At 41.5% G+C, this 144,179-nt stretch overlaps 9 protein-coding genes across 10 annotated transcripts in view; 3 read left to right on the top strand and 6 right to left on the bottom strand.

Moving 5' to 3' along the window:
* Positions 1-1,982, bottom strand: part of LOC128742804 (glycosylated lysosomal membrane protein-like) — a 2,385-nt gene extending 403 nt beyond the window's left edge. Inside the window, exons 1-5 of the mRNA XM_053839264.1 lie at positions 1,503-1,982; positions 1,091-1,366; positions 868-1,029; positions 535-808; positions 1-414 (exon numbers count right to left, since the gene is read on the bottom strand). The exon at positions 1-414 is cut by the window's left edge and continues 403 nt beyond it. Coding sequence (XP_053695239.1) covers positions 14-414; positions 535-808; positions 868-1,029; positions 1,091-1,366; positions 1,503-1,595 — 1,206 coding nt within the window. The 5' untranslated portion in view covers positions 1,596-1,982 and the 3' untranslated portion in view covers positions 1-13. The remainder of the gene's footprint in view (positions 415-534; positions 809-867; positions 1,030-1,090; positions 1,367-1,502) is intronic.
* Positions 1,983-52,366: 50,384 nt separating this feature from the next.
* Positions 52,367-54,039, bottom strand: LOC128743477 (zinc finger protein 271-like). Its single transcript, XM_053840069.1, has 3 exons — positions 53,856-54,039; positions 53,020-53,687; positions 52,367-52,966 (listed from the first exon to the last, which is right to left on the bottom strand). Exons 1-3 carry the CDS (start codon positions 54,003-54,005, stop codon positions 52,681-52,683), a joined length of 1,104 nt encoding a protein of 367 aa, XP_053696044.1. The 5' UTR covers positions 54,006-54,039; the 3' UTR covers positions 52,367-52,680.
* A 574-nt stretch (positions 54,040-54,613) lies between these two features.
* Positions 54,614-68,775, top strand: LOC128744632 (histone H4 transcription factor). 2 transcript variants are annotated; one of them, XM_053841787.1, is made up of 6 exons: positions 54,614-55,076; positions 55,133-55,304; positions 64,369-64,851; positions 64,909-65,107; positions 67,291-67,408; positions 67,968-68,775. In XM_053841787.1, exons 1-6 carry the CDS (start codon positions 54,642-54,644, stop codon positions 68,661-68,663), a joined length of 2,103 nt encoding a protein of 700 aa, XP_053697762.1. In that variant the 5' UTR covers positions 54,614-54,641; the 3' UTR covers positions 68,664-68,775. The 2 variants fall into 2 exon arrangements, with proteins under 2 accessions (XP_053697762.1, XP_053697761.1); XM_053841786.1 differs by lacking the exons at positions 67,291-67,408; positions 67,968-68,775 and adding exons at positions 65,287-65,404; positions 65,467-67,102.
* Positions 68,776-69,064: 289 nt separating this feature from the next.
* On the bottom strand, positions 69,065-69,895 carry LOC128744633 (60S ribosomal protein L36). Its single transcript, XM_053841788.1, has 2 exons — positions 69,767-69,895; positions 69,065-69,393 (listed from the first exon to the last, which is right to left on the bottom strand). The coding sequence occupies exons 1-2, from the start codon at positions 69,887-69,889 to the stop codon at positions 69,175-69,177; spliced, it is 342 nt and encodes a 113-aa protein (XP_053697763.1). The 5' UTR covers positions 69,890-69,895; the 3' UTR covers positions 69,065-69,174.
* A 6,609-nt stretch (positions 69,896-76,504) lies between these two features.
* LOC128740073 (40S ribosomal protein S6) lies at positions 76,505-78,276 on the top strand. Its single transcript, XM_053835586.1, has 3 exons — positions 76,505-76,590; positions 76,976-77,180; positions 77,245-78,276. Exons 1-3 carry the CDS (start codon positions 76,585-76,587, stop codon positions 78,195-78,197), a joined length of 1,164 nt encoding a protein of 387 aa, XP_053691561.1. The 5' UTR covers positions 76,505-76,584; the 3' UTR covers positions 78,198-78,276.
* Positions 78,277-81,920: 3,644 nt separating this feature from the next.
* LOC128741128 (secretory carrier-associated membrane protein 1) lies at positions 81,921-95,025 on the top strand. The gene is made up of 5 exons (XM_053836718.1): positions 81,921-82,342; positions 83,714-83,974; positions 84,708-85,045; positions 85,105-85,360; positions 89,249-95,025. The coding sequence occupies exons 1-5, from the start codon at positions 82,286-82,288 to the stop codon at positions 89,411-89,413; spliced, it is 1,077 nt and encodes a 358-aa protein (XP_053692693.1). The 5' UTR covers positions 81,921-82,285; the 3' UTR covers positions 89,414-95,025.
* A 40-nt stretch (positions 95,026-95,065) lies between these two features.
* LOC128741127 (bystin) lies at positions 95,066-97,948 on the bottom strand. Its single transcript, XM_053836717.1, has 3 exons — positions 97,437-97,948; positions 96,578-97,378; positions 95,066-96,511 (listed from the first exon to the last, which is right to left on the bottom strand). The coding sequence occupies exons 1-3, from the start codon at positions 97,832-97,834 to the stop codon at positions 96,235-96,237; spliced, it is 1,476 nt and encodes a 491-aa protein (XP_053692692.1). The 5' UTR covers positions 97,835-97,948; the 3' UTR covers positions 95,066-96,234.
* Positions 97,949-113,892: 15,944 nt separating this feature from the next.
* On the bottom strand, positions 113,893-117,204 carry LOC128743124 (phosphoenolpyruvate carboxykinase [GTP]-like). The gene is made up of 3 exons (XM_053839647.1): positions 117,023-117,204; positions 115,441-116,044; positions 113,893-115,370 (listed from the first exon to the last, which is right to left on the bottom strand). Exons 1-3 carry the CDS (start codon positions 117,049-117,051, stop codon positions 114,048-114,050), a joined length of 1,956 nt encoding a protein of 651 aa, XP_053695622.1. The 5' UTR covers positions 117,052-117,204; the 3' UTR covers positions 113,893-114,047.
* Positions 117,205-135,430: 18,226 nt separating this feature from the next.
* Positions 135,431-137,792, bottom strand: LOC128743235 (phosphoenolpyruvate carboxykinase [GTP]-like). The gene is made up of 3 exons (XM_053839777.1): positions 137,588-137,792; positions 136,925-137,519; positions 135,431-136,853 (listed from the first exon to the last, which is right to left on the bottom strand). Exons 1-3 carry the CDS (start codon positions 137,614-137,616, stop codon positions 135,534-135,536), a joined length of 1,944 nt encoding a protein of 647 aa, XP_053695752.1. The 5' UTR covers positions 137,617-137,792; the 3' UTR covers positions 135,431-135,533.
* Between the last annotated feature and the right edge of the window lie 6,387 nt (positions 137,793-144,179).

Below are 144,179 nucleotides of genomic sequence, written 5' to 3'. Positions count from 1 at the left end.
GACACCACACCGGTCAAACGTTAGTTGCAGGCTGTGTTCTCATTTTTTTCAAACACAAGTACAGACCGCCAAATATCAATAGAACCAGCGGTACACCAATTCCAATTCCGGCCACAATGAGCACAAATGCCGATAGTTGCTCCACCGGAGGTGTACCATAACCCATCTGAAATGTCATCGTAGTGTAGTTGGTTTTGCTATAGAACCCATCACCACTGAGACCAAACGAGATATTCATTCCCTGCACAAGTCGAGAATCCAGAGCTGTTCCATACATAGCGTATGCAAGGGTATTGTTCAGTTCCTCCGATGCTGATTCGATGGTTTTTGGTTCGCTCTGATGTGTTTCAGTTGACGTGGAAACATCGCGCTCCGGATGGGTGTAGGATACCGGACGATACTCTATATAGCCACCTAAAATTATATATTCCAATTTTGTAGTATTTTGAATAACCAAAAATTTTATCTCTCCATCAATACAATAACGAAATCAAGAAACAATCGATTTTGAGTCACGACACAATCGACACTTACCGGTAGAAAATTTAAATGCACCCGGCGACAGTACATCGATGATTTCGAAAATCCCTGGTGTGTGCTCATCATCCAGACCCTTCCGCTGAGTCACTTCAAAATTCGATCCAGCAACGGCTTGTTCCGAAACCACGAACAGCAGCTCAATAGCAAACCGTGGTTGAGCAAACTTGGCGCTTACATTGTTAAAAACGATATCAATCTGTGTCGAATTGGACGTATGCAGCAGATGCGGGTAGTCCATCCCGTGATCTCGTGAAGAATAGGCGTTTAACTAGTGGGATGGAAAACTTTAGGCAAAATATTCATTATAGCATTGAAGCACAAGCCAACCTTGAATAAGAACTCATTATTAGCGTTCAGCGCAACAATAACATCTTTTTCGTTGAACCAGTATAGCGTTCGATTCCAAAGAAACTGATGCGGGTCATACACATGTACGGGCAAATCACTCGTGAATATTCCTTTATCTTTCGGATCATCAAACTGAAATATCTACAAAAAGAACAAAAAAATAAAGCTGTTTGCAAGCACTTAACACTTGAAAAAAACTTACTCTATTGATGACGGTCATAAATACATATTTGGGATGTTTATTCCCAAATCCAATTGATTCTGGTTTGCCCTGCCAGAAATCTTCCCAGTTAATAATCAAAGAAGCATTCCGTTCCGTTAACGCGACAAGGATGGTCGGCTTTCCGGTAAAATCCCAAACATAGTGAATCGTGTCGGCCGCTCCCTCCGCGCGGATATAAATTAAAGTAACCTGGCCCTCAGTCAAATCATCGGAACAAATATCAGCAGGACAGCCTGGGTTCAAAGTTGCTGTGAGCTACAAAACAGAAAAGGGTTAGATTCACAGTCATTACTCCACTTCTTTGTTAGGCATGATTCAAATCACTGTCCTAGAACATATGTATTGATTACGAAACGCATTAGTCACACTCGGTTGTCCTACATTCACATACCTTTCGTTCCAAGGTAGCCGATTCCGGCAAAGAAAATCCAGCAGCGACCAGCGACCATATCACTAGTAAGAAGAACCACATTAACGTAAACATTGTGCGATTATTGCTTCACGTTTCCACCCACTAAACGGAACACGTTCATCGACTGACTTCGTATACGGTAGTAGATAAGACAAAAACACAGCTATAATACCCTTATCTCGTATCAGAGTTTCCTTACTACACACTCCGAAGCGAGCTTTACACTTTGGTTGTTTACTGACAAAAGAACGGACGTCATCGTCATACGCTTGAAACGACGTTTGCCTGTTCAGGTTCAGTGTTCCTGTTTGTTCTGGGAATTGAAATTCCCCATTTTTCTGGTAAAATTCGGGTATAGATTAAAAATGAAAATAACAAAGTTGGTGATGTTTTCAAGCCTGCAGAATCCATGGAAAAATGTTATTATTTTGTCTTATTCACTCTCTTTCCAATCCATTAAAGTTTTATGGTGAAACCAATATTATTTTTAAAAGGCACTTCACTTAACTCTAGAGTCAGACGTCTTCAAAATGAAGACAATCTTCACATCTGGCATCCCTGACATTAACGGCAAAACAAAACCTTATATAAACGGCAAAAATAGCTGCTTGCATCTCTGCCAATGTTTTCTCTTGAATGTCGTTTTATACGCCTAAACATTTTTACCGCAAAGTTAGTTGAAATTACTCAACCTAAACTCAAGGGCATGGTGAAATTTTTCAAAATAATTTTATTATCTATTCGCGTTGACGAACGTAAGCTGCTGCCACCTCCAAAAGTTTACTGTAGGGGTGAAGCGGAATACGGATTTCTTAAAGAGCGCAAGAGATCGAAACATTTTGGCAGATTTTCACCCACACGTACATACGGGCATTTCTATGAGTGTGCAAGAGATCGTTTAATGCCGTCAACGCGAATTATCATACAAAATGGCCGACAGGTGTTAGAACCAGGGCCGGCGCATCCCTTAAGCAGAACAAGCAGCTGCTTGGAGCGCCATTTCGCCTACATTAAAAAAAACTGTAGCATTAAATAAATAACTTTCTTTACTCTCCTTTAGCAGCATAAAGGCCCAAACCAAATGCTGCGTCAACGCGTCCGTCAGCGTTATTCTGACAGTTTTCCCATGGGTTTACTTTCAAATTGACGTTGACGGATGCGTTAACGCTGTATTCTGTTTGGGCCTTAAAGCCGGGATGGCAAGATGGTGTATCTAGCTAGAGTAACTATCCGCTGTATTGGGTCCTGGGTTATTTGCCACCAATTCGTTGAGCATATCGACACAAGCAAATCGGCTTCAACCCGGTCGAGCCATCTAGTAAGTTGGGTTTCCCTTTTTCTAAAGGCCCTCATACGCGTACGAACATGTTGGCCGAAAATGTTGGTAAATTCATGTTCGGTCAGGTATCAGCATCTTTGGCTCGAGCAGCACGTTCCTCACAATGTTCGGTCAACACTCACGCCTGTGTATGAGCGCCACGAACCAAGCAGGCAATTAAAGATGTTGGGTTTGTCGCTCTACCTGAATGACCAGCCACCATTTTATTTGTTTCCAGCCTAACATATGCGTACGTGTATGAGGCCCTTACGGCCGATGAAGGTCTAGAAGAGAACAGATTCACTGGACGGTCATCCGGTATTCTTGCGACGTGATCGACCCATTGTACTCTTCCAACTTTCGAAAGTGTACTTTGAGAATCATTCCAAGTAGTGCCTGCAGTGCATGGTTCATACGCCTATACGCCATTCTTCGTTTTCCGTTTGCGCTCCACCTCCTCCTGATGAAAATTTCTTCGCACAACACAACACAACAATCAAAACACTGAGATAAACGTGATGGGAAAGTGGCATTGATTTTTCGGGAGAGATTTTCGAATCTCTTTAGAATCCGCAATCAGCAGATTCATCTTCGATGAAGTAGCAAGGTATGAGGACGAAGTTTCGGAAGTAACAGGAAATATGAACCGATATGAAGCAACTGATACCGATCACTCGCGAGGACTCGCACTCCTACCCCTGTCTAGAATCGAGGCCGTAAGATGAAGAAGAAAACAAAAAGTAATGCAAAATCTGTATCCCAGTGTGCCGTTAGCTCTCACGGGCAGCTGGCTGCCCACGAGTTGTTTGCCACGTAAGTGGTTATGCAGAAAGACGCTACGAGACTGAGCGTTTGCGAGTGTGTAGGTAGTAGAATGTCGGCACACAACGCCGGTTGTTTTTCGTTTATTCTGGGGGCGGCATTTTGAGAATTTGCGTGAAGCGACAAATTGGCTAGCGCCGGCCCTGGTTAGAACAGTCATCTGAGAAGTCGTAAATCACTTTCGACCTGGTCGAACCATCTTGCACGTTTAGCCACCCTGCCTGTTGCTGGTGCCGGTGGGGTTATTGAAGAGAATATTGTTTTCGTCGCACTGTCGTCCGACATCCTTACGACGTGTCCAGCTTACCGTAGACTACCAACTTTTTCAAATGTACGATGAAAATCTCTTCAAACAATGCCTAACAAAGCCTTGAGCTTAAACGTCTTTCTAAGCCTGGAAATAAAAAGAAAACATCCAGTTTAATTTTACCATGTATATTTATTCTTGACAGATACGTATTTCGCCTACGACTTGCAGGCTTCCTCAGTGTCTGTTTTCGGTTTCGAAGTATACAAGTCGTAGGCGAAATACGTATCTGTCAAGAATAAATATATATATATATATCTATACCTATAAAGAAGGATTTCTGTCTGTCTGTCTGTCTGTCTGTCTGTCTGTCTGTCTGTCTGTCTGTCTGTCTGTCTGTATTTTGTTCCTTATAGAATCGAAAACTACTGAACCAATCGGCGTGAAAATTTGCATGTAGAGGTTTTTGGGGCCAGGGAAGGTTTTAGTGATGGTTAGAGACCCCTCCCCCCACTAAGAGGGGGGGCTCCCATACAATTGAAACACAAATTTCTGCATAACTCGAGAACTAATCAAGCAAATAGAACCAAATTTGGCATGTGGGTGTTTTCGGTGACAAGAATTTATTCTAGGGTAATTTGAGACCCCTCCCCTCTTTATAAGGGGAATTATAACTCCTCTCCCCTTTAAGAGGGGGGGCTTCCATACAAATTTCCTCATAACTCGAGAACTAATCAAGCAAATGGAACCAAATTTGGCATGTGTGTGTTTTTGGAGACCAAAATTTTTTCTATGATGAATTGGGACCCCTCCCCACTTTAGGAGGGGGGGCTCCTATACAAGCGAAATACAAATTTCCTCATAACTCGAGAACTAATCAAGCAAATGGAACCAAATTTGGCATGTGAAGGTTTTCGAAGGCAAGAATATTTTCTATGATGAATTGGGACCCCTCCCTACTTTAGGAGGGGGGGCTCATATACAAGCGAAATACAAATTTCCTCATAACTCGAGAACTAATCAAGCAAATGGAACCAAATTTGGCATGTGAAGGTTTTCGAAGGCAAGAATATTTTCTATGATGAATTAGGCCCCTCCCCACTTTAAGAGGGGGGGCTCCTGTACAAATGAAATACAAATTTCCTCATAACTCGAGAACTAATCAAGCAAATGGAACCAAATTTGGCATGTGTGTGTTTTTGGAGACCAAAATTTTTTCTATGACGAATTGGGACCCCTCCCCACTTTAGGAGGGGGGGCTCCTATACAAACGAAATACAAATTTCCTCATAACTCGAGAACTAATCAAGCAAAGAGAACCAAATTTGGCATGTGTGTGTTTTTGGAGACCAAAATTTTTTCTATGACGAATTGGGACCCCTCCCTACTTTAGGAGGGGGGGCTCCTATACAAGCGAAATACAAATTTCCTCATAACTCGAGAACTAATCAAGCAAATGGAACCAAATTTGGCATGTGAAGGTTTTCGAAGACAAGAATATTTTTTATGATGAATTGGGACACCTCCCCACTTTAGGAGGGGGAAGCTCCTATATAAGCTAAATATAAATTTCCTCATAACTCGAGAACTAATCAAGCAAATGGAACAAACTTTGGCATGTAGGTGTTTTTGGAGGCAAGATTTTTTTCTATGATGAATTAGGACCTCTCCTCACTTTAGTAGGGGGGGCTCCTACACAAATGAAATACAAATTTCCTCATAACTCGAGAACTAATCAAGCAAATAGAACCAAATTTGGCATGTGGAGGTTTTTGGAGGCAAAAACATTTTCTATGGTGAATTAGGACCCTTCCACACTTTAACAGAGGGGGCTTCTACACCAATGAAATACAAATCTATACCTATAAAGAAGGATTTCTGTCTGTCTGTCTGTCTGTCTGTCTGTCTGTCTGTCTGTCTGTCTGTCTGTCTGTCTGTCTGTCTGTCTGTCTGTCTGTCTGTCCTGTGTTCCTTATAGAATCAAAAACTACTGAACCAATCGGCGTGAAAATTTGCATGTAGAGGTTTTTGGGGCCAGGAAAGGTTTTAGTGATGGTTAGAGACCCCTCCCCCCACTAAGAGGGGGGGCTCCCATACAAATGAAACAAAAATTTCTGCATAACTCGAGAACTATTGCTTGATTAGAACCAAATTTGGCATGTGGGTGTTTTCGGTGACAAGAATTTATTCTAGGGTAATTTGAGACCCCTCCCCTCTTTATAAGGGGAATTATAACTCCTCTCCCCTTTAAGAGGGGGGGTTTCCATACAAATTTCCTCATAACTCGAGAACTAATCAAGCAAATGGAACCAAATTTGGCATGTGTGTGTTTTCGAGGGCAAGAAAATTTTCTATGTTGAATTAGGACCCCTCCTCACTTTAAGAGGGGGGGCTCCTGTACAAATGAAATACCAATTTCCTCATAACTCGAGAACTAATCAAGCAAATGGAACCAAATTTGGCATGTGTGTGTTTTTGGAGACAAAATTTTTTTCTATGATGAATTGGGACCCCTCCCCACTTTAAGTGGGGGGGGCTCCTATACAAACGAAATACAAATTTCCTTATAACTCGAGAGCTAATCCAGCAAATGGAACCAAATTTGGCATGTAGGTGTTTTTGGAGGCAAGAATTTTTTCTATGATGAATAAGAACCTCTCCCCACTTTAGGAGGGGGGGCTCCTATACAAATGAAATACAAATTTCCTCATAACTCGAGAACTAATCAAGCAAATAGAACCAAATTTGGCATGTGGGTGTTTTCGGTGACAAGAATTTATTCTATGGTAAATTGAGACCCCTCCCTCTTTATAAGGGGAATTGTAACTCCTCTCCCCTTTAAGAGGGGGGGGCTTCCATACAAATTTCCTCATAATTCGAGAACTAATCAAGCAAATGGAACCATATTTGGCATGTGGGTGTTTTTGGAGGCAACCATTTTTCCCATTATGAATTAGGACTTCTTACCTTTTTAGGAGGGGGGGGGGGCTCCCATTCAAACGAAATACAAATTTGCTCATAACTTTAGAACTAATCAAGCAAATGGAACCAAATTTGGCATGTGAGAGTTTTAGATGGCAGAATTTTTTTTCTGTGGTGTATTACGACCCCTTTCCCTTTTAAGAGGGTGGGCTTCCATACAAATGAAATACAAATTTCCTTATAATTTGAGTACTAATCAAGCAAATGGAACCAAATTTAGCATGTAGGAGATTTTTCAGTCTTGAATTTATTTTATGATAGTTAGAGACCGACCTCTCACCCCTGTGGTAGGGAGATATGGACTCTCATACAAATAAAACAGAAATTTTTGCGAAACTCAAAAACTAATCCAACTCGAGAAATTCGAGACTCTTCCATAAAACATTAATCAATAACAAGACCACAAAAACTATCTATAGTAACACTAGATCATTCAGGACGAGCCGGTCGCGAGTGTTGCCGGTGACCCGCCGTCGGAAGCGCCGCCCACTGGGGGGCTTGCAAAACTCGAGATAGTGACAAAGATCATCCGAGATTCATGATTTATGTACAACACAGGTTAATTTGTGGCAATACGAAGTTTGTCGGGTCAGCTAGTATATATATATATATATATATATATATATATATATATATATATATATATATATATATATATATATATATATATATATATATATATATATATATATATATATATTGAATATATATATATATATATCTATACCTATAAAGAAGGATTTCTGTCTGTCTGTCTGTCTGTCTGTCTGTCTGTCTGTCTGTCTGTCTGTCTGTCTGTCCCATGTTCCTTATAGAATCGAAAACTACTGAACCAATCGGCGTGAAAATTTGCATGTAGAGGTTTTTGGGGCCAGGAAAGGTTTTAGTGATGGTTAGAGACCCCTCCCCCCACTAAGAGGGGGGGCTCCCATACAAATGAAACACAAATTTCTGCAAAACTCGAGAACTAATCAAGTAAATAGAACCAAATTTGGCATGTGGGTGTTTTCGGTAACAAGAATTTATTCTAGGGTAATTTGAGACCCCTCCCCTCTTTACAAGGGGAATTATAACTCCTCTCCCCTTTAAGAGGGGGGGCTTCCATACAAATTTCCTCATAACTCGAGAACTAATCAAGCAAACGGAACCAAATTTGGCATGTGTGTGTTTTTGGAGACCAAAATTTTTTCTATGATGAATTGGGACCCCTCCCCACTTTAGGAGGGGGGCCTCCTATACAAGCGAAATACAAATTTCCTCATAACTCGAGAACTAATCAAGCAAATGGAACCAAATTTGGCATGTGAAGGTTTTCGAAGGCAAGAATATTTTCTATGATGAATTGGGACCCCTCCCTACTTTATGAGGGGGGGCTCATATACAAGCGAAATACAAATTTCCTCATAACTCGAGAGCTAATCAAGCAAATGGAACCAAATTTGGCATGTGAAGGTTTTTGAAGGCAAGAATATTTTCTATGATGAATTGGGACCCCTCCCCACTTTAGGAGGGGGGGCTCATATACAAGCGAAATACAAATTTCCTCATAACTCGAGAACTAATCAAGCAAATGGAACCAAATTTGGCATGTGAAGGTTTTCGAAGGCAAGAATATTTTCTATGATGAATTGGGACCCCTCCCCACTTTAAGAGGGGGGGCTCCTGTACAAATGAAATACAAATTTCCTCATAACTCGAGAAGTAATTAAGCAAATGGAACCAAATTTGGCATGTGTGTGTTTTTGGAGACCAAAATTTTTTCTTTGACGAATTGGGACCCCTCCCCACTTTAGGAGGGGGGGCTCCTATACAAACGAAATACAAATTTCCTCATAACTCGAGAACTAATCAAGCAAATAGAACCAAATTTGGCATGTGTGTGTTTTTGGAGACCAAAATTTTTTCTATGACGAATTGGGACCCCTCCCTACTTTAGGAGGGGGGGCTCCTATACAAGCGAAATACAAATTTCCTCATAACTCGAGAACTAATCAAGCAAATGGAACCAAATTTGACATGTAAGTGGTTTTGGACGCAAGATTTTTTTCTATGGTGAATTGAGACCCCTCTCTTCTTTAGAAAGTGAGTTATGGTCCATCTCCCCTTTAAGAGGGTGGGCTTCCATACAAATGAAATGCAAATTTCCTCTTATCTCGAGAACTAATCAATCAAATGGAACCAAATTTGGCATGAGGGGAGCTCCCATACAAATGAAATTCAAATTTCCTTATAACTTGAGAACTAATCAAGCAAATGGAACCAAATTTGGCATGTGGGAGATTTTGGAGTCTTGAATTCATTTAGATAGAGACCTCTCACCCCTGTGGTAGGGGGATATGGACTCTCATACAAATAAAACAGAAATTTTTGCGATACTCAAAAACTAATCGAACGAGAAATTCGAGACTCTTCCATAAAACAATAGGCAATACAAGACCACAAAAACTATCTATAGTAACACTAGATCATTCAGGACGAGACGGTCGCGAGTGTTGCCGGTGACCCGCCGTCGGAAGCGCCGCCCACTGGGAGGCTTTCAAAACTCGAGATTGTGACAAAGATCATCCGAGATTCATGATTTATGTACAACACAGGTTAATTTGTGGCAATACGAAGTTTGTCGGGTCAGCTAGTATATACATATATCTATACCTATAAAGAAGGATTTCTGTCTGTCTGTCTGTCTGTCTGTCTGTCTGTCTGTCTGTCTGTATTTTGTTCCTTATAGAATCGAAAACTACTGAACCAATCGGCGTGAAAATTTGCATGTAGAGGTTTTTGGGGCCAGGGAAGGTTTTAGTGATGGTTAGAGACCCCTCCCCCCACTAAGAGGGGGGGCTCCCATACAAATGAAACACAAATTTCTGCATAACTCGAAAACTAATCAAGCAAATAGAACCAAATTTGGCATGTGGGTGTTTTCGGTGACAAGAATTTATTCTAGGGTAATTTGAGACCCCTCCCCTCTTTATAAGGGGAATTATAACTCCTCTCCCCTTTAAGAGGGGGGGCTTCCATACAAATTTCCTCATAACTCGAGAACTAATCAAGCAAATGGAACCAAATTTGGCATGTGTGTGTTTTTGGAGACCAAAATTTTTTCTATGATGAATTGGGACCCCTCCCCACTTTAGGAGGGGGGGCTCCTATACAAGCGAAATACAAATTTCCTCATAACTCGAGAACTAATCAAGCAAATGGAACCAAATTTGGCATGTGAAGGTTTTCGAAGGCAAGAATATTTTCTATGATGAATTGGGACCCCTCCCTACTTTAGGAGGGGGGGCTCATATACAAGCGAAATACAAATTTCCTCATAACTCGAGAACTAATCAAGCAAATGGAACCAAATTTGGCATGTGAAGGTTTTCGAAGGCAAGAATATTTTCTATGATGAATTAGGCCCCTCCCCACTTTAAGAGGGGGGGCTCCTGTACAAATGAAATACAAATTTCCTCATAACTCGAGAACTAATCAAGCAAATGGAACCAAATTTGGCATGTGTGTGTTTTTGGAGACCAAAATTTTTTCTATGACGAATTGGGACCCCTCCCCACTTTAGGAGGGGGGGCTCCTATACAAACGAAATACAAATTTCCTCATAACTCGAGAACTAATCAAGCAAAGAGAACCAAATTTGGCATGTGTGTGTTTTTGGAGACCAAAATTTTTTCTATGACGAATTGGGCCCCTCCCTACTTTAGGAGGGGGGGCTCCTATACAAGCGAAATACAAATTTCCTCATAACTCGAGAACTAATCAAGCAAATGGAACCAAATTTGGCATGTGAAGGTTTTCGAAGACAAGAATATTTTTTATGATGAATTGGGACACCTCCCCACTTTAGGAGGGGGAAGCTCCTATATAAGCTAAATATAAATTTCCTCATAATTCGAGAACTAATCAAGCAAATGGAACAAACTTTGGCATGTAGGTGTTTTTGGAGGCAAGTTTTTTTTCTATGATGAATTAGGACCTCTCCTCACTTTAGTAGGGGGGGCTCCTATACAAATGAAATACAAATTTCCTCATAACTCGAGAACTAATCAAGCAAATAGAACCAAATTTGGCATGTGGAGGTTTTTGGAGGCAAAAACATTTTCTATGGTGAATTAGGACCCTTCCACACTTTAACAGAGGGGGCTTCTACACCAATGAAATACAAATCTATACCTATAAAGAAGGATTTCTGTCTGTCTGTCTGTCTGTCTGTCTGTCTGTCCTGTGTTCCTTATAGAATCAAAAACTACTGAACCAATCGGCGTGAAAATTTGCATGTAGAGGTTTTTGGGGCCAGGAAAGGTTTTAGTGATGGTTAGAGACCCCTCCCCCCACTAAGAGGGGGGGCTCCCATACAAATGAAACACAAATTTCTGCATAACTCGAGAACTAATCAAGCAAATAGAACCAAATTTGGCATGTGGGTGTTTTCGGTGACAAGAATTTATTCTAGGGTAATTTGAGACCCCTCCCCTCTTTATAAGGGGAATTATAACTCCTCTCCCCTTTAAGAGGGGGGGTTTCCATACAAATTTCCTCATAACTCGAGAACTAATCAAGCAAATGGAACCAAATTTGGCATGTAAAAGTTTTCGAGGGCAAGAAAATTTTCTATGTTGAATTAGGACCCCTCCTCACTTTAAGAGAGGGGGCTCCTGTACAAATGAAATACCAATTTCCTCATAACTCGAGAACTAATCAAGCAAATGGAACCAAATTTGGCATGTGTGTGTTTTTGGAGACAAAATTTTTTTCTATGATGAATTGGGACCCCTCCCCACTTTAAGTGGGGGGGCTCCTATACAAACGAAATTCAAATTTCCTTATAACTCGAGAGCTAATCCAGCAAATGGAACCAAATTTGGCATGTAGGTGTTTTTGGAGACAAGAATTTTTTCTATGATGAATTGGAACCTCTCCCCACTTTAGGAGGGGGGGCTCCTATACAAATGAAATACAAATTTCCTCATAACTCGAGAACTAATCAAGCAAATAGAACCAAATTTGGCATGTGGGTGTTTTCGGTGACAAGAATTTATTCTATGGTAAATTGAGACCCCTCCCTCTTTATAAGGGGAATTGTAACTCCTCTCCCCTTTAAGAGGGGGGGGCTTCCATACAAATTTCCTCATAATTCGAGAACTAATCAAGCAAATGGAATCATATTTGGCATGTGGGTGTTTTTGGAGGCAACCATTTTTCCCATTATGAATTAGGACTTCTTACCTTTTTAGGAGGGGGGGGGGCTCCCATTCAAACGAAATACAAATTTGCTCATAACTTTAGAACTAATCAAGCAAATGGAACCAAATTTGGCATGTGAGAGTTTTAGATGGCAGAATTTTTTTTCTGTGGTGTATTACGACCCCTTTCCCTTTTAAGAGGGTGGGCTCCCATACAAATGAAATACAAATTTCCTTATAATTTGAGTACTAATCAAGCAAATGGAACCAAATTTAGCATGTAGGAGATTTTTCAGTATTGAATTTATTTTATGATAGTTAGAGACCGACCTCTCACTCCTGTGGTAGGGAGATATGGACTCTCATACAAATAAAACAGAAATTTTTGCGAAACTCGAAAACTAATCCAACTCGAGAAATTCGAGACTCTTCCATAAAACATTAATCAATAACAAGACCACAAAAACTATCTATAGTAACACTAGATCATTCAGGACGAGCCGGTCGCGAGTGTTGCCGGTGACCCGCCGTCGGAAGCGCCGCCCACTGGGGGGCTTGCAAAACTCGAGATAGTGACAAAGATCATCCGAGACTCATGATTTATGTACAACACAGGTTAATTTGTGGCAATACGAAGTTTGTCGGGTCAGCTAGTATATATATATATATATATATATCTATACCTATAAAGAAGGATTTCTGTCTGTCTGTCTGTCTGTCTGTCTGTCTGTCTGTCTGTCTGTATTTTGTTCCTTATAGAATCGAAAACTACTGAACCAATCGGCGTGAAAATTTGCATGTAGAGGTTTTTGGGGCCAGGGAAGGTTTTAGTGATGGTTAGAGACCCCTCCCCCCACTAAGAGGGGGGGCTCCCATACAAATGAAACACAAATTTCTGCATAACTCGAGAACTAATCAAGCAAATAGAACCAAATTTGGCATGTGGGTGTTTTCGGTAACAAGAATTTATTCTAGGGTAATTTGAGACCCCTCCCCTCTTTATAAGGGGAATTTTGACTCCTCTCCCCTTTAAGAGGGGGGGCTTCCATACAAATTTCCTCATAACTCGAGAACTAATCAAGCAAATGGAACCAAATTTGGCATATGTGTGTTTTTGGAGACCAAAATTTTTTCTATGATGAATTGGGACCCCTCCCCACTTTAGGAGGGGGGGCTCCTATACTAGCAAAATACAAATTTCCTCATAACTCGAGAACTAATCAAGCAAATGGAACCAAATTTGGCATGTGAAGGTTTTCGAAGGCAAGAATATTTTCTATGATGAATTGGGACCCCTCCCTACTTTAGGAGGGGGGGCTCATATACAAGCGAAATACAAATTTCCTCATAACTCGAGAACTAATCAAGCAAATGGAACCAAATTTGGCATGTGAAGGTTTTCGAAGGCAAGAATATTTTCTATGATGAATTGGGACCCCTCCCTACTTTAGGAGGGGGGGCTCATATACAAGCGAAATACAAATTTCTGCATAACTCGAGAACTAATCAAGCAAATAGAACCAAATTTGGCATGTGGGTGTTTTCGGTAACAAGAATTTATTCTAGGGTAATTTGAGACCCCTCCCCTCTTTATAAGGGGAATTTTGACTCCTCTCCCCTTTAAGAGGGGGGGCTTCCATACAAATTTCCTCATAACTCGAGAACTAATCAAGCAAATGCAACCAAATTTGGCATGTGAAGGTTTTCGAGAGCAAGAAAATTTTCTATGGTGAATTAGGACCCCTCCCCACTTTAAGAGGAGGGGCTCCTGTACAAATGAAATACAAATTTCCTCATAACTCGAGAACTAATCAACCGAATTGAACCAAATTTGGCATGTGTGTGTTTTTGGAGACAATTTTTTTTTCAATGATGAATTGGGACCCCTCCCCACTTTAGGAGGGGGGGTCCTATACAAACGAAATACAAATTTCCTCATAACTCGAGAACTAATCCAGCAAATGGAACCAAATTTGGCGTGTAGGTGTTTTTGGAGGCAAGAATTTTTGCTGTGATGAATTAGGACCTCTTTCCACATTAGGAAGGGGGGCTCCCATACAAATGAAATACAAATTTCCCCATAACTCGAGAACTAATCAAGCAAATAGAACCAATTTCGGCATGTGGAGGTTTTTGGAGGCAAAAATATTTTCTACGATGAATTAGGATCCTTCCACACTTCAAGAGGGGGGGCTTCTACACAAATGAAATACAAATTTCCTCATAATTCGAGAACTAATCAAGCAAATGGAACCATATTTGGCATGTGGGTGTTTTTGGAGGCAACCATTTTTCCCATGATGAATTAGGACTTCTTACCTTTTTAGGAGGGGGGGGGCTCCCATTCAAACGAAATACAAATTTGCTCCTAACTTTAGAACTAATCAAGCAAATGGAACCAAATTTGGCATGTGAGAGTTTTAGATGGCAGAATTTTTTTTCTGTGGTGTATTACGACCCCTTTCCCTTTTAAGAGGGTGGGCTCCCATACAAATAAAATACAAATTTCCTTATAATTTGAGTACTAATCAAGCAAATGGAACCAAATTTAGTATGTAGGAGATTTTTGAGTCTTGAATTTATTTTATGATAGTTAGAGACCTCTCACCCCTGTGGTAGGGGGATATGGACTCTCATACAAATAAAACAGAAATTTTTGCGAAACTCAAAAACTAATCCAACTCGAAAAATTCGAGACTCTTCCATAAAACATTAATCAATAACAAGACCACAAAAACTATCTATAGTAACACTAGATCATTCAGGACGAGCCGGTCGCGAGTGTTGCCGGTGACCCGCCGTCGGAAGCGCCGCCCACTGGGGGGCTTGCAAAACTCGAGAAGTGACAAAGATCATCCGAGATTCATGATTTATGTACAACACAGGTTAATTTGTGGCAATACGAAGTTTGTCGGGTCAGCTAGTATATATATATATATATATATATATATATATATATATATATATATATATATATATATATATATATATATATATATATATATATATATCTATACCTATAAAGAAGGATTTCTGTCTGTCTGTCTGTCTGTCTGTCTGTCTGTCTGTCTGTCTGTCTGTCTGTCTGTTTTGTGTTCCTTATAGAATCAAAAACTACTGAACCAATCGGCGTGAAAATTTGCATGTAGTGGTTTTTAGGGCCAGGAAAGGTTTTAGTGATGGTTAGAGACCCCTCCCCCCACTAAGAGGGGGGGCTCCCATACAAATGAAACACAAATTTCTGCATAATTCGAGAACTAATTAAGCAAATAGAACCAAATTTGGCATGTGGGTGTTTTCGGTGACAAGAATTTATTCTAGGGTAATTTGAGACCCCTCCCCTCTTTATAAGGGGAATTATAACTCCTCTCTCCTTTAAGAGGGGGGGTTTCCATACAAATTTCCTCATAACTCGAGAACTAATCAAGCAAATGGAACCAAATTTGGCATGTGAAGGTTTTCGAGGGCAAGAAAATTTTCTATGTTGAATTAGGACCCCTCCTCACTTTAAGAGAGGGGCTCCTGTACAAATGAAATACCAATTTCCTCATAACTCGAGAACTAATCAAGCAAATGGAGCCAAATTTGGCATGTGCGTGTTTTTGAAGACAAAATTTTTTTCTATGATGAATTGGGACCCCTCCCCACTTTAAGAGGGGGGGGGGCTCCTATACAAACGAAATACAAATTTCCTTATAACTCGAGAGCTAATCCAGCAAATGGAACCAAATTTGGCATGTAGGTGTTTTTGGAGGCAAGAATGTTTTCTATGATGAATAAGAACCTCTCCCCACTTTAGGAGGGGGGGCTCCTATACAAATGAAATACAAATTTCCTCATAACTCGAGAACTAATCAAGCAAATAGAACCAAATTTGGCATGTGGGTGTTTTCGGTGACAAGAATTTATTCTATGGTAAATTGAGACCCCTCCCTCTTTATAAGGGGAATTGTGACTCCTCTCCCCTTTAAGAGGGGGGGCTTCCATACAAATTTCCTCATAACTCGAGAACTAATCAAGCAAATGCAACCAAATTTGGCATGTGAAGGTTTTCGAGAGCAAGAAAATTTTCTACGGTGAATTAGGACCCCTCCCCACTCTAAGAGGGGGGGCTCCTGTACAAATGAAATACAAATTTCCTCATAACTCGAGAACTAATCAAGCAAATAGAACAACATTTGGCATGTGGGTGTTTTTTTTGGTGACAAGAATTTATTCTATGGTGAATTGAGACCCCTCCCCTCTTTATAAGAGGAATTATAACTCCTCTCCCCTTTAAGAGGGGGGACTTCCATACAAATTTCCTCATAACTCGAGAACTAATCAAGCAAATGCAACCAAATTTGGCATGTGAAGGTTTTCGAGAGCAAGAAAATTTTCTATGGTGAATTAGGACCCCTCCCCACTTTAAGAGGAGGGGCTCCTGTACAAATGAAATACAAATTTCCTCATAACTCGAGAACTAATCAAGCGAATTGAACCAAATTTGGCATATGTGTGTTTTTGGAGACAATTTTTTTTTTCAATGATAAATTGGGACCCCTCCCCACTTTAGGAGGGGGGGTCCTATACAAACGAAATACAAATTTCCTCATAACTCGAGAACTAATCCAGCAAATGGAACCAAATTTGGCGTGTAGGTGTTTTTGGAGGCAAGAATTTTTTCTGTGATGAATTAGGACCTCTTCCCACATTAGGAGGGGGGGCTCCAATACAAATGAAATACAAATTTCCCCATAACTCGAGAACTAATCAAGCAAATAGAACCATATTTGGCATGTGGGTTTTTTTGGAGGCAACCATTTTTCCCATTATGAATTAGGACTTCTTACCTTTTTAGGAGGGGGGGGGCTCCCATTCAAATGAAATACAAATTTGCTCATAACTTTAGAAGTAATCAAGCAAATGGAACCAAATTTGGCATGTGAGAGTTTTAGATGGCAGAATTTTTTTTCTGTGGTGTATTACGACCCCTTTCCCTTTTAAGAGGGTGGGCTCCCATACAAATGAAATACAAATTTCCTTATAATTTGAGTACTAATCAAGCAAATGGAACCAAATTTAGCATGTAGGAGATTTTTGAGTCTTGAATTTATTTTATGATAGTTAGAGACCTCTCACCCCTGTGGTAGGGGGATATGGACTCTCATACAAATAAAACAGAAATTTTTGCGAAACTCAAAAACTAATCCAACTCGAGAAATTCGAGACTCTTCCATAAAACATTAATCAATAACAAGACCACAAAAACTATCTATAGTAACACTAGATCATTCAGGACGAGCCGGTCGCGAGTGTTGCCGGTGACCCGCCGTCGGAAGCGCCGCCCACTGGGGGGCTTGCAAAACTCGAGATAGTGACAAAGATCATCCGAGATTCATGATTTATGTACAACACAGGTTAATTTGTGGCAATACGAAGTTTGTCGGGTCAGCTAGTATATATATATATATATATATATATATATATATATATATATATATATATATATATATATATATATATATATATATCTATACCTATAAAGAAGGATTTCTGTCTGTCTGTCTGTCTGTCTGTCTGTCTGTCTGTCTGTCCTGTGTTCCTTATAGAATCAAAAACTACTGAACCAATCGGCGTGAAAATTTGCATGTAGAGGTTTTTGGGGCCAGGAAAGGTTTTAGTGATGGTTAGAGACCCCTCCCCTCACTAAGAGGGGGGGCTCCCATACAAATGAAACACAAATTTCTGCATAACTCGAGAACTAATCAAGCAAATAGAACCAAATTTGGCATGTGGGTGTTTTCGGTGACAAGAATTTATTCTAGGGTAATTTGAGACCCCTCGCCTCTTTATAAGGGGAATTATAACTCCTCTCCCCTTTAAGAGGGGGGGTTTCCATACAAATTTCCTCATAACTCGAGAACTAATCAAGCAAATGGAACCAAATTTGGCATGTGAAGGTTTTCGAGGGCAAGAAAATTTTCTATGTTGAATTAGGACCCCTCCTCACTTTAAGAGGGGGGGCTCCTGTACAAATGAAATACCAATTTCCTCATAACTCGAGAACTAATCAAGCAAATGGAACCAAATTTGGCATGTGTGTGTTTTTGAAGACAAAATTTTTTTCTATGATGAATTGGGACCCCTCCTCACTTTAGGAGGGGGGGGCTCCTATACAAACGAAATAAAAATTTCCTTATAACTCGAGAGCTAATCCAGCAAATGGAACCAAATTTGGCATGTAGGTGTTTTTGGAGGCAAGAATGTTTTCTATGATGAATAAGAACCTCTCCCCACTTTAGGAGTGGGGGCTCCTATACAAACGAAATACAAATTTCCTCATAACTCGAGAACTAATCAAGCAAATAGAACCAAATTTGGCATGTGGGTGTTTTCGGTGACAAGAATTTATTCTATGGTAAATTGAGACCCCTCCCTCTTTATAAGGGGAATTGTGACTCCTCTCCCCTTTAAGAGGGGGGGCTTCCATACAAATTTCCTCATAACTCGAGAACTAATCAAGCAAATGGAACCAACTTTGGCATGTGAAGGTTTTCGAGGGCAAGAAAATTTTCTACGGTGAATTAGGACCCCTCCCCACTCTAAGAGGGGGGGCTCCTGTACAAATGAAATACAAATTTCCTCCTAACTCGAGAACTAATCAAGCAAATAGAACAACATTTGGCATGTGGGTGTTTTTTTTGGTGACAAGAATTTATTCTATGGTGAATTGAGACCCCTCCCCTCTTTATAAGAGGAATTATAACTCCTCTCCCCTTTAAGAGGGGGGACTTGCATACAAATTTCCTCATAACTCGAGAACTAATCAAGCAAATGCAACCAAATTTGGCATGTGTGTGTTTTTGGAGACAATTTTTTTTCAATGATGAATTGGGACCCCTCCCCAACTTTAGGAGGGGGGGGTCCTATACAAACGAAATACAAATTTCCTCATGACTCGAGAACTAATCCAGCAAATGGAACCAAATTTGGCGTGTAGGTGTTTTTGGAGGCAAGAATTTTTTCTGTGATGAATTAGGACCTCTTCCCACATTAGGAGGGGGGGCTCCAATACAAATGAAATACAAATTTCCCCATAACTCGAGAACTAATCAAGCAAATAGAACCAAATTCGGCATGTGGAGGTTTTTGGAGGCAAAAATATTTTCTACGGTGAATTAGGATCCTTCCACACTTCAAGAGGGGGGGCTCCCATACAAATGAAATACAAATTTCCTTATAATTTGAGTACTAATCAAGCAAATGGAACCAAATTTAGCATGTAGGAGATTTTTGAGTCTTGAATTTATTTTATGAGAGTTAGAGACCTCTCACCCCTGTGGTAGGGGGATATGGACTCTCATACAAATAAAACAGAAATTTTTGCGAAACTCAAAAACTAATCCAACTCGAGAAATTCAAGACTCTTCCATATAACATTAATCAATAACAAGACCACAAAAACTATCTATAGTAACACTAGATCATTCAGGACGAGCCGGTCGCGAGTGTTGCCGGTGACCCGCCGTCGGAAGCGCCGCCCACTGAGGGGCTTGCAAAACTCGAGAAGTGACAAAGATCATCCGAGATTCATGATTTATGTACAACACAGGTTAATTTGTGGCAATACGAAGTTTGTCGGGTCAGCTAGTATATATATATATATATATATATATACTAGCTGACCCGACAAACTTCGTATTGCCACAAATTAACCTGTGTTATACATAAATCATGAATCTCGGATGATCTTTGTCACTATCTCGAGTTTTGCAAGCCCCCCAGTGGGCGGCGCTTCCGACGGCGGGTCACCGGCAACACTCGCGACCGGCTCGTCCTGAATGATCTAGTGTTACTATAGATAGTTTTTGTGGTCTTGTTATTGATTAATGTTTTATAGAAGAGTCTCGAATTTCTCGAGTTGGATTAGTTTTTGAGTTTCGCAAAAATTTCTGTTTTATTTGTATGAGAGTCCATATCCCCCTACCACAGGGGTGAGAGGTCTCTAACTATCATAAAATAAATTCAAGACTCAAAAATCTCCTACATGCTAAATTTGGTTCCATTTGCTTGATTAGTACTCAAATTATAAGGAAATTTGTATTTCATTTGTATGGGAGCCCACCCTCTTAAAAGGGAAAGGGGTCGTAATACACCACAGAAAAAAAATTCTGCCATATAAAACTCTCACATGCCAAATTTGGTTCCATTTGCTTGATTACTTCTAAAGTTATGAGCAAATTTGTATTTCGTTTGAATGGGAGCCCCCCCCCTCCTAAAAAGGTAAGAAGTCCTAATTCATAATGGGAAAAATGGTTGCCTCCAAAAACACCCACATGCCAAATATGGTTCCATTTGCTTGATTAGTTCTCGAATTATGAGGAAATTTGTATTTCATTTGTGTAGAAGTCCCCCCTCTTGAAGTGTGGAAGGATCCTAATTCACCGTAGAAAATATTTTTGCCTCCAAAAACCTCCACATGCCGAATTTGGTTCTATTTGCTTGATTAGTTCTCGAGTTATGGGGAAATTTGTATTTCATTTGTATTGGAGCCCCCCCTCCTAATGTGGGAAGAGGTCCTAATTCATCACAGAAAAAACTCTTGCCTCCAAAAACACCTACACGCCAAATTTGGTTCCATTTGCTGGATTAGTTCTCGAGTTATGAGGAAATTTGTATTTCGTTTGTATAGGACCCCCCTCCTAAAGTGGGGAGGGGTCCCAATTCATCATTGAAAAAAAAAATTGTCTCCAAAAACACACATATGCCAAATTTGGTTCAATTCGCTTGATTAGTTCTCGAGTTATGAGGAAATTGGTATTTCATTTGTACAGGAGCCCCTCCTCTTAAAGTGGGGAGGGGTCCTAATTCACCATAGAAAATTTTCTTGCTCTCGAAAACCTTCACATGCCAAATTTGGTTGCATTTGCTTGATTAGTTCTCGAGTTATGAGGAAATTTGTATGGAAGCCCCCCCTCTTAAAGGGGAGAGGAGTTATAATTCCTCTTATAAAGAGGGGAGGGGTCTCAATTCACCATAGAATAAATTCTTGTCACCAAAAAAAAACACCCACATGCCAAATGTTGTTCTATTTGCTTGATTAGTTCTCGAGTTAGGAGGAAATTTGTATTTCATTTGTACAGGAGCCCCCCCTCTTAGAGTGGGGAGGGTTCCTAATTCACCGTAGAAAATTTTCCTGCCCTCGAAAACCTTCACATGCCAAATTTGGTTCCATTTGCTTGATTAGTTCTAGAGTTATGAGGAAATTTGTATGGAAGCCCCCCCTCTTAAAGGGGAGAGGAGTTACAATTCCCCTTATAAAGAAGGAGGGGTCTCAATTTACCATAGAATAAATTCTTGTCACCGAAAACATCCACATGCCAAATTTGGTTCTATTTGCTTGATTAGTTCTCGAGTTATGAGGAAATTTGTATTTCATTTGTATAGGAGCCCCCCCTCCTAAAGTGGGGAGAGGTTCTTATTCATCATAGAAAAAATTCTTGCCTCCAAAAACACCTACATGCCAAATTTGGTTCCATTTGCTGGATTAGCTCTCGAGTTATAAGGAAATTTGTATTTCGTTTGTATAGGAGCCCCCCCCCCCTCTTAAAGTGGGGAGGGGTCCCAATTCATCATAGAAAAAAATTTTGACTCCAAAAACACACACATGCCAAATTTGGTTCCATTTGCTTGATTAGTTCTCGAGTTATGAGGAAATTTGTATGGAAACCCCCCCTCTTAAAGGGGAGAGGAGTTATAATTCCCCTTATAAAGAGGGGAGGGGTCTCAAATTACCCTAGAATAAATTCTTGTCACCGAAAACACCCACATGCCAAATTTGGTTCTATTTGCTTGATTAGTTCTCGAGTTATGCAGAAATTTGTGTTTCATTTGTATGGGAGCCCCCCCTCTTAGTGGGGGGAGGGGTCTCTAACCATCACTAAAACCTTTCCTGGCCCCAAAAACCTCTACATGCAAATTTTCACGCCGATTGGTTCAGTAGTTTTTGATTCTATAAGGAACACAGGACAGACAGACAGACAGACAGACAGACAGACAGACAGACAGACAGAAATCCTTCTTTATAGGTATAGATATATATATGTTGCGGCACAAAGCCGCAATATGACCGCGTTGACCTTCACATGTAGCAGAACAACAATAGCGCTTTGTCTCATTGTTGTTCTGGCTAGATATAGTAACAATAAGCTGTCGAAATATGTATAAAGAGGATAATAAAAGTGAGTCTTGAGTTCAGTCCGTTCGCAGCCACCGCCGCTGGCGGTGGTGTGCAAATCGCAACACGTGTTTATATATTGCATAATAATATCACAGTCCCGTTGGTAACCGGCCCCCCTTACGACGATCACGGAACATTGGTGCCGTGACCAGGATTTGTCCTGGCACTGACAACGTTTTACCAACGGGACTTCAGTTTTATCGATCGTGTTATCGGTCCACAGTAACACGTGATATTTTCGGTAGTGGGATAGTGACTTGAACAGTAACAGTTTACTAACGGGACATCAAATCCATCGACCGTGTTGCTGCATTGCTACAAGAGTGTATTACATTTGGCATCCACGTAGTGCGATGATGCTGATGAACCTTGCTGTGCTCGTCGTTCCAGAGGAAGTACGGCATATCGATAGTCGAAATAGGATTTCATTCACTACGCTTCAGCTAGGCCGGTGTGGGTGACTTCGCAGCCGCTTAGCAACAAATCCCCGAGCGGAGCTATGCCGGTGTGGGCGAATCACAGCCGCTTAGTAAAATGCATTCAGCTTCTGAATCCCCGGTTTTGGATTCAGCTAGTAGTAGGAGGGCTGTACAGCACCGAAGCTTGCAGCATCCGAGGGTGTATTCTTATCAGCAAGTGCTTGGTTGCGGTTAGAAGTTTCGTCTGGGTCGTTCGCCAGAAGGAAGCTAACTCGCTGACACTTGACGTTCATCCATTTCGCTTCATCGGTACATCGTAGAAAAATTCACGTGTGATAAAATCCGGCCACCAAGCGCCAATTTGTGAGGACGCCAGGTCCAGTTGTTATAATCCGGCCAATCAACGCCAATTTGTGAGGACGCCAGGTCCAGTTGTGATAATCCGACCATCCAGCGCCAATTCGTTTTCGATGATCCAGCCACTCGGCTCCATGTTGGGAGGACACCAGGTCCAGATACGTTATTCCGGCCACTCCGTGCCATTCTGTAGGGACGCCCGGTCCAGTTACGTTATTCCGGCCGCTCTGCGCCAGTTCAAGTGATAGTCAGTCTACGAGATTTCAACTACAACTCACCAGTTAAATTTTTTGCCTTACTGCTAAGACCTAGAACCATTCTCGTTTTGTATATCGCAGTGTAAAACCTTCGGTTTTGGTGCGGGAGTATGTTGCGGCACAAAGCCGCAATATGACCGCGTTGACCTTCACATGTAGCAGAACAACAATAGCGCTTTGTCTCATTGTTGTTCTGGCTAGATATAGTAACAATAAGCTGTCGAAATATGTATAAAGAGGATAATAAAAGTGAGTCTTGAGTTCAGTCCGTTCGCAGCCACCGCCGCTGGCGGTGGTGTGCAAATCGCAACACGTGTTTATATATTGCATAATAATATCACAGTCCCGTTGGTAACCGGCCCCCCTTACGACGATCACGGAACAATATATATATATATATATATATATATATATATATATATATATATATATATATATATATATATATATATACATATATATATATATATATATATATGTATATCTGTATATATATATATATATATATATATATATATATATATATATATATATATATATATATATAAGTTACAACTTTAGGGTTTCGGTTAGTCTTTTTAAAAAAACTACGACTACTCGCTTTGAACTCTAAACTAATAATGAATCGTTTATTCAGATTTTACTATAACATAATGTTTTCCTTATCTATTCTAGCCTTGCCCTAACTTCTCGTGTAGTTATCGTCCGTCCGTTATTCGTCCCTTCGTTGCATTGTGGTCCATTGTTATCTCCTGTACTTTCCGGATGTTTAGCATTATGCAAATGCAGGCTTGGCCTTTCCCAAGTATCTTTCCGGGGAAGTTGGTTCGTTGTTATCTCTTGTACTTTCCTGTTTTGTAGATGTTTAGCATTATGCAGATGCAGGCTTTGGCCTTTCCCAAATGTCTTTCTGAGGAAGTTGGTACCGCCTTATCAGCTAAGTCTGTTATGTAGATGCAGCTCTGAGGGCTGAATAGTTTCTTCTGTAACTGCTCCACCCTAAGTTCGAATCGTCCCGATTTGAATGTTTTGGTTTTGTCCGTTGTTGTTTTAATTTTCTTCTTTCTTTGTTTCCGGGTTGATATGCTTACGGTTTATTCGGCGAATTTGAGGTTGTCTCATTTTGACTATGATGCATGTCAGTAGTATGGATCCTAAAAAGATACTAAAAAATCCGGCCAGAGCATATGTCTGGTGGTGGTTATCGGTTTCTAGATATTGTAACTTTTGTCGGGTTTGTATGTTGAGCTTGTGTAGTTTCTCCATGGAAATAATTGGTTCAAAACTTATTTCCTTGATATTTAGTCCGTCCAGTGGTACAATCAGAGGAGAGGGGCGGCTTCGGTATTCGAAACTGCTGAAGTTCTGGTTGTTTAGTTTTACAGAACAGTTGCTGAAGTGTATTAAAAATGTTCCAGATAGCGTTCTTTTGGATAATTGACAGTCTGTTGTTAAATCTATTGAGTTCGCGTTTTTTACGACGACATGATTATCTGTCAATCTTTTGATTTCCATGCTACTACTTGTTTCTGTAAAGGCACATCTTGCGGAGATGCCATTCAACAGTTTGGAAAAACATTCGTCTTTTGACACGTTGATTAGGTCCTTCAAATTACATAGGGTGTTTTGTTCTACGACTTGGCAAGGCTGTTTGGCGAAGTAGGTGGATTCCTGGTTGGTTATGGCTATATTGCTAGGAAGTTTTATTTCTTTGTCTCCTACCGGAAGTGGTTCTAGTAAGAGGTTGCTGAAGGCCAGTGGTTCTATTTGTGGTACAAGTATTATAAAGTAGATTTTGGAACCTTTATAAAAGGCTTTGATGCTGAGAAATTCGTAGGCTTGGTCCGTGCTGAGCAATGTAATGTTTTGTTCTTCTAATCTATCAGTTACAAATTTCATTTCTTGAGTTTCTAGAAAATTTTTTGAAATAACGTTTAATCTAGCTAATTGTATTGTTTCGAAAATATTGTCGAAATGTGATTTCATAAGTTCTAGATGGTGTGATACCTTAAAAGTCTGTCTAAGCGCTGTTAAGTTTTGATTTACATTCCTACCATTTACAACATCTTGCCTAGCTGCTATAATTTGTTTAGTTATAATTTCCTGTTGTTGGTTTATGGCTCTTATAATGTTGTTGATTCTATTTTCGAGTTGTTTGTTGATTTCTATCTGAACATTGTTTTCTCTAATGAGCTTGTCTTTAGCTAATCTCAAATCATTAATGTCTTTGTTTATCTGTATTAGATCATTTTCATCTAGATTTCCTGTTATCAGTTTGATGCTAGACCCTAAGAAGTTAAACAAACCTCGTCTTTCTCTCCTTTTTGGATACAGGTTTTTGAATTGGTTAACAACGGTCAGGTATCTGTTATGTAATAAGTCTGTCATGTCTCTGAAGTTCGGGAATATCTTTAGGCCGGTTATAATGTTGTGGATTTTGTCTAGTAAGGGGCTGTATTTGTCTAGGTCGATCTCGTGGTAGATTTTGTGATGTCCTGTCTTTATCATGCAGTTTCCGTTCTGTATGGTCAGTAGTCCTGGGTTTCTTGAGAGGTCTTGTATTTGTAGATTGGCATGGGCGAATGAGATGATACATGCCGTAATTAGGATATGTGGTAACGTAATTGTCTGTAAGAGGAGTGATATTCTGTTATAGTCATTAGTTGTCTGAGTTTTGTGAGTCGAAGTGTGTTTTTAGTTTTCGTGAGTCGCAGGAATAAATGGGGGTTTACAGTTTTCGCTTTCTTTTGAGTTTGGATTTATGGATCTTAATATTTCTGTGGTCTAAAACTGTTTTACGCTTGTTGGATTTTATGGTTTGTTTGTTGAATTTCTTTTTCCTTTTATCTGGTATTCCGGAGGCTCTATTGTATATTACGTCATTGGGTTCGAAGTGTGGTTCGTCAGGTCGTGTCTGATTACGATAGTCGATTAGTTTCTTTTGATGAGATTCCAGTCGTTGGATTATTTCATCAAACATTTTATTTCTATTTTCAAGTATCGTTTGGAGGTTAAGTGGCCTTTCATCGCCTTCTTTAATACCAAAAAATACTTCAATAGGTTTTAATTTGGTAGCAGAATGTCTTGTGGAATTGTATAATGAGGTGGCAATTTTATAAATTTCTTTATTCATTAAGTCTGGGTATTTATTCTTTATACATCTAAAAATTTCGCTCAAAGTCGAATGAAATCGTTCTACAATTCCGTTCACTTCGCTGTGGTTGGAGGGGGTGTAATATGTGGTAACATCTAATCTTTGCAGTAGACTGCGTAATTCGATGGACTTAAATGCGACCTCATTATCACATACAATCATTTTTGGTGTGCCGAAAGTGGTTATTAGTTTGGTTACAGCACGTTTCACGTCGGGAATATTTCGTGATTTCAGGGGAATTAGAATTGCGTAGCGGGATAGTTTATCAACTGCGGATAGGAATAGGTTTGGCGAGGAGATGAATATATCCATATGGAGTATGTCCAAGGGTTTGTTGGGAGTGGGTGTGTATGCGTACTTGATTTTGTAGGGGTTTCGTTCGTACTTGTTTTCTAGACAAGTTGTACAAAGGTTTACGAACGTTTTTACCTTATTCCGCATTTTCGGGAAATAAAATTTTTGGGAAATTGCCTCGTGGTTTTCCTCGATTCCTCTATGGGCCCGGGTATGGATTTCTTCGATCACCATATTCTGTTCTTCCTCCGATTGTAAATCCTGCAATATAGACTGGGTTAATACAATTTTAAAGGCTTTTGCACGTGCGAAATGATTCCTGTATGTTACTTGCAGGATATTAAGCCATTCTTCGGGGCAAAGTATGCAATTAACACGAGATGGATGCATATAATCCCGAAATATTTTTACTGCTATTGGAACGCCGAAGGTTGTGCGTGTTATGGTCCTTCTCCTAATTCCTGGAAATAATTCTTCATATTTTTCTGCATTATTAGTTCCCTTCTCGATAAAAATTTGATTTTTGTAGAAATTTATTGGATTTTCGGTCATACTGATCAGGTCCCCGTTGTCAGAATCAGCTGAATGTACGGTTGCTGCGTCTGATGACGATTCGTTCTCCTCATTCTCGTGAGTGTTCACTTCCTGAGGTATCCGTGACAATCCGTCGGCAACGATGTTCTGTTTGCCTGGGCGGTATGTTATCTCGTAATCGTATTCTTCTAATCGTAATTTCATTCGTATGAGTCTATCATTTGGGGTTTTTAAATTTAATGCATAGGTAAGAGGTTTATGGTCTGTATATAAAGTAAATTTACGCCCAAACAGGTATGGTCTGAAATATTTGCACGCCCAGTCGATCGCCAAAAGTTCTTTCTCGATAGCTGAATAATTCTCTTCGGTCTTCGTTAGGGTACGTGATGCAAAAGATATAGGTTTGTCCTGGCCGATAGGGCCTTGTGATAAAACTGCGCCTAGGGCGTAATTCGATGCGTCTGTAGTAAGAACAAAGCGCTTCGTGAAATCAGGGTATTGTAGCACATGGCTACTAGTAAGAAGATTTTTACAACGATTGAAGGCAGAGATGAAATCGGGGGTATGTTCAATTTTCTCGCCTTTTCGCAACTGTTGCGTCATAGGCTTCGCAATTTTTGCGAAATCCTTAATGAATTTCCGATAATAACCGATCATTCCAAGAAAACCTTTAAGCTCTTTTTCGTTTTTCGGGAGTGGCCATTCCTTAATCGCCTTTATTTTATCAGGGTTCGGCTTGACGCCCTCGGGAGTAACGAGATGGCCCAGAAATGCTACCTCTTTCTGAAGGAAATCACATTTATCGACTTGCACTTTCATATTATATTTTCTTAGCGTTTCCAATATTAGTCTCAAGTTGACTAAATGCTCTTGTAGACTAGTTGAATAGATAATGATGTCGTCCATATAAACTAGACAGCGTGTTCCGATGTGCTCCCTGAGGATGTTATCCATTACTCTTTGGAACGTAGCTGGGGCGTTTTTTAGCCCGAAAGGCATTCTAATAAACTCATAGTGTCCGCCATCGGCACTAAAAGCTGTTTTTTGTATATCTTTCTTATGAATTTCTATCTGGTGAAATCCAGAAGCTAAGTCCAAGGTTGTAAAGTATTGACATCTACCGAGTTTGTCTAAAATATCGGTGATGTTAGGTATTGGGTATCGATCGTCTACCGTTTTTTCGTTTAACTTACGATAGTCGATAACCAGGCGCCATTTTCTTTGGCCAGAAGCATCCAGCTTCTTTGGTACTACCCATATTGGCGAGGAGTATGGACTATTTGAGGCTCGAATAATGCCTTGTTTAAGCATTTTGTCTATTTGACGCTGGACCTCTTCTCTATGGCAGAAGGGGTAGCGATATGATTTTGTGTAAACTGGAAGATCATCCTTAGTTGTTATTTTGTGACATATGGCGTTGGTAAAAGTAAGCTTTTTGTCGTCATGGTGAAAGACATCCCTAAATTTATAGAGGAGTTGTAATAATTTGGATTTTTCTTCTGGGTTCAGGTTGTCGAGTCGGAGTTGCTCAATAGGTAACTCCTCTTCGCTTATTTGATTAGATTCAATGGAACACGTATTGAAATTATTAATCTCTGTTGTTATTGTTTCGCATAAATTTAGTGTTCTGGGCATGGAATCCGAATTATAAATTGCTATTTCGGCACTGTTATTTTTGCAGCTGTATATCCCAGGTAGAATATAAATTTTTGGGAGGAATTCTATTTCACTTGGTATGAGAAAATCTCCTTCTGAATTCGAAGTCGGTAAAGTTACTGTTTTAGTTTCGGAGGAATTAATTTGAATTGGTTCCAGATGTTTCTTGCTGAGTGGTATAACTTTATCTCCGATTTTCAGGCAATTATTCGCCGTGTCGATGATTGCGCCTAACGATCGTAAGGTTTCATAGCCGATTAGTCCGTGAAAATAATTATGAAACTCAAATAGGAAAAATTTTTGGTTGGGGAGCATTTTATCCTCATATAAGAACGGATTGAAAAAGACAAATTTGTTAACTAGGTGTTCCCCGTTAATATTTTTTATTTTCCGGTCTGGGCCAGTTTTTGTATAGCTAGATGGTATTAATTTTGGAGAAATGTAGTTTTTATTGGCTCCAGTGTCGATGAGAAATTTAAGGGTTCCATATGAAGGTGATTCAAATTTTAAGTATGGGAGGAAATTGTTGGTCATTCCTCTATTTGGGAAGTTTGTGCTAAACGAAAATTTATGCTATCGTATGTTTCTTCCACTTCTGTTTGCTGTTGTTCCTGTTTATATAAGTTTTCGTTTTGCGGATCCTCGATCTGATTGAAACAATTTTCGTGTAAGTTTATATTGTTGTGTTTGTATGATGCTCTTGTCTGAAGTGATGGGGGTTCGTACTTTATTGCTGGTTGTTGAAAGTTTGGCTGGTGCCTAACTTGGGTGTTGTTTGGGTCGAAATTGCGGTTTCGGTCGAAATTTCGGTAGTTTTGTTGGTTGTTTGAACCGAAGTTTGGATTGTTGTATCGATAGTTTATTGGAGCTCTATTTGAAGAGTTGTTCGGACCAAAACTTTGATTATTGTATGGATAGTTCATTGGAAGTTTTTGTTGATTGGTTGGTGGGTTGAATTTGAATCGTGTTGCGGAAGAATTATTTTTACCCAATAACCTTTCCTGTTTCCTCTGATGCAGATCCATTGCACATTGGTAAGCCTCGAATAAATCGTTTGGCTTGCTTATTCTTGTGAGTGTCGATAAGTTTTCCGAAAGGCCGTCTATAAAGGCACTCTTCACCATGGCTTCGTAATTCGCCATTAGTATTTTTGCACAGGCTTTTGTTTCGTCCTGCGTTAGTAATTTGGCATTTATATCTGCCAGTAGCTTCTTACATTCGTTGTAAAACAGGGTAATGTCCATATTACCTTGTTTTAGCTGGGATATTTTCGAACTGAGCGTGGCTAAGTCACGCTTGTCGCCTAATTCCTCTTTCAAGGCAGTTTTTATTGCCTCCCAGTTCAAGCCTACTTGGTTCCTCAGGAGAACTTCGCTGGCTTCTTTGATAATTTTATCCCGGATAATTCCGAGCCACAGAGGCATTACTTCTGCGGTGGCAATAGGATTGCCAATTACACTTTCGCAAAATTGCAACTTTTGATCGACGGAGTCGATCCAAGAAGTTAATAGTTCCGGTTCTCCCGCGTAGCTAGGAATTAGCTTTATGGGGTCTGGAACGGAAAATTTGTCGACCCGTGTCGTGTTTGTGGTCTGATTTTGAGGACGTTGGAGAGCCGCAATTTGTACTTTTTGGCGTTCGAGCGCCGCCGTGAGCTCTTGGATTTGTTGTTGTAAGGATTCTGCCATTTTTCTTGTTAGCATAAAAGATAAATCCTGATTTCTGGTTAATTTGTTATAGCACTCTAGCTTTTATTTGCACTTATCACTTTTCGAGATTTACTTTTAAATAAATTTTGATATTACAATTGGCGTACCAATACCAGGTAGCCAGATATATTACGGTAAAATATATAATAATAAAAAATAACTCACCTTGGATCAGTTAGTGTGCCGCTACTGATTCCAATAATGGTGACGGGAACTCCAGATTTTGTTTAGGTGGTCGCAGAGATTGCCTGTTTCTCGGTAATCCGCCGAGAGAGAACCGTACCGGATGGAAAACTTCGTCACCAACACAAATCACTTAATATACTTTTAAGGATGGTAAAATTCACGTCAGGCTCACTTCACGACACTTAAAACCTTTTTAAAATCCTACCGACTGCGCCAGTTACAACTTTAGGGTTTCGGTTAGTCTTTTTAAAAAAACTACGACTACTCGCTTTGAACTCTAAACTAATAATGAATCGTTTATTCAGATTTTACTATAACATAATGTTTTCCTTATCTATTCTAGCCTTGCCCTAACTTCTCGTGTAGTTATCGTCCGTCCGTTATTCGTCCCTTCGTTGCATTGTGGTCCATTGTTATCTCCTGTACTTTCCGGATGTTTAGCATTATGCAAATGCAGGCTTGGCCTTTCCCAAGTATCTTTCCGGGGAAGTTGGTTCGTTGTTATCTCTTGTACTTTCCTGTTTTGTAGATGTTTAGCATTATGCAGATGCAGGCTTTGGCCTTTCCCAAATGTCTTTCTGAGGAAGTTGGTACCGCCTTATCAGCTAAGTCTGTTATGTAGATGCAGCTCTGAGGGCTGAATAGTTTCTTCTGTAACTTATATATATATATATATATACTAGCTGACCCGACAAACTTCGTATTGCCACAAATTAACCTGTGTTGTACATAAATCATGAATCTCGGATGATCTTTGTCACAATCTCGAGTTTTGCAAGCCCCCCAGTGGGCGGCGCTTCCGACGGCGGGTCACCGGCAACACTCGCGACCGTCTCGTCCTGAATGATCTAGTGTTACTATAGATAGTTTTTGTGGTCTTGTATTGACTAATTTCCTTGACTTGAGTAAAAGCGATGTAGCTGACAGGTTTTCGTTAAATTAGTGATAATAAATTACAAATTACTAATGTTTTATGGAAGTCTCGAATTTCTCGAGTTCGATTAGTTTTTGAGTTTCGCAAAAATTTCTGTTTTATTTGTATGAGAGTTCATATCCCCCTACCACAGGGGTGAAAGGTCTCTAACTATCGTAAAATAAATTCAAGACTCCAAAAACTCCCACATGCCAAATTTGGTTCCATTTGCTTGATTAGTTCTCAAGTTATAAGGAAATTTGAATTTCATTTGTGTGGGAGCTCCCCTCTTAAAAGGGTAAGGGGTCGTAATTCACCATAGAAAAAATTTCTGCCATCTAAAACTCCCACATGCCAAATTTTGTTCCATTTGATTGATTAGTTCTCGAGATAAGAGGAAATTTGCATTTCATTTGTATGGAAGCCCACCCTCTTAAAGGGGAGATGGGCCATAACTCGCTTTCTAAAGAAGAGAGGGGTCTCAATTCACCATAGAAAAAAATCTTGCGTCCAAAACCACTTACTTGATTTGCTTGATTAGTTCTAGAGTTACGAGGAAATTTGTATTTCGTTTGTATGAGAGCCCCCCCCTCTTAAAAAGGTAAGGGGTCCTAATTCATCATAGAAGAAATGGTTGCCTCCAAAAACACCCACATGCCAAATATGGTTCCATTTGCCTGATTAGTTCTCGAATTATGAGGTAATTTGTATTTCATTTGTGTAGAAGCACCCCCTCTTAAAATTGGGAAGGGTCCTAATTCACCATAGAAAATATTTTTGCCTCCAGAAACCTCCACATGCCAAATTTGGTTCTATTTGCTTGATTAGTTCTCGAGTTATGAGGAAATTTGAATTTCATTTGTATAGGAGCCCCCCTTCCTAAAGTGGGGAGGGGTCCCAATTCATCATAGAAAAAAATTTTGTCTCCAAAAACACCCACTTGCCAAATTTTGTTCAATTTGCTTGATTAGTTCTCGAGTTATGAGGAAATTTGTATTTCGTTTGTATAGGAGCCCCCCCTCTTAAAGTGGGGAGGGGTTCTTATTCGCCATAGAAAATATTCTTGCCCTCGAAAACTTTCACATGCCAAATTTTGTTCCATTTGCTTGATTAGTTCTTCAGTTATGAGGAAATTTGTATTTCATGTGTATAGGACCCCCCCCCTCCTAAAACGGGGAGGGGTCCCAATTCATCATAGAAAAAAATTTTGTCTCCAAAAACACCCACATGCCAAATTTGGTTCCATTTGCTTAATTACTTCTCGAGTTATGAGGAAAATTGTATGGAAGCCCCCCCTTTTAAAGAGGAGAGGAATTGTAATTCCCCTTATAAAGAGGGGAGGGGTCTCAATTTACCATAGAATAAATTCTTGTCACCGAAAACACCCACATGCCAAATTTTGTTCTATTTGCTTGATTAGTTGTCGAGTTATGCAGAAATTTGTGTTTTGTTTGTATGGGAGCCCCCCCTCTTAGTGAGGGGAGGGGTTTCTTACCATCACTAAAACCTTTCCTGGCCCCAAAAAACCTCTACATGCATACTTTCATCCCGATTGGTTCAGTAGTTTTCGATTCTATAAGGAACATACGGACAGACAGACAGACAGACAGACAGACAGACAGACAGACAGACAGACAGAAATCCTTCTTTATAGGTATAGATATATATATATATATATATATACTAGCTGACCCGACAAACTTCGTATTGCCACAAATTAACCTGTGTTGTACATAAATCATGAATCTCGGATGATCTTTGTCACTTCTCGAGTTTTGCAAGCCCCCCAGTGGGCGGCGCTTCCGACGGCGGGTCACCGGCAACACTCGCGACCGGCTCGTCCTGAATGATCTAGTGTTACTATAGATAGGGTAGATGTACCAAATATGGTGGAGATATGTCATCTATTACGACAAATTTGCGTATAAATATCCAATTATGACACAAAATGTATAATACCTATAAGTTTTATATTAATCTGAGCTCAGTAGAAAAGGAATCAGGCTTCAGTTTTAAAGATTTTTCACCTAAAAGTCTCTAAAATCTGATTTGAAAATATCATTGCAATGTACCAATCATAGTAGTAGTGTTTCTGGCATTTCGTTATATGTGTACCAATTATAGATGTATACTGGAACACCAAAGACTAATTTGTAAAAATCAAATCATAATTTAAAATATTTTCAAAATGAGCAACGAAAGATACATCACGATGTATATTTATTTGCATTTTATTGTTGAAAATAATTAGAAACGGTTAGTATATTGCATATTGCGTCTAAGAAGGAAGTAAAGGTACCTATTAACATTGCGGCATGAGAAAATCTCCCGGGGGTAGCATTTCCAAGGACAGGAAGAAGTCAGAGATATTAAAATTGTATTTTTTTATTTATTTAATTATGGTCAACAAATAAGACTTAATCCTAATGACAACTGAACTAAAACAAATATCTTTTAAAAGAACGCTTATTATTTTCACGAGACACATTAAAATCAAACACGTTATGGTAGCTATTAAAAACCAGGCACATATGGGATTCCAATATGGCCTCTGGTGTGATAGAAAATCCGGGATTGCGAAGCATAAAACCATGAAACGTCCTGAAAATGAATAACATACTTAATATGCCCGGAATTGTTTGGGATAAGAAGAATGATCATGAAAGAATATTGATTAATCAGAAGTACGACCGCAACTTTGCAACGTGTTCTTTCGTGATCCCTGCTAGTCCCAAATAAAATTTGTTACTTACAAGTGTATTTACCTGACTGACTATTCCAGAACGGAATCATTTGATGTCAGGTACTGACTAACTTTAAGTAGAAATGCATATCGGGAAACAGGAAAACCCAGATACTGCATACCTTTCAACCAGTCGACAATTTGCTGCTCCTCTTTTTAGATAGCCCGATTGTAGTCCGGATTACATTTTATCTCCAACTTTTCCTGTAGACAATAGTGAATATAGAAATCCGGAACTGTTTACAGCTTGCCCAAAACCGTTGCCCCGGTATTGATGGCCTCGGTACAACGTGAAATATCTCCTTTGTAGCAATATTTACGGGAAATTTGCTTTCGCTGTGTAGCCATTCTGTAGAACATAAATAAAATATTGTAATTATGTGTAAGTAATATGCGACTAATTTTTGTACATACCTGATAGTTTAGTAACAGCAAAAGCTAATAAAATTAAATTAATTTTCGATCATACCCGGAAAACAACGCGCTATGACCAAAACTGACAGCGATGAGAAATGGCACTTTCGTGTGCTACGATGATAGGGCATCGGCTACTACGATGTTTGGCGCACCGTTGTGAAATTTTACCAATTTTGATTATACAGAATAGCAATCATTCTTGATAAAAGTCGTGTTTTTTATTAATTTACAATGTTAAGAAGGTTGTGCCTAATTTCCCCATGTGGTTTTCTTTTCGGAAAATGTAGTTTATACATCAAAAATTTCTTAATTACGATGACGTATACCTTAGCAAATTGCTAAGAAACAAGTCTCACAGTGACACGAAATTTTCAAATTATATTTTTTCACAAAAAGAGCAAGTTAATTCTATAATTAATTCAACAAGTCGGCACAGGAGACTTAGTTCTTCTTTAAATATATACTTTTGAATTAGAAATAGCATGTCATACATGCTAAAAGATTAAAAAACCCTCTAGTATTACCATGATTGGTGCTATAACGATGTTTGGCACTTCTACCCTAGTTTTTGTGGTCTTGTTATTGATTAATGTTTTATGGAAGAGTCTCGAATTTCTCGAGTTGGATTAGTTTTTGAGTTTCGCAAAAAATTCTGTTTTATTTGTATGAGAGTCCATATCCCCCTACCACAGGAGTGAGAGGTCTCTAACTATCATAAAATAAATTCAAGACTCAAAAATCTCCTACATGCCAAATTTGGTTCCATTTGCTTGATTAGTACTCAAATTATAAGGAAATTTGTATTTCGTTTGTATAGGACCCCCCCTCCTAAAGTGGGGAGGGGTCCCAATTCATCATTGAAAAAAAAATTATCTCCAAAAACACACACATGCCAAATTTGGTTCAATTCGCTTGATTAGTTCTCGAGTTATGAGGAAATTTGTATTTCATTTGTATAGGAGCCCCCCCTCCTAAAGTGGGGAGAGGTTCTTATTCATCATAGAAAACATTCTTGCCTCCAAAAACACCTACATGCCAAATTTGGTTCCATTTGCTGGATTAGCTCTCGAGTTATAAGGAAATTTGTATTTCGTTTGTATAGGAGCCCCCCCCCCCTCTTAAAGTGGGGAGGGGTCCCAATTCATCATAGAAAAAAATTTTGTCTTCAAAAACACACACATGCCAAATTCGGTTCCATTTGCTTGATTAGTTCTCGAGTTATGAGGAAATTGGTATTTCATTTGTACAGGAGCCCCCCCTCTTAAAGTGAGGAGGGGTCCTAATTCAACATAGAAAATTTTCTTGCCCTCGAAAACCTTCACATGCCAAATTTGGTTCCATTTGCTTGATTAGTTCTCGAGTTATGAGGAAATTTGTATGGAAACCCCCCCTCTTAAAGGGGAGAGGAGTTATAATTCCCCTTATAAAGAGGGGAGGGGTCTCAAATTACCCTAGAATAAATTCTTGTCACCGAAAACACCCACATGCCAAATTTGGTTCTATTTGCTTGATTAGTTCTCGAGTTATGCAGAAATTTGTGTTTCATTTGTATGGGAGCCCCCCCTCTTAGTGGGGGGAGGGGTCTCTAACCATCACTAAAACCTTTCCTGGCCCCAAAAACCTCTACATGAAAATTTTCAAGCCGATTGGTTCAGTAGTTTTTGATTCTATAAAGAACACAGGACAGACAGACAGACAGACAGACAGACAGACAGACAGACAGACAGACAGACAGACAGACAGACAGACAGACAGACAGACAGACAGACAGACAGACAGACAGACAGACAGACAGACAGACAGACAGACAGACAGACAGACAGACAGACAGACAGACAGACAGACAGACAGACAGACAGACAGACAGACAGACAGACAGACAGACAGACAGACAGACAGACAGACAGACAGACAGACAGACAGACAGACAGACAGACAGACAGACAGACAGACAGACAGACAGACAGACAGACAGACAGACAGACAGACAGACAGACAGACAGACAGACAGACAGACAGACAGACAGACAGACAGACAGACAGACAGACAGACAGACAGACAGACAGACAGACAGACAGACAGACAGACAGACAGACAGACAGACAGACAGACAGACAGACAGACAGACAGACAGACAGACAGACAGACAGACAGACAGACAGACAGACAGACAGACAGACAGACAGACAGACAGACAGACAGACAGACAGACAGACAGACAGACAGACAGACAGACAGACAGACAGACAGACAGACAGACAGACAGACAGACAGACAGACAGACAGACAGACAGACAGACAGACAGACAGACAGACAGACAGACAGACAGACAGACAGACAGACAGACAGACAGACAGACAGACAGACAGACAGACAGACAGACAGACAGACAGACAGACAGACAGACAGACAGACAGACAGACAGACAGACAGACAGACAGACAGACAGACAGACAGACAGACAGACAGACAGACAGACAGACAGACAGACAGACAGACAGACAGACAGACAGACAGACAGACAGACAGACAGACAGACAGACAGACAGACAGACAGACAGACAGACAGACAGACAGACAGACAGACAGACAGACAGACAGACAGACAGACAGACAGACAGACAGACAGACAGACAGACAGACAGACAGACAGACAGACAGACAGACAGACAGACAGACAGACAGACAGACAGACAGACAGACAGACAGACAGACAGACAGACAGACAGACAGACAGACAGACAGACAGACAGACAGACAGACAGACAGACAGACAGACAGACAGACAGACAGACAGACAGACAGACAGACAGACAGACAGACAGACAGACAGACAGACAGACAGACAGACAGACAGACAGACAGACAGACAGACAGACAGACAGACAGACAGACAGACAGACAGACAGACAGACAGACAGACAGACAGACAGACAGACAGACAGACAGACAGACAGACAGACAGACAGACAGACAGACAGACAGACAGACAGACAGACAGACAGACAGACAGACAGACAGACAGACAGACAGACAGACAGACAGACAGACAGACAGACAGACAGACAGACAGACAGACAGACAGACAGACAGACAGACAGACAGACAGACAGACAGACAGACAGACAGACAGACAGACAGACAGACAGACAGACAGACAGACAGACAGACAGACAGACAGACAGACAGACAGACAGACAGACAGACAGACAGACAGACAGACAGACAGACAGACAGACAGACAGACAGACAGACAGACAGACAGACAGACAGACAGACAGACAGACAGACAGACAGACAGACAGACAGACAGACAGACAGACAGACAGACAGACAGACAGACAGACAGACAGACAGACAGACAGACAGACAGACAGACAGACAGACAGACAGACAGACAGACAGACAGACAGACAGACAGACAGACAGACAGACAGACAGACAGACAGACAGACAGACAGACAGACAGACAGACAGACAGACAGACAGACAGACAGACAGACAGACAGACAGACAGACAGACAGACAGACAGACAGACAGACAGACAGACAGACAGACAGACAGACAGACAGACAGACAGACAGACAGACAGACAGACAGACAGACAGACAGACAGACAGACAGACAGACAGACAGACAGACAGACAGACAGACAGACAGACAGACAGACAGACAGACAGACAGACAGACAGACAGACAGACAGACAGACAGACAGACAGACAGACAGACAGACAGACAGACAGACAGACAGACAGACAGACAGACAGACAGACAGACAGACAGACAGACAGACAGACAGACAGACAGACAGACAGACAGACAGACAGACAGACAGACAGACAGACAGACAGACAGACAGAAATCCTTCTTTATAGGTATAGATATATATATATATATATATATATATATATATATATATCTACCTATAAAGAAGGATTTCTGTCTGTCTGTCTGTCTGTCTGTCTGTCTGTCTGTCTGTCTGTCTGTCTGTCTGTCTGTCTGTCTGTCTGTCTGTCTGTCTGTCTGTCTGTCTGTCTGTCTGTCTGTCTGTCTGTCTGTCTGTCTGTCTGTCTGTCTGTCTGTCTGTCTGTCTGTCTGTCTGTCTGTCTGTCTGTCTGTCTGTCTGTCTGTCTGTCTGTCTGTCTGTCTGTCTGTCTGTCTGTCTGTCTGTCTGTCTGTCTGTCTGTCTGTCTGTCTGTCTGTCTGTCTGTCTGTCTGTCTGTCTGTCTGTCTGTCTGTCTGTCTGTCTGTCTGTCTGTCTGTCTGTCTGTCTGTCTGTCTGTCTGTCTGTCTGTCTGTCTGTCTGTCTGTCTGTCTGTCTGTCTGTCTGTCTGTCTGTCTGTCTGTCTGTCTGTCTGTCTGTCTGTCTGTCTGTCTGTCTGTCTGTCTGTCTGTCTGTCTGTCTGTCTGTCTGTCTGTCTGTCTGTCTGTCTGTCTGTCTGTCTGTCTGTCTGTCTGTCTGTCTGTCTGTCTGTCTGTCTGTCTGTCTGTCTGTCTGTCTGTCTGTCTGTCTGTCTGTCTGTCTGTCTGTCTGTCTGTCTGTCTGTCTGTCTGTCTGTCTGTCTGTCTGTCTGTCTGTCTGTCTGTCTGTCTGTCTGTCTGTCTGTCTGTCTGTCTGTCTGTCTGTCTGTCTGTCTGTCTGTCTGTCTGTCTGTCTGTCTGTCTGTCTGTCTGTCTGTCTGTCTGTCTGTCTGTCTGTCTGTCTGTCTGTCTGTCTGTCTGTCTGTCTGTCTGTCTGTCTGTCTGTCTGTCTGTCTGTCTGTCTGTCTGTCTGTCTGTCTGTCTGTCTGTCTGTCTGTCTGTCTGTCTGTCTGTCTGTCTGTCTGTCTGTCTGTCTGTCTGTCTGTCTGTCTGTCTGTCTGTCTGTCTGTCTGTCTGTCTGTCTGTCTGTCTGTCTGTCCGTATGTTCCTTATAGAATCGAAAACTACTGAACCAATCGGGATGAAAGTATGCATGTAGAGGTTTTTTGGGGCCAGGAAAGGTTTTAGTGATATATATATATATATATATATATATATATATATATATATATATATATATATATATATATATATATATATATATATATATATATATATATATATATATATATATATATATATAGTACAATTAAATTGGATAAGTTTTCTTTTTATTTCCAGGTTTCGTCTTCTACTAAGACGCTCCAAAAACTTCAGTCTTTCTTGGCCCTTCTTTATCAACAGACTTCACAGCCGGCTATTAGAGTACAGGATAGTTACGGGGCTAGTGCAACAATCCTACTGACTATCTAGCAGTACCGCCTAGTCGAAATTCGAACATATGACGACTGGCTTGTTAGACCACCATCGTACCTCGAAACCAACTGAGCGGTTACTGTCAAACAGTGCCTGTAGCTGGTGATTCATACGCCTCTACCACCCTCCGCTTTTAGTTTGCACTCCGCCAAATATCGTCCGTAGCACCTTCCGCTCGAACATGGCAAGGGCGTGGATGTCCTCCGTGAGCAGCGTCACAGTCACAGCTTAATGGGGGACCCTACTCTAGAAAGTCGGAACAATCGAATTTTATTTTTTGCATTTTCGAAACATTTTTACCTTCAGAAACGTCATGCCAAAAGGATTTTTCGTGCATTGCTGTACGAAACTTTGAACGCGTTTTTCTCGAAAACATGTTTTTTTCAGCTGGCGGTACGTGTATCTTAGAATCTGGTTGTCCGATTTGCCTGAAATTTTTTGCAGCATGTGAAAATTAATTATCTAAATTGTTATATAGTCGTATTTTGATATCTCAAATTTTCAATTTTTTATGAGCTCTGGCGATTTTTGATGAAAAAACACCTTTCTTTTAGAAAAATTGCCGCCATTTTGGTAATTTTTAGAATTTGCAAAAACTGCTACGTAACAATTTAGGTATTGACCTGAAGCTTCAAAATTATCCTTGAAATCCGTTCTCCGATACTCCGTTGGTCCCCGGTACGTACCACCAGCAAGAAACTGTTTTCTAGAAATCATCCACGCGCCCAGCTGCCACCAGCATAATAATCACTATTCTGGTATCCAAAATATACAAAATATATCTTCAAATATACCTTAACCAATAACCAAAATACCCCGACACTTAATCCAAGCATCCGAAAAAAATTTGCGAAAATCCATTATTTTTCGACCTTCTAGAGTAGGGTCAACCCTTAGGTCCATAAAGAAAATCCAATTTGCTGCCGTCGGAAAGTAGCGTCGATCTTCTCCTGAATCAGTTAAGGATCACTTTGAAGAGCACGTGTGCCACACCCGTTCAAGGTTCGCGTGGTTTGAATCAATATTTTCGTTGAAATCGTTGAAATAGATTTTAATGTCCCCCTTGGGGATCTTACTTACTTACTTACTTACTTACTTACTTACTTACTTACTTACTTACTTACTTACTTACTTACTTACTTACTTACTTACTTACTTACTTACTTACTTACTTACTTACTTACTTACTTACTTACTTACTTACTTACTTACTTACTTACTTACTTACTTGTCTGTCTGTCTGTCTGTCTGTCTGTCTGTCTGTCTGTCTGTCTGTCTGTCTGTCTGTCTGTCTGTCTGTCTGTCTGTCTGTCTGTCTGTCTGTCTGTCTGTCTGTCTGTCTGTCTGTCTGTCTGTCTGTCTGTCTGTCTGTCTGTCTGTCTGTCTGTCTGTCTGTCTGTCTGTCTGTCTGTCTGTCTGTCTGTCTGTCTGTCTGTCTGTCTGTCTGTCTGTCTGTCTGTCTGTCTGTCTGTCTGTCTGTCTGTCTGTCTGTCTGTCTGTCTGTCTGTCTGTCTGTCTGTCTGTCTGTCTGTCTGTCTGTCTGTCTGTCTGTCTGTCTGTCTGTCTGTCTGTCTGTCTGTCTGTCTGTCTGTCTGTCTGTCTGTCTGTCTGTCTGTCTGTCTGTCTGTCTGTCTGTCTGTCTGTCTGTCTGTCTGTCTGTCTGTCTGTCTGTCTGTCTGTCTGTCTGTCTGTCTGTCTGTCCGTATGTTCCTTATAGAATCGAAAACTACTGAACCAATCGGGATGAAAGTATGCATGTAGAGGTTTTTTGGGGCCAGGAAAGGTTTTAGTGATATATATATATATATATATATATATATATATATATATATATATATATATATATATATATATATATATATATATATATATATATATATATATATATATATATATATATATATATATATATATATATATATATATATATATATATATATATAGTACAATTAAATTGGATAAGTTTTCTTTTTATTTCCAGGTTTCGTCTTCTACTAAGACGCTCCAAAAACTTCAGTCTTTCTTGGCCCTTCTTTATCAACAGACTTCACAGCCGGCTATTAGAGTACAGGATAGTTACGGGGCTAGTGCAACAATCCTACTGACTATCTAGCAGTACCGCCTAGTCGAAATTCGAACATATGACGACTGGCTTGTTAGACCACCATCGTACCTCGAAACCAACTGAGCGGTTACTGTCAAACAGTGCCTGTAGCTGGTGATTCATACGCCTCTACCACCCTCCGCTTTTAGTTTGCACTCCGCCAAATATCGTCCGTAGCACCTTCCGCTCGAACATGGCAAGGGCGTGGATGCCGCCAAATATCGTCCGTAGCACCTTCCGCTCGAACATGGCAAGGGCGTGGATGTCCTCCGTGAGCAGCGTCACAGTCACAGCTTAATGGGGGACCCTACTCTAGAAAGTCGGAACAATCGAATTTTATTTTTTGCATTTTCGAAACATTTTTACCTTCAGAAACGTCATGCCAAAAGGATTTTTCGTGCATTGCTGTACGAAACTTTGAACGCGTTTTTCTCGAAAACATGTTTTTTTCAGCTGGCGGTACGTGTATCTTAGAATCTGGTTGTCCGATTTGCCTGAAATTTTTTGCAGCATGTGAAAATTAATTATCTAAATTGTTATATAGTCGTATTTTGATATCTCAAATTTTCAATTTTTTATGAGCTCTGGCGATTTTTGATGAAAAAACACCTTTCTTTTAGAAAAATTGCCGCCATTTTGGTAATTTTTAGAATTTGCAAAAACTGCTACGTAACAATTTAGGTATTGACCTGAAGCTTCAAAATTATCCTTGAAATCCGTTCTCCGATACTCCGTTGGTCCCCGGTACGTACCACCAGCAAGAAACTGTTTTCTAGAAATCATCCACGCGCCCAGCTGCCACCAGCATAATAATCACTATTCTGGTATCCAAAATATACAAAATATATCTTCAAATATACCTTAACCAATAACCAAAATACCCCGACACTTAATCCAAGCATCCGAAAAAAATTTGCGAAAATCCATTATTTTTCGACCTTCTAGAGTAGGGTCAACCCTTAGGTCCATAAAGAAAATCCAATTTGCTGCCGTCGGAAAGTAGCGTCGATCTTCTCCTGAATCAGTTAAGGATCACTTTGAAGAGCACGTGTGCCACACCCGTTCAAGGTTCGCGTGGTTTGAATCAATATTTTCGTTGAAATCGTTGAAATAGATTTTAATGTCCCCCTTGGGGATCTTACTTACTTACTTACTTACTTACTTACTTACTTACTTACTTACTTACTTACTTACTTACTTACTTACTTACTTACTTACTTACTTACTTACTTACTTACTTACTTACTTACTTACTTACTTACTTACTTACTTACTTACTTACTTACTTACTTGTCTGTCTGTCTGTCTGTCTGTCTGTCTGTCTGTCTGTCTGTCTGTCTGTCTGTCTGTCTGTCTGTCTGTCTGTCTGTCTGTCTGTCTGTCTGTCTGTCTGTCTGTCTGTCTGTCTGTCTGTCTGTCTGTCTGTCTGTCTGTCTGTCTGTCTGTCTGTCTGTCTGTCTGTCTGTCTGTCTGTCTGTCTGTCTGTCTGTCTGTCTGTCTGTCTGTCTGTCTGTCTGTCTGTCTGTCTGTCTGTCTGTCTGTCTGTCTGTCTGTCTGTCTGTCTGTCTGTCTGTCTGTCTGTCTGTCTGTCTGTCTGTCTGTCTGTCTGTCTGTCTGTCTGTCTGTCTGTCTGTCTGTCTGTCTGTCTGTCTGTCTGTCTGTCTGTCTGTCTGTCTGTCTGTCTGTCTGTCTGTCTGTCTGTCTGTCTGTCTGTCTGTCTGTCTGTCTGTCTGTCTGTCTGTCTGTCTGTCTGTCTGTCTGTCTGTCTGTCTGTCTGTCTGTCTGTCTGTCTGTCTGTCTGTCTGTCTGTCTGTCTGTCTGTCTGTCTGTCTGTCTGTCTGTCTGTCTGTCTGTCTGTCTGTCTGTCTGTCTGTCTGTCTGTCTGTCTGTCTGTCTGTCTGTCTGTCTGTCTGTCTGTCTGTCTGTCTGTCTGTCTGTCTGTCTGTCTGTCTGTCTGTCTGTCTGTCTGTCTGTCTGTCTGTCTGTCTGTCTGTCTGTCTGTCTGTCTGTCTGTCTGTCTGTCTGTCTGTCTGTCTGTCTGTCTGTCTGTCTGTCTGTCTGTCTGTCTGTCTGTCTGTCTGTCTGTCTGTCTGTCTGTCTGTCTGTCTGTCTGTCTGTCTGTCTGTCTGTCTGTCTGTCTGTCTGTCCGTATGTTCCTTATAGAATCGAAAACTACTGAACCAATCGGGATGAAAGTATGCATGTAGAGGTTTTTTGGGGCCAGGAAAGGTTTTAGTGATATATATATATATATATATATATATATATATATATATATATATATATATATATATATATATATATATATATATATATATATATATATATATATATATATATAGTACAATTAAATTGGATAAGTTTTCTTTTTATTTCCAGGTTTCGTCTTCTACTAAGACGCTCCAAAAACTTCAGTCTTTCTTGGCCCTTCTTTATCAACAGACTTCACAGCCGGCTATTAGAGTACAGGATAGTTACGGGGCTAGTGCAACAATCCTACTGACTATCTAGCAGTACCGCCTAGTCGAAATTCGAACATATGACGACTGGCTTGTTAGACCACCATCGTACCTCGAAACCAACTGAGCGGTTACTGTCAAACAGTGCCTGTAGCTGGTGATTCATACGCCTCTACCACCCTCCGCTTTTAGTTTGCACTCCGCCAAATATCGTCCGTAGCACCTTCCGCTCGAACATGGCAAGGGCGTGGATGTCCTCCGTGAGCAGCGTCACAGTCACAGCTTAATGGGGGACCCTACTCTAGAAAGTCGGAACAATCGAATTTTATTTTTTGCATTTTCGAAACATTTTTACCTTCAGAAACGTCATGCCAAAAGGATTTTTCGTGCATTGCTGTACGAAACTTTGAACGCGTTTTTCTCGAAAACATGTTTTTTTCAGCTGGCGGTACGTGTATCTTAGAATCTGGTTGTCCGATTTGCCTGAAATTTTTTGCAGCATGTGAAAATTAATTATCTAAATTGTTATATAGTCGTATTTTGATATCTCAAATTTTCAATTTTTTATGAGCTCTGGCGATTTTTGATGAAAAAACACCTTTCTTTTAGAAAAATTGCCGCCATTTTGGTAATTTTTAGAATTTGCAAAAACTGCTACGTAACAATTTAGGTATTGACCTGAAGCTTCAAAATTATCCTTGAAATCCGTTCTCCGATACTCCGTTGGTCCCCGGTACGTACCACCAGCAAGAAACTGTTTTCTAGAAATCATCCACGCGCCCAGCTGCCACCAGCATAATAATCACTATTCTGGTATCCAAAATATACAAAATATATCTTCAAATATACCTTAACCAATAACCAAAATACCCCGACACTTAATCCAAGCATCCGAAAAAAATTTGCGAAAATCCATTATTTTTCGACCTTCTAGAGTAGGGTCAACCCTTAGGTCCATAAAGAAAATCCAATTTGCTGCCGTCGGAAAGTAGCGTCGATCTTCTCCTGAATCAGTTAAGGATCACTTTGAAGAGCACGTGTGCCACACCCGTTCAAGGTTCGCGTGGTTTGAATCAATATTTTCGTTGAAATCGTTGAAATAGATTTTAATGTCCCCCTTGGGGATCTTACTTACTTACTTACTTACTTACTTACTTACTTACTTACTTACTTACTTACTTACTTACTTACTTACTTACTTACTTACTTACTTACTTACTTACTTACTTACTTACTTACTTACTTACTTACTTACTTACTTACTTACTTACTTACTTGTCTGTCTGTCTGTCTGTCTGTCTGTCTGTCTGTCTGTCTGTCTGTCTGTCTGTCTGTCTGTCTGTCTGTCTGTCTGTCTGTCTGTCTGTCTGTCTGTCTGTCTGTCTGTCTGTCTGTCTGTCTGTCTGTCTGTCTGTCTGTCTGTCTGTCTGTCTGTCTGTCTGTCTGTCTGTCTGTCTGTCTGTCTGTCTGTCTGTCTGTCTGTCTGTCTGTCTGTCTGTCTGTCTGTCTGTCTGTCTGTCTGTCTGTCTGTCTGTCTGTCTGTCTGTCTGTCTGTCTGTCTGTCTGTCTGTCTGTCTGTCTGTCTGTCTGTCTGTCTGTCTGTCTGTCTGTCTGTCTGTCTGTCTGTCTGTCTGTCTGTCTGTCTGTCTGTCTGTCTGTCTGTCTGTCTGTCTGTCTGTCTGTCTGTCTGTCTGTCTGTCTGTCTGTCTGTCTGTCTGTCTGTCTGTCTGTCTGTCTGTCTGTCTGTCTGTCTGTCTGTCTGTCTGTCTGTCTGTCTGTCTGTCTGTCTGTCTGTCTGTCTGTCTGTCTGTCTGTCTGTCTGTCTGTCTGTCTGTCTGTCTGTCTGTCTGTCTGTCTGTCTGTCTGTCTGTCTGTCTGTCTGTCTGTCTGTCTGTCTGTCTGTCTGTCTGTCTGTCTGTCTGTCTGTCTGTCTGTCTGTCTGTCTGTCTGTCTGTCTGTCTGTCTGTCTGTCTGTCTGTCTGTCTGTCTGTCTGTCTGTCTGTCCGTATGTTCCTTATAGAATCGAAAACTACTGAACCAATCGGGATGAAAGTATGCATGTAGAGGTTTTTTGGGGCCAGGAAAGGTTTTAGTGATATATATATATATATATATATATATATATATATATATATATATATATATATATATATATATATATATATATATATATATATATATATATATATATATATATAGTACAATTAAATTGGATAAGTTTTCTTTTTATTTCCAGGTTTCGTCTTCTACTAAGACGCTCCAAAAACTTCAGTCTTTCTTGGCCCTTCTTTATCAACAGACTTCACAGCCGGCTATTAGAGTACAGGATAGTTACGGGGCTAGTGCAACAATCCTACTGACTATCTAGCAGTACCGCCTAGTCGAAATTCGAACATATGACGACTGGCTTGTTAGACCACCATCGTACCTCGAAACCAACTGAGCGGTTACTGTCAAACAGTGCCTGTAGCTGGTGATTCATACGCCTCTACCACCCTCCGCTTTTAGTTTGCACTCCGCCAAATATCGTCCGTAGCACCTTCCGCTCGAACATGGCAAGGGCGTGGATGTCCTCCGTGAGCAGCGTCACAGTCACAGCTTAATGGGGGACCCTACTCTAGAAAGTCGGAACAATCGAATTTTATTTTTTGCATTTTCGAAACATTTTTACCTTCAGAAACGTCATGCCAAAAGGATTTTTCGTGCATTGCTGTACGAAACTTTGAACGCGTTTTTCTCGAAAACATGTTTTTTTCAGCTGGCGGTACGTGTATCTTAGAATCTGGTTGTCCGATTTGCCTGAAATTTTTTGCAGCATGTGAAAATTAATTATCTAAATTGTTATATAGTCGTATTTTGATATCTCAAATTTTCAATTTTTTATGAGCTCTGGCGATTTTTGATGAAAAAACACCTTTCTTTTAGAAAAATTGCCGCCATTTTGGTAATTTTTAGAATTTGCAAAAACTGCTACGTAACAATTTAGGTATTGACCTGAAGCTTCAAAATTATCCTTGAAATCCGTTCTCCGATACTCCGTTGGTCCCCGGTACGTACCACCAGCAAGAAACTGTTTTCTAGAAATCATCCACGCGCCCAGCTGCCACCAGCATAATAATCACTATTCTGGTATCCAAAATATACAAAATATATCTTCAAATATACCTTAACCAATAACCAAAATACCCCGACACTTAATCCAAGCATCCGAAAAAAATTTGCGAAAATCCATTATTTTTCGACCTTCTAGAGTAGGGTCAACCCTTAGGTCCATAAAGAAAATCCAATTTGCTGCCGTCGGAAAGTAGCGTCGATCTTCTCCTGAATCAGTTAAGGATCACTTTGAAGAGCACGTGTGCCACACCCGTTCAAGGTTCGCGTGGTTTGAATCAATATTTTCGTTGAAATCGTTGAAATAGATTTTAATGTCCCCCTTGGGGATCTTACTTACTTACTTACTTACTTACTTACTTACTTACTTACTTACTTACTTACTTACTTACTTACTTACTTACTTACTTACTTACTTACTTACTTACTTACTTACTTACTTACTTACTTACTTACTTACTTACTTACTTACTTACTTACTTACTTACTTACTTACTTACTTACTTACTTACTTACTTACTTACTTACTTACTTACTTACTTACTTACTTACTTACTTACTTACTTACTTACTTACTTACTTACTTACTTACTTACTTACTTACTTACTTACTTACTTACTTACTTACTTACTTACTTACTTACTTACTTACTTACTTACTTACTTACTTACTTACTTACTTACTTACTTACTTACTTACTTACTTACTTACTTACTTACTTACTTACTTACTTACTTACTTACTTACTTACTTACTTACTTACTTACTTACTTACTTACTTACTTACTTACTTACTTATTCAGCCGAGAGCCGGGGTGGCTCTTGCCGTATGAAGAATTCCTCTCCATTGTACTCGGTCCTGGGCTACTCGTCGCCAATTCCTGGTGCCGGTGGGGTTGTTGAAGAGAACGGATTTCACTACACAGTCGGCCGGCATCCTTGCGACGTGGCCGGCCCACCGTAGTCTCCCAACTTTCGCCAGGTGTACGATGGGAATCTCTCCAAGCAGCGCCTGTAGCTCGTGATTCATACGCCTCCGCCACTCTCCGCTTTCCGTTTGTTTCTTCCTTGGGGATCTTCCCAGACCAACGTGCCCATGCATCATATCTTTATTGACTTCAAAGCAGCATATGATACAGTCGATCGAGACCAGCTATGGCAAATAATGCCTGAACACGATTTTCCGGACAAACTGACGCGACTGATTAGAGCTATATTGGATCGAGTGATGGTATTCGTGCGCATTTCGAGAACACTATCGAGTCCCTTCGAGACGCGGCGGGGCTTAACATAAAGTGACGCCTGTTCAACATCAGTAGGTACCTGAACCAAAAGTAGCAAAACCAATGAGTAGGACATGACCAATGTATGTAGGGTGATTGATCGTGGTTCGGCCTATTCTCACTGTTTCACATAGCACACATGGACTAATGCACGTATATCTACAAAATCACAATGTTTTTCAAAAAAAATTGAGAATGTTTAGGAAGAATAACTAAAGACGATTCTATTTCTTAATTTAGAAGAAACTTTAGAGGGCCAGTTGAATTATAATTTGATTTTTAATGACAGTCAAATTATGATCCTGGTTCGGCCTATGTTGATCGTGGTTCGGCCAAGGGGTCGGTCACTCGGCACAGCCGTTTTTATGTTAGGCGACTTGAAACGAACCGAACTGTGCCGGTGCTGTACCGAAAGTGCCGAACTGGAAGATTTGTTAAATTCGTTAAAATCTGATAGATCTGGCAACCGTGCGAGATGATTTTGACAACTGGCAGTGCTCCCATTTCATAAGTAAAATTGAACCGGAGGTGTGTAAAGCCCTATAAATGTTATTTTTATAAGGCTTTAGAAGTGTGCCGTTTGCTATCTCTGCAGTGCCGGGGCACTATGTGCTGAGTGTCCGACCCCTTGGGTTCGGCCCATCGATGATCTTGGTTCGGCCTATTCCAATAAAAAGTTTCTGAAACGAATGTTTTTATATATTAACCAATTATAAATGGTATAAGCTTACTTTTGGTGCCTAATATAGTATCTCACTTCAATTTATCTACCTAGCAGTGTTAAATGAGCTTGTACATGGTCAATATTCTAACTATTTCGGGTTATATAAATTCAGATAATTTTTTACTTTCTTCGGAAGCATTACAAATAGTACAGATGTATTTTTGGGTAAATATAGTATCTTTTTTCACTTTATCTACCTAGCAGTGTTAAATAAGTTAACTTTCTCCTCCCAGTTGACCTCAAGGTACAACACTGATTCAACAAGCCAGGCGTCGCATGTTATAATTTCGACTGGAAGAGGCTGTAAGACTCAATAGGATCGAAGCACTAGTCTCGCAATTTTCCTCTATTTTAACAGGTGCCTTCGAAGAAAGACAGAATTTACATTTAATTTCAGTATGTTTTCAAATAGATCAGTGAAAATAGCTGCTCTTGAAATCACAACTGTGTTAACAAATAACCGGTCATACACCGACGTTAGTCGTTGGTTTTTGCCCTAATTCAGGGACAACAAATAATCCTAAATTCCTATCGTTAAAAGAATAGAAATTGGCGAACCGAAATACTTTTGAAAAATTTAAAAGGTAAAGCATACTTTTATTAAAAATTATTTACGAGCGTCTTAGTAGAACTCACGAAATATCGCGAACTAATTGGAAATGAATTCCTTTTAGTTCTACTATAATTTCTGCAGAAATTTGCCACGCTGATGAAGGTTGCAAGTCGTAACCGAAAAACGCGTATGAAAGTCAAATTATAGTAGAACTAAAAGGAATTCATTTCCAACTAGTTCGTAATACTATACTTTTATTGATTTTTCGGTAGAGTTCCCACAATCATGAATTTTTTTCCAGATAGTATTTTTCTGGATTGATGAGTAAATTTGCTTACATTAGCATAAAAAAATATTTATTTTTCAATACTTGGCTCAACAGCTATGAATTTTTAAAATAGGAGGTGTACATGAAAATCGAGAAATTTCCATTTGAGTTTTCTAGGAAAACACGATACCATGAATTTTTTAAATATTGTTTCATGCACAAGCCCTGAAGTCGTGTACAAGGTTGCATAAAATTCTGAAACATTACAATCCAGTTTGTACGCTTCTTTGGAAAAAAATACCCTCATATTTATTGTTAAGAAAAACTTAATTTTAGGATGCTAAAAATTTTGTTTCTGAAATGCATGAAATAATAAAATATGGCATAAAACACAACATTTAGATTTGACACAAGTGGTACGTACAGCCAGAAATTGGTTAAAACGTGGGCGAAGCGCGGCGCCACTAGCGGCGATTCAGTGAAGCTGATAGGCCGAACCACGATCATTTGTAGGCCGAACTAAGATCAAAAAATTAAAATCGTATTTTCTCAATAAGTCGTAATCTCGCTTTTTGTTTGGAATAAAACGATCCAATAATGGAAGAATATAGTTGAATCTATATTTTAAAATTGTTTTCAACCAATACTTCACAGACTAAAACACTTTCTAGGCGTTTAAAAAGAGAGCTTTGATGACGACATTAGAAGCCGCTTTTACATATGTTATAAATTTAATTATTTGAGATAGTTACATTAATTTTTATGGCAAATATATGAAGGCAATGCATAGGAAAATATTATAAGCTGCTTATAAAATTATTTTACCTTTAAATCTGTAAATATTTAATGAATTATCGATGATTATGCTAATAGGCCGAACCAGGATCAGTTTTTGCATAGGCCGAACCACGATCAATAACCCTAGTTTAATAGCCACACCACCCCTCTGCGATAAACTGAAAGTAGTTGATGATTTCGCATATTTGGGATCTCTGGTTATCACCGACAATAATATTTACGAGTAAGAAGATTCAACAACGCTTTCAACCTGGAAGCCGGATCTACTTTTTTCCTCTGCAAGATGCTTTGATCAAGGAGCATACGCCACCGCACAAAGCAGACGACGTACAAAAAGCTAATCGGACCAGTAGTCCTCTACGGACTTGAGACTGTAACTTTGCTTATGGAGGACATACGTGAACTTGCCGTATCTGAAGAAAAGTGATTGCGGACTTTATCTATCGGTCAATGAATTGGTGACGAGTAGCCCAAGACCGATTACAGTGGAGAGGAATTTCTGTTACGCAAAAGAGCTCTCCGGCTCAATGTTAGTAAAAGAAAAAGATACTGCTTGCAGATTTCCAACGCAGAATACCGGACGATTTCTTTTCAACGACCCCACCGGCACCAGTAACAGAGAGGCTCAACGGGGAAAGAAGACTCGATCAGGTCGAAAGTGATCTGCGACTTCTAAGACGCCAAGAAAATTGGTAATGACCCTAGATCGAAATGAATAGAAACGACTGCTTGAAACAGCACGAACTTTATCGGTCTCTTCACTATCGGTGCTTCACGGTGAGGGATTTAAATATTTTTTCTCATTTTCAAAATGAAATATATTCAATCAGTTTTTTGTTGTTGTTTTTGTTTCTAAGTAATCTTAGAAAGCAGTAAATATAACATTTTTTTAAATTTAACGTTGAACTGGAAGTAAGTAAGTTGAACTGGATGATTTTCTAAACGCGTAGTAGTATAGTATGTCACGGTGATGTAATTGCAACCAGTTTGTCAACGTCGCGAAGCAAGTTTACAGTGGAATATATCAAAAGTAAAGGTACTACTTAAAAAACCAAGCTATTACAATTCTTGAAATATGTTATGCTAACCTTAGAGCAATGAATATGTAACATCTTAACTATAAAACACGGTAGCATTAGATATTATATTTAGACTTAATAAATCATTTCGTTTTTTTCGATTCACTTCTGGTCTCAAGTGATAGACTTATACGAACACCCTCCTTTAAGGTACCTCTTTGCATCAATTCGTCGAAATTTTCCGAAGCATGATACGACTGTATGTGTTTTTTCAGATGTATTCTCTGCGTAAAATAGCGCTTATCGCATAAAACACATTGCAAAAAGCGCAAATCCGAGTGTGTCTTCTTGTGTTTAGTCAAATCGGAGCTGTTGGTAAATCCTTTTTGGCATATGTCGCAGATGTAATTCCGTGTATTAGTATGTGATCTAAAATTAAGTTTTTAGGAATGCAAAAATAACACCAATCAACACTGAATTACCTAATATGCGTTTTAAGGGCGCTTGATTGACTATAACATTTCCCACAATGTTCACACTCGTACGGTTTCTCCAGTGTATGCTTCCGAATATGACTTTTGAGATTGCCTGCTTGCACAAATGCTGCATCACAATAGTTGCACGAGAATAGCTTGACATTGGCATGCAGCCTTAGATGGTCGACCAGATTAGATTTTCGCTGGAACAGCTTACCGCACACTTCACAATTGTGCCTTCGTGATGCGGCGTCAGATTTTTGCTTTTTTGTACCGACTCGGGGTTTTTTAAGATTTTGCAGGATAAAATCAACTGCATTGGTTGCATCGCTCTCGATGCATTCATCGGAAAGTTCCGGGTTGTCGACGTTTGTCGACGAAACATCTAGCGTATCTTTTGTCAACAAGTATTCCTCTATCTCCGGAGCTGACATATGGGATTCAACGTAATTATCAATCAACACCACATTACTATCTACAATCTCGTCAACTTGGCCATCATCGCTTGCCGCGCACTCGATATCAAGTTTTATAAGTTGTTCGTTAGCTTGTGCTCTTAGCGTCTCCAAGACTGCGTTATTGCTACAACTTTCCAGAATGAAATTGTAGGCATCCTGCAGTCTCAATTGGCAGCTTTGACATATTTTAGGCGGTAGGTGATCATCTCTGGAACACTAAAATAGAGTGCACTAGTTGTAGTAGTTTACACTAAAAGTGATATTCACGAATCGAATGCGTTCGGTGTTGAAACTACTATTATATTAAACTAATACCTATGATTATACTTAGTCTTGCATTCTGATGTAGAGTATATTATTAAAATACTTCACTGGAATACTTACTGTAATCCCTGTAGTTTTCTGGAAAGCGGTATTCAGATTCACATCAATATCATGCAGGTAAGTATCGTAAATATTCAAAAACAAATTGCTCTTGTCAGTATCCAAACATACTCGACAGCATTTAATATAATTTTCTGATGTTATTTCCATGGCTGGGAGCAAATTGCTACTAAACAAAATCACATTTAACCAAAGATGCGTTTAGAACTTTAGAAACAAATGTGTATAAAACATTCGTTTCATCCTTACTGTCAAACTTTACCTAAATTTATTTCGATACGAAATATTAAGAGATGTGAGTCGTTTACTGATGCTTATTAGCAAGGGCCGCAATAAGGGCTTTGAGCAAGGGGCAAGCAAAGCCTACTATAGTTGAAGCAGGCAAATCAGTGAAAATATTAAGGGATTTAACCGATTTGACTATCCAAATTATTGCCAAAATTCTCAATAGAGATAAAGATTTAATCAGTTTTATAATGCTGTTGAATCAGCACTAAACTTGACTGTAAAATGAAACGTTTTTCACAAAAGTCGCTTATTTTGAACTATTTATTTACCTGAATGTGTATTATTCTTAGGTAAATACCACCCTGTTCACGAACACACCTTCGTGCTTCGTTAATCAGTTTTATTGTAACGATAACGCCGTGTTTACGAGTAGAATTTTGCAGCTCCCGTTAAATTGGCTTCTGTCTGTCATTCCTCATTCCATTTGCATATCCGCTGGGAGTAGGACGGCCAGGACACGCTTGATACAGTCGATTTCGTAGTTCATTATAGTTTGCAATGGGTCGCAAACGAAAGTCACGGGCTCCGGTGAAAATTACTCAGTCGCCGAAACAAATAAAAATCGATCCGTCACCATTGCAGAAAGAGGAAATCAGCGAAAATGAACCCGACCCTAGCGAAAACACTGAGCTGCTGTCGGACGATGTTAAGCTGTCAACGCTGGCCGTTTCGACGGCGTCTCCAAGACCGGGACCTTCTCAAAGCGAACCGGTTACTGACGGCATAGAGCAATCCGAAACGGAACCCACTGACGACGATCGGTCCAAGCGAGTACGTGAATGGATGATTGAACAACAGCAGCAAAAGGAAAGGCCCGATTCAATAGCCGGATCCGGCGAACCGGAAACTGTTGAAAGTCCGGTGGAAGATCCACTGGAGGAACAGGATTATCCGATGGAAGACGATAATTCGCAGCTGATGACCGGAACGGAGGTAGTTTTTCGAGATAATTGTGTCGTGTTTTTTTACAATTTGGTTACTCTTTCTAGGTCCCATTGCGACATCGCTTGAAGGCTTATACAGAAAAGGAAATTCTTAACTCAGTAATGTATGAGTGCGAGTGGTTTAAATGCGGCTTCGAAACCACCGAAGATATGGAGTATATGACACATGTTGATTCCCATTCGGTTGAATATCTACGTGGGAAACGTGACTTAAGGGGTAAGTTTAAAACAAGGACAAACAAAAGTTCAGCAGTTTATTGAACCTTTTTTCGCATTTATGATTTTAGTTGTTTGACTAATCCGCTCAATGTTGTAGCTTAAGCAAGACTTTGGTAATCCTGATTAGTTTTGTCCATTAGTATCATGTAAGAATAAGATGCTCTCCCAGAAATATTTGGCGAATTTACATACGTTTTTTCATACAAAAATGTAAAAAGTTTTGAAAAATAATGTGTTGACATTCAAATTTCCTAGGATTCAGTATAGGTAATCTCGTATTAATCAGTATTTTGGGTTGGCCTCACAGAATCCTAGACATAAACTAACTGATGGAAACTCTTCCAGACTAGGTAATCTATGAAGGTTTTTTATAAACAATTTTTTAACATAACTAAACAGTGTGCTGGGAAACATGGTCTTGATCAATCGTGTTTGCTAGCATAAAATAACTTTCACGTTTCCTCCCTTTGGAACTCAGGACTCTACTTCACGCAAGATTCATCTTATCTTATTCATACCTGCTTGACAAGATCTCTGACCATAGCTCGTTGCACCTCTGCATTTTCCCAGCTTCTTTTCCACATCTTTTGTCCTGTTGCGACCAAATTGTCAAGTTCCTGGAGTTTTGAGACTGTGCTATAGCGCACGAACTCGGACCACTTTGCTCGGCGATTCCTTATTAGACCTGTTGTTTATTTATAAAAATATACAACAAATCTTATGACCCTTACTGATACACATAACCTACAATGCACGAGCTAATAGGTATAAGGAATCTAGTTTTTAGCACCTCGCGGCTAACGTTAAAGTCGAAGCTGACCGGTGGTCGTACTAAGGTTGCTGTAGTTCGCCAATGCGCAGAAAAAGACTACTACGTAGAGTACGCCTTTGAGCGCGTATGTTGAGGCTAGCGAGAATAGATGAACAATCCACTCTTGAAGTCAGTATATCAGTGACAGCTCAGCGTTGATCCCATCGCGACGAGTATTCAGGGGTCAAGGTCGATAAGTCTGCAACTTTGTTCGCAGCAAGGCAGCTGGAAGGGTTCCAAGGAATCTCCAAAGAGCGGAACGAATGATTCTGCGCTACATTGACTCGATTCGGTCAACTCTATTTTGGTAATGGAGACTCCACACTGGAGCGCAGTACTCAAGATTGGAGCGGACAGTAGAGAATTTTGATACAATAGATGTAGAAGTTCTTAACGATGCGCATTATAAATCCAAGGTTCCTGCAGGCCTTGTTGAGACAATAAATGCGATGTGTTGTTTGAAATCGAGCTTAGAGTCGAACAGTATTCCCAAGTCCTTGACACAGTTTTTGTGGCGTATAGGCACGTCTGATAGTGTGTAACCGAAGATGAGAAGGATTGCTTTTTTGGGGAAATGTAATAACTTCGCATTTGTCAGAGTTCAGCATCATGTGGTTATCTATGCACCATTTCACGAAAATCGATAGCTGCTCCTGTAGAACCGTGAATCGGACGGATTCTCTACTCTGGCATACAGTTTAAGATCGTCAACAAACAAGAGGCGTGAACATTTAAACAGGAAATTAACATGGTTGAAGTACTTAAACATTATGATATTGAGTGTAGTGCAAAGATACACCAATAGTTATTCACATGTCTCCTATTCCCCTTTGTGTGGATAGGAAACATGTATGCCGATGTCCATACTGTTGGAAAGACACCTGTTCTGATTAATAGACTGAACAGATAGCTCATCGATGTAGCCAGGGCGTCCAAGGGAACGAAAGGATTTTAGCTTCGCAGAATCGCAGCGGCTGATATGACTATCACTTCGTCAATAAGGAGGTGAGTAAAACAGTTGCTTAGTGCAGGAACGCACTGGGCGGCTGTGGAGGCTTCTATTCTTGTCAACTTGTCGTCAATAAATACACGAGAATGTTCACGCGAATAGTTGGGAAAATCTGTTCAATGTTGCTCGTAGATTCACTACCGAGGCACATGACCTAAGAATTAGCTAATTGGCTAATCGAGGCGTGCAGCCAAGATGTCATGCCTAGGCCGAGAGTCCCCGCTTCCCGCAGCCAGACTGCAGGCTTACGACTGCCCCATTTCCTATATGGGTATGAACTACCTTGGCATAGCACATAGTCGGTTCATTAGTGCACGGGGGCATCCTGTTGAAATCCACAGTGCTCGAGGCATGAACTTCGTAGCTGATAATAAGATAAGAAGCGACGTTAGTCGACAGCTTGTTGAAACTACCAACGGAGAAATGAAATGGATATTGAACCCATCTGGGGGCGCCCCATATGGGCGGTGTTTGGGAGCGGTCAGTGCGATCGGTGAAAAGTGGGCTTGCAGCCATGGATACGTCCTGAACACCCAACGATGAGACTCTAATAACTCTGGTGAAAGAAGTGAAGAGTGTGATAAATTCACGACCGCTTATTTATATCCAGGTAGAAGCTGCAGAAAAGTCGGCTCTCACTCCAAATCATTTTCTCATGTTCAAGTTCAAGCGAAGTGGAGCAACCTCAAAAATCATTATTCAGTCCTCAAGGAGGCAACTCGGAACGACTGAAATAGGTGCCAGGTGATGATCAACCAATTCTAGCGCCGATGGATACGTACCTCCCTACTATAATACTAGCTACTATTATACTATACCAATCGAGGTCAGCGATTTGGTGATTATAGTGGAAGAAAAGGTGTGCAACGGATGGATTCGTGAGCGCGTAGTACGCGTTATCACCGGACGTGATGGACGTGATTCAAACGAAGAAGAATACATTTCTCGAAAGACCGGCATCACTTGAGGTTAAAGGTGGTAAAGCAGATCCGGAGACCTGATTAACTTTACGGGTAGGGGAATGTTGCAAACGAACGCGCGTTAGTCAAAAGAACTTTGACATGGTTGATTAACCTAGCTGTAAGCCGTCAGGGCACACGGTAAGAAGAAGAAGAAGAAGATAGGTAAACAAACACTGCAAATTGAAAGTGGAAAAAGAAAATAAATTGCTTGCATAATTGAGCGGAGAATTGAAGCGAAAGTGAATGTGGAGTTAGGAAAATACAGCGGATAATATAGACGGATTTAGAAGCAGTTTTTGTATTTGGATTTGATGGAGACGGAAAATCTCGGAAAGTCATTGGTGTGTGGAATAGTAAACAGTGAGAATATTTCGGAGGATTTAGGAAAACGGCAGCAAATAGAAAATAAATTGGGCGTAAATAATTTATGGAATATATCTGGAATTAAAGGCGGTTCAAAAGATCCTATCAGTTTTAACAGCAGTAGTTTTTCCGCTGTTCTTTGAGATTCTTTCAGATCGATTGAATTTGAATTTCCTTTCTGTCTTCAGAGTTCTATATTTCGAGAATTTCCCGAGAACGGGAAATCCTTATCCTGCCGGATTTCAGGCGACGTAACGTAGCGTTTACCTAGGGTACCTGCTTCTGAACGGGCTTGGTTCTTTTTTTAAACATGTCGAGTAATAATGTAGTTCGGAATATTATAGAATGATAGTGCGGCGAAATTTCCGTCGTCCCTGTCTAAAACAGCATCCCGCCTAAAACTAGTCAGCATCCTTTGGATTTCCCTGAAATCTGCGAAACATAGATACCCGTACAGCTTCTAAATTTCAACCTCATTGATATTCGCTCAAACTAGAGTGGGAATGGGAAATGGGTGGGACCCGGACAATACTGAGCTTTTTTGGAAAGAGCAGGGAAAACGACCAACTTAGCAAGTTAAGCCAAGCGAACGACTCGCACTACGTTAAGAAATTGGTTTTAAGTTTTTGAAGATAGGATCCTGGCGTCGATGCGATGTGTCCGTCCCACCGCAGTCTGCTACTGTTTGTTTTGTTTTGTTTGTTTGTTTATTGAAGACCAGGCACCGAAACGGTTACACTTGTTTTATACATTTACCAGCATGCAATACCATGTCACACTCTTAATCAATACCATCGCTCAGTACTGTTTCTATATCAACAGTGCCTATCTCTTGCAAGTGGCGAGACTAGCCCGAATACGTACATGATAATAAACAAACATGTACGTGAGCTGACCAGTCATCAAAATGTCCTGCAGAAATGTCGACCAACATTTGAAAGGGGCGGATAAACCAACTGTCAAACAGGACGAGTCACAGTTCATTTTCCTATGCTGCTCCAGCAAAAAATAGCTCTCACTCGTTCTGTTTGACAGTTGGCTTATCCGCCCCTTTCAAATGTTGGTCGACAAATGACATGCATTTGCCACTTTTTGCTTACAGTTATAGTTAAAAGTGTATGGGGAACCTCCTTATTCCAAACCGTGTTGTTTGGGGGAAAGCTGTATGTTTAGTTTCGTGCGCAACAGCAAAAGAGAATACAAAAAAGTGTCTCCAAGACTGGTGACATTTTCTCCTCCTTACCGAAAAGTGTACGTCACGTATAACAATAGATGTTTTCGTTGTTCTAGCATTTGTTTTCGCACCAGTGCACCAGTAACATGTCGCAAGACTAAAAGCAAAGCCTGGGTGCTAATTCCGTTATCGCAATTTGACCTTCTGTTTTTGTACGACAAACTTCGCAAGACTGTTAGCAATAAAAATAAAAAAATAGTAAATGTCTTCAAATTTTTGTTACCAACTAGTACATTTAAAGTCCCTGTTAAAGACACTTTATACTTTTCGGTGCATTCGTGTCGTGCCGTCTGCTACTGACTAACGAAGCCACAACACCCGTCTGCACCGTTTTGGAAGCAATTGAGCTCGCTCTCGACGCAGGAGCTTTGGACGTTACTGTGTACCTCCCAACGCCGATTATTTTTGAGGATGCCTTCGGGAATGAGGCTTTCGCCGAGCTGATTATGACGGAATCAGATCCGCTATCTCTTGCGTTGATTGGCAGACAATATGCCATATGAATAAAACAGTTTGCTTTGCTTTTCCCGTTTAAATCGCATGGGAGCATGTGCTCTAACTCTTTTATTCATACGGCCTAATAAACTCTGCTACATGTATTGACGACGCCGTCGATTATTCCCGGTGAACAATCTTAAACGTGACATCTGAATTTGTACCCGACACTTACCCGCCGTCAAAGCCTCCTTGGTCGAATAATCACCTATGCAGACTTAAACGGCTAAGGGTTAGAAGAGCTCTACGAAAATTCTGCCGGAATCGGAAGTACTTCAATCGTGCGATCTTTTCGCCTAACACTTTAGAAATTCGTGCAACGAACGCTCTGCCTCACCCGATCAAGTCGTCATTGCCATCAACGACTGTCCTACTAATCCTTTTGAGTTACATCCATTTCACATTAATGAACAAATCGTCGTCGTGCACTCCAAAAGTTAAAGTTATCATATGCTGCTGGTTCCGACCAGAGATGCCAGAAGTGAAGATATGTCTTCATTTTGAAAACATTTTCGAGGATTTATTTTGAAATGTATTCACTGGAAGATACTTGAAGACATTCTTCACCATGCAATTTAAATAGGCGGGAAATTCTGAAAACCCGGAAGAAGACAAATGAAGACTTTTCAAAAATTTACCTGGTAAACCTGGTTCCGACGGCATTCCAGTGTCCATTTTAAAGTTGTACTCGAAGGTGTTACTTGCTCCACTTACAAAACTACACTCAAAATATTATGCACATAACTAATGGTAAATTTCCATATGAAATTCCAGATGATTATCATGTGCCACATATAAACACAATCCGCCCAGAAATACACATAAAAATTATACGCATATGAATATTATGTGCAAAAGTTTCGCGTACCCATAAATTATAACTGTTTGGCATATAAAGTTCATTAAGTGGGCACATTGCAAAAATCTATGTGTGGGACACATAGAAACTATACGAAAAGTTTTCTCAGTGTATACACTGCACACAAAACAGGTCACTGCGAGAGAGCAAATTTCCTGAACTGTGGAAATCCACATTTATGTTCCCTGTTCACAAGAAAGTGATAAGAGAGACGTCCGGAGTTACAGAGGCATCACCTTCTTAAAAGTTTTTGAGATTATTATCAATGAGGCGCTTTTTTGCTCATCTAAGAATTACAATTCAATCGCTCAGGATAGGTCTGTTGCGACAAATTTGAACGAATTTGCATCACTATGCGTTCGCATAATGGACAACAGTGGACAGGTTGATGCTGTCTACACTCAAGACAACATTTGATCGAGTAGATCACGAAATTCTGTTAACCTTCCTAATGCATTAGAAAAAAGTTACATATTATGCATTGGGGTCGAAAACGACCCAAGTTTTGAAATTGCCCTCATTCATCCATTTTCAATCCGAATTTCGTTTTCTTTACCTCAATTGAAAGCTGTGGCCAAAAACTGGCACCCAAGGTATGTTAGGGGATATTTTTAGACTAATGGCCACTTCTGCGTCGGTTCCGGAACACCCACTACCAGGTCCTGGGGGACATGTTGATATTTTGAGATAATTCATTTTGCGGCACATCAAATCACATTGGCTTGATAAAATAAGATTAATGGAAGTACAATGGGGACATTTTGGACTCAAACGGCCATTTTCCCATTGGTTCCGGAACATCCGGTACCTGGTTTTTGAGGACAATTTTAAATTTTAGGATGATTTATCTTGCCACACGTCAAATTACGTCAGCTTGATATCATTAGACTATTGAAAGTATAATAGACATTTTGAAGGCAAATGGCCACATCAGCTTTGGTCCCGGAACATCCGGTACCCGGTTTTTGGGTCCATTTTTGTATTTTAGGATAACTCATCTTGCGACACATCAAATCACATCAGCTTGATTAAATAAGACTAATGGAAGTAAAATAAGGTCATTTAAAAGCCAAATAGCCACTTTACCACTGGAACATCCGGTACCTGGTTCCGCGGGACATTTTTGGATTTTGAAATAACTCATCGTGCGGCACATCAAATCACAACGCCTTGATCAAATAAGACAGTTACAAGAGGTTTGAGGGCAATTTGAAGACAAATGGCCATTTCATCATCGGTTCCGAAACTTCGGGTGCACGGTTTTTGAGAACATTTTTGGATAGGATAATACATCATGCGGCACATCAAATCACATTGGCTTGATAAAATAACACTAATGGAAGTACAACGGAAAAATTCCAAATTGTCCTCAAACCTCTTGTAACTGTCTTATTTGATCAAGGCGTTGTGATTCGATGTGCCGCACGATGAGTTATTTCAAAATCCAAAAATGTTCCGCGGAACCAGGTACCGGATGTTCCAGAACCGATGGTAAAGTTGCCATTTGGCTTCTAAATGACACTGTTTTTCTTCCATCAGTCTTATTTTATTAAGCCGATGTGATTTGATATGTCGCTTTATGAATTATCCTAAAATACAAAAATGGCCCCAAAAACCGGGTACCGGATGTTCCAGGACCAAAGCTGATGTGGCTATTTGCCTTCAAAATGTCTTTATTATACTTTCAATAGTCTAATGATATCAAGCTGACGTAATTTGACGTGTGGCAAGATAAATCATCCTAAAATTTAAAATTGTCCTCAAAAACCAGGTACCGGATGTTCCGGAACCAATGGGAAAATGGCCGTTTGAGTCCAAAATGTCCCCATTGTACTTCCATTAATCTTATTTTATCAAGCCAATGTGATTTGATGTGCCGCAAAATGAATTACCTCAAAGTATAAAAATTTCCCCGGGACCTGGTAGTGGGTGTTCCGGAACCGACGCAGAAGTGACCATTAGTCATGAAATATTTCCTAATACACCTTGGGTGCCAGGTTTTGGCCATACCTTTCACATGAGGTAAAGAAAACAAAATTCGGATTGAAAATGGATGAATGAGAGCAATTTCAAAACTTGTGTCGTTTTCGACCCTTAATGCATAATATGTAACTTTTTTTGCTGTGGCTCTTCTAGATGTCACTGAAAGCTGAAACTCCCCCACAATGCTAGTTTTCCAAAGTTAGGAAAAGTCAGAAAATTTCAAGTCTCTAGCTCGTTCCGTTACTGAGTATCAAGCTTTGTAAGTATGCCGATGGGTCGAAAACGACCCCAATGCACTAGGAAGGTTAAGTAAACTAGAGAAACTTAGAGTCTACAGATCCTTAATCGTGTGGTTCAGATCCTATTCGATAAACCGATCGCTTTGCGTTAAAATCAGAGCTTCGTGTTCCGAATTATTTACGAATGTTTCGGGCGTCCCCCAGGGTAGTAATATTGGGCCTCTTTTGTTCTCGCTATTTATCAACTAACTTTCTGTCATACTGCCATCTGTATGCCGCCTGTTTTACGCCGACGACATCAAAATATATAGCATCATCAACAGTACTAATGATTGCGACTACTTGCAACTATGTGTAGATCGTATGCAGAGTTGGTACTCCCGGCATTTTTTGATACTTAGTATCAACAAATGCAATGTAATAACCTTTCACCGCAGATAGAAACAGATCAAGTTTGCTTATTCAATTGCTGGACACAGGCTTGAACGGGTTTACCAAATTAGAGATTTAGCAGTTACACTTGACTGTGAGCTGACTTTCAAACCTCACTACAACGATAAGACTTTCGTGACCCGCTGTGCTTACGGGTGTTATATTGCTCGCTCGCTCAGTTCTTGAGTTTAGTAGTGTGGTATGGTATCCATACCAAGCGTGTTGAATTGCTAGATTCGAGAGAGTACAAAAAATGTTACGAACCTGCCTTCCTACAAAGGTCACTGCCGAATACTTGGAATAATTCCAATTATTGATACCCTAGAACGAAGAAGGTTCATTGCACAAGCTCTCTTTGCTGCTAAGATCAGCACTTCGGAAGTCGATTATCCTGAGCTACTCCGGCACTTCTATGCTCCAGAGAGCTCTCGTTACTGAAAAAGCTTTTATATCCGAGATCGTGCCTCTACCTATAGATTAACCACGTGCTATTATATTTCTTCATAACGACTTTTATTTTTTGATGGTTCTCGCGAATGACGGACAGTCACGGTCGTTCCGTACCAGTAATATTTTAAGATTCTATTACTTACAGTATAAAGATACCAGTACTAGTTTCGTGTGCCCATTTAAGAAACCAAGATTTTAATCCTGCAGCATATTTTTTTCCCGTAGACATACCCTGCCTCTGGGATCTCTGTGACTTTAAGGCGGCCAACGCAGACGATATGGAAAGTCATCTACATTTTCACGCGTACCACAATCGTATGAAAACTCATGGTGCCAGTTTGAGCAACATTATAGAAATTCCAAAGTGCAACAGTGACAGTCGCCGACGGAACTGCATCGACATGTATAACATCACATTCCGGTGTGAATGGGAAGACTGTGAAGAGTACTACAACAAAGCGCAGCTTTTCTTCAATCATGCTAACAACCACGTCCAAGATCAGTTCCCAGTGGACAAGCGCTCGCGTAAGGAGCCCGTGCAGTGCCAATGGGCATTCTGTAAGCAAACGTATAGACGGGCCAGCATAGGCTTAGAGCACATTCGACGGCACTCTACCGAACGAACCATCGGTTGCTACACGTGCGGAGCGATGTTCGTCTCTCGACTAAAGTATATCGATCACTGCAAACGGCAAGTGGAATACCATAGTAAGTACACCGTTTTAAAATTAACATGCCATATTTATTATCTACTTTTGCCCATAGATCGAGAATATCCTTGCACACAATGTAACAAGCTATTCGCAACGAAGCAATTGATGGTTGATCACAAAAATATTCACAACAAGAAGTATGCTTGTTCATTTTGTCCAATGATGTGGCCATCCAGGAAAGCACTGGCCTATCACATACGCTACAGACATGTCGACGAAAAACCTTTTAAATGTCACCTATGCAGCCATCGGTAAGTAAACAGCTGGTACCATTCATCAAGATTTTGCCACTACCTTCCATAGCACTGATAAAATTCGAGCTTTGATTCTAAATACTTGGGTTAAACTGTTTGAAAGAAAAAAAAAGAACAAAAGCATTAACGAATCCGAAAATTTTGCCCTAACCCATGCTTCTTCGGTTCACTTACAGGGCAGTAACCGCTCGTGACTTACGAATTCACACAAGCATTCACGAAAGCAGCCATTTAAAACGGTGCAAAGAACCCGGCTGCACGGCGGCATATAAATCCGAAATATCACTACGAAAAGTATGAAGCCATATCTTTGTGTTTTAATAACAACTGAAAACTATCGACAAATTCTTTTGCAGCACTTATCCATGCATCATATGGGCTTACCCCCGGATGTCTACGCGTGCCATTTGTGTCCTAAAGAGTATAAAAATGGAACCGGTTTATCACGTCACTTTATGGTGTGCCACAAATTGGACAGGGAACCGGGTTATGTTAGATTTCTGTACCGCCTCGATGTGCTGGATGATAAGTATCGCTTGGCAACTTATCTAGACGCCGAGCTAAGATCTGGCAGAGACACGGACGCCGATGTAACCGACCCGAATGTTTCCAACGCAGACCAGTCACTGCTCTCGACTACGGTCGGATCCGATAGTACATGGACGAGCTACTCAATCGAGTCATGGCGTCCACTTGGACAGGATAAGATAGCTATCCGAATGATGCCCGGCAAAGTATTTGAAAAAGAACCGAAAAAATCTCGCCGTAAGGCAAAACCCCGCCGCAATTCAAAGTCCCAAAAAACGGGAAAAACAAAAAGTAATAACACCGATTCAGCTGCGAAAAAAAGAGCCACTCACGTTCGAGCTAGAAAGGCCAAGAAGTCTTCTCGCAAACCGTCCACTGAGCAAGCTGAATTGGTTTCACCGAGTGTTGACCAAAGCACGTCGACTGTGCCATCTGTTCAAGAACAAGAGAAAGCTAAGCCAAACGACAAAGAAGACAATGTAATAACGACGGAGAATATACAACAATCTTCCCCTGGAGAACAACGCAATGAACCCGTTGCATCGGAGTTCAGCAATAAACCTTTGCCAAATCCGTCATCAAATGAGCCGAGCGCATCGAATGAAACGCTGCGCAAAAAAGCACCGCGAAGCAGCAACGGGGAAGCGTCACAAAGTGGCGATGATCTCATAACGGAAACCGTGGGCGAGTTTACTATTACCATGAGCAGAACTGATAAATCTAACACACGCGACGGTAGCCCGCAAGAGCCACCGCCCCAAAAACAGCAGCCGCTCGAAGAAGCGATCGACAGCAAAGAGCTGGTGAAGCAGGAAATTGTAAGATTTAACGATATCGAGCTGGTCAAGCAATACCTCCAGCCGGACTGTGCGGTCGTCATTTCAATCGACGAAACGGATACCGCCGGCAATGTGTTGCAGAACCAAACAATCAACGCAATTCAGTATAGTTGCAAACGAAATATGAGTTTGGATTGCAAACCACCTATTCATTAAGCAGAAATTTGCAGCACCTACAACTGCTGCTACGTTTTTATATTTTTTAAAGAATCAGTTTAGTTTTAAGCGAATACTTTCATGAATACTTTTTTTTATATTTTTTATAATTACCCAATAGCGAAATTTGTTATGTACTTTTTCCCACGAATAGTGACACTATTTTCAGTTGTTAAATGATCTATAATGTTAGATAGCGTGAACTCAAAGCTAAAACAACGCTATATATTATTTCCTTATTTTTATTTCTGATGGATTTTAAAGGAAACCATGAATACATGAAGGAAACCATAAATACATCCCCAAACAGCTTATCGTTTAATTTACCAGGGGTTAATGAGTTTTATTTGCTTTGTATCTATGCTATAAGAAAATAAAAATTGTTGCGAAAATTATTCTGGTGTCCTTTATAGTAGTAGTCATGGCTCATTTTATCAGTGTTGTAAACAAATGGAAGTAAAGTAATAAAATTGGCTTGAATCTAAGGGCGCCGAAATATTTGAAATGCATGTATTGAAATCCAGCGTCTAGGTAGTCCAGCGTCGTAGAGTTTGCCCCAAAATGGCAACCACTTACGTTTCGGCGTCCCTGATTGCAGCCAATCGAAGCACTGCTGTTACCGTCAATTGATTCGTCGATTCTGGGCAATCGTTTCAGGAGCGTAACCAAATCAGATCTCGATGAGCACGTGTTGACACACGACGAAAGACGAATGTTTCGCTGTGAGGAATTCGGCTGTGAAGCATCGTACAAATGCCAGAAATCTCTGAAAAAGGTAGGTTCCGTTAAGTCATTTTAACGCATGTCCGGTAGGTAATGTCAAGTCATAATACCTAATAATGTCTAGTTTTATCGAATAGTTATGTGTGAATACAATGGATAGTGCTTGTTCGAACATAAAAACTGGCTATTCAACCGGCATCCGAGCGGATGTTCAAACGAGCAAGTTTTAATTATGATATGTGCAACTCTTGAGTTCGCCTAATACCTTGAAATTGCTAAGCTAGAAAAGCCTTTGTTTCCTTTGAGTCCCTCTCCCAACGAATCCGACGCAAACACGGTGCTTCTGGACTGTACTTCAATAGTTATAAACAATGATTCAATCAACCTACCTTTATTGCCTTATTGCTGCTTGGTTTTATTACCAGAATGTAAGAGGATTGAGACCTATATGATCATTTCAAATTTGGCAGTATTTTATGCAGTTCGCTAGCAGAATTAGAAATCTGAATGTATAATAAATAGCACATAGATTATTGATTGAACCAGGTTTATCTGATGAATTATTTATAAAGAACCAATAAGATAAGATACTCTTTTTGCACAACCCACAGCATGTCGATTCAGTGCACTACGGCGTAGGAGCGGTTCTCTATGCATGTCACCGGTGTCCCAGCCAGTACAAATCCGGAGCGTATCTGTCCAAACATTTGATAAACACTCATCAGTATGAGAGGCCTCCAGGGTATAACCGGTTTACGTATCGGGTCGATCAGGACGGCATTTTTCGTCTGTCGACAGTGGTGAACGGAAAGCTGCGTGCCATCACGGACGGCAATAACGATGATGACGGAGGAGGAGAATCTCAGGAATATGACAGCTCCGCATTAAGGACCGGAACGGTCAAGATGGAACCGATCGAAGTTGAAAAGACTGAACCTATGACGCATATCGGGTTTGACATCGGGAAGGTTGAATCATTAGATCGGTCATCTATTTCGATTGAACTGAAAGTCCGTGAGGTTCTACCAAGGGAGCCAAGTCAATCACCGATGAAGACAAACGGCGACAACGAGCAGGCAGCCTTGCCGGTGCTGATGAAAACTGAACCCTGTTCGTCCTCGTCGACAGAAACCATACATGTATCGAAAAACGTGGACGATTTCACTGTGATGAAGCGCTACATAAAGGAAGAGAAAACAGTAGTGATTTCGTTCGAGGAAACCGACTCTGCTGGCAGCGTGATTCGGAGTGAAACAGTGCAGACTACAGAACTCACACCGGATGGACTCCTTTCTAATGAACTGTGAATGCTACTCTCAATGGCTGAAATGAAGCTCTTTTAACTGCAATTTTCAGTACATTCTTCTTGGCGTATTTTTAAAGTTATGCCTTGTGCGTAACAAAAAATTGTTTAATAAACTGAAGCTTTATTTTAAAAACAAGTTTGCTTTTTTATTGACCGATGTTAACTAATGAAAAAATCGACTTCGACAGTACCTATAAAAAAAATTTTTTACTGGAATAATAATCAGGAATATAACAGAAAAATTAAATAAAAAAGTGACGGTTTAGACTTGGACCTCTGTTATGGCCTAACTATAGGGTAACGTATATACCTATTTGAGAAATCGCCAATAATATCAGAGAATCACAATCAATCAAAATCAAAGAAGACATAGGACCAATTGAATCAGAAGACAACGAGAAATGTTTTTAAACGTACTTGATTTTTATTTACGACCTTTGTTTTCGTATCTTGTAAATCTTACACAAATAATGCGACCGAACTTAACCACAAACACCGTGCAACAACAGCGCTTACTTGTGGGCGGCCTTACGCATATGGGCGAGAATGTTGGACAGTTCCTCACGCTTCCTCTTGGCGCGGATGTGCGTACCGAGGCGACGCTTCAGGAATTTAAGCGCACGCTTATCCTTCGACACCTTCAGCAATTCCATACCGCGCTTCTCGTACGGTGCATGACCGACAACCTCACGGACCAGATCGCGGACGAATTTGGTGTGCTTGGTCTGGATCTGCAAAAAATTAACATAAAAGCGGCGTTAGTCGAAGTTCACGAAAAAAGCCTTCAATTGGTTTGTTCTGTCACAAAATCAGAACCAAGATTGAACCATGTTGCACGATTTTACAGGGCAAATCACTGAAGCAAGCCAACAGAATGTTGGCCACTCAGTGACCACCAAGAAAATGCGTACTGTCTGTGAATGGATTAAGGAAGTTTCATCATTTTGAAATATCTGCATCCTTATTCAATGCGTCGAATTGCAAATTCAATTGATTCGGTCGGCGAGTTCCAAACTGTCACGCTACTTCAACTAAAAGTACGATCCGACGCATTCAATTAGAGGAACATTTTAGCAAACGAAATACAACAATAAAAATACTCACTCCCTTAGTGCGAGACGGGCGGATTCCCTTGACCTTGCGATCTCCACGGTACTGCAGTTGCTTTATCTTGGTGGTTTTGTGGCCCTTATTGAGACCGACGCAGATTTCGTATCGCGGAGCCATGATCCCCTATGAAACAAAAGAAACAGAGCAAACCATGAGAGAAGTCGTACCATAACATTGATGGAATTGAAGCTGTTTTAAAGAACTTTTATTACCGAAATAATTTCGTTATTTCAGTTGTCAGGAAAAGTAATTCCAACATTTTATCGCAAAAATGTCCTGCGTCAAGAACTAATATAGAAAATAAAAATGAGACTGCACAGAATCACGTCTTACCTGATTGTAAATGACAGCCGGAAAGGAATGTTGAAAATATTGCCCAGCGGAGTACTAGATTAGCGTACCGGAAACAAAGATTGACATGTCATGTCAAGATTGACAAATTAATGTTCGAAAATTTTCGATGATTCTCAGCAAGATTCAATGTAATACATACAGGTGTGGCAATGTTGGTTAAGTGATATTAGTGCAATGAAGAAATTTCATCATGGTGTGGGTGGAATCGTAAATTGACCATTCACGATGAAGCGTAACGCCAAACTCTAAAAACAAACCCCATTGTCCGACGCGGTTTGTTTTTGTAGTTTGACGTCGTTTTCTGATTTTTCGCTACTAATACCATCAAATGCACCCCATCGACATCTCTATATCGAGCTGCAGTAAACGTCAGTGACAGCATGTCCGGGGCTCAAAATTTGACAGCGGGCCCAAATCAGATTGCTGGCAGTTGAGTAAAACGCAGTGCTGAATTGCTATCTCATTTTCGCACACACGAGATGTTGGTGGCGAGAACATGGTTGTCTGCCATGGGCTTGATCAAATGTGTTCATCTGCCACACCTTTTCAAGCTCATTGAGCAAGATTCACCAGCTTGATTCACACACTCAAAATAATCCGCACGTCCTTTCCATGTGAAAAATTACGTATAGATTTCTCTATCAACCTTTTCGCGTGCTTAATGGCGGCTGGTGGGCACAACTTTTGGAAAATAGCTAAATGCTTTTGGCAACTTTGCTAACGTACGCTTGACAGTTTTCCAAGGGGAAAAATGTCAACTTGACGTAAGCAGAGTTGCCAAAAGCATGCCATTTTTTCCGAAAGTTGTGCCCACTAGCCGTGAGGCCTAAATGTATATCTTTATAGGGCTTTAACTAGCCGCCATTAGGCACGCGAAAAGGTCGATAGGGATTTACGTGATTTTCAGCTGATTCTTATTGGAAAACATATTGTGCTTTGCAGATGTACCTGGATCAAGGGGTTTCCAACAGTAACGATTACTACGCACCTTCGAAAAAAGTTACTTTTGATTACTTTACTGATTACCTCTGATTACCAGTAATCTATCTCTTGTGATTACTATAAATTAATCATGATTACCAATGATTACTTAAGATTATCACTGATTACTCTACTGATTAGCATTGATTACCTAATTAATTCGTAAATGATTACAAAAGTAATCTCTGATTACTACGCATTTATACGCCTCACTGGAAACCCCTAGACCTAGATTAATCCAGATTATTTTCTCTAATGCCAATGTATTGTCAATTGCAAGGAAAATTGTACCATCCAAAGTGCGATATCGCTCATAAAAGTGCTATTTTGCATTAAATCGTTTCGGTATCTTCAGCGCACTTATTGGTTGGAAGATAACGAAAAAGTGCGCCGAAGATACCGAATCGATTTGATGCAAAATAGCACTTTTATGAGCGATATCGCACTTTGGATAGTACAATTTTCCTTGCAATTGGCAATATATGACAAAACAAAACAAAAATTTACTGTTTTTGTTCTACGCGTGGTGTCTGTATAGTTTGTGATAGGGTAAGGGATCTAGTTTTCGACCCTGTGCTAGTTTTCGCACCACTGCTGAAAGATTCATCAAATAGATTCCTAAGAAAAAGGTAAAGAAATGCTATTTAGGATATTGTCAAGGTTGTTATTTCGCTAGAAATTTTGCAATACCCCATCAAAATTTACGTCTGTACGCCCAAATAATCAAGTTTTTTAAACAGGGACTGGAGTTCAAGTGTTATTTTTCGTGTAGCGAAAACAGATACGGAATCGAAATTTCCATAAATTGTGTATATTAGGACACTGAGTTCATGCAATATGTTATTATACAAAGAAAAAGCAATATTTCTGTCCAATTTTCTTTTGTTGCAGTACATATTTGTTTTTTATGATGTAATTAAAGACGTTTAAAAAAGTACGAAAATTGAAACGCGAAACTGTTTGTGTTCTAGATAGCTTGCTGTATGCTTTCAAAGACGCTTGTTTCATTTTTCGACCTCGTTGAAAAGACATGGAAGTAACCAGACCCGAAAGTAATTGTATGATTTCAGGCGTTTTCCAGGATTGTGTTTCAAACATTTTCCATCTATTCATTCAAAGGAGAAGGGTAATTGAAATAGTCTACAGAAAAGGTTTACGGTTTAGTTTAAAAAAAAATAATTCCAATTTAATATTACAGAAATGTTGCAGTCAAGGGGTCGGTCACTCGGCACAGCCGTTTTTATGTTAGGTGACTTGAAACGAGCCGAACTGTGCCGATGCTGTACCGAAAGTGCCGAACTGCAAGATTTGTTAGATTCGATAAAATGTGATAGATCTGGCAACCGTGCGAGATGATTTTGACAACTGGCAGTGCTCCCATTTCATATGTAAAATATGAACCGGAGGTGTGTAAAGCCCTATAAATGTTATTTTTATAAGGCTTTAGAGGTGTGCCGTTTGATATCTCTGCAGTGCCGGGGCACTATGTGCTGAGTGTCCGACCCCTTGGTTGCAGTTATTTTTTTGCATTAAGTTCATCAATTTAACCGTTATGTGTTCGGCTGGGTACCCGGGTACCTTTTGAGACTTTATAGCCTCGAAAAACAAGGTTTACGACAACTCAGCCAGCTAAAACTCGTAGAATGCTCCTAAGTAGTGGGAATAAACCATTTGTCATCAACAGATGGCCTTTAGCAGCAGGGGGGGTTGAAGGGGGGGGCCTTCGAATTTTTTTACCCCATAAGTGTTCGGATGGGTACCCGGGTACCCACCGAAATGAAATACTTCTAACTTTATCAATTCTTGACCGATTTTGGATCTTGAACCGTCAAAAGATTGGAAAATTTGTCTATTTTTAGAGCATGAGACTTACCAAGCCTGGGACCACGTCTGGTTCCCGTAAATCCGGATCTCCCGGACCATGTTCCGGATCCAAAACAAATGTGTACAATTGTCAATAAAACCACACAATATTGGTATCAAAATTCATGAAATCACTCCAGGAGTTGATGTTTATTCATTTTGAGTCCATTCAACTTATAGTCTTTGGAATGGCCACTCCGGAGCAGATTCCTGTGGGGCCTTTCGGGACCGCTAACATATTTCGATAGAAAACCCTAGCAATATGTATATCAAAATTCGTGAAATCACTCCAGGAATTGAAATTTATCCTTTTTGAGTTCAGTTGATGACATGTCCTTGGAATGGCCATTCCGCGGCAGGTTCCTGTGGAGCCTTATGAAACCATTAACATGTTTGGATAGAAACCCCAGCAATATGTATGTCAAACTTCATGACATCACTCCAGAAGTTGATTTTTATCCACTTTGAGTCCATTTGATGAGTTGTCTCAAGAATGGCCATTCCGGAGCAGATTCCCGTGGGGTCCTATGAGGCCACTAGTATGTTTGGATAGAAACCCTAGCAATATGTATGTCAAAATTCATGAAATCACGCCAGGAGTTCATTTTTATCCATTTTGAGTCCACCTGACAAGTTGTCCCCGGAGTGGCCATTCCGAGGACAACTCGTCAAATCGACGTAAATGGACAAAAATCAATTCCTGGAGGGATTTCATGAATTTTGACATACATATTGCTAGGGTTTCTACCCAAACATGTTAGTGGCCTCAGGGCCCCATGGGAATGTGCTACGAAGTGGCCATTCCGGAAACCACTCATCAAATGGACTCAAAGTGAATAAAAATCAACTCCTGGAGTGATTTCATGAAGTTTGACATACATATTGCTGGGGGTTCTAACCAAACATGTAACTGGTCTCATAGGCTCCACAGGAACCTGTTGCGGAATGGCCATTCCAAGGACATGTCATCAACTGAACTCAAAAAGGATAAATTTCAATTCCTGGAATGATTCCACGAATTTTGATATACATATTGCTAGGGTTTCTATCCAAACATGTTACTGGTCTCATAGAGCCCCACAGCAAGCTCTGGAGTGGCCATTCCGGGGACAAATCATTAGATGGACTCAAAATGGATAAAACTCAACTCCTAGAGTGATTTCGTGAATTTTGATATACATATTGCTAGGGTTTCAGTCCAAACAGGTTAATGGTCTCATAAGGCCCCAAAGGAACCTGCTCCGGAATGGCCATTCCGAAGACAACTCGTTAAATGGACTCAAAATGGATAAACATCAACTCCTGGAATGATTTCATGAATTTTGATACCGATATTGTGTGGTTTTATTGACAATTGTACACATTTGTTTTGGATCCGGAATATGGTCCTGGAGATCCGGATTTACGGGAACCAGACGTGGTCCCAGGCTTGGTAAGTCTCATGCTCTAAAAATAGACAAATTTTCCAATCTTTTTACGGTTCAAGATCCAAAATCGGTCAAGAATTGATAAAGTTAGAAGCATTTCATTTCGGTGGGTACCCGGGTACCCATCCGAACACTTATGGGTGTTAAATTTCCCGTACACATAACGGTTAAACAACCCTCGACTTTGAAAATACATTAGTTTGTACTTGGGTCGAATATTAGAACACGCAAGGGTCGAAAACTAAAACAAGAGGTCGAAAATTAGCCCAAAGGGATATTGAATTGAAACGAGAAAATGAGTGAAAAATATACATCGTACATTTATTTCCTTTTAAATGTTAATTGAATATACATCTTTTTGTACTATTCTATCATATTTTCGAAAAAATAACGCTATTTGGACGATATATTGCATTTTGTTAGCCATGCGTTGGTTTCATAGGTCGAATTATAGTGCCCTTACCCTATTAGCCCGGAAAAAATAACCATAGCACGAAGATAAAAATTATTGTAACAGTAAGATACAAAATACAGTAAAAACAATTAAAATTATTTTCAGAAACGATAACCAAACCATCAAACTTATTGTAGTCCACCATAACTTTCTTGGTTTTGAGAGATTCTACATTAAAAATGACGGGTTGTTAAGTATCTTAACAATAAAAAAAACTATTTTTTCGCGAACACAAATTTTCATCTACAGTGAAAGTTAGCGTCCTTTTATGGTAATTTTTTAGGCGAAAAAATAAAATATAATTTAAAAAGCAGTAATTTTGTGATGAAATATGACCAATACTATAGCAAAAAATTAGAAACAATATGAAATAATTTGAATTTGAGATACTTTTACAATAGATTTACCATAAGCTTCAATGTCTACAATAAAAACTGTTGTAAACGCATTGTTTCTACTACAAAATTCAATGTAATTTTTTTACGGGATGCCTGGCCGATGCCGATGTACTTTGGCGTTGTTCACAAAGGACATCCGGAACCCAGATATTTTTTTGATTCTAACTCTTTTAGCTCTCAGTTCAATAGTAAGGTTTGTTATTTCGAATAGCCCGAAAAAAATTTACATTAAATTTTGTAGTAGAAACAATAGGCCGTATGAATAAAACAGTTTACTTTGCTTTTCCCGTTTAAATCGTATGGGAGCATTTGCTCTAAAGCCTAGTTGACTCAGGGATTTTGCCTCCTGTGTGTTTTAAATTGGCATCGGGAATTCAATTCCCGTGACGGAAAATGAAGTCTACATAAAGATGACAGTTTTCCAGAAGTGTAAACCAAACAGCGCAATTTGCGTCCATGACATCCTGGTGCTGTCACTTACTACAGCTCGATAGCTCGATGTATAGAGATGCCAATACAGTGGACCCCCGTTCGTTTGAACGGGGTTAGTTTTTAATTTGAACAACTAGTAACCCTAAATATGCCGAAGTATGTGTGAACTGGCTGCCCTGCTCTTTGTTATTGTTTTGATGGTTTGATTCAGTTGGCACTTGCAAGCAGGGAATATTTCATTTTCCGATCGGATTTCTACCATAACCGTTGGGAAAACGCAGGAACACGCAATGTGAAACAAATTAAACACGCTAGGTCAGCACAAACAGATCGTGTTTATGTGCATTGTCCGCATTAGCAAATGATGTCATATTAAGAATGACACTTGAACCATTTTTAGTTTGCACGTCGTGCAAACCAACAGGGTTCAAATTAAAAAGTGTTCACATTGAAAACGGTCAAACGAACGGGGGTCCACGGTACAATAAAACAAACGGTATTTTCCACCCCATCGACATTTCTATATCGAGCTGCAGTGAACGTCAGCGACAGCATGTCCTGGGCTCAAAATTTGACAGCCGGCCCAAATCAAGCTGCTAGCAGTCGAGTGAAACGAAGTGATGCTATCTCATTTTCGCACACACGAGATGTTGGCGGCGAAAACATGGTTGCCTGCCGATGGGATGGTATTTTCTTTATTTAAGAGTGTAGTGTACATTATTTTTTTCGGAATTAAGTAAAAATAACCGAGCGTGTATACAATTTTCGAAATACAGCGGCGCTTCAGATCATTTGACAGACGGAAAACGGAAGTTGACTTTCCAGCTAGTACTACATTCGGCACTGCGTTTGATTTTGACAGCCTTTTTACTCTCGGCGAGTGTATGGAAACAGACGTGTAGAATGAAGGTATAGTGATATTTTTACAAGAAAATACATCTTTTTCTAGTCCAAACCTTGTTAGTGTCGTAAAAATAGATAAACTAAACCCTGGAAAAGTTGTGATTCGCAAAACTCGCCACTGATCAGGGCGATTCGAGGTTTAAAATTCGTTTGTAAATGTTCAACGCGTGCTTTTCCGTCGACGGCACTAATGGGGTTCAGCTCTGACAGCTCTTGTATCGCACTGGGTGAAATGATTTGCAACAATGGACAAAGTGGGAATTATGTGTCCGGAGATGGAAGGATGTAAACAAATCGAGTTTCTAGCAGTGTCTAAATTTTAATTACTATAGTTGCTGAATGTTTTGTGAATGCATCGGGCTAATGCAATTTGTTTTTATACTTTTCGCAGTTGAACGTATCTTTTCCCGCTACCGGGGCCCAGAAGACCTTCGAGGTGGTTGATGACCATAAGCTTCGTCACTTCTATGACAAACGTATGGGAGCTGAAATCACCGCTGACCATCTAGGTGATGAATGGAAGGGCTACGTTTTCAAGATTGCCGGTGGCAACGACAAACAGGGTTTTCCGATGAAGCAAGGCGTTCTAACCAACAGTGAGTGTTTACTTTAGGAGACCCTTAAGTTACCCTGCTTAACATATTCTTTTTTAATTTAAAGCCCGTGTCCGCCTGTTGCTGAAGAAGGGACATTCCTGCTACAGACCCCGTCGTACCGGAGAGCGCAAGCGTAAATCGGTTCGCGGATGTATTGTTGATCAGAACCTGTCGGCGCTAGCGCTGATCATTTTGAAGAAGGGCGAGAAGGACATTCCCGGTTTGACCGACACTACTGTTCCACGTCGTCTTGGCCCGAAGCGAGCCAGCAATATCCGCAAGCTTTACAATCTGAGCAAGGATGACGATGTGCGTCAATTCGTGGTTAAACGTCCGCTTCCTGAGAAGGATGGCAAGAAGCCTCGCGTTAAGGCTCCGAAGATTCAGCGTCTAATCACTCCGGTGGTTCTGCAGCGTAAGAGACATCGTTTGGCAATCAAGAAACGTCGCGTTGAATCACGCAAGGAAGCCGAAGCCGAATACGTCAAAATTTTGGCTGTTCGTCGTCGTGCTGAGCGTATCCGTCGTCGTTCCCGGTTGTCGTCGATGCGTGATTCGCGCAGTTCGATCGGTTCGGAAAAGGAGAAGGAAAAGGCCGCTGCCAAGGCAGCCAAGAAGGTCGCCAAAAAGGAGGCCAAGAAAGAAGTGAAGAAAGTCACCGAGGCAGCGAAGAAGGCGACTGATGCCAAGGCTAAGGGTAAGACCGCTGAAGCCAAGAAACCGGAGAAGAAAACCGAAGCGAAGAAATCTGACGCCGCTAAGAAGGTTGATGCCAAGAAGTCTGACGCTAAGAAAACCGAAGTCAAAAAGGTTGAAGCTAAGAAAGTAGAAGCCAAGAAGACCGACGCCGCTAAGAAAACTACCGGAGAAAAGAAGGAAAAGAAGGTAGTGAAAAAGGAAGCGCCAGCCGCTCCTGCTGCTTCCGGTGCCAAGAAGGAGGCACCCAAGAGGAAACCCGAAGCAAGCAAGGGTGATGCAAGCGCAGCCAAAAAGGAAAAGAAGCAAAAGAAGAAGTAAACTGCTTACTTCCTTAGGATGCGTTTTGTAATTTAATCTTAATGGTATGATAAACAAAAGAATACAGTTAAGAAAATAACTGACTCTATTATTGGCTTGTCCTGTTTTGTTGATACTCCCTTGCCATCGATTACTATTTTGGGTTCCTAAAGTTAGCACAGGTTGCGATCATCTCAGTATAGTTTACAGGCCGCGTTTAACTTCTCTAGATACAAAAAGGTATTTATTACTGTGTTCTTTGCGTCTGTCAGAACACAACGATAAATTTTCGTAACAAACAGGTTTTGTTTTGAGCATAAAAACTGCTTGAAGTCCCAGAAATCAACACACTTAAAAAATTTAACCGAACTCTGAGCAACCCAACGTTTGGTCAAATTCGATGGTGCCAATCGACGTTTATGGATCACTAGCTGACCCGACAAACTTTGTATTGCCACAAATTAACCTGTGTTGTACATAAATCATGAATCTCGGATAATCTTTGTCACAATCTCGAGTTTTGCAAGTTTCTGAGGAGTTCAACCTTAGATGATTTATTTTGGCAGTTACGTAACTATGAAAGCATCCCAGGTAACCAATAAGCATCACCAGTGTTATTCAAATATAGGCCAATAAGCATTGAAGCAGCTATTTTGGCAAAATATACAGCTTCTTATAGTGCTGACAATTGCACTATAAGCACAATTTGCAGCTAATTACCGACACGAAGAATTTGAATACAATTTTGAATGCCAATTTACAACACCTATGCAGTCAAAAAGCTAACATACAACAACGTGCAGTATAAAATGCCAGATACGCTGATTTACTGCTTATGTTAATGCTTATTAGTTACCAGGAATAGGTAGTTTAATATACATCAATGCAATTTTTCCTCACAGTACAGTAGAAAACATCTCCCCTGTCCCCTCATTGAATAGCCAGAAAGCGGCTAGTAATATTCACCATGATTGTGCAACATTTCGCCGAATATCATTTTGCGAAAAACCTTAAGCGGAATGTACCATTTCACGGAAAACTTTTTTGTGGAAAGTACCATTTCGCGATTCTCTCCTTACTCGCCATCGCTCGTTCCAGGAAACCCAGGTAGACCTAGGGAAACAAATAAACCTAAACAGTAGTGATTTCTGCGGGGAGTTGCCTCCCCCCAGTGAGCGGCGCTTCCGACGGCGGGTCACCGGCAACACTCGCGGCCGTCTCGTCCTGAATGATCTAGTGTTACAATAGATAGTTTTTGTGGTCTTGTTATTGACTAATGTTTTATGGAAGAGTCTCGAATTTCTCGAGTTCGACCAGTTTTTGAGTTTCGCAAAAAATTCTGTTTTATTTGTATGAGAGTCCTACCACAGGGGTGAGAAGTCTCTAACTATCATAAAATAAATTCGACCAATTTGGTTCCATTTGCTTGATTAGTATTCAAGTTATAAGAAAATTTGTATTTCATTTATATGGAAGCCCCTCCTCTTAAAAGGGGGAGGGGACGTAATTCACCATAGAAAAAAATTCTGCCATCTGAAACTCCCACATGCCAAATTTGGTTCCATTTGCTTGATTAGTTCTCGAAATAAGAGGAAATTTGCATGTCATTTGTATGGAAGTCCACCCTCTTAAAGGGGAGATGAGTCATAACTCGCTTTCTAAAGAGGAGAGGGGTCTCAATTCACCATAGAAAAAAATCTTGCCTCCAAGACCACTTGCGTGTCAAATTTGGTTCCAATTAATTGATTGAAATTTGTATTATCATTTGTATAGGAGCCCCCCTCCTAAAGTGGATAGGGGTCCTAATTCACGATAGAAAATATTCTTGCCTACAAAAACACCCACATGCCAAATATGGTTCCATTTGCTTGATCAGTTCTCGAATTATGAGGAAATTTGTATTTCATTTGTGTAGAAGCCCCCCCCCGCTCTTAAAGTGGGGAGGGGTCCTAATTCACCATAGAAATTATTTTTGCCTCCAAAAACCTCCACATGCCAAATTTGGTTCCATTTGCTTGATTAGTTCTAGAGTAATGAAGAAATTTGTATGGAAGCCCTCCCCCCCCTCTTAAAGGGGAGGAGTTATAATTCCCCTTCTAAAGAGGGGAGGGGTCTCAATTTACCATAGAATAAATTCTTGTCACCAAAACCACCCACATGCCAAATTTTGTTCTATTTGCTTGATTAGTTCTCGAGTTATGCAGAAATTTGTGTTTCATTTGCATGGGAGCTCCCCCTCTTGGTGGGGGGAGGGGTCTCTAACAATCACTAAAACCTTTTCTGGCCCCAAAAACCCCTACATGCAAACTTTCAGGCCGATCGGTTCAGTAGTTTTCGATTCTATACGGAGCATACGGACAGACAGACAGAAATCCATTTTTATAGGTATAGATTAGTAATGTTCGGTTCGGTAAAATTTACGGTAATTTACTGAACTTTTTTTTAGGTGTGAATGACGCGTATTTGAACTTTCCCCAGTTAACCAATAAGCATTACCAATGCTATTCAAATGCAAGCCAATAAGCATTAAAGGTACCTTAAATGCTATTTAAGAAGTATTTCGGCAAAATATACGACTACTTTACTTTACGGCTAATCTTAAGGCCCCCATACACGTACGCCAGTGTGTGAGTGCCACGAACCAAACTGGCAGAAGAAAATGTACGGCTCGGCGCTCGACCGGCATGACCTGACCATCCAACATTTTGTTCATTACCAACCCAACATATGCCTACGCGTATGGGGGCCTTTATAGTGCTGACAATGCTTATTTGTAGCTGATTACCGACAAGACGAATTTAAATAGAAATTCTGATGCCAATTTAATGCAGAGAGACAGTCAAAAAGCTAATAAACAGCAACGTGTGGTATAAAATGCCAGATAATATGCTAGTGAGCGGTTGATTTTCTGCTTATCTTAATGCTTATTGATTACTTGGGTTGAGTAAGGCCCCGTACAGAGTAAAAGCGACAACGACGCGACACGACTTCGCTAACATTTGTTTAAATACGCAGCCCTGCTTCCGGCGAAAAAGTGCTGCGTATTTAAACGAAAGTTTCGCTTGGATGTCTGTTCTCTGTGCTAACACCACTTAACCAACATTGCCACACCCACCCCATCGACATCTCTATATCGAGCTGCAGTAAACGTCAGCGACAGCATGTCCGGGGCTCAAAATTTGACAGCGGGCCCAAATCAGACTGCTCGCAGTTGAATGAAACGCAGTGCTGCCATGCTATCTCATTTTCGCACTCACGAGATGTTGGCGGTTAAAACATGGTTGTCTGCCGATGGGGTGGCCACACATTATTCGCTATGTAAGCACAAATCGATCTCTTGTACTCTCATGGAACGGCCATGTGGAAAGTTTGTGAAGATTTGGTGCAAAGGTTTGTTTATCCTTTTCACTCTTTAACAAACCTGTGCACAGACTTCACAAATAGAACAAACTTGGGAAGATGGCAGCACCGCTTCGCGCACATAGCGAACCATCAAATGTCTTCATCTGCCACACCTCACTAAACCTCATTGGTCGCAAATCGCTATTTGCGCGAAACGGTGCTGCCACCTTCCCAAGTTTGTTCTATTTGTGAAGTCGGTGCACAGGTTTGTTAAAGAGTGAAAAGGATAGACAAAACTTTGCACCAAATCTTCACAAACTTTCCATATGGCAGTTCCATGAGAGTACAAGAGATCGATTTGTGCTTACATATAGCGAAATGTGAACTGGGTGTAGTTTAGTGTGTTGGTGTGCAAGCTCTAGAAAGAAGTGAAGACGTAAAAATTCTGTTCGAGAAATCTGGTAGTGTTTTTCGTGCGTAAATTTTCAAAACCTGAGGCTGAAAATACTGTTAACGCATAGCGTAAGTGTATCAGAAGTGTAAACGATAGATTGAAAGACCGACCAAAGTGAACTGTACGTGTAAAAGGCAGGTGAATTTCTTCGGTGGGCGAAAAAATTATTTCTCACAAACACTAACGAACCAGTGAAGTGACAGTCATCAGTTTTCTCCCGTCTCGCAGTTCGCGACAGTCACCAGCGGAACCGAGACTTCTGATTATCGGGTGAAGAAAAGTGCCACGAAACGAGACACTAGCAGATACTGCAATGTCCAGATTCGACGATAACCCGTTCGGGGAACCGATCGTGGATAATCCATTTGCGGTGAGTATTAATGGAAATGCTAAAAGGTGATACTTTCGTTGGAAAAATTGTGAATCATGTTTGTCGTTTGGTCGAGCCTCAAACGGAGAAAAGTGAGCAGTGTTGCCGTGACCGCTAAAGTCGGTGACGTCTAAATCGTCTAAATAGTTTTCATTCTGATTTTTATTTTTTGATTTATGCAAAACTATTGGAAAACTAGAGCTAAAAGCAATAAAACTATTACAGGATTACAAAGAGCCGCCAGTAATAATAATGCGGTTTCTACTTTCTACACATGTAGCTAGATCTTTCTGCATGTATTCGTTATCTGTATGTTACTTATCATCGAGTCATTCTTTGAGAACGTTTTGAAAACGGCGTATCTGTAAATTTGAAACAAACCGCAAGAATTTGACCTCAAGGTTATCTGATATGTTGATTAGGTATATACCCTAGGGGTACCAGTAGGAGATCCTGGACTACAATTGTAACGTTTATTAACTTGTACTTCATATTTCTGGGAATATAGGAAGCTTTAAATATAACAGACATTTTAACTGGCTTTTGGGCTTTTTGGCTTCAAAAATTCCATCTAACCTATTCTATAGTCGTAATGTATTAAAAACAATAGAGATTTAGAACACAAGTTGATATTTTTGTAAGAATCATCCAATTGTATAAGGTATAAAGGTATGAAAAGCGAAAGATCAATTCGACTTTTGAAGAGAGACCAGAATGCGTTCTAGGCACTTTATCGTTTATTCTTATTCAACTTATATTTTTAAATACTGTTCCATAATATGCATACTCAAACTCTGGTTAAGACAACTGTAATATTAGTTTATTATATGTCTCGTATATTATTAGATCCGAGCGTTTCATTTTTAATTATTGCTTTTATTTAACTTAGCTAAACCTGGTTCATAACTCATACAAGGCCACAAGACGGGCTATGTCAGAGCAAATCCTAAAGCGGAGCAAACGTCTGCCAAAAAATCCGCTTTTCTCTTAGTGCAAAAGTCGAATTTTTACATGATGTTCGCAAAATAGTATTGAGAGAAAGATATTACTCGAGTTGCAATTGAACAATGTTAAAAATTTTGTCAAGTAAATTTTAGAGCATTTGGAGAAGACAGATCTCAAGCAAAATCTTAAAATGTACATTAATCACTCGAATTCTTGATGCTTCGTCTAAAGTGTTGTAAAATTTCAGTTGAAAAAAAAAATGGTTTCTAAGGAAAAGTATTCTATTAAAGTTTTTCGTAAAATAGTACTTTAAGGATCTGAGCGGAAGTGAACAATAATTGGCAGCACTGCAAAAAACGCTATTCCAGAATAATAATACCAACAATAATTGGGTTTCTCTTTGTTTCTTTGCGAATGTTCGAACAGGATCCGTCCATCCGGGAAGCCACCAGAACTGTCGTCGATCCCCAGCAAACTCTGGACGAATATGACCCCTTTTCGAATGAAACTGTTCAGCCGCGAACGACAACATCTCAGAACACCTTCGGCCAGCCAGCGACGCTACTGCCCTCGACGCAGACAGTTCCGGCGTACAGTGCGAGCGCGGCACAGTACAATAGCAATGCAGCTGTACCCGGGGGGAGCAGTCCCGCCGCTATGACCCAGATATCCACCGCCGAACTGCAGGTAGGCAAAGGTCGAATGAGCTATAATGTAATACTCCTCTTTCACTGTTACTCTCACCTCTGTTCGCTGCCTTCGTCGTAACATTGCCATGGACCATGCGTCAACTGTTGTGTATGTGCATCGGAAATTCTCTTCTGACCACTCGTTGCGTCTTAACCACCCGCCACTATGTCAAACTGGATATTTATGTACAAAACAGGAACTAAGGGTAGGCGCTTCCACCTTCTGGTTTGCCTTGTTTGATGTACCTTCTTATCAGAAAGACACTAGTATATTGTATGCTATTTTCCAGCTGTTATTTCCCTTTAGTAAACTTTGTTAATTTTTGTTACCTGTTTTCGTTTGTATTTTCCTTTACTCAAGGTGCTATTGATTGATTACCGCCTTATCAGGTGGTAGCGCGATTATTACAGATGGAGTGATTGGTTTAATTATTTACGTCTTATAAGCTAGACACTCACATTTTGAAATTATTTGCGCGAAAAGGAAATTAATACTTTTTGATCAGAACGGTAATCGCAATACTATCTGATTGATATAAGTTTTATGTTGACAATGTGTGTGTGTTTTATCTGTCCAACTGAGTTTTGTCCTTTCAAATCTCTTGGAGGTCATATTCGTGTTCTTATTTCGCAATTGATATTTCTGATTGATATTATTTAATGTTTACGTACCCGCCGTGCCATGTGTTTGCCAATCATCTAATCCGATTTTTCTTTATCCCCGTATGCAGCGGCGCCAAGATGAGTTGGAAAAGAAGGCACAGGAGCTGGAGCGGCGCGAAGCAGAGCTGATGAACAGTTCCAGTACCAACCGGCCAAACAATTGGCCTCCGTTACCGACGTTTTGTCCGGTGCAGCCGTGCTTCTATCATGATATCAACATCGACATCCCGTCGGAGTTCCAAAGGATTGTCCAGAATTTGTACTACCTGTGGATGTTTTACGCGTTGATCATGGTGGTTAACATTCTGGGCGGCTTGGTGATACTGATCCATTCCGGAGACTTTCGTACCTTTGGGTTGGGCATCTTCTACGCGATTCTCTTCACACCGGCTTCATTTTTGTGCTGGTAAGAGCCACTGCGTAACAAAGTAAAAGGACAAAACTAATCTAATCTCTTTATTCTAGGTATCGTCCAGCGTATAAGGCTTTCAAGAACGATTCCAGTTTCAACTTTATGATGTTCTTTTTCATATTTTTCTTTCAAACATTGGTTACAATTGTTCAAACAATCGGATTTCCGGGATCAGGTACTTGCGGTGTCATTATGGCCATTATTCAGTTTGAAAGCGGTGGCGTTGGTATATTGGTGGGAATCTTCGTACTGGCCATCGCCATAGGCTACGGTGCCTGTGCTGCCGGAAATGTGTTTATGTTGAGCAAGGTAAGAATAGACTTTAGGGATGTAGTGGCTTACAAACAATTATTAGTGCTGTTACCATGTACTACATATTTTGATTACACTTGGCTAGTATAAGACTTTTATTACTTTAAGACTTGATTTTTTTTAATTGACGGATTTCACGCCAACTCGTCTATGGGGTTGGCAGCACCCTCTCAGATTTCAATGAAAATTTTGTGTATAAAGAGTTCTTGTAAATAAACAACTTTGCATATTTAGTTTTTCGAAAGCTGCTCTCGACTTTTAGTTGTTAAAATGCTTTTTCTCAGTGTAGATATCAATTTTCATTTTTTTAATATCTTTTTATGAAAATTCATAATTTTCTAAAGTCACCCATAGATCAATTTTTTGTAGGTCCTATAATTTTCGAGTTATATTTTTTATAATAAAAAAGAGAAAAAAAATTAAGCCCTTTCCAAAAGTTAGTCTAGACCAATTTTCGACAAACTAAGTAGGCCAAGTTCTTTATTTACATGAACTCTTTACACACACAAAGTTTCATTAAATTCTGAGAGGGTCATACCAACCTCTGGTCGAGTTGGCGTGAAATCCGTCAATTGCAATACGAGTACATTTACGTTAACGTTACGAAGAGAAGATCTCAGGCCGTGTGGCACCGAATCTACGTAACGAAGGGTTTGATGAGGAGTACCAGCAGATATTGGATGAGAAGAATGCAGAAGATCTCTTAGAAGTGCGAGGAAATCGAGTAGCTGTACCGCTTTCACGGCACACGAAAGTTCTATCAAAGACTCAACGAATCTTGCAAGGGCTTTGTGCAATAGCAAGGCCGAAACGTGCTAAGACAAGAATGGAGGTATTTGAACAGACGACGGTGCGGTTAATATCAACACCTGAATAGTGAAGACCGTGATAGTGAAGGAAGTGATGCAACAAGCAACGGAGATGTGTGCCACTGCCATTGATAAGTGAAGTTGAAGACAAGAGAAGGGTCATGAACAACTAAGTAATAGTAAAAGAAAGCATTGGAGCGAAACTTATCAAAATGAGCTCGGACAAGTTGGCAGCTGTTTGCATCAATTGACTGATACGATTCGGAATACGGAACGGCTACCGGAGGAGTGAAAAGACAGGATTATTTACTCTATTTACAAGAAAGGCGATAAGCTGGATTTTGTGAATTACCGAGCGATGTCGCCCACAAAATGCTGTACCAAGTTATCTTCCATCGACTGTCGTCAATAGCCAATAGATCTATGGGAAGTTATCAGATCGGTTTCATGGAGGGTCGACCTACAACGGGCCAAATCTTCACGGCCCTGCGCAAGATTCTCCATAAATGCCGCGGATTCAGAGTCCCTACGTATCTGTTCATTGACTTCAAAGCCGCATATGATAGTGTAAACTGACAAGAGCTATGGAAAATGCTAGACGAAAATGACTCCGGATTACCTTACTAGATTTATGGCTACGATGGATGGGATCCAGTGCTGAGGGAGAATTTCAGGTGGATTGTCGGATCCATTCGAATCCATGGCGCTTGAAGGTGTTAAATGGCGAGCGACTGTCAAAATGCGGGCACGATTTTTAATGAATCCAGCCAATTTATCTGTTTTGCCGACACCTGGATGCTGTAGGCAGTACATTTAAAGTGATGGAAGATTAGTACAACAGACTAAATCGCGAAGCAGCGAAGATTAAGCGAGATCTCCGTGCAAAGTACACATTGTACAAAACGCTAATTAGACCGGAGCGGCATGAAACGAGTTTTCGACCAATGTGTTTTTTCATCATCGACCATACCGGAACAACGCGTCTTGATCATCCACGTCACTTTCTAGCTTTGAGCTATGCACGTTGATAAAGCTAATGTTGAAGAAAAGGCCTCTAATTCCTCTCCTCTGTTAAATACCCTTACCACTGCGTCCATTACTTTTGAGCTATTGTGGTATGCCCCGTTTATTACTTTTACTGTACGCTTCAAGCTGACCTATCACAATAGATCAAATGGTCGCAGTGATAAAAATACCCAACATGAAAAAAAAGCTGACGTATTACTTATCGAGGAAGTGATAGGCTGGTAGCTGAAGCGAGGCAGGTGTCAATCAGAGGTGACTTGGTTTTGAACCTTGTTACCCTGATCGGCGACGCAGACTATTTCCCCTCTTTTGAGATATTGCAGTCTGCGTGCTGTATGTGCTCCGCAGTTGCAGAGTAAGTGTTCCGTGGTTAAATATTCTTGTACGAAACCAAGATTCCGAACTTAATATTTACTCGGACTATGTGCTGTCTCAAGACCGGTAAGCGTGCTGATATCTCTCTTATTGAGACTCAGCAACTTTTGAGTAGCTTAATACTCGACGTTATAGATGGTTAGAATGTTTGAGCGATTGTACGGCCATCCAATTGGCCATGGCTGTCCGACTCTCCCATAGTTTCAGCTCACCCTTTAGTGGAGCCATCTCGTCTCTCGACTCACTACGAGTCGGCGTATTGAGGATAGACGAGGAACGGGGCTAGATGTTCCTCGTCTATGCTCCTATTCTCCCCTCCACCTCTATCGTGTCTTTGTTTTTTCGGCAGAGCGAGCATGCACGGTAAGAACTCGTCCACTGCATCTATGACCGGCTTGATGCAGCAAGGGCAGATTACTGTGGAGGGAGCCCTGGTACTCCACAGGCTCCGTTGCGGCGAGAGAATTTATAAAACCCCCTCCAGCATTCATCCTTCGGCACGGGTCGCATCGCACCTTGGAATAGGGGTTTATCCATTCAAGTTTTTACATAGTAGCCATGGATAACAGCTATTAAAACCATCTCCTTTAGGGGCTTTCGACCCTCTGCTTTGGTTTCTAGTAGTGACCTTCTACAAGAAACGTCCTGCAGGCAGAGAGTTTACACTCAGCCTTCACATGAGTGCCCCTTTCTCTGTCCGCATACGACCCTAGTTTCCACCGATTGTCCGATTTCCACTAAGGAACGTATCCCGGATGGTACCACGAGGAGGTAGAGATAGGAGTTGCTGAATAAGAGGCTGTGAAACTTCGTGGTGGTTCTGGATCGCATTATTCAACCATTTCTCATCCAATCCAGCCTCTAATACTCAACTTGCACATACGGCTGTTGATTGGCCATCACGCAATCGCGTGCTTTTGCATGTCGCCCATGACGATAAAAGCTGTACCAGGCTCGGGTGCATAGTGCATTACCGCAGCTATAGTAAATGGTGTATCAATTCCTGTACGAATGTACCGAAGACCTCTTCCAGCATATCTCCTGTAGCGCTACAATGTGGAACTCGCGGGTACTAATGAAGTCGGAAAGATTTGGGTACTTTCCAGAAAACTGAGAGACTTGCAGTCCCATGTTCGAAGCTTCAAATCGTCAGTCCGTTTTCGTTGCCTTGGTTTATGCCGAATGTTCCAGTCCGTATTCACATTATTCGTTTCCTGTACTGGTATTTTTTACGGATTGTTTATAAGGCCTGCACCAACACCCTGTGTCGAGGACCACCGTTCCACTACAGTTTAACGTCCCATGCCGACCGAGAACGATGATTTCCTCTTCTGTATCAGCATACATCGTTAGTTTTTACCGGGGTTGGTTACCCGATCTAAGGTGGCTCGTAGACCATCTGGTACCACGAGGTAGGGATAGTAATTGCTGGATAAAAGGCTGCGAACCTTTATTTATTTTACGCATTATTCAGCCATTTATCAACCTATCGTCTCTACCGTCAGCGTGAATAATCGTTAGGCTTGCTGACGCTACTCCGACTTCCGGTTTTCTATGTATTACCAGAATGTTCGTTGGCTACCCATCATTTACGATTAACGATTAAACGATAGAATCATAGAATTAAAATTAACAATTCATCGACTATATATTCGTTACCATCTTCCTCTGACAGATCCATGCAATCTACCGCAGCGGTACCGAGACGAACCGCATTACGATGGACAAGGCACGCCAGGAGTTCCAGTCAGGCTTCTTCGGCAATCAGATCGTACGAGATGCAGCGGCCGGTGCGGCACGAGCTACCGTGCAGTCGCAGTTCAGCCAGAACAGGTACTGAAATTCAATCCCAAAAATATAACGAAACAGTGACGAGACACACTGGCACACTGTTTCTAGCGATACATCCTATCCTATTCTTGAATTTTACTGTTTATTTATACAATTATTACGACTACCTATCCATATTATCGCGTAGTGCAACCAAACGAGTTTTCCTTCTACTTCTAGTTGGTAGTTCTATTAAATCTGTTTTACTTTTTGTTTCGCAATTTTTCACCTTTATAAAAATCAGTGTCTACGGTCGACTACTTTTTTCGGAACATTTAAGGTGAAATTAGTCGTCATCGTTTCTGCAAATTTCAAAAGCAGTTTTTTTTGTTTGAAACAAAAATTTTGTTCATAAAAATATATTCGCTGTGTTCAGATTGGCAAGAAGAATGCAGTCAATACATTTCTGTAAACAGAACCCCGCTTTTGGGCCCAAAAACTGCTTCCGACATTGGGCTCTCCGACGAAAAGTTAATGACTGCTAGTTTCCCGTTAAATGCTTATTTTGAGATTCGATTATATTTTATGTTTACTACTTTTGAGTTCAACAATTTATTGACCAGTCCAGTCTAGACTAGTGATGATAAGTGAAACCAATATTATATTAATTACTGTTTGAGCATATGAGTTGTTAGTGTTAGTGAGAGAGAAAGAGATAAAGAAAACATTCAAACTAATTAATAAAAACAAATCCAAGCACTATAACAAATAAGCATATAAATAGTAACTAAAGTGATGAAACATAAAACTATGCGAAAATCATTTAAAATGATTGAATTTAACTCTAGCTTCCTTCAGTGGGGAAGAAGAGTGAAAACAACAAAACACTATAACATTAGCCTTTTCAAGGGAACTAAGCGCGTGAGGAAATCATACCGGAAACAATGATAGATGCACGTTCATGGCAAATGATTTTGTTATTGCTGATTAGAATATACTGCATTTGAAAGTGAATGATTTCGGTTGTCCTATTCTAGTTGTTAGTCAACACAATTTGAGGCCCTAATCAACACGACCCCGAAAAGGAAGGTGCAGTAGAATGCAAATTTATTTAATAAATAATTTATATCCAACGAATCAAAATTTACAAAATGTGACTTTCTACAATATTTGTCCACTAACGAACGTACTTTGCAAATAAACAGGATTACTTAAATTATAGCTTGCTTTACCTGATTTTTTTTAATTTTTTAAATCTTTTTAGTTATTCTATAGTTACCTGTTTTGCTTGCAGCTAAGAAATTGCTTTATCACAAAGTTTATGTAGCGTTGTTTTCCACCGACCTATTATATTTCCACTTCCACTTTTTCTTATTCCCAGTTAACGGTTTATCTTTGATATGCTATATTCCGGAAGCGAAAGTCGTTAATAATAGTTGTAACAGGTTACAATAAACAAAACGTATAACAAATATAATTATGTTACTTTGAGTTTTTTATATTTCGTTTATCACAATCATTTCGTTTTAGAGGGGACATGAACGTAAGACACACGCCCAAAGGTGCGCATTTATTGTTTTTTTTCTTTTTGTCTCTCGTGGTCACTAAGGTCAGCCGGTCTTTAGTATTTAAATTTAGGTTGTAATAATTAGCTTTATTCCTGTTTTCGTTCGAATTACATTGCTTCATTCGAATAAAAAACATTACTTCGTTAAAATCCTGGTATTCCTATGAATATGAATATGGAATACCGTCGTAAACAAGAATAAGGGATAATTTATATAGATTGAAACCGTTGGCGGAGTCCTTCGTCGGCGATTACCAAGCTGGTTTTGTGAGGGTCGCTTAGCGACGGATCAGATGTTTAGCCTGCGTCAGTTACTAAACAAGTTTCTAGAGTACAATTTGCAGACTCATCATCCGTTTGTGGACTTTAAGGCGGCATATGATTCAGTTAAAAGAGATGGCTAAGCGAATGATTTTTCGACGAAACTAGTCACGCTGATTCGTGCAACGATGGATGAGTCAAAATCATGCGTCGGAATGGCGGGTAAGACCTCGGGTGCTTTCGTAACGTTGGATAGACTAAAGCAAGGGGATGCACTCTCTAACCTGCTATTCAACATTGCCTTGGAAGGTGCAATACGAAGAGCAAACGTGGAAAGAAACGGAACTGTCATCACGAAATCTCACATGTTTCTTGGTTTTGCGGATGACATCGAAATCAACCGTAGAGAAGTGGAAGAGGCATTTAGGCCTTTTAAATTGAAAGCAGCGAGATTGGCGGTTTTTTTTTACGACCAACGGTATTACAGCCTCGTAGCACTATAACTAACTAACTCTACAACTGTCCCTTAGACAACTGTTAGAAATTCTGCTTGGCTGAGACGTTACAGTCAAAATAGCAAAATCGAATCAAACTGTGCGTCCAATAAAATGGTTCTGCGAATAGAAAGCATAGCACATTAGGCAAATGGATGCAATAATTTTAGTTCAAATCGGATTTAGACGGACGCCACTTAAGTGTTGGGGTGAAGTGTTATCCGTAGCCGATTTCTTCTTTCTCAGATTCTTCTCACGTCGGCGGTTGTTTTTGGTTGCTTGAGCCGGCTGCTTCTCGAGAGCTACTCAAGGAAGCTACTCGTCGCTAACAGCACGACAAGGCTCGTACCCTAACACTACGACAATGACTACAATTAAATTTTAGCTCCGGTCACTACGCAAGCAATGTTGACGTCATTCAGTTCTAAAGACCGCCACCTGTACGGTGTCCCATTGAAAGAATTGTGCATGAGTTAGCCTGGATGCGGATTCCTGCTTACTTACTACTCACTTTACCAGCTGAGCAGCCAGGGTTGCTCTTGCCGTATCAAGAATTCCTCTCCATTGTACTCGGTACTGCGCTACTCGTCACCAATTCGTTGCGCGTCTCAACACACGCAAGTTGGCTTCAACGTGGTCGAGTCATCTAGCACGTTGGGCCCCTCTATTCCTGGTGCCGATGAGGTTCTTGAAGAGAACGGATTTCACTGCACAGTCGTCCGGTATTCTTGCGACGTGGTCAGCCCACCGTAGTCTCCCAACTTTCGCCAGGTGTACGATGGGAATCTCTCCAAGTAGTGCCCACAGCTCGTGGTTCACACGCCTATGCCACTATCCGCTATCCGACTAATGAACGTATGTCTTTTGTAGGCAAAGTTGCTGTCAAAAGTTCGTTGAGGGAATAACGTTTGCCGAGCTGATTAGCGTTTTGTACATCGTCAGCTTTCTGCGGCAGCGAATGCTCCTTGATCGAAGCGTCTTGCGGAAGGAAAAGTAGGCTCGATTTCAGCCTGAATGCGTCGTTGAGTCTAGTTACTCGTATTACTGTCGGCGTTGACCAGAGATCTCAAATATCTTCCAGTTTATCACCGTCAGTAGTCACTGCCCGTGGGATGCAAACGTTGCTTTCTCTGGAGCCTCTTCCTACCATATATTTGGTTTTCAACGCATTGATTTGTACCCCTATCCTCCCAGTCTCCGTTTTTAGTCTGGCGTAGATTGCCTCTGCCGTCCCAAGGTTTTTAGTAATGATGTCGAGGTTGTCTGCGAAGGCTAGAAGTTGGCTACTCTTGCTGAAGATTGTTACTCTCGTTACGATGCTCGCTCGCCGGATCACACCTTCAATAGCGACATTGAATAACATACAGGACAGTCCACTCCCTTGTCGCAACTTTCTGCGCGATTCGAATGGACTTGAGAGTGACTCCGTTAGTCGCGTTAATTACAGCAATCTAGCCGCTCGCCCTTTTTGTAGATGGGACAAACTACACCTCTCATCAACTACTCCGGTAGTTTCTCCTCCTTCCAAATCCTTGAAATTATCCAGTGCAGAACCGTTGCTAGCGGTTCTTGGAAGTGCTGTCCGTCCTGGAGTCCGTCCTTCCCGGCGGCTCTATTATTCTTCACCTAGCCGATTTCGCGCCAGATCGTTTCGAGATCGGGAGCCGGCACGCCGTTGTCGTTTGTAGGCACTCTTAGGTTAACTTCCGTTGCGTCTCCGTCTGTTACATTGCCGTTGACATGCTCATCGAAGAACTGATGCTTCAATCTGTCGACCACCTCGCGCTCGTTTGTGAGATCCCCTCTCTCGTGCCTACATCTGAGATATGTTTGGCATGTAACCCTTATGAGTAGGGTTCATCTTCTCGTAAAACTTGCGCGTGTCATTAGCCTGGAATAGTTATTCCAGCTCCTCACGATCCCTGTCCCCCTCCTGGCACTTTTTCCTCCTCAAGATCGTAGTGTAGTCAACTCATTCTGCGCTCGTCGATACTTGGCCAAATTCTCTTTTGTGTATTTGCTTAGATAGTTTTTCAAAGCTCTTGGCATTCTCCGTCAAACCAATCGTTTCGTTTCGAAGCATCTAACTCCACAGAGGAAGGCAGAGCTTAATCCAGTACGCACGCGTAGTTATCGGCAACTCACGGGTTGTCTAATTGCCGAATATTTAACCGAGGAAGACGGCTTTGTCGCGAGGTATAAACCGTCGATAGTTTTTAGCGCACATGTACTGTTACTAGGTAATGGTCCGAGTTGAAATCCGCACCCCGTAGGGAGCGTACGTTGGTGATGTTTGAGAATAACCGATGATCTCAAGGTGGCTTTGTGGATATCCTTGTGGGGAAAGAAAGTGCTTCTGATCACCAAGCCTCGGGAAGCTGCCGTTATCGTTCGTGTCGGTGTATAGGCTATGGGGCCCGATCACCGATCTATACATGGCTTCCCTGCCGACCTGGGCGTTCATATTCCCGATGACGATCTTGATGTCCCATGGTGAGCAGCTGTCGTACGTTGCCTTCAGCTGCACATAGAACGCTTCCTTCTAGTCATCGACTTCTACTTTCGTGTGAACAATGTACGTTTATGATGGCCTTTTATCATGCACATCCTCTCGTTGATTGTCTTATAATCCATTACGCGATCCTCCATTTTGCCCATCACTACGAAGCCTGTTCATAGTTGGTTCGTCGCTCCACGACTCTGGTAAAATTGAGCTTCGCTGCTACGGATCCTTCACACCTCCACGCCTTTGCGGCTTTCATATTCCGGCTGGTACCACGTAGAGATAGGGATAGGAGTTGCTAGATAACGGGCTAAAGACCACTATGGGTCTGTATCCCGCATTATCCAACCATAAGCGTCATAAATAACTCATAAAGAACAAAACGAACAAAAGGGGTCGAAAGTTACTGCCTTGCGGTACACCAGATTTATTCGTGAACGGGGACGATACCTTCGCGTCAAGCTTCACTTACACCTGTCGCATAAATACAAGCAATGTATTAGAAATTATACTAGGAGAGCAAAATAACCGATAGAGTTACAGTCGAGCGAGTGCTATTAGAGCTACTGATATTCAGTCTAGTGACGTTCGACCGAATAATCAATACTAACTTTTTTTAGTAGTGCTTCACCTTGGGATAAAATTTTCTAGGGAATGGTAGGTTATGTGGAGTGGCTTTCCGAGGAGTGGTGCTTTCGGCATAATGACTTTCATGGGAATGATATAAAATCTTCGATAAACCATTATCGGGAAACTAAATGCAATCGATCGTATGTTTCAAATTTCGCTAAATTTTTACTTAAGTTGCTTAAATTATTATTTTTTTGTATTTTGCGATCTCATTATTCTCGCTACATTTAAAACAATTTCTTTTATATTTAATTTTTGAATGCTTTTATGTATTGCGTCATATATTTTTTACTTTTCTTTTCTACATATTGTGGTTTGCTTGCTCCTTCATCGAATGAAAATATTTTTAAAAGATGACAAAAAAAAACAAACTTTCTATTTGTCTACTATTTTTAGCGCTTATTGATAAAAACGCACTGTACCCTCTCTTCGTCCAAAATACGTGATATACTGTGCTGGAAAGAAAATCGTGCTGCAACTTGCGTAATCTAATCCACGTGTGTGAACATTTTTGATTTAATCATAGGTATCAGCAGAAACACATTCAGGACGTAGAATCTAAAAATATGTTATACATTATTGGTGTAGCTAATAATTATCATAGGTTCCCTGCATTGACCTCAGGCAAATTCATACACTAAAGCTGAAGATGAAGGTTTCTCAAGCATGACTACCAACGTTAGGACTAACCCAAATTTCAACCACAAAAGCAAAGATGGCGGTTATTTTGGTATTCCAACAATTTATTTGGGTATTAAATTTTCCAAAATTTTTTTGACCATATCAAAATTATTGCAACACAGCAATATAGATTATGATTGCTTTCTGCTCATATAAGTGTAAAACCGTCAATTAGCTAGATTATTTTTCAGATTTTGTACCATCACGTACAATTACTTGCATAGTACCGGAATAACCGCCGAATTGAATACCAATAACGCAACTTGAAAAATCCTATCATAAGCCAAAAAAGTAACAAACAAAACAAATTTCACCGTTAAGTAACTAGTTGTTGCATCCAATGATATCAGAAAATGTGAAATACATAAAAAATAATATTCACACCTGCGTGTAAGATGTTTCTTAACTGTACCAAGATAGTTTATGTCACTCGGTTAATGTACTAATACGGTAAATATTACTTTGTTATATTGTCATAATGATTAGCTAGATATCAAGATTTCTAAAATACTATGTAAAATAACTTCAAGTTGTTCTGTTTTGTCTAAATTAAAATTCTTTGTTTCCTTAAACAAATTAATGACTACTTCAAGCATCTAACGAAAGCTGTACTCCATTCTTTTCAATTATTCAACCGGAAGTTTCAGCCTGTAATAAAAAGCATCAATTCCATCAGTAACACAGATGTATTTGTGCATACACTAGCAATAAATGGTATTGTACAAACAACTAGTTTTTTTATGAACTCAGTCATCCTAAAGTTCTTCCTCGTTTTCATCCTCGTCGTCGTCGTCGTCGTCGCTGTCTTCCTCTTCTTCACTCGACATTTTTTCATCCCCACCAGCTGCCTGCTTCATCCGATTACTACTGCTGGACGGGCTCTGCTCGTCTTCCATTGGGGTGAAATCATTGTCTTCCTTGTACTCCATGTCGGCCTCGTGAGCCAGGCTGTCGCCCATCTCGACGTCACGGCATTGGGCAGCCATCAGTTCCCGCCGGATTTCTGGAGTGATTTTGTGGTGCGATTTTTTCCTGTTGGTCAAAAAATTACAATAATTTAATATGTTTCAAATATCAACGGAAAGAGGTACAACTTACTTCAACAGCTGCAGAAGGGCATCCCGTTGTTCGGAGGAAATATCGTTCTTATACCGTTGAGCAAACGTGAGCAGCGCATTATGCCACAACGTCGGTAGTTCTCGTTTGTCCTGTTCAAAGCGTAGGAAATGGAACACAGCTGCGTCCACTACTCGGTACGGCAGAGCGCACCGTTTATCCAAAATGATCCGAATGAAAACCGAATTGGCACCGGAATATTCCATCTCGCAGATCTTCAGCAAACAGGCAGACGTGTGCAAAACCGGGATAGCCGTGTTGCTTATGATGCTTCCGAAAATGATTGCTTCCCGCAGTGTACAATCTCCGGACTCCAGCAGCGGCAAAATTATTCCCTTCATGAAAGCCGCTGGCTTGAATAGAGCCTTTTTCAGCGCTCGATACAGGTAGAAGTTTAACTTGTGGTATTCTGCCAAATCGTCTCGAATTCTCGGTAGCAATACCAGATTGTAGAAACGCTGTGCCATGTACTGAGTAAGTCCGGATGAGAAAATTCTCGTCGCTTGAAACATTGCTGCCGCACTCCAATTGTGTGGCTCCGTAATGTACAGAATCTGCTCCCAGTTTCTGAGTTTCGGTACAATTTTGAATGCTTTCGGGACCCGGCCGCTGCGGTATCGTTTCAAAACATCCCGCACACCTTCGTACATTTCTCGAACGCGTGCATCAACGTCTTCTATTTTCAGTGAACCATTATCAGAAAATTGTGTTTGTATTTCGGTCTGCTTTTCTGTAATTTTGTCCATAATAATATCCGCCAGCGTTCGAGTTTTGACACCATCTCTGCAAAGATTAAAAACCATAAAAATTTATCATGGAACAAACTAAATTCAAACCGCACTTGTTTTGAAACATCTCTAGAGCGCGTTCATCTTCCTTGGTAATCTTGATGTTATCAAAGAAATCCTCTCCGTCCACATCTGCATCTTCGCGGTATTCCTCATCCGACTCGGATTCGTGATCACCGAGTCGGTGGCGTTTCCGGCCATCGGTAGCGGCTGCTTCGGCTAGCGATGGTCCGAACGAATCGCCCAGTAAATTAAGTTCGGCCTGTTGTTTGCGAGCTTGGTGCAGGATTCTTTTCGTTGTTTTGGCGTCCACAAAATTTTCTTCTTCGGCCCGAAGACGGAATTTGCTTGCTTTTGGTTTCTTTGCGATCCGACCATCGTTAATTTGATCGCCAAGAGGAGCTTTCTGGGTGGTTAGCCCTTTGATTCGACGAGCTTTAGACTTACCCATTTTGGTTTAACAACTATTCTTTAAGAAATTGATTAACGAACCCTTTTAGAGCAAAAATCGAGGTGTAAAATCAGGAAACAAATTCAAAGTTTTTACTTAGCTCTACCATGCACCGCGTGTTTATCACTGTTTACCGACGTGTCAAATTTGACATCAGGCTCATAGGCGGCGGTAATCCTAAAGCGAGAGGGGAGCATTTTTTAGTCAAGATAACATATCAAGAGGTGGACGGATTCAAATAATGCTGCAGATGCTGCATAAACACGGGCGTCATTTACAAAAGACGTCTATCGAACAGGGGGGTGGGGGGTGGGGTTTTGAAAAAACGGACCCTATTGAACAAGGGGGGAAGGATGTAAACGTGATTTCGGACGTCCAATCACAAAAATCAAAAACAAAATAAAATATCCGGCAAATTCAGCTATCATTCAGCTGCAGCTTGATGTAAACACAGACAAACAGACATAACACTCGTTTTCCATTCATCGTACCGATAAAACCGTCATTTCAAATTTGGGCTTAGTTGGGAATGTCTCCGTTTTGGTCAAAGTGGCGCTTTTTGACGAAAGAAGGGGAATTCCCCATAAAAAATACTTGCTACTTCGAGGGACACCCATATTGCTATTTGGTATGTGGGAATGTCGATCATAGATGCTAGTGTTCAGGCTAAATGTGAGGTACGATAATTTTTGTTGATTTTTCTTCCAAGAGTTATGTCTGTTTGTCTGTGATGTAAAGATGCATCTGACATGTCAATGGAGTGCACTATGGGCCTGAAATTAAAATTTCGGGACAAATATATTTGCGGTTAAACGGCATGTCTCAGCTCAATGTGGTCTTCGGCAACTTTTTGAATGAAAAAAAGATGCATCTTTTGAAGGGGTCGTCCAATATTTAGGTGTTACTTCAACAACAATTTAAGTAATAACATTATGAGTAAATTTTTTCACCTTTTTGGTTTAAAAATATTAAAGATAAACTAATTTCGAATATTTTTTCTGAAGATATCAAACTTCTACCTTTTACCCATTTTCAGCAATGGAGCTTTGTTTATAAACGACCCCTCAAATCACATTTCTTCTTGTAACATGTTTATTTCCGCAGACAGCTCAATGTGATGTTCTAGACAACATTTTGGACATAAAAGAGGAATATTTTTGCTGAAGACTGTTTTGCTTTATCTGCATTAATTAATAAGATATTACTGTTTTTAGGCTAAAAACCGGTGAGATACAGGAGTTTTGCCATGCCTGTGATTCGCAATGATAGTGCTGGCAACCTGGTCACTGCCAAAACAGCGGTAGCAGCCAAGTGGAAGGAGCACTTCCAGACACTTTTAAATGGAGAGGTAAACACGGAGATCAGCCGAACCAGGAGAAGAATTGCAAGCGATGGCCAAGCTGTGGAGCCACCAAAATATGAGGAGGTTAAGAAGGCAATCAGTGAGCTGAAAAACGGTAAGGCTGGTGGGAAGGACGGTATTCCGGCTGAACTTCTAAAAGCGGGAAGCGAGCGGCTGTGCGAAGCAATCCACCGGATCCCTGTCAGGATCTGGGAGGAAGAACAAACGCCGGAGGAGTGGTTGGATGGCCTTATTTGCCCAATTTTTAAATTGGGGCATCGACTCGAATGTAAAAGCTATCGAGGAATTACATTGCTCAATTCTGCCTATAATATGCTCTCCCGTATCTTTTTCTGCATACTGAAACCGTTAGTGGAGTCCTTTCCTTCGTCGGCAAGTACCAAGCTTGTTTTCGTGAGGGTCACTCCACGACGGATCAGATGTTTACCATGCATCAGTTACTAGACAAGTTGCGAGAATACAGCTTGCAGACACATAATCTGTTTGTGGATTTTAAGGCAGCGTACGATTCAGTCAAACGAAATGAGCTGTGGCAGATAATGCTAGAACATGATTTTCCGAGGAAACTAGTTACGCTGATTCGTGCGACGTTGGACAGGTTCGAATAGCGTATAGGTGAGACCTCAGCCGCTTCCGTGACGTTGGATGGACTGAAGCAGGGGGATGCACTCTCTAACCTGCTATTCAACAACGCATTGGAAGATGCAATATGAAGAGCAAACGTGGAAAAGAAAGAAATTATCATCATGAAATCTCACATGCTTCTTGGCTTTGCAGATGACGTTGATATCATCGGAATCAACCGTAGAGCAGTGGAAGAGGCTTTCAGGCCTTTTAAACGGAAAGCGGCGGGATTGGGGCTTACCATTAACCCCGCCAAAACGAAGTACATGATTGCTTACAGGCAACATGGGAAACCAAGTGTTGTTGGTGCCGAGGTGGAGTTAGAGGGAGAACGATATGAAGTAGTGGAGGCATTTATGTACCTTGGTACGCACGTGACATGTGACAACGATGTAAGCCGCGAAGTGAAACGACGAATTGCAGCCGCGAATCGGGCTTTCTACAGATTACGTAGCCAGCTGATATCCCGTAATTTGCAAATTCGCGCAAAAAACGGGCGCTCTACACAACACAAATCCTCCCGGTGGCTCTTTAGGGACATGAATCATGGACGCTAAAGGAGAGTGCTTGGGGTTTTTGAGCGTAAAATTCTGCGATGCATTGGTGGCTGCTTGGTGGCAAAATAGAAAATGGGGTGTAGCGCAGACGCATGAATCACGAGCTGTACCAAGTATACAAATATGATATAGTGAAAGTAGTACAATGTGGCAGACTGCGGTAGGCTGGGTACGTGGCCAGAATGCCCGACGAAAGAGTAGCCAAAAGTATTTTTAGCAGACAACCTGGAAGAGGCCGCAGGCTCCTAGGCAGGCCCCGCACCCGATGGGTGTGCGCTGTCGAAGACGATGCACGTTTAGTTGGTGTTCGCGGGGATTGGAGAACGGCAGCCCAGGACGGACAGTACTGGAGGACCACAATTCGTTCGACTCCGGATCGGTAACGGACCGTTGCTACGAAACACTAAAGTAAAGTAAGTAAGTTGCCCTACAAGTTTTCCATACATTGCAAAATGGACATATTCAAGGAAAAAAAGTTTTGTTTTAACATTTTTAGATGAAATCTATTTCCACTGACGAACTGACATGACACTTAGAAGAAAATCCTTTAAAAACCATCGTCCTGCACATTTTGCTTGCACACTAGCACCCTCTGTTATGCATGTTGCGGAGTAGCTTGCATTTGCAGGGTTTTATGCTGTAGGGTTTTGTACATTTGAATGGTTTTATACTGAAAACTCAAAGCAACACACGCGCGCCGCGGCGTGACCATGTTGCGAAACATGCTTTTTTGAAAAATGAGTGGTTTTTGATTGGACGATGGAATTATCGCGAGTGTCTCGTCTGTTTGTCTGTGCTATTTCATTCAACGGGAAAATTTTTCTAGTTTCCATGAAATATTTTGAGCAACCAGCGAACAAATGTTTGGGGGTATGTCAAAAAGTAAATTTTTTCATCGCTTGTAGGGCATGTAGCCACAAGGTTACCGAGTCTGCTTTGACAAGCGAGTGGTCCTGTAGAATCAGACCATTCGATGTTAAATGACTTTAGTATGGGTTTATTCCCAGGCCCCTCTTCATCCTTCCTTCTGCATTCTGCGTTTACTAATAATGAAAGCCTCTTGCCAGGGCAAGTTGTAAGAGTGGTACTTGCTTAAGGTGCGAATGAAGCCTTTTGTTCAAGGGCAAATTATAGCTTGTTCCGCTTCCTGGTTCTAGGAACGAGATTGGTGATGCATAAGTAGTAAGGAACACATACATACACACATACATACTCTCATTCTGTGCTGAACTCTGCTTTACCGACCATAAAGCCTTTAGCCGGGGATGGTTACAACAATGATACTTGCTCGAGGTGCGAATGAAGCCTCTTGTCCAAGGACAAGTTATAACTAGTCTCCGCACTACCTGGCTCTAGGCTAGATTGGTTGAAAAGTAGTTAGAAGCGTAGAGGGAAAAAGGGATGAATACACACCGACACCTTAAGCACGGATAATAAGCAGTTCGCGCACTCTATAGCGATACCGCAATAACAACGAAGTGCGGAACAATACCTGGATAAGATCACAATAGATCAAAATGCTGGTCGTAGTGATAATATCCTCACACACACAAAAATAGCCGGCTGTGAAATTTGTCGATAAAGAAGGGTCAAGTCTTAGAAAGGACGTTTAAACCCAAGACTTTACTTTTTGGCGAAAGTGATCCATAAAGCCAAAATGGCTATAAAGGTAGGACGTTACAGATTTCCAGCACTGATTTCACAGAAATGAGCATGAAGCCATAATTTCCGTTCTCATTTTAGCAATCGATTGCAAATTGATTCTAGTTTTTGGAAAATGTGAATTTTCATAATATGATAGGATACAAGCAAAGAAAAAATCAATTTTTGACACACCCTTAAACCTAGAATATTTGCGGTATGCATACCACTGTTCTCAGCAAAACGAGCGAATATTTTGAAAAAACTTGAAAAATTTCTTCGTCGAATTTTGAAATCAAAGAAAATTTTTGAACAGGTTTCCAAATTCTGTTGTAAGAGGTGGGCTTTTTACTGTATAGTGCATTTTCAAGTCGTCAGCATATGATAATCTCAAACATTTGAGGATCATGTTCATGTCATTCATGTAAAGTAGAAACAGGAACAGTCCCAAATGACTGCCTTGGGTAACGCCGGAGGCACCCGCGAAGGGCGACGAAGAGTATTCACCGATTTTGACAGACATAGTGCTGCCAGTGAGATAGGAGCGAAGCCAAGTTACCAGATTGCGTCGCAAATGCCCAATTTGTGGTATTTGGCAATGATTATCTCGTGGTTTATATGATCGAAAGTTGCAAAATGATCGATACGGTATTGAGGAATCCGCAAAAAAGCCGATCGCCACTAAACTCACTCGAAAGACGCCGGAGATCGCCAACACGTCCTACCTGACAGACTGCCTGCGAAAGAAGCGGCCGATCGACTTTGCCAGAAAACTGAAGAGCCCGGTTCATAGGAACGCGCTAGTGTTTGTGGCATCTCGATGATGTGCCGTACAAGTATCAATGTATACTCATGCGAGGGGGAACTATTGCAATGTTAATGAAGAACTATAGTTAACTCGCACTGGATAGTCTCTAGGTATCCGACAGGTATATGTGGTCCTGATAACCTTCTTGGATTGCACGGATAATAAACGATGTAAAGGCGAGGCTAGATTTGTTTAATTTGTTTAATTTTAATTTAATCTTCGATATAACAAAACATCGCACAGATATGTTACTTAGTACTAATTACTGCTAATCCTAAATCTAAACACATTTTTTGACATACCAAAATCATACAAATGATAAATTTCGTTGAAACGACTACAACAAACTTCCAGTGGGTTGTTATTTCCGTAAGCCGTGCGGTGAGTCGATCGTCGAAAGAACTCAGCTTGGCGCATCACTCGTGACGGTGCGTTGAATCGTAATTTCTCAAGAATAGCTGGACAGTCAATGCGATCTGCTAACACGTCGAATATTAACATACGTTGGAGGAGTACTCGTCTACTTTCCAGTGTCGGTAGGTTGATCAGCATGCACCGGTTTACATAAGGTGGCAGGTTTATCCGGTCTCTCCAATTAAGATTCCGCAAAGCGTATCGGATGAACTGCCTTTGTACACGTTCGAGTCTGTTGACATGAACAGCATGATATGGAGCCCAAACTTGCACCCCATATTCGAGAACACTGCGTACGAGCGAGCAGTAAAGTGTTCTGAGGCTATAAACATCTACAAAAGATTTGGTGTTCCTTCTCAAAAAACCTAGCATTGCATATGCTTTAGCCGTAACGGCAGAGATGTGTTCCACAAATTTCAGTTTGCTGTCGATGAGAATCCCTAAGTCTTTCACTACGCCCTTACGTTCTAAGCTTGTTGTCTCCATAGTGTAACCAAAAACAATCGGCGCACGCACCCGCGTGAATGAGATTATGCAACATTTGTTGACGTTAGCCTTCATCCCATTCAACCTGCACCATTCAATAAGCGCATCAATATCCATTTGAAGTGCACAGCAGTCTGTTAGTGTTGTGATTACACGGTAAAATTTGAGGTCGTCAGCGTACAATAGTTTCGGAGATTTCAATTTTCCACAAAGGTCGTTGATGAAAAGAACGAACAGCAGAGGCCCCAAAACACTACCTTGAGGAACACCAGAATGAATCTGGAACGGAGTAGAGCACGTCCCGCCAACTCTCACCACTGAGCTACGCCCCGTCAGATACGACAGAATCCATTCTGTCAGCCACTCAGGTAGTCCCATTCTCCTAAACTTCTCAACTGCCAGAGTGTGTGGAACCTTGTCAAAAGCCTTGGCAAAATCAACATACACAGCATCGATTTGTTGTCGTTTTTCGATTTTATCCACAATAGTCGATACATAGCTTAGCAAGTTTGTAGTGGTCGAACGATTTTTCATGAAGCCGTGTTGCTCTGCAGATATTATGGACTTAGCAGATTGGTATAGCGAATCATGCACGATACTTTCGAGCACCTTTGGCAGACAGCTAAGAATGGAGATCCCACGGTAGTTCTCTACTTCGTTAAACGAACCAGATTTATAAATCGGTGTGATTGAAGCAGATTTCCAAATAGTTGGGAAATGCCTCTCGCTGATAGAACGGTTGAACAGTATACTTACAGGGTAAGCGAGAGCATCAGCACACTGTTTTACAAAGAAAGGCGGTAATTGATCAGGACCGGGTCCTTTTGATCCATCGATGGATTGCAACTTCAGTTGGACTTCGTGGGGCGAGAAATTCATCTGAAGTACGTTCACGTCATAACGCGGAATACTGCTCAGGTACGTTTCAGACAAAGGTGGTGAGTTATTACTTGACACACTTTGAAAGAAAGACGAGAACATATTCGCTGTTTCCTGCGGCGTAGTGGCATCTAATCCTTGGTAGCGCATGTTTTGAGGTATCCCTTTTACTGCTTGTCGGTCCTTAACGTAGGTCCAAAATGACTTCGGATCCGCTCTTACATTATCTTCGATACGATGAATGTAATCGCGAAAACTTGAAGCGTTCAAAGAGTTGAATTGAGCCTCAATTTCACGCATTTCAATTTTCCGCGATTCACTCCTGCATCTGAAGTACCGTTTCCTAGCTTTTCGAAGACGGTTGCGAAGATTCCGAAGCTGCCCGTTCCACCACGGTTGTTTGTTGTGAAATTTCCTTTTGCCTTTTCTGATTATATACTATTATACTATTATATACTATATATACTTTTCTGAGATATACTATAGTTAGATATAACTCGTTTTGGTGGATTTTTTGTATACTTCGAGTTCCAAGATTTCCATTTGCCTAATTATCATTAGATCTAAGAAAGAAGTTTTCCTTCTTTTTCAGTTTCGTAAGTAGAGTGCGTGTCCTTATGAGTGCTTTTTATGGCTGCTAGAATGGTTTTCAGTTTCCCTTTTTGCATTTTGAAAACGTCATCAACGTATCGCCACCATCTTTTCGGAAGTAACTGGTTTTGTTCTAGCTTATTTTTAACATTAATCATAAACAATTTGCACAAGACTTCATGAAACATCAGCTTCTATTATTAGTCTTCAGGTGTCCGATTTTTCTCCGAATCTCTTCAAGATCGGAAGCCGGAACGTTATTGTCGTTTGTCAGCACTCTCAGGCCAATTTTCGTTTCGCCTTCTTCTCATGGTAATCGAAGAACTGTTTTTAACTGTCAACCACCTCATGCTCATTTGAAATTAGCTTTACCTCCTCGTCTCTACATCTACCAGGCTCCGGTGCGTATGCTTTACGAGCTTGCTTCATCTCGTAGAACTGGCATGTATCATAAGTCCGGAGTAGTTGTTCTAGTTCTTCACGATCCCTGTTATCCTTCTGGCGTTGTTCTCCCCGGTTACGGTACTTTGCCAAGGTATCACTCGTGGCAATCTTTAGGTTAAAATCAGTAAAATGAAAGTTTCAACAGATATTTCGGATACCCCTGGAGAGCCAAACTAGGTGCCACATAGCATTCTAGTGGATTAGGTGGCCAATGCTGAACCCAACAAACATTTTATTTGGAGAGCAGTTTATTCAACCATTATACAGCTAATTTTCAGAAAACTAGCGCTTGATAAGCTATTATACAACAAAAATGTTTGTTGGGAACAGCTTTCCTAAGGGTCGCATCAAGGTTAGTCACCAACTAGATCACCTATTTTAACTCATCTTGGGTCGTATATAATCAAAATCTTTTAAATAAAAAGTAGCCAAATTAGCAGCCTAACCATATGCTACGTGAATTTGTGTTCCTTGGTAAATCTTACCTGTATAAAATAGACACAACAAAAATTATAGGTGTTATACACTAATTAGTAACCAAAGAGCCAATTTTAGTTCTATCTAAAGCAACAACAGCTATAGCAGGCATTTGTTTTAAGATTAAGCCGGAAAGGCTAGCCTGTATCTGGTCGCGTACCACGTTTTCTAGCGTTCGTTGATTGGCGAGCATCACGTGTGTGTACAAACAAAACGCGGCAAACAAATCTGTTTGCATGATAGTATACGCCAGCATGCACATATATTCCCCCCAGCAACGGGCATAAATAAATGATTGATTATGATTGAACGTCGCGTCACGCCTGTCGCGGGTACCGGGTGTAGTACCTCTATGCCAATAGGTCACAAACACACGGTTGTTGGATGTTATTGATTTTCAGCTGATTCCGGGTCTTTCACAGATTACCGTTTTGTTGTTATTTTTTCTGATTTCTATTGCTATTGCTATTGCGAAATCAGTTTTGCCCACTTGTTTGTATGAAACAATCTTTGGTTAGAAAGTTAATTGAATGCATGCCCAAGGATAACAAGGTATGTATTGTGAACTATTTCCAGTTTAAAAGGTGGCTTTCCAGGTTCTGGTATGGAGCACAACGCTATGCAGTTGATCTTTGAGAACATTCTATCATGCATGCTGCTTTTCTACTTTACTGTGAACAGCTGCTGTGACACGAGCTCTTTGCCGTTTGGAATAATTTACAAGTTTCTAAATGGCTGCTTGTTTCGGACTATGTTACGTTGCACGTTCGAAAGTGGAAGTATGGTTCAATGGCATTATTGCATTGACTGTATTGTCGTTAGCTAGCCATCGTAGCTTATGGTCTTATAACAGTTGCCTAACTAAACGACATTGTCTCCATTAATAATTTAAGATTACTTTCCGGTTATGATGGTCGGTGTTTAAACGAGTCGACTGCAGTGATACAACAGGAAACAGCGACTATATGTTAAGTATAAGATATAGAAGAATATCTTATATATTGCTCCTACTTTTGGTTTCTCTGTTATTACCTTGAAAGGAATATATAAGCGAAGAGATGGGTCTAGCAGCGAAGAAATGTGCTTTTGCCACCTAGAAGCATGACGTTTTTGTGATTATAGTAAGCAACGAATACCAGTTATAATCGTTTATTTCCAAACTTTGACTCCACTCATAAAAGTCCTGGTGGAGGATAGTCCAGCGTGCTTCCATCGAAGAACAAAGAGCGTGGACGCAAATTTCCTGAAACTTGCCGAACGGGTTGTAGTTTGTGGACAGTTGAAGCCGCTCTAGAGACTCCTGCTGACAGAACAACACAAATTCAAGGTTCCTATTACAAATGCGCAACTAAAAACCATGATTATTAATTTCTTTTAATTTCATCCAGCTGTTCAGTTGTATAGTTGTATGAAAAAGCAATGAAAACTAATCGGATAAATTTTTAGATTTTAGAAATTTTTGAAAAATTCATGATTACTTGCATTACTACAAATAGAACGTATTCTACTTGTCCTTTAGCGAAAGCAATAGATTTTTGTTCGCCAACTTTTGATAAATCGGTGAATACAAAACCCAAGACAATTTCAAACAGCATTTGCATTTGATGAAATGACTTTTTTAAAATTTATTAATATTGTAATATTTATTAATATTGCGAGACTACGCTTCTTAGTCCCAGTAAGGCGGTATGCTTAAAAACTTTTCGCTAGGAGAAACGGAATAATTGGTATGGACCCAGGCAAAAGAAAAAGGACAACGATTATTGGAAACTTGGTACTTGGAATGTCAGTAATCTACTTGAACCGGCATGCGCGGGTATCCTAGTAAGAGAGCTGCAGAAGATGAAGGCCGAGGTTGCAGCCCTCCAGGAAGTGCGATGGCCGAAGACGGGAGAACGCGAATTCCGCGCAGTAGATCCTATTGCGGGCACGACATTCATGTATCACATCTGCTACAGTGGCGGCGATAAAGCAGAGCATGGAATCGGATTCGTATTACATAGAAAACAAATGAAGCGTGTCATTAGGTGGAGGCCCATCAATGACCGTCTATGCGTGTTGAGAATTCAGGGCAAATTCTACAGTCTGATAAATGTGTACGCACCGACGAACGACAAACCCGATGACGTAAAAGAGGCAAGATGCTGAAAAGAGGCGTTCCATGATCTTCTCGACAGGACATATGGAGAGTGCCCAAGACATGACATAAAGATAGTCATCGGGTATACAATTGTACAGGTCGGGCGTGAAGAGTTCTTTCGTCCCGTTATTGGTAGAGAAAGCCTCTATCCTACCACAAACGACAATGGCCTGAGGCTAAACAACTTCGCTGCAGCCAGAGGAATGGTTATCAGTAGTACCCATTTTGCACGATGGAACATTCGGAAGCACACCTGGAAACACTCTAATGGAGAGGCCTGCTCTCAGATCGACCACGTTCTGGTTGATGGTCGGCACTTTTCTGATGTCGCAGACGTGCGATTCTTCTGGGGACCAAACGTCGACTCGGACCACTATCTTGTAGTAAGCAAGATCCGCGTCCGGTTATCCAACGTATTCAAATCGAAACCAATGAGGAACATACGACTGAACATTCGGCGGTTATCAGCAGAAGGAGTTGCTGCAGAGAACTCTCGAAAGACTGATGAGCGGATCGGTGAACAATTCGGAGAGGACCTGAACGAACAGTGGAGGCACATCCACGACGCGATCAACAGCCACGTAGCCAGAAGGGGGGCCCGGGGGCCCAATTTTGATTGTAACTGTTTCATATGCATATTTTTGAGTTAGGAACTACAATACATTAAATGTATTATAGTGCATTATATTTATAAGCAGTAAGATATGCATGTAATGTATTAGGAGCCAAGATAGGGCTCCTGGCCCCCACCTCTGGTTACGTGGCTGGCGATCAATACTACAGCGTGGGAAATGTTGGGTACTACTGCTGCCGCCACTTCCTGTGAGTGATTTGACGCAGAGTACCAGCGAGTAACTGATGAGAAGAATCGAGCTAGAAGTCACTTTAACAAGCTTCTTTAATACGATCAACGGAATCAGGAGCCGGACAGTGCCAACTCCTGTTATGTGCAACAAGGCGGGGAGCCTGATTACCGAAAGATCTGAGGTGGCTAGGCGTTGGAAACAACATTTCGATGCATTGTTGAATGGTGAACAAGATGGAGCGGTCAACAGAAACAGGATAACGATTGAGGATGATGGATAAGCTGTGGATCCACCAACTTTGGATATGAGGTTGGGAGAGCAGCGAGGGAGCTGAAAAACAGCAAAGCAGCTGGATAGGAAGGCATTCCCGCCGAACTTTTGCACGTCGGGAGCGAACGACTGTATTAAGTAATCTATCAGGTTATACTGAAGGTATGGACTGAGGAGGAATTACTTACGGACTGGTTGGAAGTTCTCATATGCCCTATTTACAAAAAAGGCCATCGACTCGAATGCAGCAATTATCGAGGCATTACTCTCCTCAATTCTGCATACAAAATTCTTTCCCGCAGCCTGTTTCTCAGACTGAGGCCGTTGCAGGAAACATTTGTTGATGAATAACAGTGCGGGTTTCGAGAGGGAGGCTCCACGACGGACCAAATGTTCACCTTGCGACAGATCCTCGATAAATTCTAGGAATTTAACTTGCAGACTCACCATTTGTTTATAGACTACGATTCAGTTAAACGAAATGAGCTGTGGCAGATTATGCTTGAACATGGTTTTCCAACAAAACTGATTAGGCTGATACGTGCTACCCTTGATGGTTCAAAATCAAGCGTCAGGATAGCGGGTGAGACATCAGACTCGTTTGTGACGTTAGATGGTAAGAACCGGTACCATCAACACGAAATCTCATATGCTCCTAGGGTTCGCGGACGACATCGATATCAACGGTGTTAACCGTAGAGCTGTGGAAGAAGCGTACAGGCATCTTAAAGAGGAAGCTGCGAGAATATGACTTATCATAAATTCTACCAAAACAAAGTATATGGTGGCTGGTAGACAGCGTGGTAGCCCTTCGGGTGTTGGAACTGCGGTGGTGATAGATGGAGATACTTTTGAAGTGGTCGACGAATTTATTTACCTCGGTACGTAAGTGACATGTGATAACGATGTAAGCCGTGAAGTAAAAAGGCGTGAAGCGGCTGCCAACAGGGCGTTCTACGGATTACGTAGCCAGTTGATCCCGTAGCGTACAACTCCGTATAAAACTAGACGCTAATTTTCCCGGTGGCATATTAGATGAAGCAGTGTGGTGCAGACGCATGAATCATGAAATATACCAAGGATAAAAGATGCGGTTATTCTGAAGCGATTAAAATACGGCAGGCTACAATGGGATGGCCACGTAGCAAGGATGCCGGATGAGAGACCAGCGAAAACAATATTTAGCAGAGAACCCGACAGAGGCCGACGACTTCGAGGCAGACCCCGTACCCGTTGGAGTGCTGTTGACGAGGATGCTAGAAAAGCAGGTGTTAGGGGCGAGTGGAGAGCGTCAACCCAAGACCGAGTAATGTGGAGACGGCTTTTGAATTCGGCCTGGATTCGATAAGCGGATTGTAGCCGAGAAAGTAAGTAAGTAATATTATAATTCCAAATATTTATCCTGGTGCGACGTTCGTTAGAATTTGACTTGCATTACAATGTTCCGCCAACATGGTCGTTCGCGGGCTGCTCGTTCCTAATTCCTTGAGAACTCTTCCTAGATCTTGTTCTACTTAGTTTAACCATCTGACTCGCGGAGCAGCTCTGCGTCTGGTATCAACCGGATTCGAGGTAGTTGTCTGGCATTCTCAGAACAAGTTCCGTCTATTGTACCCTTCTAGCTGTAGCTACCTTTTGGATACAGGGTTCGCTGAAGAGTTGGGCCAGCTCGTGTTTTGTCCACGTTTCTTGCCCGTAAAATACAACCGGTCTTATTGGCGTTTTGTACATGATGTATGTATCAGATGATACGGCGGTAAAGCTTACCATGCGTTAGGGTCTTGTGTAGCCCGTAGTAAGCATGACCTCCGGTAAGAATACGTTTGCAGATTTCTCCGCTGCAGTTGTTATCCGACGTCACTAACGACACAAGATATCCATTTTCGACTACCATTTCAAGCTTGGCTCGAGGCTTGGTCCCCAATTACAGCCTTTCATGGCACAGCTAACCAATGCGTTTAACTATAAGGGTCATTTTTGCACTGTTCAGAATTCAGCATGAAGGAAGGATGATGAGGGTCCTGAGAATAAACCCATGTTAAAGTCACTTTGGCATCGAATGGCCTGGTTCTACTAAGATTCGAACCCACGAACATTCGCTTGTCAAAGCAGACTCGGTAACCTTGCGGGTTCAGAGCCCCCCCATTGTGCTCCACAATGGACCAAATGTTTATCTTGTGATAGATTCTCGATAAATCTGAGAACGGTAACTCAACTCGATAATTCAGTCGAGTGCAATTCAGTGCTCTATGGTTTCGCATCATGCGTCAGGGTAGCGGAATCTGAAGTAAAGTGATGGACCCCCGAGCAGGGATGGCACCTCCTCAGAAGAAAAAAAGAGAAGAGAAAAATTCAAACTGTGCTCAGTCTTCAACGCGATTTATTCTGCTCCGTTTCATTTTAACTGTGCTCTTTCTTGCTGAACGCAGTTGTATGAGCAACCGCACACTGTGCTACTTATTGAGGAGAATGTTAATACACTTTGAATACGTTGATGCGATGCGCTGACGTATGACAACTACGGGTAGTTTTAACATGGGTAGTGCGTTGAGAAAAAACGACGATTGTCAGTAGCGGTCATTGCCATCAGAAAAATATTAATCCATTAATGCAGTTGAATCACGATTCTTACATTTAGTATATTCAGTTGAGTTTGGCTGCCCCTGAACGCAACTGCATCATATGGTTAGGCATGTCACAACGGCAACAGTGCGAAAAATGTTATTTAGATATGGCAACATTTGAATTCCCATACATTTGCTTCTTGACGCGTACCAACAGGAAAGTCCCATTATAAACAAAGGCAATTCTCCGCTAAGATTCAAAATATAACGACTTTTGATTGTCTTGATGCCTCTGAGTCTATAGTTGCTGTACGCGCACCGGTTGTTTTGTTTCCACGTTTACTGCTGTAGCTACCGAGAGGACCGGGAGCAAAACCGAAAGTTGCTCATTTAAAGAGCGCATTAAGAAATTTTTCTGCACGTCAGTTTTTCTCATTGTGTTTAGTCTGTTTCTCATTGTGTGGATTTACTTCTCATTTCTGAAAGCAGTTCTGCTCATTGTGTTGAACAAAAAAAGTTGCACTTTTTGCACAATGAGTGAGGAAATAACAAGCCTGCCCCCGAGTTTATCCTACTCAACACAGCATTGTATTCGAAGGCTAGACGCTCAGAGATGCAGTAAAGGGTGTCCCACATCAAATTTCATCACGGAAAAAACGCTGTAGAAAATTACCCAGTTGACCGATCTTTTGCAAACTTTCAGACAATAAAATATAGCCCATTAGTAATCTTTTGGCATATTTATTTCATTCAACTTGAATACCACTACCGGTTCTGTACAACAACTGGATGCAGCTTTTTCTGTACGGTAACCCACTTTTTCTTCATGTATTCCTCCGATTTGACCTCTTTGGGATGCTTCCGTAGTGCCTGCTTCAGTATTTTTCGATGGACCTTAGTTCTGGTGCGTAGGGGGGGTTCATATCCTTGGGTATGAAAGTAACCCCGTTGGCTCCGTACCACTCCAGAACATCCTTTGAATAGTGGCACGAAGTTAGATCCGACCAGAAGCTCGTAGGGCCCCCGTGTTGCTTCAACAGAGGAAGCAGACGCTTTTGTAGACACTCCTTGAGGTAGATCTGCCCGTTTACAGTCCCGGAAGTCACGAACGGTGCAAATCCGATTGCCACATGAGCAGATCGCTTGCAAAATCATGTATTTCTTGGTAAACTTTGAAAGTTTTTGCTTCCTTATTTCCTCCGGAACATCAAACTTGTACTGGAAGCTGCCGATTCACAGTTGAGTGCACGATTCCGGGTTTTTTGTCCCGATAAGATAGTTGAGGATTTTCCAAGTGCTTGCGCAAAATCAATTCGCGACGTTGCTTTTCGGGTGATGCATTTTTTACAATTTTCGAAAAACTGACAGCGATAAATATACAGTGTAAACAATACAATCTAAACTACTTCTACTTAAATTTCCAAGAGAAAATACCTATCGTTAGTAGTTTCCACACATTTAGGACTGTGATCCGTTATCACCGTTATTCTTAGAACAATGTAAGAGGAAGAGGTCTCTTCAGACGGAAGCGGCTGGAATTGGTATTTTCATAAACTATCTTTACTTTGGATGTGACAATGCTCTAAGGTGTAAGCTGTGAAGTAAAAGACGGATAGTGGCTACAAGCGAGGCTTTTGAATGATTTCGGTGCTAGCTAAGATCCCGTAGCCCACAAGTTTGCATAAAATTTGCAATCTACAAGAGGCTGATACTTCCAGTGGTGTTCTACGGCTACGGGACAATCGGCGAAAGTTGAGAGGTGACGATGGACCGAACATGTATTGAGGATGCCGAAAAATAGTTCGGTAAAAACCTTTCTCTCCAACAATCCCAGTGGCATCAGTACCAGAGGAACCCAACGCTAGAGTTGGTACCTCCAGATCGAAGACGGCTTGCGACTTTTGATATCCGCATGTCGTTTAACCAGGCAAAGAAATGGACGAATTTCGATTGCTTGTGTGTGAATAGTCAAAAGAAAAGTTTGGATTAGCGATTCAATTTTGTAGTTTTATTCATTTATCTACTTTTGTTCAGTAGATTTTAATACGAAATGTTTTAATACTTAATAATATTTGCGCACTTAAAAATATGTACAGGAATATTTACAATGGTATTGAACTTATTCTATCGTACGACCTTTCCCCCTCATTCATTGCATTTCTTCCACACGATCTTTCAGCTGCTGCAGTTCGGAGCCAATTTCTGCAGGAAGATCGTGCGGCAGCTGATTGTCATAGTATTGCTTAATTTCTTCGACTTCTTTTAGCCAGAATTTCTTCGAAATCGAGAACAGTTCTTTCTCGTCCACTCGTTGATTCATGCCGCTTACGTTGATCGCTCCTGGCGTTGGAAGCCGCCCGATCGGGGTCTGTTGGAAGCAATCTTCTCCGTCAACGCGTCGCAAAATCCAATCCAGCACTCGGCTATTTTCGCCATATCCTGGCCACAGAAACTTTCCTTGTTCGTTTTTGCGGAACCAGTTGACGTGGAAGATCTTTGGCATGGTACCTCCTACAGCGGCTGCTCTCTGCTCCATGCCTAACCAGTGTTTCAGGTAGTCTCCAAAGTTGTATCCAAAGAACGGACGCATAGCGAAGGGATCATTCATGATAACCTTTCCTTTGTGTTCGGCTGCAGCCGTCGCTTCACTTCGCATAGCCGATCCGAGAAACACCCCATGTGACCAGGAGTTGGCTTCGTACACAAGTGGAACTCCAGCTGGGCGACGACCACCGAAGAGAATAGCCGAGATAGGTACACCTTCGTTATCTTCCCAGGCGGGATCTATAATAGGACACTGACTGGCAGGAACACAAAATCGGGAATTTGGATGAGCTGCAGGGGTTTTGGTTTCTCCCATCTTCCATGGCTGACCTAGCCAGTCGGTGATTTCCACTCCAGGCGTGAGTTCGTTTTCCATTCCTTCCCAGAAAACGCCACCATCGGAAGTGGACGCCACATTTGTGAAGATTGTGTCCTTGTAGATTGTCTTCATGGCATTCGGGTTTGTTGCCATGGATGTACCGGGAGCAACCCCAAAGAAGCCATTCTCCGGATTGATGGCTCGCAGCTGACCTTTGGAATCGAACTTCATCCAGGCGATGTCGTCACCAACGCATTCCACTTTATAACCGGGTAGGGTCGGATTCATCATTGCTAGATTTGTTTTACCGCAAGCGGACGGGAAGGCAGCAGCTATGTATTTCTTATCACCATTCGGGTTCGTGATGCCGAGAATGAGCATATGCTCGGCGAGCCAACCTTCTCGCTGTGCGATAGTGCTACCGATGCGGAGAGCAAAGCATTTCTTTCCAAGCAGAGAGTTGCCACCGTAACCGGATCCGTACGATACGATTTCGTTTTTGTCCGGTTTGTGCAGGATGATTGTTCGTTCAGGATCGCAGGGCCACGAGGGCATCGAGATTTTTCCGTTCGCTGGAGTGCCGACCGAATGGAGGCATTTGACAAAGTCCTGTAGAACAAAAAGAAGTGTATTTGTGAGACTGAGAAGCAATTGAACGGTTTTCGCCGAATTGACTTACCGAGTTATTTGACAGTTTGTCCAACACATCCTCCCCCATTCGTGTCATGATGCGCATCGAGTTGACAACGTAGGCTGAGTCGGTGATTTCGATTCCGATTTTGGACAAGGGAGAAGCAATCGGTCCCATTGAGAAAGGAACCACGTACATGGTGCGGCCTTTCATGCACCCTGGGAATCGATCGTGAATTGCTCGCTCATATGCTTCGGGAGCAATCCAGTTTCCTAACGCACCACTGACTCCTTCCTTTGGTGTTGGTATCGCTTGTTCACTTTTTTCGGTGCAGATGAAAGTCTTGGATTCGACCCGCGCGACGTCCGCAGGATTCGTTCGAGCCAACCAGCAATTGTCGTACTTTGGCAATGATTGGATGGTTCCTTGGCTATGAAGCATTTTCAGTAGTGTGTTACTTTCCTGCTCACTTCCATCAACGATGTGAATTTTCTCCGGTTGGCAGAGGATGGCGGACTGCTCCACAAAGTCACGAACTTTGGCCGATAGTAGCGTAACTTCTCCGTTGACAACAGGAAACCCTCGCAGGTGGTTGTGGATTGCTTTCGGGACGGTTTTCAGCTTCGGGCTGCCCAACGCCGCCGCCGAAAATCTGAGTAAAGCGGATAAATTAACCATTCTGTTTTAGTGTGTCACTTTGCAGCAGTAAAGAACGGTAGCAAAAAGTTGATTTTCTAGTTTCGGAATTTCTTTGGATGTTATTCCGATCGGATCGGTTTCACTTATAGTCGCACCGACTCGCAGCATCGGCAATATATATGCGTTGACGCCTGTCGGTGCTGGCGGTTATCAGCGTTGTGTATGCCGTGTACGGCAAGATTAAATTGTGTTGGAAATAACAAAGTTCATTTTTTTTTTGGAAAACAAATCCTCCAGTGCCCGGAGGTATATAAAAGTATAAATGTACCATGACCGAGAGAGGGCAGCCGCGGCAGCTCCTGTTTTGCGTAAGCAATGAAGAGACTGGATGAATTGGCTTTATTTGTGGTGATAAGAACTGTGCTTATCGCCAGTTTGCGTGTGTTGGGCTTGGTGAGGTCAGCAAAGAAAGTTTGAGACAAGCCTCCCCGCAACTGTGCAAACATTTATGTTTACATGCGAATGGGAGGCGCTTTTTTGTTGCAAGATAATTTTAATTTGAAAGAATTGATTTAGATTTTTTTTTGCGCCCGAAGCATTCGACCTTCGGTTTAAAGTTGAAAGAGTATTAAATCCATTTTGCTAAGTCGCAGTGGATTATATCGATTTTGATTTCAAATTCGTGATTTGAGTTCCAAGGTCGTTGCCCTTCGAATCATTTAATATTATTATGGTAGACAGAAGATGCCACCGTCTGAATTTGTGTACAAAAAATAATAACAACAGGTATTATTGTGTAAACATTCAACCTATAATGATACTTTATCGTTTATTTTCGGAAGGAATAACGAGTAACATAGATTAATTCTATTTTTAAACACAGACTAAATAACGTGGGCAACAAATTGTAACGAAATGGGTGTGGAGTAAGGAAAACGATTTACTGTTTCTCTCTTTCTGAATACTATTGAAGTTTGAGTTTAAAACTTACGGATTGTGCTGTTCCACGCGAACTGGCATTGTGTGTCGTTCTTTGATGCCCTTGAAAATATTTGCTGCTTAATAGTTGAAAGGCTTAACTCAATTCCAAACGTTTCAATACTAGGTTTCTGAATAATACAGTAAAGTAGGATTTTACTTTCGCAGGTTAGACGCGAGATGCTTTTTTACCGTTGCTCGTTGAGCTATAATTGATTGAGATTAAATCGACTATCGCGTCTTTTATATTATTTTAAAGGAGCAGAATAAATCAACAAAATTGGCACAACAACCTGGTGGCGGTGTTGGCTATTTTCGCTTATCACTTTGGCCGCTGATTGGCAGAATCCTGGAGGAACAACAACTGGAACGAGGCGCGATTCGGAAACTATATCGCTTGTTTATGTCTATCATCATCTTTCTGGGATGCTTTGGGTTAAGGCGAAAATGTATGAGGTGATGAAAATATTTACTGTTTTTAATTTTTAAAACGTAAGCAATTTATATGTGAACTTATGTGATTCTGGTTGACTCGTTACAATAATAATCCCTAATCTTAAAATCGAATAAACAAAAACAGTTAACCTTTTCAAAGAAGAGGGTATGTCGATCTTGTTCGAGAAACATTGTAAAACTTCATGAGGGATTTTTCTCCGTAAGAGGTTTGATTATTTTACGTTATTGGTGTCAGAGGAATCACCGTATTTATTTACTTTACATTTACTGGACATTACGTAGTCTTTGTATAGTGTTGAATCAAAGACTACGGAACTCAAGACTGACACTGTCAAATGTCTACGGACAGGGTTAGTAAAGTACACCCTCCACGGACGACAATGGTAAATTTTACTTTGTGTACGTGCCCTCACTCTAACATCACCACCACTTCATTGAATCACATCAGCAGCGTAAGGGAAGTATTCGATTGAAATTACCTGCATTGTGACTCACGCGCTTTCGCTGTACTCAATCTTGAAGCTTGCCACTTGTGGTCGATCGATGGATCCCGAGCTCGGAAAATAATCGAGTCAACTACTTTGAACCCATCCCCAGCAATTATCCTCACAGCATCAACATTCTATTAAGTACTCATAGCACGATGTACTTCGTGATGATTATGACTGGTGAGTCTGATTTTCAGATTCTTTCGCTGTCTGTCTTCAGTTTCTCGAATGTCCCACACTTTTCAGGTCCTGCTCCACTTGGTCTAACCATCAAGCACGCTGCGCTTCTCTGCGTCTAGTGCCAGCCAGACTCGAGTTGAGCACCATTTTTGCGGGGCTGTTGTGCGGCATGCTTTTAGCATGATCCGCCCTTTCAACCCCCTTTGTACCCTTTCAACTTTGACGACTTCTTGGATACTGGGTTCTTCGAAGAGCTGCGCTAGCTCGAGGTTCATTCCGATTCATTCCAACACCGTTCTCAAATACCCCGTCAAAGATGGCCCTAAACATACGGTGTTCGAAGATGGTCACTGCTTTCAAGTCCCCGTTATTATTTACGCATTATTTACGTTTCGTGCCCGTGGAGGACTACCGTTCTTATTAGCGTTTTGATGATACGATGCATGGTACATTTAGTACGGAGGTAAAGCTTGCCAGACGTTGGGGTCTTGTGGAGTCCGTAGTAAACAGGACTTCTTACAAGAATACGTCTACGTATTTCTCTGCTGTAGTTGTTATCCGGCGTCATCAACGACCCGAGATATACAAATTCGTCCACCACCTCGAACTCGGTTTTCAGAGCAACATACGATACAGTTGAACGCGAACAGCTATGGCAGATTATGCACGAGTACGATTTTCCGGACAAACTGACGCGGCTGATCAAAGCTACCCTGGAGCAGGTGCTGTGCTACGTGCGCGTTTCGGGGACACTCTCGAGTCTTCAAATCGCGCAGAGGGTTGCGGCAACGGGATGGACTGTCCTGTATGTTATTCAATATCGCTATTTAAGGTGTGATCCGGTGAGCGGGCATCGAAACGAAAGGAACGATTTTCAGCAAAGAGGTGTGCGCCGCCGCGCCGCGTCGCCGCCGCCGACACTTTTGCACGCACCGCCGCCGCCGACACTTTTGCACGCACCGCCGCCGCCGATGATTTAGAACCGGCGCGCCGCTTAGGTCCTTTTTCCCACGCCGCCGAAGCCATTTACCCACGCCGACGATATAGTCCAACATTGACAAAAATGCGGGTCAACATGTTGACAGCACATAGTGAACCCGTTTTGTGAATTCATTCTTATACTGTACCTTTAATTTAGATTCAATTAAACTGCTACCAACTGAGTGCGAATCGAAAAACCTAACGTAAACGAACTTTAGCATAACGTTTTCTGTCAAACTTCTGTCTTGCTTCCCGGTGCTCATTTCTTTTTAAGGAGACATAAACGACCAAAATTTCTGAAAAAGTCAAATTTTTTTCAGATTTTAATTCTGCAGCCTTTTTTGTTTATTTTGATACTAATTTTGTAATGATCCGACCACGGGAAGTGACTGAAAAACGATCGAACACATAAGCATTCCACTGCGGCGTGGAACAACCTCGCTGGAATAAAACGCCGCTCCTGTAAAAACACGATTTTCAGGCTTTATGTACCTTTCTCTCAGAAACTACACACCGTATTGAAAATTTTTTTTTTTTGGTTTTATTAGTAGAAGCTTGGCAAAGACTTTTATAACTTTTGAGCTTTGTAAACTAATCACAGCTTGAGAAAAAGGAAAAACAATATTTTTTGAAACTGTAATTCTTTTAGAATTGACGAAGGGACGGTAGAAGAAAGTAATGAAATTTTTAGAGTGAGGAGAAAGTGCGGAATGGTGAGAGCCAGTATTACTTTTCATTTCGCGGTTGTAAACTGACTGGTGCCAAAATTAGGTGCCGGTCTTACCCCGATACTGATTTCCAGTGTTGCAAGACCGCACTCATGTGGTCTAATTTTCTCACACGCGCGTTTTAGTTCTAACGAACACGCCGGCATGAGTATCTCCTGCGGACTCTCGCTCTTATTTTTTCATGCACTGCGACAAGTTTTTGCGAGTGTATATTTCTCTCGCTCGTTATTGCAATCCAAGCAGCTGAGGGCTCACAGTCTTATCCGCGTGTGTAAGTGAGGACGTAAGGTGAACAAAAAAGAAAAAAATGCAAAATAATCAGTGTTGGGCACCGCTAATTCGCTAATTCGCTAACCGATACAATTTGCTCGATAATTGTGAAAATTTCGCTAATCACTAATCGCAAACTGCAAATTAACCGTCACTGTCTATATTTGAACATATCGCAACAACTTGCATTGTAATCTATCACTGTACAACTTATTACTAATTTGTATATATTACATGACTTTTCTTAATTTAACTAAGATCGAAACCTATTATTGTGCTTTGCAGCTGTACCTGGATTAATCCAGATTATTTTCTCTAGTGCCAATGTATATGACAAAACAAAACAGCAACATTGCAATTGTCAGTCTTTCTCTTTCTTACTCACAGCATTCGCATTGTCGCACTTTTTGTGCCAGTCGCACTTTTAGACTGCGGTGTCCAGTAAGGTGCAAAATACGTGATATAATGGATAAAATGCTTTACAGTTTATTAATTTTAAAATAAACAGCGGCACTTCAATTGGTATTATGGACCAGCAACAATTCGGCTAGTCTGAGTATAAATTATAAAGTATAACTAGCGTTTCTCGATTGGTCGGTTAGCGAATTAGCGGTGCCCAACACTGAAAATAAGTATCCATATATCCTAGTATGCCGCTAGCCCACACGGGCTGTTGGCTTCTCACAAGTTGTTGGGTTTGTGAGCGGGTTATGCAGAAAGACATTTCGAGGCTGTGCGCTCGCTAGTAAGTAGGTAGCAGGAAGTATGCACACAGCATCGGTGGTTGCTTATCGTACGCTTGCGTCAGTTGCGTAAGCGCTGGATGCTGCTTATACTCACTCGCATGGGCTTACTTTACTTCTTGCTCGATTTGCAACATTGCCGATTTCACCCGCCTAGTTTTAGGCGCCGTCTATTATACGCAATGCATGTAATATCCCTTAATTTAAAAAACACATTGGCAGAAAACTGAAATTTAAATTCGATCTGAAGCAATCGGAAGCTCATATGTACGGCATAAAATCGAAAGATGGGGTGCGTATCCCAATCTTCCCTGCCTTTTACCACAGAACAGAAGTGGAAGTAGTAATCCAAACACGTACATGCTACTTTCTACAGATACGACCTCGAGATCATTACTAGAAATCTTGATACGGCGGAGGCAATTTATGCCAGATTAAAAATGGAGGCTAGGACGATAGGGTTACAAATCAGTGCTTCGAAAACCAAATATATGTTAGGAAGAGGCTCCAGAGAAGCAATGTTTACCTCCCACGGACAGTGACTGTTGACGGCGATTAACTGGAAGTCGTTGATGAGTTCGTATATTTGGGATTTGGGCCCACAATAGTACAAGTAAGCAAATCCCACGAGGCATTAAAGCTGGGAATCAAGCCTACTTTTCCCTCCGCAAGATGCTTCGATCAAGGCATACGCCGCCACACATAGCTGACGATGTACAAAAAGCTAATCAAACCTCTACGGACTTGAGACAGTAACTTTGCTTACGGAAGACATATGTGTACCTGCCGTATTTGAACGACGGGTGTTGCGGGCAATTTTTGGTTGAGCACAAACGGATAGCGGAGAGTGACGAAGGCTGTGATTCATACACGAGCTAAAGGCATAGTTTGGAGAGATTCCCATCCCCCGTCACAAGGACGCCGGATGACTGTGCAGGGAAATCCGTTCTCTTCAAGAACCCCACCGGCACCAGGAATAGAGGGGCCAAACGTGCTAGATGGCGCGACCAGGTTGAAACCGACTTGTGTGGTTCGAGACGCGCAACGAATTGGCGATGGGTAGCCCAGGAACAAGTACAATGGAGAGGAATTCTTGATACGGCAAGAGCCACCCCGGTTCTCAACTGGTAAAGACTTCGCACTCGTCCTCGTCGATTACCACACTATTGCCAATGCGAGTAGTTCTATCGCGCTCTGTTGCTAACAGGTATGTGGTTTTAGACGTAACCACTACTAATCCTCTAATACTCTACTCAGCAATCCACCAGAAACGTCCTGCGGACATTGTCCACCTCGTCAGCGAAACAGATAAATTGACGGGATATATAGAAGATTGTGCCTCGTTTGCTAGAACCCGCACGTTTCATGACACCTTCTAGCGCGATGTTGAACAGGAGACAGGAAATACCATCGCCTTGCCGAAGCCCCCTGCGGGTTTTAAACAGCCTTGACAAGGTGCCCAAGATCCTCACACAGCACAGTACACCGTCCATAGTGACCTTAATCAATCTTGACCGTTTTCCGGGCAAACCGTTTACGTCCAGCATTGCGCATAGCAATTCACGGTTGATAGTATCATGGGTCATAGGCGGCATATCGTAGGCGGCCTTGAAATCAACGAATATGTGGTGCGTAGGAACTTGGTATTCGCGACAGTTTTGAAGGATCTTCCGCAAGCTTGATAACTTATAACAAATCTACTGGCTAGCGGCTATAGACGCCAGAGATGATCTGCGAAAGCACTTTCCCGGTGGCGTTGAGAATAGTGATCGCTTGGTAGTTCCCTTATTCTAATTTGTCGCCCTTCTTGTATATTTGGGATACTACACCCTCCTTCCGCTCTTCCCGTAACTTTCCTGTTTCCCAGATTCTGACTATCACCCGGTACAGGCACGTAGCTAACATATCCAAACCCATCTTGATAAGCTCCGCTGCGATGCCATCTTTTCTAGGGAAAGCTAACTTGACGTTAAAATTCCAAGGAAAACGAATTAATCTAGACAGATCTGTTGATCTGCACTAGGGGTTACTCCCCACAGTGAGTGTTGCTTCCTGACGGCTGATCACCGGCAACACTTGCGGCCTGTAGCCGTCCCACCCTGAATTATCTATAAGTCGTACTCACATGTCTTAGTGAACGGCTGGATAATACGCAACACAGGCCCCATCATAATGGTCCTTAGCCGCTTATCCAGCAGCTCATATCCCTACCTCCTTATAATACCCGCCGGAATAGGAGCAACTTTAGCTGAGATCGAGTAACCTATCCCGTAGAAACTAAGGCCGTATACCGACAGGGAAGGAGGCAATGTGTTGTTTCGGCACTATAAGATGGGAGCCGCATCTCGAGATCCGGAGCATGATCTTAGTGAGGCTACCTGCCTAAACCTTCCTACTTCGAACGATCACGAATATTTGATTCGAAGCATTCGGATACTTGGTACCTGGAACTGCGAATTGCTAAATTTACAGCTGCTTGATTAGTTAGAACCTCGAAAGTTCCGCATCGTGGCACTGCAGGAGATCAATGAGATGGAAATGGGCTTCGTAGTAATGGGTAGAATGCAGGATCGCGCAATGGACTGGAAGGCGTTCAACAAGAGAATGTGTGTATTGAAGATTAAAGGCCGTTTCTTCAACTACGCCATCATAAACGTACAACTTCGAAGGTAGATCCGACGACGAGAAGGCGCAGCTGAAGGCAGTTGCTCGACATGGACCATCAAAATTGTCATCTTGGATATGAACGCTCAGATCGCCAGGGAAGCAATGTATAGACCTGCCACCGGCCTGCATAGCCGACACACCGGCACGAATGATAACGACTAGCGAAGCATCAACTTTTCAACTTGACCAGGTGATCAGAGGCACTTTTTTCCCGCAAAGATATCCACAAAATCATCTAGACATCACCTAACAAGGGAACCAATCGAATCAAATCGACAATATTCACATCGATGGCCGGTTTTTCTCGAACAGCACCAACATACGCTTCCTACAGGGTGCGGATATCGACTTGGTCTATTACCTAGTAGCAGAACATGTGCGTTCAAAACTACTAACGGTATATACTTCGCAACAAAGCCGTCCTCCTCGGTTAACCGAAATAGCGTGCCGGGTCCAGGTCTTGAAAAGATTCGGCGTGAAATCGGTCAGCTGAAGAACAACAGAGCCGCCGGAAAGAACCGACTCCCCGTAGAACTCTACAGAAATGAAATGAAAGGAGGAGTGGATGGAAGGTGTGGTTTGCCGCATCTTCAAAAAGGGCAACCGGCTAGATTACTCTAATTACGCTGGTGAATGCCGCCTACAAGATGCTTTCTCAGATTTTGTTACGTCGTCTACCTCCAATAGCAAGAGAATTCGTAGGGCAGTAAGGCGAGCTTTATGGGGGTCCGGGCCAATATGGATCAAATTTTCACTCTGCGACAAATCCTCCAGAAATGTCGGCACTACAATGTGCTTACTTATCATATTTTCGTAGATTTCAGGGCAACATATGATAAAGTCAAGCGCGAAAAGCTATGGCAGATAATGCACGAAAACGGTTTTCCGGACAAACTGACGCGGCTGATCAAAGCTACACTGGAGCGAGTGATGTGCACTGGCGTGCCCAGAGGTGGGGAACCAATTCTACACTCAAAATAATCCACACGTCCTTTCCACGTGAAAAATCACGTAAATTTCTCTACAGGGATTTACGTGACTTTCAGGTGATTATTATTGGAAAAAATAATAACATCTATCTGATTTACACGGTAACGCATTAGTATGCGTGCGAACTACCTGAAAATCACGTAAATAGTACAGGAAAAGCTGGGTGGAAAATATTCACATAACTTTTCAGGTAACTTCGACGTGAAATATATTTTGAGTGTACAAAACATGTTTGGGCTTAGAAAGCCTCAAATATTTAGATGCGTGTTTCTTCTGAAAAAAGCATACTAAACATTCCACTACCAATAATACCCATTTTCCAAAGGCAAAGAATGATTTGAAATGGTGGTGCCCCACCTTTTTTTTTTTTTTTTTTTTTTTTTTTTTTTTAACGAGTAGGGAAATCTGCTATCAGACACCTGAAAAGACAGCTCAGGGAGTGGGGTTTGGTATCCCGTGAAGATCGTGGAGATCCAGACCCACTAAAACCCTACTCGAGTCTCCAGCCTCAATCCCCCCTGGAACCACCTTATCGGTATTACTTCAGGGAGGGGCTATTGTGCTTAACGCACGCTCTTAGATAACTACTGGACTATGGTAGTTAGGCTGTTTATTCGCCGTTGATCGGCTTTCCAACGATTTTGTAGCTCAAGTACGATCTGGGTAGCAGCCGCATTGACCGCACCCCAGACGTCCGAGCTAGAACACATCCTTTGGACTAAGTTATCCGGAGTAGTGTCCTGTCCGCTAACTGCCATCATGTTGCTTCTCACGCCCTCGAAACGAGGGCATATGAAGAAAGCATGTTCTGCAGTTTCCTCAACGTCCGCGCATTCAGGACACTCGGGGGACTCCGCATGCCCAAATTTGTGCAGATACTGTCTAAAACAACCATGCCCTGACAGAATCTGTGTCAGGTGGAAGTTGACTTCGCCATGACGCCTGTTGACCCATCCGGATAGTTCCGGGATAAGTCTATGTGTCCACCGGCCTTTTGTGGAATCAGACCATGCCCGCTGCCATGTGATCATCGAGGTCGATCTTGTGGTACTCCGTATGCCTCTAGTTCCACGTTGGTTGAAGCACTCTACGTCCTCGCTGATGATGATACCAATAGGCATCATACCCGCTAAGACGCAGATTGCGTCATGTGAAACTGTGCGGTACGCACTCGCCACTCTTAAGCACATGAGACGATAGGTGCTTTCCAGCTTGGCTAGATAGCTTTTGGTACCTAACGCCGATGACCACACCGGCCCGCCATACCTGAGTATGGACTGGACCACGTTGGCTAAAAGCCTTCGCTTGCTGCCATATACCGCAGAGCTATTAGACATCATACGAGACAATGCCGAAATAGCTGTGGAAGCCTTCTTGCAGGCATAGTCGACGTGGCTCCCGAACTTGAGCTTGTCGTCGACCATGACTCCAAGGAGTTTTAAGAACCGCGTTGACGAAATAGTGCAGTCCCCGACACTGATATTTGCTTGCTGCACCGACTTGCGGTTGTTAACCACGATAACCTCCGTTTTTTGATGCGCTAGGTCCAGTTTCCTGGATCGCATCCAATCTTCAACAATGCTTATAGAGTGAGCAGCCGTCAACTCAACCTCTCTGATAGATTCACCGTAGACTTCCAAAGTGATATCGTCCGCAATGCCGACAATCGCCACCCCTACCGGAAACTTTAGCTTCAACACCTCGTCATACATGACGTTCCACAACACCGGGCCCAGTATGGAACCTTGCGGAACCCCTGAGGTGATTGGAACGCATTTCTGACCATCCTCCGTGTTGTAGCATAGCACACGATTCTGGAAATAATTTTCCAGAATTCTGTACAGCGACACCGGCACTTGGACGTTCCGAAGCGAGCTGGCTATGGAGTCCCAGCTAGCGCTATTAAACGCATTTCTCACGTCGAGCGTGACAACTGCGCAATAACGAATACCTGTCCTCTTGGGCTGCCCCACCTCTGGGCACGCCAATGGTGATGTGCTGCGTGCGTGTTTCGGGGGTACTATCGAGTTCCTTCGAATTGCGCAAAGGGTTCCGGCAAGGGGATGTCTGTATGTTATGTAACATCGTTATTCAAGGTGCGATCCGGTAAGCGGGCATCGCAACGAAGGAAATGATCTTCAGCAAAAGTGTCCAACTTCTAGTTAGCCTTCGCCTCGACATCATTACTAGAAACCTTGGGACGGTCCAAGGTAAGAGGGGTCCAACGTGTAAGATGGCTCGACTAGGTTAAAGCCGACTTGCGTGTGTCGAGCAGGGTTGCCACATGCACAGATTCTTCTGTGTTTAACAGATATTTGAAAGAAATCGCCTGTACAGAATCCGTATGCATAGAATACAGATTTTCGCCAAATTACACAGATTAAACAGATTTTTGAGCTTTTACATGAGAGTGAAAGAGACGGAAATAGTCAGCAAAATGACTCTCTATCTCTTTCACTCTCATTGTTTTGCATTGGATAGATTTTTGCACAGATATTTTTCCTCGCCGTACAGATTGTCAGATTTTTCTAACAAAAAACATAGAATTATATGTGGCATCCTTGGGTCGAGACGCGCAACGAATTGGCGACGAGTAGCTCAGGACCGCATACAGTGGAGAGGAATTCTTGATACAGCAAGTATGCTGTATGCTGCTACAACCGCACTCACATGATATATACGTAAATACTTGAATTTATATATGAAGAAGCTTGAATATAAGGAGAATGAAAAGTGAATAATGAGAAGCTAGTAATTAGAAATGAGTAATGAAAATTGTAAAGTGAAAAAGTAATAACTAATGAGAAATGAGTAAGCAGTGAGAAGTGAGTAATGGGAAGTGAGTAATGAATGGTGAGAATTTGTGAGTTGCGAACGAAAGGTTTAGTGAGTCGCGACTAGTAAACCGTAAGTAGTGGAAAATGAGCAATGAGAAGTTTAGAAGTGAAAAGTGAATAGTGAGATATTATTAGTTACTAGTGAGTAGTAAGAATAAAGTAATGAGAAGTGAGTAAAGTTAAGCGAAGCCTAGGTGCTACATTCCGTTTTTGAAACATGACCTTCTATTTTTGTTCAACAGACTTCGCGGCCAGCTGTTAGAATACAAGACAATTGCGGGGCTAATGCTACGATTCTATTGACTCTTACAGTGTCTCTCGGCCGAGATTCATAAAAATGATGATACAAACAATACATACAAACGATGTTAGACCAGCGTTGTACCTCGAAATCAGCTGGCAGATGAGTAGTGAGAGTGAGTAGTAATTAGCGAGACTGAAAAGTGAAATTGAGAAATAAATAAATGAGTGGTGAGAAATTGGCAGTTAGAAAGGTGCTGCGGAATATGGGAAGCCACGCGAGTAATGCAAATCCGTCTGTAGTTCTAGGGAAACGAATAAACCTAAACTGAAGAGATGTTTGCTTTGGAGTTGCATTACCAGTAGTGGTCACCGGTAACACTCGTGGCTTATGGCTGCCTCACCCTGAATCATGTATGAAAATTTGGTTTAATATTTTAGAGCCCCAAAGCGAAAATAGTCATTAAGTCGAGTCATATCTTACATTCAGGCTAGTAAAGTGTTACATAACAAGGTAAATAGGAATATAACACGCAAGCGAGATAAGAACTAATATTCAAAGGGAGAGCACCTGAGCACTTGCACAGACTATGAGACTATGGCCCCCTCTGGCTTAGGATTAAGGGGAATTTAATATATGGGTAAAAGTCGACAAAATGGAGATTGACAATTATCCAATCAATCGCCAACTAATTACCAAATGTATTTATCAAAAATATGCGTTTGCGTTTTAGCAGTACACTCAAGTCGCTTTTTACGCGAAGGATACGTCCTGCGTAAACCAAAACCACGTAAAAAAACCGCGTAAATTCCGAAATTCGCGTAAAAAAAACCGCGTAAATTCCGAAATTCGCGTAAAAAAACCGTGTAAATTCCGAAATTGGCGTAAAAAAAACAAAATTTCGCATGAAAAAAACTTTATGGATTTCAACACTACGCGAAAAAATAGACGTTTTGAGCACATCCGCGTAAATTCCGAAAATAGCGTAAAAAACCGTGTAAATTCGCGTAAAAAACGCGTAAATTCCGAAAATCGCGTAAAAAAACTGCGTAAATTCCGAAATTCGCGTAAAAAAACCGCGTAAATTCCGAAATTCGCGTGAAAAAAACCGCGCAAATTCTGAAAATCGCGTAAAAAGTGACTTCAGTGTATATGTAAATACAGAAAGTTAAATTATCGTTGTAAAAACTTTATGAATCTATACCTATAAAGAAGGATTTTTGTCTGTCTGTCTGTCTGTCTGTCTGTATGTTCCTTATAGAATCGAAAACTACTGAACCAATCGGCATTAAAATATGCATGTAGAGGTTTTTTTTGGGGCCAGGAAAGGTTTTAGTGATAGTTAGAAACCACTCCCCCCACTAAGAGGGGGGGCTCCCATACAAATGAAACACAAATTTCTGCATAACTCGACAACTAATCAAGCAAATAGAACAAAATTTGGCATGTGGGTGTTTTCGGTGACAAGAATTTATTCTATGGTAAATTGAGACCCCTCCCCTCTTTATAAGGGAAATTATAACTCCTCTCCTCTTTAAAAGGGGGGGCTTCCATACAAATTTCCTCATAACTCGAGAACTAATCAAGCAAATGGAACCAAATTTGACATGTAAGTGGCTTTGGACGCAAGATTTTTTTCTATGGTGAATTGAGACCCCTCTCTTCTTTAGAAAGCGTGTTATGGCCCATCTCCCCTTTAAGAGGGTGGGCTTCCATACAAATGAAATGCAAATTTCCTCTTATCTCGAGAACTAATCAATCAAATGGAACCAAATTTGGCATGTGGGAGTTTTAGATGGCAGAAATTTTTCTATGGTGAATTACGACCCCTTCCCCTTTTAAGAGAGGAGCTCCCATACAAATGAAATTCAAATTTCCTTATAACTTGAGAACTAATCAAGCAAATGGAACCAAATTTGGCATGTGGGAGATTTTGGAGTCTTGAATTTATTTTACGATAGTTAGAGACCTCTCACCCCTGTGGTAGGGGGATATGGACTCTCATACAAATAAAACAGAAATTTTTGCGAAACTCAAAAACTAATCGAACTCGAGAAATTCGAGACTCTTCCATAAAACATTAGTCAATACAAGACCACAAAAACTATCTATAGTAACACTAGATCATTCAGGACGAGACGGTCGCGAGTGTTGCCGGTGACCCGCCGTCGGAAGCGCCGCCCACTGGGTGGCTTGCAAAACTCGAGATTGTGACAAAGATCATCCGAGATTCATGATTTATGTACAACACAGGTTAATTTGTGGCAATACGAAGTTTGTCGGGTCAGCTAGTATCGTTATAAAAAATAAATGTTTCTTGCTAGGCACATCCCTTTTTTCAGTTTAAAATAATATACAATGTGTCTCCATTGCTTTATCAAAACTAAATTTTTAAAATATGCATCTCAAAAACAAAAAAAAAACGGTTTTCGCTATACACAACAGCGAAGTATGTCAAATGATACGGAGGCAAGTCAATTAAATTGTTGATTCTGTTTCAAGCGAAAGTTCAAAACAATGTTTAATCACACTGTTGACAATAACGTAGCAAGTGAAATGGTTGCACTAAGTAAAAACCTCGCTTCATGCATTATTATCAATTGAGAGGAAAATTCCATGCGCTGCTAAACGTTGATGTCGGCATTACTAGTCGTCTGGAATTCAATGATGACGATCATAGAGTTTTAATGATCTATTACTGCCTGATTACTAGTTACTATACGGTAGTCGCTTAGCGTATATTCCGGATAGTGACGTAAATTTCGCGAACGCGAACGCAGTTGTGCTGTAAATAAAACGCGATGTCGCAGGCCGGTTGTAGTGGATCACCAAAAATGTTAGACCATCCGGTGGCAGAGTTCGCTTTCGTTCGAAGCATTTATCAGTGAATCAAACCGGAATCGGAATGAACTTTGCCACCGAGAGACATTAGAAAATATAAATAGGCACACTTATCTAATCGAGAATTGGTCTTCGGAAGGTTGAAGATGGACTTAGATTAGAAACAGAGTAATTCGTTTTGCGGTTTTTTTTGTGTTTACATTGGAGACAACTAGGTTAAATTGAAATATTTTGTAGCTGCACACTTGGAAGCAGACTTTCAAACAATTTTGAAAGAATCTGCCGTTGAAAGTTGACATTTTAATTTATAAATGACACTGGTATAACGAACCAGCTCGTGTTTTGTCTGGGAGATGCTGGTTTTCAAATGACTTCAGACCAGACACATATTCTCGAAATGATAATGGTTCGAAATAAAATAAAATATTTTTTGTGTCAGATAACTCCTGTGGCTTCATAAGCGCTCTGCACACGGAGCGAAACGCCTGTATATAGGCAATTTGTTTGCGTGTGATTTGTGTCACGAAAGTATACAGCATGATGTATATTTCTTGATTCATGCACACGAAGCTGCAAGGCGGCGGTCACGAATTGCTTGTCGCTTGTTCTGCAGAGCGCTTTATCACATGTCGTTTTCGTTTTTGCGGTGTAGCTACACCGAGGCTATACCGGTGTAGCCTTTTTGCACCAAAACTGTTCGTTTACGATTTTTGTGCTACACCATTGCTACACTTTTTCTGCATCAGCTACACCAGAAAAAAAGAGAGTGTAGCTGGTGCAAACCGGAAAATATCAACCCACTACCCATCCATACCACATCACTGTTGCTGCACCGCGAGCGTTCGTTTATCCAGCGAAAAGTGTAGCACCAAACGGTGTAGCTACACCACAAAAACGAAAACGGCAACAGAGCGATAAGCGACACACCTGTATATAGGCACCTGGTAGTGTCGTGTTGCACAACATGTACTTCAGGCCGTGTCGCCTTGAAAATACTTATTTACTTACTTAGTTGGCTTCCCGTCCTAAGACAAAGCTCGTTGAACAAAGTTTCTCCAATTTACTCGGTTGTGGGCTACTACCCTCTGATTCCTCGGACACTAAGTACTCCCAACCAGATCTCGCTCCACCGATCTAACTGTCAAAGCGCTCACAGCGCTCCTGGTCGTCTTTCTCCTACCGGATTTGAGGCAAACACTATCTTGGCAGGGTAGTTGTCCGGCATTTTTGCAACATGCCCTGCCCATCGTATCCGTCCAGCTTAAGGTACCTTTTGGATACTGAGTTTGCCATAAAGCTGTACAAGTTCATGGTTCATCCTCCGCCTCCATACTCTGTTCTCCTGTACGTCGACAAAGTTTGTTTTTAGCAGTCGTCTTTCGAAAACTCCGAGCACTCGCAGGTCCTCCTCGAGCATTGTCCACGCTTCTTGCCCGTAGAGAACAACCTGTGTAATGAGCGTCTTGTATAGGGTACGCTTTGTGCGGGGGCTTAGTCTTCTCAACCGCAATTGCTTGTGAAGCCCATAGTAAGCATAACTTCCGCTGATAATACGCCTCCGAATCTCACAGCTGGTGTCATTATCCGCCGTTACCAATGAGCCAAGGTAGACAAATTCGTCAAACCTCAAACTCATCGTCGTCGAGCGGCGTTGGCCGGCCATGGTTCCGCTGGGCAGCATGTACTTTGTTTTAGACGTATTTACCTTTAATCCAATCTTTTCTGCTTCGCGCTTTAGTCTGGTCTACTGCTCGACCACCGCTACAGATGTTCTGCCGATAATATTCCTGTCATCGGGAAAACAAACGAGTTGACTAGATTTGTTGAAGATCGTGCCCCGCGTGTTGATTTCTGCTCGGTTCATAACAACTTGCAGCGCAGGCATGAGAGACCATCACCTTGAAGAAGCCCTCTGTGTGATTCAAATGAACTTGACAATCCACCCGAAATCCGAACACAGAACTATATGCCATCCATCGTAGATTGAATCAGTTTGATGAGCTTCTTAGGAAAGCTGTTCTCGTCCATTATTGCGGTCATTTCCGGTCGATGGTATCATATGCGGCTTTGAAGTCAGCGTACAAATGGTGAATGGGAACTCTGTATTCACGGCCCTTTTGGAGGATCTGCCGCAGTGTAAATATTTGATCCGTTGTAGACCGACCTTCGCGAAGCCGGTCCCGATCTGTTCGCAATTCATGATAGTCGACGGAAAATGATTTGGGACAGCACTTTCTATGCGGCATAGAGAACGGTGATCGCTCGATAGTTGTCACAGTCAAACTTGTCGCCCTTTTTATAGATCGGGCAGATAAGCTTTTCTGGTCCCATTTTAATAAGGTCCGCTCCGATGACTTCTCTCCCAGTTGACTTGTTGTTCTTTAGCTGCATGATGGTCTTCCTCACTTCGCCTATCGTTGGGGCCTGAGACGAGACGTGACAACTGGCTACTTTGTCTTGTTTTCAGCAAACTTTCGATACTTTTCACACGTTGCTTAGCAGTTTTACACGTTGCTTAGCAGTTTTTTTTTAGTTTTTTAAGTTATGGATATGTTGATATGTTGTTCTTGATAACACTGCTTTGTGTTTTGCGTGCAAAGCAATCTAATCCGGCGAATCAGCGGCTGGTCTAAAATGGTCTAAAAACCTGTTACGAGTTGACACGTCTCGTCTCAGGTTGAGGCTGGTACCCCTTCTCCGTCCAAAATCGCTTATCCCGTTACCATGGTTCTCCGCCTGGGCGTCATTCAAGTGTTCATCAAAGTGCTGCTTCCACCTATCGGTCACCTCTCGGTCGTCCGTCAAAATATTGCAATTCTTATCCCGACACATTTCGGCTCGCGGCACAAAGCCTTCGTGGGATCTGTTCAGTTTCTGATAGAACTTTCGCGTTTCCTGAGAACGATGCAGCAGCTTCAACTCTGCATATTCCTGCTCTTCTAGGTAGTGCTTTTTCTTTCGGAAGATTTGGTTTCGCTGCATCTTCCTCTATTTGTGTCTTTTCGCGTTCTGACGTGTGGCACTGCGCTTCTTGGCCGCCCGCGCAGCGTTCTCCTTATCCATCACCCTCCTACATTCATCGTCAAACCAATCGTGCCGCTGATTCCGGGCCACATGCCCAATGGAGCTCTCCGCTACACTGCTGATGGCTGTTTTGATGATGTTCCAACAGTCCAGCTGTGCAGTGCAGCTTCGAGGGTTTGCGGCGACGTCTGGCTGCTTCGGCCGTGCGCGATGTAACCGAGGCTGTCGTCGGTACCAAATGTTGTTCACAACGGAGAGTTTTGGGCGCATCTTAACCATAACTAGGTAGTGGTTCGAGTCAACGTTAGCGCTTCGATAGGACCTGACGTCGATAATGTATGAGAAGTGCTGACAGTCGATCAAAACGTGGTCGATCTGTGATTCCAGCTGATTTGGTGATCTCCAGGTGTACTTGTGATAGAAGTCCGTGCTGGAAGAAGGTACTACGTACGGCCATGTTCTTGCAGGCGACAAAGACGATAAGTCTTAGGCCCATTTCATTAGTCAACTGGTGTGCGCTGAACCCTCCAATCACCGGATTGTGTTCCTCTTCTTGGCCGACCTGAGCACATGTTTTGGGCAGCGGTCGTATTCACTCTCCAACTGCGCGTAAAATTCATCCTTGTCGTCATCGATACTTCTGAGGTGAGGGCTGGGCATGTTAATGATGCTTATGTTGAAGAATTGGTCCTTGATTCTCAACCTGCACATTCGAGGATTGATTGGCCACCACCAAATCGCGCGTTTCCTCATCTCGCCCATCACTATGGAAACCGTACTCACCTCTGGTAGATGGTATGTCCATGTACCGTTGAACTCGTCCAGCACACCTCCTGCAGCACTACGGTGTCGAACTTGCGGCTCTTTAATACGTCGGAGAGCACATGTTTCTTATTCTTCGTTCATTGCTTGACAGTTTTTCGTGGTGACGGCTTGCAAGGCCTGCAGCACCAACCCCCTGTTTCGTCGGAGGACCAACGAAGCTCGAAGTGGCTACTTACAAGTTTCTGACAAAATCTGTTGGATTAAGAAGTTTTGATGCGCGGTAGCAATGGACTCTTATAAAGCCGAGCGATGTCGGCGTTGACCAGCATTCAGTTCCAATTGTAGAGGTATTGTTGCCTGTCGTTTTTGTTTCTAACGGGACAGGCGAGTTCCTATAGCATCTAGTAGTTTTCCCTTATTTAAGATCTGGAAAATAATCATCCATGAATCCGTGTTTTTATCGCAGGTTTTCTTATTCTTCAGCCTTTTAATCTCTCCCTACTGGCTCGCCAATAAAATACTCATTGAAGTGCGGCTTCTACCTATCGACAAACTCGGTCTCATTCGTGATCAGATTCCTTACCATATTCCATATGTCCATATGTCCTCATGATTACAGTACAGATTCGAAGCTATGTTAATCTGTTGGTACCTCTACTTCTAGTGTCGTTAGCGCGGATTCTGCACCTGACGTTGTCGAGATGGTGGCCCAACCAGCGAGCTTCGACTACACCTAATTTGTTATTTATGCTTTTTGTTACAGTCCAATAAATCTGAAATTAAGCATCAGTCTTAAGTATACATAAACGATACGAACGATATGATACTAATCACTTATGTTTTTTTCCTGATTGTTTACAGAGAGTATTTTGGACAGACTTCAAACTCAGACTGCAGACTGCAGACTCAGAATAGGCTCGTAGGCCAAAAAATTGGTCCCATTTATGGAATATGACTTAACTATCATTGTAACACTGTAACATTGTAATACTAAGTAATACAAAACTATAAAATCAAATAACTGAATAATCTGACAATCCATAAAATACTCGTAGCTACAAGTAATTCAGGCTTGAGAGTCAATAAAGATTATGATGCTTCACGATAAATTCAACAGATTGATCACTCCCGTAACAGAGCTTACGAGCTCCAAGGTATTTCTCTTTTTCAAACGCGTCATGAAATGAAAACATAGTACGAATTGCTTCAAAAGGCTTCATTAACTGTTAAAATTAGAAGTAGAACCATAAAAAAGGGCATGCCAGAAACTAACCAATAAATGAATACAAACTAACCTAAACCTATGAACAAATTCACTTCCGCTCCAGGCGGCTCTTCAGATCCGCCAGCTGCTGCGCGATCTCGCTGGGTAAATCATGTGGCAACTGGTTCTCGTAGTACTGTTTGATATCCTCGACCTCCTTGATCCAGAAGTCCTTCGGAATGCGGAACAGTTCATCCTCGTTTACTGCACTTCTCAACCCGTCCAGGTTGATTGCTCCCGGGGCCGGAATGCGACCGATTGGGCTGTCCTGGTAGCAATCGTGCTCATCCACGCGCTGTAGAATCCAATCGATGACGCGACAGTTCTCACCAAATCCAGGCCAGAGGAATTTACCGTTGGCATCCTTGCGGAACCAATTGATATGGAAGATTTTTGGCATGTGTCCGCCAACCTTGCTGGCACGTTGTTCCATGCTTAGCCAGTGCTTGATGTAATCACCGAAGTTGTATCCGAAGAATGGTCGCATTGCAAAAGGATCGTGCATAATAACTTTGCCTTTGTGTTCGGCAGCTGCGGTCGTTTCACTGCGCATTGCAGATCCTATGAATACTCCATGAGCCCACGAATTGGCTTCATAGACCAGTGGAACTCCTTCCGGGCGACGTCCTCCAAACAAAATAGCCGAGATTGGAACACCTTCGTTGTCCTCCCAGGCTGGGTCGATAATGGGACATTGACCAGCAGGTGCACAAAATCTGGAGTTCGGGTGAGCAGCAGGAGTTTTGGATTCACCCAGCTTCCATGGTTGACCCAGCCAGTCTGTGATCTCTACTCCTGGGGCAACTTCTTTCTCCATACCTTCCCAGAAGACACCACCATCGGAGGTGGTCGCTACGTTGGTGAAGATTGTGTTCTTGTAAACAGTCTGCATAGCGTTCGGATTGGTTTCCATGGAAGTTCCAGGGGCCACTCCGAAGAAGCCATTCTCTGGGTTGATAGCACGAAGTTGTCCTTTGGAGTCGAACTTCATCCAAGCGATATCGTCTCCGACACATTCCATCTTATATCCCGGTAGGGTTGGATTCATCATAGCTAAATTGGTTTTACCGCAGGCAGACGGGAAGGCGGCAGCGATGTATTTCTTCACTCCATTTGGATCGGTGACACCAAGAATCAGCATATGTTCGGCAAGCCATCCTTCACGCTGTGCAATCGTGGAACCGATGCGGAGGGCGAAACATTTCTTGCCAAGCAACGAGTTGCCTCCATAGCCAGAACCGTAGGATACGATCTCATTTTTCGCTGGTTTGTGCAGGATAATAGTACGTTCCGGGTCACACGGCCAGGAAGGCATAGTTAGTTTACCGCTAATTGGGGTTCCTACTGAGTGCAAGCACTTAATGAAATCCTACAAAGAAAGTAAAAAAATGCGTTTCTATTAGTCAGAGCGTTCCATTTCGGAAAAACAAGTTATTTTACCGAGTTATCAGCAAGCTTTTCTAGCACTGGTAATCCCATACGCGTCATGATGCGCATAGAACAGACAACGTAAGCCGAGTCGGTGATTTCGATACCGAACTTGGACAGTGGAGAATCGATCGGTCCCATCGAAAACGGAACAACGTACATGGTGCGTCCCTGCATACATCCCGGGAAACGCGATCGAATGGCAGTATCATAATCATCGGGTGAAATCCAATTACCAAGGGTTCCTTTTACGCCTTCCTTCGGAGTTGGAATGGCTTGTTCGGGGCGTTCGGTACAGATAAAGGTCTTGGATTCAACGCGAGCCACATCAGCGGGATTAGTACGGGCCAGCCAGCAGTTTTCGTATTTCGGTAGCGATTGGATGGTTCCGAGACGCTGCAGAGTATTCAGCAGAATAGCACTTTCTTCTTCACCACCGTCGACAATATGGATGCGGTCGGGTTTGCAAAGAGCCACAGATTCTTCGACAAACATGCGGATCTTCGGCGACAGTTGAGCAACATTTCCGTTAACGATGGAAGTTCCGCGAATCTGGTTGGTAATAGATGGGCGTAATTTTGGTGAGCAGCCAAGAGCCGTCGGGAGCCTGTGAAGAGCAACAAAATATCACCAATGCATCTATTTCCTTTTTGCACCATGTTTCAGTTTACTTACTTCGTGAATTGTTCAATAACTTGAGGCATTTTGGGGCAGAATTTTCAATTGATTTTGCTGAAGCCTTTTGAATTTATTTTTGTTTTATTTTGTTGGTTGCGTTCAGAATAGATAAATTTTCTTTCGAAAATTAACTTATTTCACTTTTATAGTAGTTTGATTTCTTGATTTTAAGGCTACAACACTCGCTAAAGTCGAGCAACGCTGTTTTCATTTCACTTGATTGAATTGAAACTGATGCCTGGGCCTGACTGAGCAGGGACCTTATATACGAACATTCAACGAGCTGTTTGGAGGTACGTGATCGCTTTTTTTTCTGCAAACATGTGTGTAAGAACTGTTATCTCTCCTCATGCTGATTGGTTGACCTCGCTACAAGAACAGGGCCATTTTGTTCTATTCCGCCTTATCAACGAAGCTTCTCCTGCGTAACGATCATGTCTGTGCGTGTGCTGTGTTTTCTAGCAAGTAAATGTTACTAAAATATTTAGAAACAAAATTTGTATTAAGCTTGTATCTAAACTGTGGTAGAATGAGCAAATTTGGCTGTTATATGGTTTGGTAGGTTATAATAACAATGACACTTAACCTAGGGAGTATTGAGACCAACATAAACTGTTAGTAGTTAGTTAAGAGAATATTATATTGTTTTGGTAAATAAATTGTGCAACAACTCTTGTTTAACAAGAAAATTTTCAATCCAAATAATACATCGAGAAATTAAAATGTTTACCAAAGGTGTTGATCGCTGACACACACACACACACACACACACACACACACACACACACACACACACACACACACACACACACACACACACACACACACACACACACACACACACACACACACACACACACACACACACACACACACACACACACACACACACACACACACACACACACACACACACACACACACACACACACACACACACACACACACACACACACACACACACACACACACACACACACACACACACACACACACACACACACACACACACACACACACACACACACACACACACACACACACACACACACACACACACACACACACACACACACACACACACACACACACACACACACACACACACACACACACACACACACACACACACACACACACACACACACACACACACACACACACACACACACACACACACACACACACACACACACACACACACACACACACACACACACACAGTGTAATGTTCACACCGATGCTCGGTGGTAGCGCACGCCGAGATGTCATAAAGATAAAGGAGAAGGTGGATAAGCGTGTACGAATTTATCAAGGAAAGTCATAACGTTCACACGCACATAAAGTAGCTGGTCACATGCATGACATCAGTTATGATTATAGTAGAGTACGAGCAGAAGGATTTGAGAGCTAGAGCCGAGACTACTGAAACTGCTGCACTAAACGAAGCTGCGAAAAAGAGAGTACCGGAGACGCTAAGAGGACGGCCAGCCCGCAATCCACGTTTGGATAAAAGGAAAAGAAAAACGCCCGGTAAAGAGAAGGAGCAACAGAAGGTGAAGTGCAACGAAGAAAAGGAACTGGACCAGGGGAAATGCAGTGGATGGCGTTTTGTCGTAAATTAGAGGGATTGGAGCAGCAGCGAAAAGAAGAGCAAAAGAAGTCTAGGCCTCGGCGCGAAAGCAGTAAGAGTGATGTCCTAATTGTTGAAGCGGACGCCAACGTTCATTACGCAGCGACTCTCCGAAGAGTGCGAGAAGCCCCGGAGTTGAAGGAACTCGTAGAGAAAGTGCTTAGAATAGAACGAGGTGAACTCAAAAACCTTGTTGCCAAAGCACTTGGAGATGAAGCGAACGTGAAAGCGCTTTCCCAAAAAACCATGATCGAGTGTGGGGATCTCGACGAGATCACGACAGAACAGGAGTTAAGAAGTGCGTTGAAGATACAGGGCGAATTGGGCGACCTACCGATGGTAATCCGGCTGAGGGAGGCCTATGGGGGAACACAGATGGCAGCGATTCGCCTTTCAGCGGTAGCAGCGCGCAAACTACTGAAGAAGGGCAAAATTAAGGTTGAGTGGCCAGTGTGCGTATTTAAACCATCCCACGCATGGCCAAGCAAATGGAACGTTGCTTAAAGTTCTGGGGCTTTGGACATCAAGCACGAATCTGTGAAGGTCCGAATATGTCTAAATCGCACCGGAAATGTGATGAGAATGGCCATTTTGCAATCGACTGCGCGAAGCCTCCGAGATGTAGACTCTGCAAAAAAGAAGGTAGTGACGGGGGTGACCCAGATCAATCTCAATCATTGCGACACAGCACAACAACAACTGTTGTGGCAGTCGACAACGGAATCGTTGGGTGACGTCGCAATAATTGCAGAGTGGCACCGAATCCCGTCTGGTAACGGTAACTGGGTAGTTAATAGAGCAGCAATGACTGCGATTCATATAATGGGGAAGTTCCCCATCGAGGAGGATGTTTCGAGTTCGTAGGAAGGTTTCGTAATTGTCAAAATCAACGGGATCTTCGTATGTAGTTGTTACGCACACCTAACAAAAAACATGGAGCAGTTCCACCAGATGCCGGATGCGTTGACCTAAGAACTTGTCGGGCGAAGGCCAATTATCATCGGAGGAGACTTCAACGCTTGGACTATGAAGTGGAGTAGTAAATATGCTAACGCCAAAGGGGCCAGTCTGTTGGAAGCCCTGACTTAGTTGGAACTGTTCAACGAAGGTACCGTTAGCACTTTTCGTAAGAACTTCCGCGACTATATCATCGACGTCACCTTTGGTAGCCCATGCTTGATGCCGAACATGAACTGGAGGGTCTGTGAAGGGTATACCCACAGTGATCTCCAACTGATTTAATAAATCATCGGCCGGCGGGATCTGTTTATCTGAGCTAGAATCTGCATGCGAAAGTGGAACACGACTGCTTTTGGGTCTTTTCGTTGAGATACTCCGTAGAAGATCGATCCTGAATGCACACGAGTTGACGGATACGTTGGTGAGGGCATGTGATGCTACCATACCGAGAAAACTGGACTCGCGTAACACCTGACGCCCAGCTTACTAGTAGAACGAGACATTTTCGAACCTCTGCGCAGGTTATCTCTGAGCCACAAGACGAGCTCAGAGAGCCAGAACTGCAGTAGACCGTGGAGAGTGTTGCATGATTTTTAGATAGACTAGCGTTGCATTGAAACAGGAGATAAAGCAAAGCAACCGCAACTGCTACAAGGAGCTGTGCCGAGAAGCTGACGACAACCACTGGGTTGACATTTACCGAATCGTGAAAAGGTCCTGCGACAATTAGGGAGGTGTGTCCAAAAAAACTGAAGGCTAGACTGAAGGGAGGGATTTTTCCCAGAAGTCCATAAGAGAGGACGCTGCTACGAATGAAGAAACACCAGAGAAGCCTGGAAGCTGGCGAGATAAGAGTCGCTGGTTATATGGCAGCAAAAGTGGAATACACCAGACAGAGAATGGTAGATGGGCGCACTAACTCATAAAGGTTCTGTCAACCTGATAGATCAGGAAACATGGAGAAGTCGGGTTCCTCTTGATCCAGTTTATCTCAGGTCACGGTTACTTCAGGCAATACCTGCACCGGTTTGGGCACGCCGCGACGCCAGTCTGCCCGGAATGCAGGGAGATAATAGAAACACCACAGCATGTAGCCTTTGAATGTTCTCGGTTGGCCTAGGTGCGTAGGGAGATGCCCCTCTGACCTTCGAGAACATAGTTAGCGAAATGTGTCGGGAAGAGAGTGTGTGCCGTCAACGGCGTTGTACCTCAAATTATGTTGCAGCTGCAACGAAAAGAGAGAAATGATCAACGAACTTCTTACTCCGATTAGCATCATCTCGATAGCCGCATGTGAAGTGAAAAGTAAAAATCAAGTGGCGAACTCGACAGAGCGGTGCTGATTTCGATAACAAACCCTGCGAGGGTGACCGTGAGCAGATGGAAGCCATGACGGTCGCCATCTCTGGATCGGTACACGTTTCGAAAGATGCAGGGAAACTGGACGGTTAAACAACATGGAGTAATATCAAGTATAGCGGAACCCTGCGAAGGGGCCTGTGAAGGAATGGACGTTATGACGGTCGCCAGCTCCGGATCGGTTCACGTTTCGACAGGTGACGGAGCCTGCCCCTGAAGTAATACTTAACGGTAGGTCCTGAGGGGTTAAGGTAAGGGAACCCTCACGGGCCCGGTTCTAGCCTCCGTCAAACACACACAAAGGAATAGATACAATCACATAAAGGTACAGACACACACGCGCACACGGGTTTATACACACACAGGCACAGATACACACACACACACACACACACACACACACACACACACACACACACACAGATACACACACACACACACACACACACACACACACACACACACACACACACACACACACACACACACACACACACACACACACACACACACACACACCACACACACGCACACACACACACCCACACACACGCACACACACACACTCACACACACACACCCACACACACCCACCCACCCACACACACACACACACGCACACACACCACACACACACACACACACACACACACACACACACACACACACACACACACACACACACACTTTAAGCAAACAACAGCATTCCAGATTAGTGCAACGATGTGTGATGAAATAAGCATCAATGTGACGCGGTGAAATCTCTACATTTTTCTGGTATGAACTAAAGTAGGTTGACGGTACAGTAGGAAAATTCCGTTACTTGTATTCATAGATTTCGCGTGTTTTCGGTTTGCGTCTGTAATCGGTGCTGTATAAATGCCTGATTATGCGACTTGCACAAATGGAGTAAATACAGATAACTTTTTTTATTTGCTATGGAAAACGTGCTTCTTGAGCCATACTATCTACGTCTGAAACACAAAATTGTACATTGATATGTGAAGTTCTACTTCATATTTGACCTTAAATTGTGTGTGATAGATTATTTCGATTTGACAAAAACAAAACCATGTACAACTTTAACATACTTTTGATTTCACCAACGCGATAGTGGGTTGAAGGGGACTTAAGAAAGTTAGGAAAAGTTTTATTCTCTAAAGTAGCAAAAAGCACTTCTATGATTTGCTTTCGCTTCTTCTGTTTCAGTTTCATGCTGTACCTACAATATAGGTTGCCGCTAACCAACATGCTTTAGTTAGGCAAACATGTACTAAAAACACTAATAGAGGCATGACTCTATTTTTGCAGCAGAGCTAATTCAACTACTGAGCTGATTTGTTTGCCAACTTTGATCTTCCAAACCAAGACTAACGTTATAGTAAAATAACTACTTATACAAAATCGCCATTAGCGGTAAAATATCTTTTTTTGTGTTTTATGTAATAAAAAAAGCTAAATTGTGCAATAACATCTTAGGTATGACGTTATTGCTTATACTTTAATAAATACCTATTCGAGTTGAACCATTCTAGCAAACTCCCACACGCTACTGTCGATAGCATTCATGGTTCACTTCACAGTCAAATATTTACCACTTGGAGAGAAACTTTTCGTAAGTTTTTTTTTCTTCAAAACGTGTCGCATTCAAAAAGAAAAACTTTTTCTAATCCTTACAGATCAGACAAGTTTTCTTCGTAGGTACTATCGTAATGCATCTGCCAGTAGTAGTCTGACAGCCAGCAGAAAACTGAACAGGTTGTTCTCTCTTTAAAACTTTATTAAAGTTTGTGCTTACGTGCTTACAAAGGAAGAAAGAGGTTGGGTCTTTTTTGTTTCATTAAACTGAGCTCCTACAGAACTGTTTGTTGATGAAGCTCTTCCACAGCTGGTACAGGCTTTGATTCAGTGGTATGACGTATTTTCGCTGTTGTGAAATAGTCACAATGTGAATAACATCACAATCAATTGATAAAGTAAAAGTAGTCTTGATTCCCAATAGTTTGCCAAAACCCAGGGGTAAACAAAACAAATGTTGAGGGTCATTGAATGAACAAAAATAAATGACAAAGTCAGTTAACAGTGGTAGTAATCTATGCTTGTGATGGAATAAAACTCTGGGTTACGAATCGTACGAAACATTTGCAAAAAAAAAAAAACTAAAAAATTTATTGAAAGCTTTGCTCTTGCATAATTAAATTTCATCCACATTTACTGCCGCTCGTGGCAGGTCGGTGTCATTTTTGATCAGCAACATTGTTCTGAAGAATTTGGCAAACACAGCAAAACTGGTTCCTTCGTCACATATAAGAATGCAACAAGGATAAAAAGCAGACTTGGAACACGTTTTTTCAACAGACTAATTTATGATATGCGGCGGGCTTTGCTAGCATTCAACAGAAAACGCTCCGACTAAATAATATGATGTTGTATTTAAATAAATATGACGTTATTTGTTTTGCTGTCTTCGAATCCATACCTATAAGATATATCTATAACAAAATGGCCATTGACACAAAGGGGCACGAGTAAAACATGCAATCATGATCTTGGGTGCGTAATTTATTTTCGCTCTCAAAGGCCACGTGTTGCTTACCATTTCGTCACGGCAATACGTCAACAGCAGACCATGATTAC

The sequence above is a fragment of the Sabethes cyaneus genome, chromosome 3 (assembly GCF_943734655.1).
Source record: "Sabethes cyaneus chromosome 3, idSabCyanKW18_F2, whole genome shotgun sequence".
NCBI classification, from domain to species: domain Eukaryota; kingdom Metazoa; phylum Arthropoda; class Insecta; order Diptera; family Culicidae; genus Sabethes; species Sabethes cyaneus.
The sequence above is the reverse complement of the archived record's forward strand: the minus strand, read 5'-3'. Positions and strand labels throughout refer to the sequence as shown.

Bases quoted from the DNA above. Each gene is read 5' to 3' on its own strand.
- LOC128743477 (XM_053840069.1), bottom strand. From the start codon at position 54,005: ATGGAAATAACATCAGAAAATTATATTAAATGCTGTCGAGTATGTTTG. The intron at 53,688-53,855 runs GTAAGTATTCCA...ACTCTATTTTAG, and splicing joins AGAAAACTACAGGGATTACA to TGTTCCAGAGATGATCACCT. The intron at 52,967-53,019 runs GTAATTCAGTGT...ACTTAATTTTAG, and splicing joins GCCCTTAAAACGCATATTAG to ATCACATACTAATACACGGA.
- LOC128744632 (XM_053841786.1), top strand. From the start codon at position 54,642: ATGGGTCGCAAACGAAAGTCACGGGCTCCGGTGAAAATTACTCAGTCG. The intron at 55,305-64,368 runs GTAAGTTTAAAA...TTTTTCCCGTAG, and splicing joins TGGGAAACGTGACTTAAGGG to ACATACCCTGCCTCTGGGAT. The intron at 65,108-65,286 runs GTAAGTAAACAG...GTTCACTTACAG, and splicing joins TGTCACCTATGCAGCCATCG to GGCAGTAACCGCTCGTGACT.
- LOC128744633 (XM_053841788.1), bottom strand. From the start codon at position 69,889: ATGGCTCCGCGATACGAAATCTGCGTCGGTCTCAATAAGGGCCACAAA. The intron at 69,394-69,766 runs GTGAGTATTTTT...AATTTTTTGCAG, and splicing joins GCCCGTCTCGCACTAAGGGA to ATCCAGACCAAGCACACCAA.
- LOC128740073 (XM_053835586.1), top strand. The intron at 77,181-77,244 runs GTGAGTGTTTAC...TTTAATTTAAAG, and splicing joins GCAAGGCGTTCTAACCAACA to CCCGTGTCCGCCTGTTGCTG.
- LOC128741128 (XM_053836718.1), top strand. From the start codon at position 82,286: ATGTCCAGATTCGACGATAACCCGTTCGGGGAACCGATCGTGGATAAT. The intron at 82,343-83,713 runs GTGAGTATTAAT...ATGTTCGAACAG, and splicing joins TCGTGGATAATCCATTTGCG to GATCCGTCCATCCGGGAAGC. The intron at 85,361-89,248 runs GTAAGAATAGAC...TTCCTCTGACAG, and splicing joins ATGTGTTTATGTTGAGCAAG to ATCCATGCAATCTACCGCAG.
- LOC128741127 (XM_053836717.1), bottom strand. From the start codon at position 97,834: ATGGGTAAGTCTAAAGCTCGTCGAATCAAAGGGCTAACCACCCAGAAA. The intron at 97,379-97,436 runs GTGCGGTTTGAA...TAATCTTTGCAG, and splicing joins CTAGAGATGTTTCAAAACAA to AGATGGTGTCAAAACTCGAA. The intron at 96,512-96,577 runs GTAAGTTGTACC...TTTGACCAACAG, and splicing joins GCCCTTCTGCAGCTGTTGAA to GAAAAAATCGCACCACAAAA.
- LOC128743124 (XM_053839647.1), bottom strand. From the start codon at position 117,051: ATGCCAGTTCGCGTGGAACAGCACAATCC. The intron at 116,045-117,022 runs GTAAGTTTTAAA...CGCTTTACTCAG, and splicing joins CGCGTGGAACAGCACAATCC to ATTTTCGGCGGCGGCGTTGG. The intron at 115,371-115,440 runs GTAAGTCAATTC...TTTGTTCTACAG, and splicing joins ACAAACTGTCAAATAACTCG to GACTTTGTCAAATGCCTCCA.
- LOC128743235 (XM_053839777.1), bottom strand. From the start codon at position 137,616: ATGCCTCAAGTTATTGAACAATTCACGAA. The intron at 137,520-137,587 runs GTAAGTAAACTG...TGCTCTTCACAG, and splicing joins GTTATTGAACAATTCACGAA to GCTCCCGACGGCTCTTGGCT. The intron at 136,854-136,924 runs GTAAAATAACTT...CTTTCTTTGTAG, and splicing joins AAAAGCTTGCTGATAACTCG to GATTTCATTAAGTGCTTGCA.